Source organism: Ictalurus punctatus, chromosome 24 (assembly GCF_001660625.3).
Source record: "Ictalurus punctatus breed USDA103 chromosome 24, Coco_2.0, whole genome shotgun sequence".
NCBI lineage: Eukaryota > Metazoa > Chordata > Actinopteri > Siluriformes > Ictaluridae > Ictalurus > Ictalurus punctatus.
In genome coordinates, this window is record NC_030439.2 from 5,140,889 (window position 1) to 5,285,067 (window position 144,179).

Consider the following 144,179-nt stretch of genomic DNA (forward strand, 5'->3'; position numbering starts at 1 on the left):
CACTTAAACTCTCGACATGTTCCATTAGTCATCACGAAGCATACTGTTCAGTAGTTCTAGAGAGACTAAAAGTATGTATTCGTCAATGGGAAGAACGTACTGTAAGTGTGGAGCCGTGGGCAGTTCCTGTGAGTATAATGAGGTAATAATAATAATAATACAGAAGTACATAGAGCTCTTAGAGGAAGCTGACTAAGCAAAAGTTGAGTAAGTGAACATCTTTTCCTGGAACTTTCCCTGCACTTTAATGTTCAGTGTTCTAGGTAATCAGCTGATTATTGTTCCACGGTATTAACAGTGGCAGACTTACGGTAAGGTCCTTCTCCTCCCGTGTAACTTTGTGTATGAAGTATTACACAAACTTCCCAAATTCGGCACAATATCGGCTAAGAAGATATTCCATGTAGTACACACTGTTATAAGACAGTGCTGGTAAGAAGGTGTGAATTCATTTCCTATAACAGCACGGCTCTTATAGTGTCGCGGGCTCATTCCGTTTTATATTAACACTCATCCGACAAAGAAAAAAACATATCATTGCTGAGATGGTGAAGCTTTCTGTACATTTAAGAGAGTTTCCAGTGTCGGCGCTTTGTAAAGGCCTTGAGAACGTCTTCACGACAGAGGGCTTTGAGCGTTCTGCTTTCTCAGTAACATGATAAGTGGTCTTTTTTTTGTCTGGTTACATCAAGAGAGAAACAATAAATGAAGCTGGTGACAGAATGACACCAGAGGTAACGGGAACTAACTGGATTTTCTACAGCGCCTGACGTGTCATGGTCGTGTTTCAATAAAATAAATAAATAAATAAATTAATGAAAAAAGGGAAAATTGGCAAATTGCCGTGCTGTAAGAAGAGAAAAGACGAACAGGCTGAGGTGTAGCGCCAAAAAGATTGAAAATTGCATCTAAATCATGACTTTATACACCGTCAACAAAGACTGAAGGAAAAGTGATCTATAAGAGAGCGAGCTATGCACCAGGAAGAAGGACAAACTATTTTCCCTACAAATGTGTAGTTTAATGATAGAAGGAAATGGTCCACATGGACACCTGGCTGGCTGATGCTTAGCTGGATAGCTGTAGTAGTATACTGTAGTTTTCCCCGAATAAACTGGAATCTTTCCAGAAGTACGATGCACGGAAAATGTTTGTAACAGGGAATTTCTTCCTGCTGGCAGAACTGATACGACTGAGACAAAAGACAAACGCGGAAATAGTTCTTAAAAGCTACAATCGCAATATTTTATTGTTCATTGAATTGACAAAGAAATGGAACTATGGAGCACTTTGCTGTGCTCCAAAATGGTGCACCAAGTTCCCAAGTGCAGTTCCAGCTCTACCGCATGGTCTCACAGCTAAACAAGCTTCATTGCCCACCTCAGGGAGGCTACACAACGACGCAATGGTGAGAAGAAGCCGTGTGTGTGCGTGCGCGCGCGTGTGTGTGTGTGTGGTGTTGGAGCTAATGACACACAGTGCCAGCATGAGCTCCTCATTATTGGTTAGAGAGGTTAAAGGAGTTGAGAGAGAGACAGAGAGAGAGAGAGAGTTGGGGGGAGGAGAAGGAAGGTTTTTAGTGGCCATGCAGGCTTTAATGAGCGTGCTCACAGCACTCTATCGAACTTAGTGGCGCCTGGAGGCTGCTGAAAGTGCATGGATTCCCTACTGGGCTGGTTAACTGGGCAGAGGTGACCACCAGGTATCGCCGAGTCGTAAGCACAAGTCACACACACAATTGAACATGTGTGTATGATCCCTTATATTGTGAAATTGGATGTACATTCGAACACCAACACACACTCCTTCAGTGTAATGTGAAACATTAATGTGTGTGTGTGTGTGTTTGGTCAGACTCGAAGTATAGGCTGACTGCAGTTGTAAAGGTGAGCGCCACAAACTCAGCTTTTAAGCAGCCCTTTTCCACTATAAAGTTCCTCCTAGTGTGTATGTGTGTGTGTGTGCACGTGGCTTAGGATGTTGAACATTCTTGAAACAGCAGTTATTATGGGATGCGAGTCTGAATATTCTCCTGATACGGACCATGTGCGGATATCAGGGGACCGTCAGGGGACTCCTTCTTAAGCGCAACACAGAGAGAGAAGAGGGAACCATTCTAAAAACGGAGGGAATCAAAACATTTATCTGAACGGAAGAGAAAGATTAAAACTTATAACAGAGATCATGCGTAAAAGATTGATCGCAGGAAAACGTACCAATCTAATGTTAGGTGTAAAATATTTTCTGTAACAGTGTGAGTTTCACAGGAGAGAAATCAGATCCCTGACCTATCCCTGCTGAATGAGATGATTTAGCACACAAGGATTTGTACACACACACACACACACACACACACACGCCTGGCTGCTCTGAATTTGGCAAGCTCTCAGAATGCTGCCTGTGATATTTAATTCATTTGATAGTGTGTAGATGCCTCCTGAGTTCACACCATCCACAGTGAGAGAAAGACAGAGGAAGACAAGAGAAGCTGAGCTGGAGAGAGACAGAGAGAGGAGGGAACAAAGATGATGATGGAAAGGGAAAGCAAGAATAAATTTGCTCCATCTATAGTGAATACAAATAGAATAAAACAACATTGCTTATGTGACAAGGAGTGACACAAAGAGAGATGGACACAAAGGAGTGAGCGAGTGAGACGAAAACAGAGACGGGTGTTAGAAATGAGATATGAGATAAGTGTCTCTGCTAGAGTCAGAGTAATGGATGATCATCTCTCAGCCTCGTCCCCAGCTAGCCTCAATTCACTCCATCAGCAAAATGAGTTAAGCTTTGTGTGTGTGTGTGTGTGTGTGTGTGTGTGTGTGTGTAGGTGCAGGTCAATTTCAGTCTACAGTGTAGATAATCCCAACATGTATGTTGTTTTAAAGGGTTTCCCACCTCCCTTAAAACACACATAACTGAGTTAAACAGCATCTGCTCTTCCCTTGTGTTTATGATATTATATTAAGAATGTACAGTGAAGCTATCTAATGCGGACTGAACAAACATGGGACTGAATTAAAGTGTTTCTAGATCTATGATAATCAAATCATTTCAAAGCTTAATGGAAGAAAAAAAAAACCCCTCGTATTTGCCATAGTGCTATTTATAATGCAGTGCTGCTGAATTCTTGAATCTGATTGGTCAGAAGGCATCGATTCGTTTTCTACGAAGGCAGCTCTGACAATAGTTCTGCTTGCAAGGCAAATCAGCCTACAACGCATGTCTTTGGACCGGAAGGGGGAAAGGTGGCGTACCCGTAGGAACCCCCCCCCCAACAGCCAGCCCCCATCCCCCAACACCCGGAGGTGCGAGGCAAACGTGCTAACCTCTAAGCCATGTTCCCCCCTGCAAGGTAAATCTCAGGTTTATATTCATGTGCTTTTATCATTTTAGTACATTATCTGTTCTAACGTGAGAACTTTCCACATCATCTAAGGCGAATAATAAACATTAAAACGTGCAGTTATTTAACAAAAAAACCAAAACATAGAAACGTTAAATACACCCTGTCGATAGGGTGAATCTTTCAGAAACGTGTATTTAACGTTCATGGCGTCCAGTTATAGAGCGCTTTTTTTCTCATTTCAAGCGTTTTTTTTTTTTTTTTTTTTGTCTCATTAACTTCAAGAGAAAGAAAAAGAGGCTGGTGAGTGAAGGATTGTTTACAGTTTCTATAACGGGTGATCACAGGAACTATCTTGTTTTACGAACATTCCACAACATTAAATGTAGCTATAAATGGATAAAAAGTACAAGTAATTCTTTATTTTTTTAATATATATATACACTTAGTGATGTGCTGTTAGTGTTATAATCAAAAGGTAACCCAACCCACCAGCTCGTCATTGATTTTTATTCCATAACAGCACACCCTCTCATATTTTATTCTTTTGTTTTCTGGCCCAGAAATCAGCTCCATCCTCATCCAAAACACAACTGCCCCATTCTTTAAGACACAGCATATGTAGATTTAACAGAGCGCTGGGGTCGGGTGGAGCAACGTGAAGACTTGATAGTGTTTTCACTGTAAACTGCCTCAAAGGCAGCAGAGGGCTCTAAGAATACTAACTGTCCCTTTACTTGTGGCTGGGAAGAAGAAGAAGAAGAAGAAGAAGAAGAAGAAGAAGAAGAAGAAGAAGAAGAAGAAGAAGAAGAAACCATGATGTACAAGAGACCAACTCGTACCAAATATTTTCCAGTCCTGTCTGTGCATTTCATTGACAAACAGAAGCACACAATAAAATAAAAGACACAGGTAGACCAATGCTTGTAACATATTAATGCGTTTATTACGTTTTTAATATTTTGATCCATCAGTAGGCACACTATATGGAAATGGAGGAAAAGTCAGGGCTCTAAAGGTTTGGTCTGCATGCCTGTTTCATACACAAGAGCAGAAAAGAATAACGCAGCATGCTACAAAATGGCTAAAATCAAACAGTTGTTTTCAGCCATGTATGCAAATGTGCAGTCATATGCGTAGATATTAATTATAACTGTTACGAGAGAGTGTGAGAGAGAGAGAGAGAAAGAGTATGCATTAACATAACCCAGTGTTTCTCAAACCAGTACTCCTGGACCCAGATGGTTTGCATTTTTGCTCATCTGTCCCATTGGTGAGACAAAATGATCCAGTGCCTTTAGTGTATTGATGCTTTTCAATTGTTTGATTGATTTTCTGGTAAACTACAGATTTTAAGCTAACTAGTAAGTGTCCCAAAAGCCTCCATACACAGGGGACTGTGTCTGTCAGCACCATGTCGGTTGTGTCTTCGTCAGTGGATGTTCGTGGAGGACTTCCAGTCTTTTAAAAAAAATTGTTCATAAGTTTAATAAGTAACGGTGTCGTGTGTGATGTGCTCACTATGTTTCCTGTTAAAGTCCATCACAACCTTGCGACAGCGTCCCGATCCGGCCGTGAGAACGATTTCAATACGTTCTTCTTTCGGCATTCTTAAAATGGCCGTGTGAAAAAAAATGATAATGTAAACTAAGTATGAAACATTTTGGAAGACATTTTGCTAACAATCCCTATGTATGGAGACTTGTGGGACAGCCTGTATTGTGTGTCTGTGTGTGTGTAGTATGTATAGTTTGTTTTATCTATAGTGTTTTTGACAACTCTGGGACAATTCAGACATAGCTCTTGGTAGGTCTCACCAAGCCCAGAGTGTCTTAATCAGAAGATGATAGTGTATGAGAGTTTATTAAGTGACTAATCTCATTATCTGTGATTGTGCGGACGTGACGTGCGCGTACACGATCATGCGAGGGTTGGCTCAACTGTGTTGTGAGCTCTGAAAGCAAAAATGTCAAAGATCTGGAGGGGTAATCAAACGGTGGTCCTGGAAAGTATTTCAGTGGACTGAATCGAGTAGTTGAACCGATCAACGTAGGAAAAAACCTGTCGGTGTCCAGCGACTCTGGTTTCTAAACATGAACCTGCATGGATTGTGTAGTAGATCCTCTGTTGTGATTTATCCAATCACATGCTAGAGACAGCTCGTTGGACCGGTGACTACGTACAAGGCTAAAGACGGCTCAGAAAGTGGAGGGTTATCACCGACTTTTGTAGATTTGACAATCTTTTCAGGTCTGATTAGTGTAGGCTTGTTTAAAAAAAAACAAACAAAAAAAAAAACAAAGGTCAATGGCGAAAACAGACCATTTTTCTTACTTATTCATTGCCAAATCATTAAAGGTTCATTATTAAGAAGCTAACTGTTGCCGCCATTCAGTCAGTAGTTGCTTATCCGGACCTTTGTAAACAAGTAATGTTATGTAACTGGAAATTTTTAGTCGAGTACCCCTGGTCTGGTGGGAAACGACAGGTCATAACCAACAACGTATAATTAAGCATATCAGAAAAGAAAGTACAAAATGTATTGTATGCAAATATTAGCATGCACGTAAGTATATATATATATGTGTATGCGTCGTCTGAGTGTTCAATCAGACGTACACTTGTGTACAGTTCTTTCAGAATAACCGACTCACTCTATAAGCAGCAGCCGTTATAGATAGAGACGTTTGCCTAGACGGCACCTGAATCAAGCGGATCAGTGAGCTGAAACGCGTGGACAGTCGTCAGTGCTAGATTAAATCCTAACTGAAGTGTGCATGTGCAGATTTCAGCTGTGTAATACAGCATTACTACAGACATGTCCATCAATACTCCACGTCCTCACGATCATCACTTTTATTTGAGGCTTTTCACGGCATGTCTCTTGAGAAGTCTCTGGAAGATTATTAAACAGAAAGCACATCATATTATATTAACACTTATATTACGCTAAGACGTGTTGTGATTAGTAGTTCCAAAATAAGAGTCCTGTTTCTTTAAATACGAATAAACACCATCACGTCGACTAAACGGAGCTGACTGAGATCCATACTCTGAGATATGTGATACTTATTTCATTACGGCGAATGGGCTTTTAGCTCTAGGTAAAAGAATGTCGAGGTACACAGACAAGAGTATTCAGAGGTATGTTGTGCCAGTTAATTCAATCTCTATCCTCAGTTCTTATGCATTTTTGAAAACTGAACCGCCACGTCGTACATGGTCCATAGCCGCAGCCATCTTCGACAACTTTGATAGGAAAGATCTAAAGTTTCAGTTTTGCAGGATTCTTATTCTTCAACTTTGCCCACCATCTTTCCCATTTGACATTTTGTAATATCATGGAACATTAGCTGTCAAATTTTCCAGAGGTCATCAAATCATTTTCTCAAATGCTTCTTCCTCCACAAGCACTCTTTCATCTATCAATTTTTTTTTTTTACCCAAAAAAAAAAAAAAAAAAAAAAAAACGGCTAAAAATGCTTCGGGGAAACGAAAACGCAGACAAAAATTTCCGTCTGTCGGTAAACGAGACGTCTTTTTTTTTTTTTTTTTTTCTCCCCCCACTGCTCTACAGTCGGTGAAACCTTTTCAAGCTTAAGATCAGAACCGAGGAAGCAAGGTTCAAATAGAAAGGTTATGGTACATGGTGTCCGTTTTCAATGCTCGTCTCACAGTAGAGGCAAATGATATGTAAATAAATATTATCTGTTAAAGTCTGTTTAACTTTAATACCGCGCTTATACTTCATGAACCACGCAACTTTCGTAGCGCCGGCTCTGATCCTGACACGCTTGAAGATAGTCTAGCAGATGAAATATGCCTCACTCACTATTCTATTACTACACAACTTCCAATTTCCAAAAGTGTTCTCTTGTGTACCAGATAGTGGCTTCATCCAGCCGTGAAATGGCGGCGAGTAGTTTAACTGAAACATGTCTTTTCCTATGCGATTCTCAACAACACTACTGTTCTAGTGGTTAGGTAATACTTGTACGTACGGTCCAATCGATACCATTCAGTCTGCTACAACTTTCCATTTTTTAGATCATGAATAGACTTCATGTAGCCTTTAATTTCACCAACCCAGAACCGATCTTTTACACGGACTCCAACACGCGAATTCTCGTTAAAATATTCGGAAGGCTAGTCATGTGTGATATGCTACAGTTACAAATGTATGTACCCCCCCCCCCCCCCAGCTGATATACTGTATTATGTGGACTTAATACAGATGTTTAAGATAAATAACAATGACTAAGCGATGTCCATTCAGTTGAGCAGTTCTGTGTGCTTCATAGTAATAAAGGTAACAGTGTACGGCCATATCATACCACAGCGACGCCTCAGAAAACGTCTGCAGACAGTGAAGAACAAATTCCTGACTTCAATTCGACAGGGTTCGCACATCCTGTTTTCTCTGACACATTCTCCTGCTTTGTTATATTTTTGTAATGCTTTAATAGTGCTGTTTCATAGCTAGATTTCTCCTTTATTTTTAAATTTATGCTTTTCTTGCACGGGCTTGACAGGCCCCTAGTCTTATTAGAGGACCATCATCCATTATTTTCAAGGTTTCTTTTTTCTCTTTCCCCTGTGAGAAATCATACTGGCCATTTTCCCAACACGGTGGATTCAAGTTCTCTGACTGCTCTCAGTTCAGACACTGAACAGACGCCATGTGCTGTCCATTAACAAATGGGAATAGTCTTTTGCCTGACTTGCAATGACTGACCTTTCTCCTTAATCATATTCCAATTATTATTATTTTTTAAAAATATATCCTGGAAAGCATGAAGATTTGCCTTCATTTGAAGGGGCGAGAGTGCAGGAGAGTAGATGCGGCGGCGTCTGCCACGTTAAGACAGCTGGTCAGAGTCACAGTGTAGATCAGATTAAGGGAAGGACGAGCGGAAGGGTGTTCGGTACAGAAAAACCGAGGAAACAGATCAACAGAAAAACAGACCAAAGAGAGGACAAGCCCACAACATACAGTTCACATAACAGAAAGAGACAACCGACTCAGAGGAATAAACACGAGGGACAGATACTATACAGATGTGCAAAATGTCTCTATGCAGTCTTTCTATAGAGTAGAAAGGCGAAGTCACAAAAACAGAAATAGAGTAAGAAAAAAGTAAGCAGAAGTGGAAAAAAAAAAAAAAGTGTCCAGTAGCCCTAGCGACTAGATCTAATATGTGCGTCCGAACATTATGCTAGTCTGACGAGCGTAGCTAACAGACTCTCTACAGGAAAGGTAAAGTGCTACACTTGGAAGGATGACATACAGTGAATGGGCTAATTGGCCAATTAGTCTCTCAATGCCAATTGTCCTTATAGCAAGAAGAATATCTGTGGTCCGATTCAGAGACGTTCCACTTGACAAAGGAAGAAGAAGAAGAAGAAGAAATGTCTTAAGGGCTTGCATTTGGAGGGGGATGGGGTGGGGAAAGGGAAAGAGAAAAGGAAAAGATAAGGGTCCTAAGACATAAGGGTTTGATTCAGGGCTTGGGGCGACTCCGTTTGGGCTGAAAGGCTGGTGTGTGCTGCCGACATTCGAGAAGACGCTCGGACGGTCACGTGGTGGCTGGTGGGTCTCTGGGACTGATCAGGTTATGGAGAGCTCTCCAAGGATGCTGTAGAGAAGGACAGAAAAAAAGAGAAAGAGGGGGATTTAAGGAGGGAGGTTGAGACGAATAGGAAAGGAAGACAGGACAGAACAGAGAAAGAAAGATAAGGCAAAAAAAAACCCCCCCCCAAAAAACAAAAAAAAAACGAGACAGAGGAACGAAGAGGGAAAAGCAGAGTGTAAAGGAGTATGCAGGAAATGACACGAGGGATTGAGGGAGATCGAGAGGAAGAAGGGAAATTAGATGCAAAATAACAAATACAGTTTGAGGAAATGGATAGAGGCAAAAGCGTACACAGGCAGAGAAGTGGAAATGCACAGGACGAGGCATTAAGGGCATGAAGAATTTAGACAGCAAAGAGGGAAGAACAGCAGAGGAGAGAACAAAGAGAACATCAGATTTATATGGCAGTTGCAGTGGTAAATCAATAGAACTATAGTTCACCACTAGCACAAGACAGTGTCAATGAACCTGGCACCCCACTGACTCACCTGCCCCGACACACACAGAGTCACACGTCATGACATGACACATCTGACACTCGGCAGCGGGACAAGTCCGGATATGCCCGATACGATAACACCACCTGGGTACCAACCCGAGCTTTATAAGAACTCAGAACATTAAAAAAAGCATATTAGCGCTTCTACCCTCTACAGGAACATGCACGGCCTCATGGATACACACAGGAAAACACAGCAAGTATTTGAAGTCCATTACCATGGAGTATCCTGACAAGCTGTCAGATCATCACAAGCCCTCCATCTCATGCAGAAGCACATGAGCAGGTGGTGCGCGAGGCTGACTCGGGAGGTTTTCGGGCTGATCCTGAATCCTTGAATCAAGGTCAAGGATTTTCACTTCTTCACCAGGAGAAATGCCAACATGACAGCTACTATTTGAATGCCCACACTATGGCATGTAGGAGGAAGTGTTGGGCTAAAAGTGGTAATGGAAAGCTTGCTGTTGGGAGGAATTTAAAAAAAGTACCTGTCAGTACGAATTTCCAAATAGTGAGTCTCTCTGACTCTCTGACATTATGAACCATGACTGGAATAATAATTTCCACGGATCTGTTTCTACCGTACCCGCCACTTAGACAGAGGACAAATTTCCTTCTCGATCCCCGTCGTAAATCAAGTGCGAGGAATGAGAGAAATTGTCCACTTCTCTTTATAACTCCCTCTAGCCAGAGGACACACTCCAGTCTCTTTCACCCCACTGACTCCATCCTCAAACAATGTGATTTACTCATAATGGAACACAGGCAGAGTCGGCGCAGCTCATGTGTTACACATTACACGCCTGCTTTTTATGTTTCCTCTGAAAACAAAGGATATTTATCACTGTAACCTTCCTTTGACAAAATTTATAGTGCTATAAAATATGAAGAAGATAGAGGGTGAGATCTTGTTCTCTTTTCGTGCACCGTACTGGCTCCCCTCTCAGCCCTGGTGGAAATGGACTGGATTCAAATGAATTACAGATGAGCCGCCTTCAGAGACGACAGAGAGAGAGAGAGAGAGAGAGAGAGAGAGAGGGGCGAAATCCAGGAAGAGAGCTCTGGAGAAGAAGCTGGAGGCTACCTATGCATTCCTAATTAGTTCATACTTCTACCGGTAAATTCCAGCTCAGCCTTGGACTGTTTCAAGCCCAGTTTCTCTCTGCTGAATTCTTCCCAAAGCACTAGGAGCTGGCAGATTTGCCTTTGTAGTGGCTGAGGTGCTCATTGATTGGAAGACTCGCAAGTATTTTTGGTGGCGTTGATCCGTTGCGGCTTCTGGTTTGGCAAATGACCCGGGGCTATGTTTGAGAACTCCGAAGGAGGAGAGGCGCGCCTCGCTACAGGTGTGTTATGGTTAGACGCTGTTATTGTATGATGACCAAGTCAGAAAAGATCACTGTTGCAGTATCAATGGTACCACGATCAAATTACTGATGAGGAGGAACATTTATGATAGGAACACTGGCACTCACATATGTATTCAATTTAACACATTACACTTGCTTTATCCTGGTAAAATAAGATAAATACACGTATTTATACTTCATCCTGTGTATGAGCAATAAGCAAGCAAGCAAACAAATAAAATATTTAACCACGCTTCGATTGTTCCTTTAAAATGTTATTTTAAAATGAAATATTGACATTTTCTGAAAATACAGGTGCAAAATTTCATCACAGTCACCAGCCTATTTCGCTAATGATATATTCAACTAAAGGCCATATAGGAAAAATCTGCATCCTTGTATGTGAAGGATCCCATGATCACTAAACAACTGCTAGAGCAAAAATAGTTGATTTTAGTCCATTTATTCCAGTTCATAATGCAAACACACTTTGAATATGTGCATCAAATCCATCCATTTTCTGTACTGCTTATCCTACACAGAGTCACGGGGAGCGTGGGGCCTTTCCCAGGGGGACACGGGGCACAAGGCGGGGGACACTCTGGATGCGGGGGACAACCCATCGCAAGGCACAATCACACACACACACTACGTTCAATTTAGAGATACCAATCAGCCTATAACGCATGTCTGTGGACTGGCGGAGGAAACCGGAGTGCACGGAGGAAACCCTGGAGAACATGGGGAGAACATGCAGACTCCGCACACACAGGGCGGAGACGGGATTCGAACCCCCCAACCCCGGAGGTGCAGCGCAAACGCAGATATATTATGTCAAAACATCTTCTTTTTACCTCACTTAATTCATAATTAATAGACACGAGTCAAAATAACTTTCAATTTTCCCTCTGAGAAAGCCTACTTGTGCCTTTGGCTTTCAACTTCAGCTGCATGAGCTTTTCCTTTTATAGAGTTTTATGGGCACCGCCGAATGCAAATCAGCTGTGTCGTGCACATGCCTGGTGGTGTACAAGTGACTGGCACTCATCAACATATGCACGCAAATACGAAGGAAATCGGCGTTTCTGAAACGTTTGTAAATCCAGCGAAAAGATTTCATTCGGTTTGGCTTGCACAAATAAACACGAGGCGCATTGTGTGTCTGCTGCTACGTACGTCTGAAATCGCACCGCCATTTGTTTCGACACAGCGATGGGCCTTAAATGTACAGTAAGACGCCTCACTTCAAATATGCTCCTAGAACATACTGCGCTATTTGTTTTACTTTAGGACAAAAAAATAAGACATTTAAAGCATTTGTGTCACACCACAGTCCTCACCAGCAGTGAAACCTGCCTGCCCATTTCCCATCAGCACACACATAAAAGGACATCTTTACACACAGAATTTTTGATCTGCTTGTGTGGAGGTTTAAATAGGCCGTCCTGTTCTCCTTTTAGTGCTTTCTTTCCCTTGCCCTGGATTCCGATAACAAACAAAAGAGAGAAGTTGTTCAAACAAAACAGCTCATCAGCATAACCCACAGAGGCTATGTAAAGAGGTCTATTTATGTAGACTTTCTGACTCTCATCAGTAACGCTCACACCAGTCACTTCCCCTATGCTCAAACCGCTTCCTCTCGAACTGGGCTGCATATGGGAAATCATGAGTATAAGAGTGTGAAGAAAGAAAGCAGTGTCGTTCCTACCTCTTGTGCTCGCCTATCCCCCCACCCCCACTTCAGGAAGAGCCGCTCAATCACTCACTGTTGAACTATAAGACATTTAAAGCGGTAATCATCCTAGCAATTAAAATCTTTTCTCTACTTAAGCTGAATAATATGAATGCACTAAATTAGTTCTTGACCATTCGGATATATTCAAGGTCAAGTTTTCTTTAGGAATAGTTTGATGAGCCGCTTCGCTGAATATACTCTATTACATTATCTATTGTATTCCCCTCCATTTATGGAAATAGACACTAACGGTGTACTACCAACGCCTGCTCATGAAATAATTAAACACGACAGCATTTTTGCTAACACATTCCTTCATTCCTTGAAGCTGCAATTTTAGTTAAGCATAATATCTCTAAATGGTAAATAGCCATGTGAGATGAGAGAGAGGGGGTGGGGTGGGGGGGGGGGTTGCTGAAGATTTAAAAGCATAATGCAGCTCTGTAGGACTAAATGCTAAGTAGCTCATAGGTTGTCCTCAAATGGAAACGATGAACAAACACACGACGTCGGCAAAATATCAGAATAATCCTTCATTGCTAAAATATTGCACTTTTCACTAAAAAATCAAACCGGGATGCTGTTTGTAGGACATTCATTCACATAGGGCTGTATTCAAAGTTGCAAAACATAAGTTGAATCAATACAGGGACTATTATCCATGTTCAGACCCAACTTACACACGGTTAAGCTCATTTTCTGTGCACATTAAGAATGACCCGTGTGCTGCCTGTTTACCATGAGAGATTTTTAGTAGTGTATAGACCACCCTGATAAAACAAGATCCATCCATCCATCCATCCAGCTTCCATACAGCTTATCCTACACAGGGTCGCAGGGGAGCTTGGAGCCTATCCCGGGGGACTCGGGTCACGAGGCAAAGGATACCGTGGACAGTGTGGCAGCATGAATTGTAGTCACTCAAACCAGCTCGTTTGGTACCAACAACAATGCCACGGTCAAAGTCACTGAGATTTCTTTTTCTTCATGTTCCGATGTGTGATGTCCCCATTAACTGAACTGTATCTGCATGATTTTATGGATTATGTTGCCGCCACATGATTGGCCGATTGGATAATTGTGTAAATGAGCAGATGTACAGTGGTCAGTGAGTGTGTATTAGTAGCCTAATATATTGAGAATACATTGATAATCATGAATAGTCCTATTTGTAATAATTGCATTCGTTTTCCATCTTTGCACGTTCGTCTTAATTTAGCAATCTCAAATCCACCCACATTAATCGACTTCCAGCCTACAAAGCAGCACCGGTACCAGTATATAGCAGCAACTAATAATAATGGAAGCAAGTCAAAAAGCAGGCAGTAAATAAATAAATAAATAAACCAATAGCATGATGAAGTGCTCAACACTGCCAGTTCCACTAAGCGCACTATTTGCATGCTCACAGATACAGTTTTGTGCAATTGATTCACAGCTCTTTGTTGAAGATATGATTTAAAAACCATACAGAAAGTGTAAAGCTTAGGGGTGAAAAATGCTTTTGCGGTAGAAGCGTGCATGATTTATATGATTATTTATTCAACAGTATTTATATATTATGTGTGAATTTTCATCACCTAGAATGTAGGCTGCAAGGTTATGATTACAATGAATCCTTAAGGCACGTTCACACATTCATTTTCAACGACAGCCGGCGACGTCCAGCGACAGCGACCATTGGCGACTAGGTGTGGGCGTGTCTAGCGACTTTGAAAGTTGAAAATTTTGACTTTGAAAATTTTGAGCAACTTAGAGCAGCGACTACCGATGGGAGTCAAGACAGTAGAGCGCACGTGATCCGTAGCCACCCCCTGCTCACTAGCAGAAGCAGCGCCATTGTGGCAGTAGCCGATTAGCTTAGCTTAGCTTAGGATCATAGTGGGTTGAAAGCAAATAAATAGATGAATAAATAAATAAATAAAAGAAATAATATTGAAACACACTCACTGAAGAGCTGCGGTCCGGCTCCCGTTCACCATCGAACACATAGTGAATGACACCCTGATGGTGACGCTCACTTACTGAGATAGGAGCTACACCGAGATTTTGCTCAATTGCAACAAAACGTGAGTCTTTCTTTATTATTATTTTGCTTTAAACACGCTAAGGCCATAAACTAAGCTAAGCTAATTGGCGCTTGTGCTTTTGCCGCAGGTAGATGGCCGAGCACACACCGCTTCTCCTTCATCTCGTAGGATATGATGCATAGATACACTGGTGAAGTTTATATAAGATTGCGCTCCCTCCAGAATGTTTAATTTTAGCAACTGGTTTGTTGTCAAAAGTGGAATGTTACTATGGCAACCAGTACCAGGAACGCCTACTGGTGACTTCATAGTACAGCGACTGGCGACTTGCAGCGATAAAATCGCTGTATGTGTGAATGCACCTTTACTCAGCAGGTGAGCCAATGCAAAAATGAGGGATAACACAGCACCTTAGCCAGTGTTCTCTTGCCATATCTATTGTCTTCATACTCCTTCCCTCCTCCCCATCCTAAACCAAGCATGGAGAGAGTAGTGCAGAGAGGGAGGAACGAAACGCTGCAAGAGCAAAGAGCTGGAGATACATTCTACGCTGTATAAATAGGTTTCAAAGAAATGGGCTTTATGATAAAACTGCAACTGCGTGGTGCAATCTAAATTTGCCAGTCTCATTGTAAACACGAACAAAAAAACAAAGAGAGAAGAATAAAACCTGACACTCAGGGGGTTTGGGATGGCAGAAGCTGGAATCACGTCTGAGAAGGAGGAAACTTTCCTTTCTGTGATTTATTGGTGCAGTTCTGGCGGTAATCAATGGTGCATGGAGCCAAGCTTTGTCTGACACTGGTAAATACCTGCTCCCCATTGAAACAACACTTACTTTCTCCTGCAGAACCTGACCTCCAGCCAGCGATCAACGGCACTCAATTAAACTTTATTACGTACCATTATTATAAAGCAAAAGCTTTTGCAGAGAGAGGCACAAATGTTGGCTGGGTTTACTTTGGAGTGCTGGAGTATACAGTATGTGGAGTATATGTACTGTATGTACCACAGTGCTGATTAATGCTGCATTATGATTGGTCAGAACGTGCTGATTAATTCTCTATGACAGAGGCTCAGACAGTAGCCAGCTGTTAATGCGCTCGTTTTAATACGTTATCTTTCTATAGTAGGAACTTAGACAGGGGATTGTAAGGTGGACATTCCTTATAACAGATTAAAGGTGCAATAGTCGATTTATTTTAATTCCTTACTTGTGCAAATAACCTGGAAGACATGTAGAAAACAACAACGACAACGGATTAAGCCATGGCCTTAGCAAAGGTTTATTAAGTTGCTGAGAAAACCTGTTTGGAAAACAGAATTTTAGTCTTGAACGCTTTGGATGTGTCTCCTGTCAGTTATTTTATAGACATTATATGGGCCACCTGAAACCTTTGGGGCAGAGCTTCGTAACATGGGCGGGAATCATTCAAATGTCAAACACACCCAATCTTGGAACCCCCCCCCCCCCCCCCCCCCCCGACTAATCTTACCTATCGCACCTTTAAAAGACAATATGGTAAATTTTTCTGTGAAGAGATATTTATTCGTAAACATGGAATTTATTCGTAAACATGGAATTAGCTTCCACTGTTATGCTGATGATACACAGTTGTATGTTTCAGCGAAGCCAGACGACAGACATAAGCTTAGTAAAGTTGAAGAATGTGTAAAGGACATTAGACGTTGGATGCTAACTAACTTCCTTTTACTTAATTCTGATAAGACTTTTATTAGGCCCACGTGTAGCTAGAAGTAAGCTTTCTGATCACATGGTTACTCTGGATGGTCTTTCTGTTTCATCATGTGCAGCAGTAAAAGACCTCGGTGTGATTATTGACTCCAGTCTATCCTTTGATGCTCATGTAGATAATATTACTAGGATAGTCTTCTTTCATCTCAGAAATATTTCTAAGATAAGAAATATAATGTCACTACACGATGCAGAAATATTAGTTCATGCTTTCGTCACCTCTAGATTAGATTACTGTAATGCCTTACTGTACCAGTAGAAGCATAAACAAACTCCAGTTAGTCCAGAATGCAGCTGCTAGAGTCCTTACTAGAACCAGAAGATACGACCACATCACCCCGATCTTATCCACACTGCATTGGATCCCAGTGAAATCTCGCATTGATTATTATTAACTTATAAAGCACTAAACGGTCTCGCACCACAGTATCTAAGCGACCTTTTGGTTTTCTATGATCCGCCACGCCTACTTAGATCAAAAGATGCAGGCTATCTGACGGTACCTCGAATAGTGAAGGCTACAGCAGGGGGAAGAGCTTTCTCTTATAGAGCCCTACTGTTATGGAACAGTCTTCCAATGAGTGTTCGGGACTCAGACACAGTCTCAGTGTTTAAGTCTAGGCTTAAAGACGTATTTGTTTACTCAAGCCTACCCTCACTAGACTTTCTGTTACGCTAAGCACAGTCCTAATAATCTTTTCTCTCCCTCTCTCCGTCTGTCGAGCAACACATGATTTTATGGAGATACTAGAGATCACAATCCTCTCTGCTCTCCGGACCTGCCTGATCCGTTTCGGATGTCCTACCTCTGGATGGAGCTCTCATATACTCCAAATCCAGACTGCTGGGACTACGGCTGCTTCTACGGCCAAACAGACTCCATATAAATCCATAATGAACTTTTTCACACTATCTGTTGTTACCCAGATGAGGATGGGTTCCCTTCTGAGTCGGGTTCCTCTCAAGGTTTCTTCCTCTTAAAACATCTTAGGAAGTTTTTCCTCGCCACCGTCGCCACTCGGTGGCTCGCTCAGTTGGGATAAATTCGTACCTTTAATATCTGTACACCGTGTTGATATTTCTGTAAAGCTGCTTTGAGACAAAGTCTATTGTAAAAAGCGCTAAACAAATAAAATTGAATTGAATCGAATGTTTATTTAGCAGTCGGAGTTTTGTGACATGGCTTGGTGATTTTACAGTAACATGACAAACAGAGAGGTTGGAAAGGGGACTGATCATAGCTATTTAAAAAGTAAGTGCTAACAGGAACTACCTTGTTTCGAGGAACATTCCCAGATATAACTATAAATAAAATAAAACGTATGATGTGTGATTCTTTAATTAATAAAAGATTGTAATCACTCGCAAACTGCCATGATGTTAGGGGAATAAAACACTTCTCGACATACCGCTATTGCAAAGTAATCAACTTTGGGCATCATGCCACTCACGCGTAAATTATTTTCCTACAACAGCAAAGCCCGGTTGTGTTTTATTCCAAACACAATTACCAATAACACCATACAAATAAAATTTACCAATAAAATCTGTTATTATCCTCGTGCAATATACCCTCGAAAGAAGAATCGCATTATGAGATAGAACGCATGCAGGAATGGATAACAAAGAAAGTGGAACGTGTGAGCACAGTGAAAAGGGGTGGGTTGTATTCCCTAATGTGATTCTGAGTATAGACTCTCAGCTCCTGCTCGGAGGACTACCGCATTTATACTTCAGTGTAAAAATAGCTCCTGTGATAATTTATTTAGCCTGAACAAGCCTGCCTGCATTGTGCTTCTGGAAAATGGCTTCCTTCACCAAGATCATGATAACCCTCTGCGTACCTCGTATTTCCTCACAGAACTATTAGAACGCCACATTAGCAAATGCGCATAATGAACTGAGGTTGTGCCTCTGCTCTCGTTATCTGCTGGTAGAAAAAAAAAAAAAAAAAAAAAAAGCACCCCTCTGTTGAGGGGAAAAAAATAACATTCACACTTTTGCAGAACTTCCTATTCGCCAGCAGCAATTACATTACACATTAATAAAAACGTAATCAACAGTTCTCCTCGCTATGCTGGCAAGATTCTGTGGCGCAAAGTAGCGTAAACTGGCCTGAGCTAATCTGTGAGGTGCTGAAGCTCATTAGGCTTTCATCTGTGACGAAAAAAAAAAAAAACCCTCAGAAGAGCCCTAAAATGTGACATTTCTGCACTTTCAGTGGCAGCGATCCATGTCGGCCAGGAAATGGGTCCAGGAAGGAATCCTAATGTTTTGACTGCATGCTGTATCTCTATAACCTTGAGATTCATTGGTGAATAATGACTCAGCTCTGTGAGCTGGCATGGCTCTTATGGGAAAAAGACATTGTTTTCATTTCAGTGGACTCCCAAATTGCTGTCACTAAATTTTCTACTCATTGACAAAGAATGGCAGCGCAGATGGCGCACAGAGTGAAATAAACGAAGAAGTACGGCATATGAAAAAAGATTAAGAGCTTTAAGAGATGAAAGTTTATCGACGAAGACGTCTTACATTCCTTTCAACTTGTTATGAAACTACAGAACGTCTCTCTCGCCCCCCCACCTTTATAAAGCTTACATCAGACTTCAAAATGGAAATAATCAGCAATTTACTCATAACAGGATTTTTCTGCATCCATATACTGTACACAAAACTAGGTCATGATCAAAGGAGTTTTAAAAAAAAAAAAGAAGAAAAAAAGTGAAAGTCTTCAAGTTGTAAGGCAGTAAACATCTATAAACATGTCACAATGTCTTGGGGGCAGTGAAGGGAAAATATTAATAACTAATCAAGTTCCTAGAAGAAAGTGAGACACGGAAAAAAACCAAGTTAAGCATATTAAAAAGATCAGATCGAGCGCCTTTATCTCAAAATACTGCTCTGCGCTTTCCCACCCTTACTGCATGACCCAGTGCTTTGTGGGAACTGAACTCTTAAAATCCCGTAATTAAATCAGAAACCAATTCATCAAACAACTAGTCTGGGAAAAAAGTAAGGGCTCGTCTAAGAGTGTGGGTGTTGGAATTTGGCCTGAGTCATTTTGGCTGATTACAAGAACCCTTCTTCCTTAACTACCCTCACCCCATTTGGTTTGTTTTTCAGAAACAGGAAATTCTACTTAAGTCGAGTTTATATCGATTTATCCCGGCTCTGAGAAAGGAAGGACTGAACAAAAAAGCCAAAACAAACAAAAACCGAAGCAACTGAAGGACAATCGAAAGGGTGACACCTTTAGGGTAAATTATATGATCAATGACAATGAAAATCACGCAGTGTACGACTGGTTTGGCTCGGATGTGGTTTAAATAGACCCTTTTCTTACTTCCGTTCGGACTCAAAGCAGCGTATGGTTACTTGCGCTAGCATAGTGGAACGCTGTGGAGTTTACCCAGTCCCTTAAACATGTGCCGGAAATACGTCTAGACGATGTACGGCGACCTGCAGACAAATTTTCACTTACGACACGTTCTAAACTTGATAAAGGATACAAATTCTTCATTGAGTAGTACCTGTTTGATTAGGAAAGTAAGCATTTTTGTATTGTCCAGCCCGGCTCACGTTAGCGGAGGAGTTAGGATAACGGTAGTTGTCAGCATTCTCTTCTGCAAATAGAAAGTCTTTAAGTCCTTACTGTTGATTAAGTTACTGTGATACAGACGGCAAACTCTTGTTGCATTCGTGTTTCCATATTACTGATGCTAGCTATTTTAAAGAGAAAAAAAAAATAAACGTATTAATTGAATAAATAATAATGAAATAGTCCATTTTTGAGCAAAACGTCAGTGTCGCTCCTATCTTGGGTGAAGTGTCCAGCTTGTCGCTGCATCGGCGCCCGGGAACGAGCAGCACCGAGTCGTAGAGCTGCGGTCCGGCTCCCGGTCACCATCGAACACATAGTGAATGACACCCTGATGGTGATGCTCACTTACTGAGATAGGAGCTACACCGGAATTTCAATTGCAACAAAAAGTGAGCGAGTTTCATTATTATTTTGCTTTAAAAGTGCTAAGGCCGTAAGCTAAGCTAAGCTAAGCTAACTGGCGCTTGTGCTTTCGCCGCAGGTAGATGGCCGAGCACACACCGCTTCTCCTTCATCTCGTAGGATATGATGTGTATATATACACTGGTGAATTTTATATAAGATTCTCTCTCTCCAGAATGTTTCATTTTAGCAGCAGGAAAACTGTTCTGTTGTCAAAAGCGGAATGTTAGTTGTGCCACCAATGTTACTATAGCAACGTAAGGCAAAACGGAAGTAGGTATACACTGCTTTGCGGAAAGGCGGAAGTTGTCATTGTGAAAAGGGTCTATTCGTCATACTTTATACAATATATAGCCAAAAGCATGTGGACACCTGATCGTTCCCACCCATATGTGGTTCTTCCCCGAACGGGTTCCACAGAGTTTGAAGCACACAATTGTATAGAATGTCTTTGTATGCTGTAGCATTATGATTTCCCTTGACTGGAACTAAGGGGCCTAAAACGAGCTCCATGAAGCCACGGTTCTCCCAAGAGTGGAAGAACCCAATGTCCTGCACAGAGCTCTGACCTCAACCCTACTGAACGCCTTTGGGATGAACTGGAACGCCGACTGCACCCCAGACCTCCTCACCTGATCTCACTAACGCTCTTGTAGCTGAATGATCACAAATCCCCACAGCCACGCTCCAAAATCTAGTGGAAAGCCTTCCCAGAAGAGTGGAGCCGATTATAACAGCAAAGTCGGACTAAATCTGGAATTTGGAATCAGGCGTCCACAAACTTTTGGCCATATAGTGTATATAAAAAGAAGTGAAGAATTAATACCATAAGGTCAACAGTGCTGATCCCAAAGTGGGATCACAAACTTTTTGGGCAGCCATCAGCACAGATTAGATTCTGTGTACATTATGAATCACATTAGCGACTGTCAGCAATGTAGGTCGCATCACAAGAGTGTTTGCCAAGCAACTAAATGATAAATATTAATACCAAGAGTGCACAGGGACTCTGGGGACTGAATGTCGCCATGACGACTTGCTTCCTTCCTTCTCTGAAATGTCGGCTGCTCATCACCTCCTTTCAGCGGAGAAAAGTAGCACCATCAGCCAAGCGGCGTCAACCTGAGCTGCCTCACTACAGTAGAGTAAAAATTGGTACAGTAATTAAAGCAAAAAATGATTTGTGCATTCACTCATCCGTGACTGTAACTCATGACTTGCTTAATCAGACATCCACATGCCTCTGAATCATGGAGAGATATATCTTTACTGTTAGCTCAGCTCCACCTTATTCCTCCCAGACCCTAGACTATACTGTGAGAACTGTTGGCTCAGCAAACACCCCTCTGTGTGCTGGAGAAATGGCATATCTGACTAGGGGCCAATGCGGAAAAAGTTCAAAACGAATCACCGAATGTCTGCTAAACAAAGACACGACGTGGGAAAAATAGCAGGATTTAAAACATGAGACAAAGAGAGAAAGAAAGAGAGAGAAAGAGAGGGAGAGTGTGAGAGAGCGCGAGCACAAAGGAAGTGTCCTTGTTATCTTTTACAATTAAAAACTGCTAGGAGCTTTGGGAGAGCTCAATGAAGCGGTGATCGTATATGAAAACATTTTCCCTTTAGACGTGCTACAATAACCGCTCCGTTCTTGGGAAGCGGGACTCGCTGATGTTTCTCACTTCAGCTGGAACAGAAGATGGGGGGGGGGGGGGGGGGGGGGGGGGCTAAGCACACAAAAGGGAAATGAGTCAGTTGTGTTTAATCGCTCTTCAAAAAGAAATCCAACATGCAGCAACAAACAAGCCCAACAAATAAGCCAATTCATTCACGGGATTTTAATCCCCTTTTCCTAACACAGCTAACCACACAAGACAACAGACGTGGGCAAGCCAGGAGATGTAGACCAGCAAAGCTGGTAAATCAGCCATGCTCATCTAGTCCTGACACACCCTCTCTCTCTCTCTCTCTCTCTCTCTCTCTCTCTAATCAGCCCTGACACAAAGCATACTGCACTGCACAGCACAGCAGACCAAGCCCATTAGGTCCAACACACAAACACACACACACACACACAAGAAAAACAATTCGACACTGTAGAAAGTAAATCAATGGAAATATTCATTTTGAAGTTTGTTTGCTGCCACGTGGCTGTCCGTGTGTGAACGGTGTCAGCATGTGCGTGCGCTGCATTTCGTTTCACGGTTTAAATCATTTGTCATCATCCACTTTTCACCATAGGCCTTCGGTAGTCTTCTCCCCATGACTGCATCCAGTAAAGCTGAGGACAGGTTGTCACACTATGGAATGAGGAAAAAAAACAAGCTGCGAGATTTCATTCTTCATTAGGGAAGGAGAAAATTAGTTTGTCACCCCGTCTTACGCACACAGCGGCAAACACACCTCGGCTTGTTTTTATGCCGGAGCGCCAACCCATCGGATGTCTACAATGCATGTCTTTGGACTGGCGGAGGAACGCGGCGTGCCCAGGAGGAGACCCCCGAAGCACAGGGAGACCACGCAGGCTTCGTACACACAGGGCGGAGGCGGGATTCGAGCCCCCGACGCTGAAAGTGCGAGGAAAACGTGCTAACCACTTAGCCCCACCCCCCTGCTGATTAATTATGTGTCTATCTATCCATCTATTAATCGTTCTAGCAGGAGAAATGACCAGGGCCTGTTTTGCAGATAGTGGCCTGCCTGAGAGAATCCTGTGAAGGCTGCAAGGTTAAACATTCCTCCGTCTTCTGAACAGCTCGTTACTGAATGTCTCCATACGTTTCATTGACAGAGGTCTCACCTAATGGACTTACAGCCCAGTGAGTTATTTCATTATCAGGACAGCAGGACAGCTGCTGACAAAGCAGACACACTCAGCTGGATGATACCCAGAACCTCATTGTTCAGATGGGTTTGTTCATGAAAGATGGGCTTGTCTGGGCTTGCCTCTCCTGACAGATCTTGTTGTCCAGGCTTCCGCAATTGCAGCCACTACTGGAGATCTTAATCAAGGTTTCGGGTGGATGGAAGAGACTGCCGTGACAAGTGTTTAAGAAACATTTTTCCTTTCCCAGCCTAATGTGGTGTGTTACAGCGAACGGTCTTCTGGCCAACCTGCAATTAGAGTGCTACTTCAGGTCATCGCAGTAATTGAGAGAAACTTCACATGAGAGCGTTGCAATCTCACCATGGACAAAATGTCTCTTGACATTTAAAGCCAACGGTTGAGGGTGAGCGGTGTCATTTGCCTCAGCTACCAATGAAACTTTTATGTACACACACACACATACACACCAAACGGTTTACGGAGGGTTCTCGGGAATGTGTGGGTTTCACACAAAAACTTTGGTGACAAATGCGATCGGAACAGAGACATTCTTGGGGATTCAGCACACATTTCCCCCTCGATTTCTCTCTAAACAGATTTGTTTTTGCAACTCCCTTGGGAGCGCAATTCCTTTGGGGGATTTATAATGTTCTTGTGTTTTCTTTGCTCAGTCAGAGTTGATCCAAACCATCATAAAGTTTATGAGATTGCCACTTACCACAGTAGGAAGATGGGAAAGTAACGTCTTCAGAAAACAAAAAGGAAAAAAAAAAAAGAAAGAAAAAAAAAAAGAAGACAAATTCAACTCTGCCTCAAGCGTGATGAACGATGGAGTTGGAATATGAGCCTGGAATAAAACACAGCTTATATACTTTGCCGAGCTGCTCAGAACAGTGCGTACACATGCATTCTTTCTTTCCAACATGCACAGTCTTTAATATAGCCATAATACACATTCATGTTCTTCTGCAAATGTGCTTTTCTACAGGGTGTTATCCTGCCTAGCTCATTATATCCGGGTGGTCTAAGGATATAATGATTCAGGATGCTGGGTAAGTCTCACAGGCACACACTAAGACCGACACCAGTGACACCAGTGCAGTGTTCATTTTACAGTTAATTTTGGTCTTTGGATTAAAACCAAAACAATTAAAGAATAGTTTCCGGCATGTTTTAGTTTTATGCTAGGACGTAGTGATTGACAGTCTATTGTGAGCTGTCTGTGCGGGGTTTCTGCGAATGTTCTCCCCATGTCTGTGTGGGTGGGTTTGTTCCAGGTTCTCCTGTTTCCTGGTGGTGCCGTTCAGGGTGTATTCCCAGCTCACCAGCAGTGTTCCCAGAACAGGCTCTGGATCCACCAACACCCTGACTGGCATATGGTGGTCACTGAAGATGAATGCATGATGACTCATCAGTCTAGTCTAGATTTAGTTGATGAAAAAACCACATCAATTTCCATCAAGAAAAAGGAAACATTTTAGTCAGTGAGAACGAACCGATTTGGTGTTTTATCATCCTTGCATTTCCCCAATTTCTTTTTGCTATTATGGGCTTCCTAAAGTCTTTGTCCTTCTGCTGAAATCATACGGTTACAACCGTGTGTCCAAAACGCAGCAGCTCTGTTATAGGGAACTGGAGGCATTCAATAACTCTAGTGAGCACGTTTATTATGTTGCATACAGCTTATAAAAGTCAATTAATTCAGTGACTTTGGTGGGGTGTCATCTGATATGCTATTTCTTGCTAGCAAAATGGTGCCTCTGGTTGTTAATATTACAATTTAGGAGTTTGACACCATCTCCAACGAAATTAACAATGCACCACTGACATGAATGGGTCAGAAAATAACCGTGTTATGGCACACCCCACACCAGTGCTTTTTCTGTCACGTTCTATGCTTCTAATATGCAATGTGATGTACACTGTTGAGGAAAAGATGCCCAGAAGGAAGGGGAGGTGAAAGGTACAGGCTGGGATAAGTCAGACCTAATAGACTGATGACATTTCCAATGATTGTGTGCAGATAAGAGGTCATCCTCATCATCCGTCACTGTCTTCTATGTCTTCATTAAACAGATTTTTCCTACATTAGTGCCAGCTCAGCAAGTCCTCTCATGAGCAATGCTTATTTTCTTTGAGTCCTACAGAGACCATGTGGCTTCACACATCCCAGGGTGTTGAATTTTTCTTTGCTTTAAAGGTCATTTACTGATGCCTGCATTTATATTCTAATGCAGCCCATGAAAATAAACAGCCAGCTCCACCAGAACCCATTTAGATTGGCACAATGAGATTGCTCTTGGAATTCAGCATAACTAACTGCTTTGCCAATAGCAACCCTGCTTCCTGGTCAACAACTTTGAACTATGATCAGCTGTTATGTTCCGTTTATGACAGTCATAACGAGGGAGGTGTAAAAGGAAACTGTTCCTTAAGTGGTTAAGTGTGAATGCAAGTCAAATTCCTGGGAAAATGAATATGGTAATCGGCCAGGATGTGACCTAGTGCATTTCCTGGGATATTATAAGGCGCTGGGGTCACCAATTGATGGAGCATGTTTGGAATGTGGACCAAAATAGAAAAAAAAAACATAGATCTGTGACTCCAGGTTTCTGAACATGATCCAGTGCAGGCTTCTTTTGCAGATCATATTTTCTGGTTTATGCAGTCACATGTTAATTATTTAGCTGAAGGCATCTAGACTAGCTACAGGACTAAAAGGTCAAAAAGAGCAGAATTTTCACAGCTTTTCATGTTTAAAGATGATTAGATAAAGAAGTATGGGTTTATTCTCAAACTGGGTCAAGTCTGTGCCACTAGTCAAAAGTAGTAATGTGAAATGCAATTGCGAAACAAAACACAACCACTTCCATCCATCCATCTTCTATAGCGCTTATCCTTTTCAGGGTCACGGGGAAACCTGGAGCCTATCCCAGGGAGCATCGGGCACAAGGCGGGGTACACCCTGGACAGGGTGCCAATCCATCGCAGGGCACAATCACATGCACATTCATACACTACGGACACGCCAATCAGCCTACCATGGACTAGGTCTTTGGACTGGGGGAGAAAACCGGAGTACCCGGAGGAAACCCCCGCAGCACGGGGAGAACATGCAAACTCCGCACACACAGGGCCACGGTGGGAATCGAACCCCCGACCCTTGAGGTGTGAGGCGCAACCACTTCGAATTGTCTTATTTATTGCCTAAAACTGTTGGCTAAGCTTTAAAATGTAACTATTAGTTATTGTACCATGATAGTTGCTTATACGGACCAGGGTCATAACCTGGCCTGGGCATTTGGTGCTGTACCCTCAAAGATTTTTTTCTTTAGCCCTGAATAATTCTCCACTTGGAGCGGTTTATCACTACCTAACTGAATTCCAGTCAACGAAGACAGCCGTCTTGTCATTTTGTATTTTCAGTGAGTGTTGCACTTTATCTTCAGTGAACAGCGGCCAGGCCAATCAGACAGTGCTTAGAGGAAAATACGTGGAAATACTCATGTCGTGGAAAGACGTGACCATGATATGAGTTACAGAGCATAAGGACAGCTAATGTACTTTGCATGGCACTGTGGCTAGAGACACCACACTAGCCTAGTCTCGTGTTAGACAGACAAAAAGTTGTATATTTTTTCAGTCTGGTAGTCCTGCAAACAGTGCTAAATCTTTTTGTCTCATCATGGCTGGATTATTCATATGCACGTTATATGGTAAACCAAATCCAAACCCTACCTTCCTTCTTCAATTTTCACATTTTTTTAAACAATTAGCCCTCACATGCAAGAAAAAACAGAATCATGCGTCAAATAAATTCAGTTATTAATGAGGGAAATCACCATCATGCTAGAACAACATTCGTAGAGTGTAGAGAGTGTCTGAAAGGTAGATTCCTCCAAATCTCCTGTATATGTGATTTGTTATAAGTCACACCCTGACTTTCATGGTTAAACGTTAACATCCTGGTAGAAGGCTGGAAGTTTGAATGGTGTAAAGTCTGAACATTACTAGTCAAGGTACACTGATCATTTTGAGTGTATATTCACTGTAAGTGAAATGTCTGAGAGAGGACTGTGAGTGAGGTTGCCATTTGTATGCAGTTAATCCCCTCTGATGTAGAAGGCTAATAGGGGTTAACAGGAACGCAGGCTTCCAGTGCAGAGGGGACTCTCTAACCCCAGCTGTAAACAGTCATAATGAAAGCCATGTTAGAATTGTTCTGGTCACACTCACATACACCCACTTTTTAATTGCTTTTGCATGTGACAAGGGCAGACAAAAGAGATCAAAGCATCTGTCTCCTTTCTCTCTCCCCCCTCCCCCGCCCCCCTTTCCAATACCTCCCTGTGCCCCCATGCCCCGCCTTCCAGGCAAAGGTAATTATTCTCTGAAACCTACGTCACAGCAAAGCACAGAGCAAGGTTAAACACTAACCAAGCAAGCCTTTTCCATATGCAAGACCCTCTACAGAATACACTCTTGGGCATGAATGTACACACCGTAAACATACACCCTCCTGCATGATCCCCATGTAGTATCTAGCCCACAGACTAGAGCAAACATAAACGTGTAATCTTCTCGCTCTGAGCACATGAACACACCATCAGCATCTGCCATGTGTTTTAGTTTCAGGAAATGTTTTTTTTTTTTTTTTTAACATCCTGTCCTTAAAGATGGTAGAGTCATAACAGTAACCAACAGTAACCACAGCTTATCATCAAATCATTGCTTTTCATTTATTTATAACCCAATGCAGCATGGCCTTTTACTACCTTCCAAGTAAAAAAAAAAAAAAAGTATTTTTTAAGAACATCAAATATAATCAAGCATTAAAACACAAAGTCTCCAGTGATCTCTATGGAAATTCTCAATCTACACCGTTCAGCCATAACAATAAAACTACCTGCCTAATATTGTGGAGGTTCCCCTTGTGCTTCCAAAACAGCTTGACCTGTCAATGCATGGACTCCGCAAGACCTGGCACCAAGATGTCCAGCACATCCCACAGATGCTCGATCAGACTGAGATCTGGGGAATTTGGAGGCCAACTCAACACCTTGAACTCTTTGTCATGTTCCTCAAACCATTCCTGAACAATTTTTGCAGTGTGGCAGGACGCATTATCCTGCTGAAAGAGGCCATTGCCATTAGGGAATACTGTTGCCATGAAGGGGAGTACTTGGTCTGTAACCATGTTTAGGAAGGCGGTACGGGCCGAAGTAACATCTACATGAATGCCAGGATCCAAGGATTCCCAGCAGAACATTAAGTACTAACCATGGAATACCAGGAACACCCCACAAGATCTGCCGTTTTGGAGATGTTCCGACCCAGTCGTCTAGCCATCGCAATTTGGCCCTTGTCAAAGTCGCACAGATCTTTACACTTGCCCATTTTTCCTGCTTCCAACACGTCAACTTTGAGAACTGACTGTTCACGTGCTTCCTAATATATCCCACCCCTTTACACTATAATGAGATAATCAGTGTTATGGCTGATTGGCGTTTATGTTCCAGCGTGTGAAAGTGGAAACACGGTAATGCTCAAATGTAGATGAATTGTGACGATTTTTATTTTCATGCAGGATTTCTCACCAGTGAGTATTTTATGGTTCTGGCTATGGAAAGGATGAGGCAAGGAAATATTGACAGCAACTTTTCACCCTGTATGTTATCGTACCAGTTGAGCTGACAGGGACATTCGAGGTCTTTTCTATGGCTCTGTAGCTTCTCCCACTTGAGTGTTGTTTAATAATATTGTACCTGAAAACTTTAGGAATCTCCTTCAACCCTCAACACACTGGAACTATATCAGATCAAAGAACAAGAACAAGAGTGTCCAAATATTTATAAAATGTGGGGAAATATATATATATATATATATATATATATATATATATATATATATATATATATATATATATATATATATATATATATATATGTCACCCAATATATTTCTTATTCATATTTTGCAAAAAGACAGCTTCTTCTCACCCGTCACTTTAAGACGAGCCATCAAGAAAATGGCAACCTAAACCCCGCTACACCTTTCAAGGCTCCAATGCCATAAAACTGCTCTGTGTGTTCAATAAAACCACTTTGACATTTATGGTATGTGAGTACACTTTCAAAATCCCAGTGTATTTTAAATATATATTCTGTTCATGGACTGTGAGCAGTTAGGGCACCTTAACACTTCCCATAACCCATCTGTGTCCCCTCAACACTCCAGAGAGTCTCCTGCAGGAGCTGTAACGATCTTCAACCACATCTCAAAGTCACTGAGAACGAAGGATTTTGACAAAAGTTTGCATGTAGGATTATCCATGGTAAGAATACTACTCTAAATGTAGCCAACTGATATTTCAGAACTACTGTATAATTAAGCCCTGATTCACTCATATAACAAGAGTGTTAATTTGCGTAGGCTATCTGAGAAATTGCGTGCAAGATTAACGAGGACTTTCCAGGTGATTACGAAAAAATAACTGTGGAAATGACATCACGTGCAAAGGAGTGGGAGGAAATTATAATAAAATGAGGCGTTTGTGTGAGCTAATTGTTCTCGATGTGTGAGTTTGGAACGGTTTCAAACGGATCTCTGGAAGAGGAAAACTGAAACTCGTCAGATGTGTATGTGTAATTGTGTGTGATGTATGATGCAGAATGAAGGTGGTGAGACAAGTCGAAAAAAAATGTTCAAAACATGGCATTAATGTGAAAGCAAATATGCGAGCCCATTAGTGGATCAGTTCCTTTTTTACATTTAATCACCAGTTTAACTAATTACATTTAAAAAAAAAAAAAATTCAGCACTTTGATATCAGATATATTAATTATTTTAAAAAGCAAATACTGGAAAATTGTCCATTATTAAAATGGATATAACAGATCAAATTATCATCAAACTATATACACCGTCTACTTTAATAGGAACACCTGTACACCTGCACGTTTATGCAGTTATCCCATCAGCCAATCATGTGGCAGCAGTCCAATGCATATAATCATGCAGATACAGGTTAAGAGCTCCGGTTAATGTTTATGTCAAACATCATAATGAAGAAAAAATGTGATCTCTGTGACTTCAGTCTCAGATCTCTGTGACACAGTCACAGACTCAATACACTCAATACAAAAAAACAAACAAACCCAACACCATCCTGTGTATGGCAGGTTGAAACACCTTGTTGAGCAGAAAAACATCTCAGAACACGCAACACATCAAAACCTTGAGCTGGATGAGCTACAACAGCAGAAGACCACATCAGAACAAGATAATGTTTTTTGTTTATCGCACCATCCTGTGTAAACTCTAGAGACTGCTGTGTGTGAAAATCCCAGCAGATTCTGAAATACTCAAACCAGCTCATCTGGTACCAGTATTCAAGTCACAGAGATGGCTCTGTGAGATTTTTCTTCATTCTGATGTCTGATGTGAAAATTACCTGAAGATCTAGACGTGTATCCGCATGATTTTTTATTTTATATATTTATTATTTGCTCTGATGCCACATGATTGGCTGATTAGATAACTGCACGAATGTGCATGTGTACAGGTGTACCTAATAAAGTGGACAGTGAGTGTATATCCAGATACACTTAACCCTGAGAGGCACTACTGAACATTTTATTATATAATTTCACATTAGCATCATTTACTAGTATCATGTCTCGTTTATTTCATTTGTAACATCGTATTTGTATAAACGGCTTTCAACTGTGCAACAGCAACCCCAAGAAAAAACATCTGATATTTCATCATTTCCAGGTACTGAGCTCAAATGAGATAGTGTTAATAGTTTTGAGAGCAACGACCTTATGTTTGCGAGCATTGATCAGCTGGGCAAAACTGAAAGATAAGCAGAAGCCGAGCCTGGGTCAGTAGAACAGCTGTATGCTAGTGTATCATTGCTACACAAGAGATCTTTGACCTCCATTCTGCTTGTGTGTGAGCCATAGATATGTACAGAACACAATGTCTTTTAAAGGAACTGCCAACATCTCTGCGTGTTTAATTAATAATTAACATTACGGTGGTGCTTGAAAGTTTGTGAACCCCTTTCTGCATAATTATGACCTAAAACATCATCGGATTTTCACACTAAGTCCTAAAAGTAGAGAAAGACAACCCAATTAAACAAATGAGACAAAAATATTACACTTGGTCATTTATTTATTGAGGAAAATGATCCAATAGTACATATCTGTGAGTGGCGAAAGTATGTGAACCTTTGCTTTCAGTATCTGGTCTGAGTCCTTTGTGCACCACCAAGTTATACAGTATTATAATTCTCCCTACGATGGAGCGTTTCACCGCCAGGAAGGGTTTCATGTAGAACCCGCTAAGATCCCTTAATTATCCCAACCATTAAAATCATCAAATTACCCTTAAATAACCATTTCGCGATTTGTATTAAACTTTAATAAGCCAATGTGCAAATAAAGATCGGCTCCAAAAGTCATTTTGAAATGTCATACAAACAGCTGCCAGGTTTTAAAATAACTATGCTACTCTAGATCTCTAAATACGCACTGCCTAACTCCTTCGTTCACTTTCAGGGCAGTGCTTCTTTGCTAGCTACATTTAGCATCAGTGTAAAAGAAGCAGGAAGCTCCTGCAACCTTTGCAGGACCTATTTTAACAATATACAGTATGTGCTCCAGTAAAACAATGTTGGACATACAGTATATTATTCTTAGCACGGCACTTTCTAGCAGAAGTACACAAACGTCACCATGCAATATGTCACATCCTATATAGCGGCATGCCACTGCTATTTTCAAGCACCTGTTCCAGATCCAACTTCGTCTATTCAACCCAGTTACAAGCAAAGCTGAAAGCAGGAGCATGTGGATACTGGCAAAGAGGTTTAATGGCTTCACATAGTTCAGCTGCCTAGTGCTTCGGGTTTACTTTGCTTCTCTATGTGTGGGGAACAGAGTGAACAGGTTGGAAGAGCCAGCCTTGGGCTTTTGCCCTGCCTGAGTCAATCAGAGATACACTGCCAGTGCTTCACTCCACACTCACTCATCACTCCGTGTGACCATTCTGTGCTTCAGCACAATTATATTTAATGGAACCTGGGAACTAGTGTCCTCCAATTGTTACAAGATATATAGAGTGGATTTGATGTATATTTCTAATCTCGCATATACGTTATTATTTCTAACCAGGTGCAGGTAGCCTTACAGTTAGCTCAAACATTATTGGCACCCTTTGTAAATATGGGTAAAAAAGATTATTGGGGGGAAAAATATCTTTGTGGTTAATTCATTTAATTTCATACTGAAAACATGAAAGAAATCGAACCTTTAATTGAAGTACATTTATATATATATATATATATATATATATATATATATATATATATATATATATATATATATATATATACATACACAGTATCTCACAAAAGTGAGTACACCCCTCACATTTTTGTAAATATTAGATTATATCTTTTCATGTGACGACACTGAAGAAATGACACTTTGCTACAATGTAAAGTAGTGAGAGTACAGCTTGTGTAACAGTGTAAATTTACTGTCCCCTCAAAATAACTCAACACACAGCCGTTAATGTCTAAACCGCTGGCAACAAAAGTGAGTACACCCCTAAGTGAAAATGTCCAAATTGGGCCCAATTAGCCATTTTCCCTCCCGGGTGTCATGTGACTTGTTAGTGTTACAAGGTCTCGGGTGTGAATGGGGAGCAGGTGTGTTAAATTTGGTGTCATCGCTCTCACACTCAGAGTCAGGAATCTGAGAACACTCCTCAGTACAGAATCTCTCCAGATCCTCCTGGGTCCTAGGTCCTCTCTTATAGACTTCAGCTTGCATAACAGGTATTCAGTAGGGTGTAGTTCACGAACTGGAATGGCCACATCACAAATTGATTCTGTAGGTATTGAAACATTGGATGTAGTATATGTTCTGGGTAACTGTCCTGCTGGAAGATCCAACCAGATGCCAGATTTTCATTTAAAATCTCCTGGTACATCATGGAGGCATATTCCATGACAGCATGTAACAAGGTTCACAGGGCGTTTAGAGAGTAAAAACAGCCTCTCAACATCACAGATCTTCCACCATACTTAGCAGTGGGCATTAGATTGTTTTTCGTATAAAATTCCTTCTTTTGGTTGCCAAAAAGTTCCATTTTTGGCTCATCAGACTATAGATCCTGGTTCTAGTCCCAGCAGCGTCTAGTGAACTTACGTTTGGGGTTAGATGAAAAGAAAGGCTTTCTTCTGGCACATCTCCAAATAGTTTCTTGCCGTGAAGCTGTCAAATTGTAGTTTCGGAGAGTTGGAGACTCAAAAATGCTCACATCTTCTGCAAACCTGTTATTCCTGGAGAAGTTTTTACCTCTCTAACCACGCTCCTCACTGTGTGTGGGCAAAACAACACCTGCATCCTCTTTCAGGCAGGTTCCTAACAGCTGTGTTAAACTTCTTAGGTATTGCCCATATATATATACAGTATATATCGGCATTTTCAAGAATGTAGCTATTTTCATAGTCATCTAAATCATAAGTCATGCTGTATATAGCCTGATTTAAAAGATCAACAAAACACACTTGACTTATTTCATTAGTTTTTTTTTCTTCTTCTTCTTATCTTCCTCATATTGATGAACTATGGAATTTTTCACTCTCTGTCAGGTCATATGTATCCCCCACTGAAACATGATACATAACCATTATCAACAGTGCCAATAATTCTGCCCACATTTAATACATAACTTTTAGCTCACCTAGATGACCTAGTTGGCTAGTCAAATATCCTTCTAGGCTAATAAACGACGTCTGTATTCGAGATAACTACCATAAACTCAACAAAAAATATGGGTTTTAGAAATTATACACTGATATCAGACTAAAGCTGAATGCCTTGAAACTGATTATTGTTACAGTGTACACATGAATATACTGGAGGTTAAAAATCCTCTCAGAAGTAACGTTTGCTATTTAGCTAGAGAGCGTTAACAGTGAAGACTGCAATAACACGGCATAGTGTGAATTAAGGTATATTGGGACAAGGTCAATTTGGACAGTTAATCTTAGCAGCAGTTTACTTATATGTCCAAGCCAAAACCTTTGTTACTAAGCTCTGGCAGTGGAAGTGGAAATAAATAATGTTTTAGACATGCAATTATGGATGAAAGTAAAAGCCTAGATCAATGAAAACACGTGACGCCAAATGACCAAACGCCATTAAAATGGCTTTCAGTCAGTCTCGACACAAAGGGAAGCCATATTTCGTTAAAATAAGATTCTTCATATGTAGACAGTCGACACCTTGAAGATGTCAGAAATGTATTATGTGTTGGGATGTTTGTTTTATCAATGGCAAGAAAGCTTAGACGGATCGGGAATTCACAGTGTGTTCTAACAGATCAGAATTCGCCCTATATGCTAATCCTAGCTATGCGCACTCCCCCTGAACTTGCTGTAATCTACTCACAGACAGCTTTTCAACAGAAAAAAAATCTATAATTTACAGTGAATAATGATGAATTGAAACTCTGCGTGATTTTATAAAAGAACATTATTCTAGAATAAAGAAAATCAATCTTGCTTCAGCAGCTTGATATTCATGGACAGACAGCATCGTTACTCAACACAAAGCCTATTGCTGAGGTGCTAACTTCACAAGCCACATACGCACCTTTGTTTGACAGGAGACTATTTGTTTTGTAAAATACAGTGAACATGCTCAGTGGAGCTATTAGTTTTTCACCCTTCATGAATATCCATCCATTTTCCATACTGCTTATCCTACACAGGGTCGAGGGGAGCCTGGAGCCTAACCCAGGGAACTTGGGGGCCACCGTGGACGAGGTGCCAACTCATCTCGCATGTCTTTGGACTGGCGAGGAACGCAGAGTACACAAAGGAAAAGCCCCAAAGCATTGGGAGAACGTGCAAGCTCCGTGCACACAGGGCGGAGGCGGGATTCGAACCCCCAGGTCTGGAGGTGTGAAGCAAACATGCTAACCACTAAGCCACGTTGCCCGTCGTTTCATTAATATCTATAACGATCTCTAGACCATATCCGGAATCATGTCAGATCACGCCGACACTTTGTACATCACCCTTTTCATCTCCATTCATATTTCCACCAAAATCTTTGTCACATTCTAGTGCCTCCATGGTCTCTCCATGGTCTGCAGTACTGTTAGTCTAATACTGTTCAGTTTTCACTGCTTTTCAGTAAGACTCTTAATGCAATTTCTGGATGCTGTTTTCAGGGAAATCCAGCCAAAGACAGGCCCATCAGCCGGGCTGGCAGGGGATCTTGGTTCAATATCTTTGTCAGATATATTGTAATTGCGTGGGGCAGAACCCACTGGATGGAATATTACATTGTATTTCCCTGGAGCCTCCCTTTGCCTCCATCGGTTTCTCGCTATCAGTCTTTCTCGCAATGTGTTCCTGTCACTCTCTGTTTCATTCTCATCACACTTTTCTGGGAGAAGAAATGGAATTGAGGAAGAAGCCAAGAAGAGAAGGTCTAGTATGAGGAACATGTCTCAGCAACCCTTCAAAAGAGAAACACACACACACACTATATATATATATATATATATATATATATATATATATATATATATATATATATATATATATATATATATATATACACTTTCCCATGAAAGTAAGGAAATGTCTGTTTGCATTTGACATAGAACTTTGAAAACAAAACAATAATTGAATTCATATTCAAATTTCTTTGTTGTACACACACATACATTGGCATAAACACTCTGATTCCAGTGTATTCAGTATTCAGTATTCACCAAACATGGTTGTGTGTTATATTCTGATACTACACTCTGTTGCAGGACTGTACATAGAACCTTTAACGGTGCGCCCAGAGCAACAACCGGAGAACTCTAAGAAATCTTAAGAGTTCTAAATTTCACATTGCTACAAACCAATTTTTTTTTCTCTCTCTCTCTCTCTCTCACACACACACACAAACACACACACAACAATTTCAAGGAATTAGCAAACCTTTCGAAAAACCTTCCTGCATTTCTACCAGTTTGGGAACCATTGCATAATCAGATGTGGGAGTAAAGATAACAACCGTGGAGGAACTTGTACATCTGGTTTTGGGAACATTTTATCATTCAAAATCAAATCCGTTATCGTGTATACCCAGCACAAAGGCGTCATCCTAGACAAAAAGAACATGTGCAAGATAGGAGATACGTGTTATTGGTTTTAGAGAGACTGTGTGCATAGCAGCTGAAACAAAGTTTTGGTAGCATTAGGATTAGCAGTACACCTCCCATTCAGTGTGCTCTAATTTGCAATAAAAATGAGTTTCTATCTCAGGCTATGATGATATATTAAACTGTAGGCACGATGCAAAATATCGTCTCAAGAATCGCAACACAAAATACAGCCGAGGCGAATTTGCTGCTCGTATCGCACCACATATTTCCGTTTAATATTCATTATGAGCTCTACCTCTACCTTTCAGTTAAGCTAATCAGAAGGATGCGTTATGGCACGTGTCAAACATGAGGTCCGAAGCCTCGTTTAATTCAGCCCACGTGAACTTGGAAAAAATAATACCAAAATGGCGTGCAGTACACTTCCGCTCAACAAATTCACAGCAGATCTGTAGCGTAGCCATCTGAAGGGTAGATACTGCAAACCTCGGTATATATGTGCAGTCCGGGTTCTACCGTGGCTGGCTTGATAAACACCATGAAAAATCATTTCCGTGTGCTGCACTTGATGTATGTCACACCCGGGGCTCAAAATGATTCCGTAACACGTTGTGTGTTGCTCTGGAAGTGACGTAACCAGAAATGAATTTCGAAGGGATCAGGAACTATACTAACTAAAATCACAACTGTTTTTCTCATCTGTATATTTAAACAGGTAAGTGTGACACGCTCGTGTGGTTCAGGTGGACGTCAGACAGCAGTTCAGAGATGGAGATTATTAAGGGGCCATGATAGAGAAGGGTCAGTGGGGGAATTTCACCAGGGCACCGGGGTTATACCCCTACTCTTTTACGATAAGTGTTCTGGGATTTTTAATGACCACAGAGAGTCAGGACCTCGGTTTAACGTCTCATCTGAATGACGGTGCTGTTTTTACAGTATAGTCCCCATCACTATCCTGGGGCATTAGGACCCACACAGACCACATGATGAGCGCCCCCTGCTGGCCTGACTAATACCACTTCCTGCAGCAACCTTAGTTTTCCTCAGTAGGTCTTCCATCCAGGTACTGGCCCGGCTCAACCCTGCTTCGCTTCAGGCAAGAGCTGCAGAGAGATATGGCGCTGGCATAAAATCTTACTCGATACATCGTCTAAATATGGTCCACTGGTTTCGGACGAGGCGCATTTGGATTTTACAACAACGCTGACTTTGTCATTAAAGAGCCAGGTTTTCTGAAGAGGAAAAGGCCGGTTCAGATTTAGGGACCATTGATGTCACCATGACGGTAAAAGGCTTATCTACCTCCTCCTCTGTTAGACACACTCTAACTACTTCTACTCTTGGTCTCCAATCAGCTGAAACATGTTATCTATTAATCCCACTGAGGCAGAGCCGTTCTCCTGTATGCAGTGTTATTAAACGCAGGCCTGTTTTGGTCAGTCGGATTAAGTGGAACCAATTTGTGAAGTATGTGAAGAACAAAACTTGTGCAGGAATGCAGGCAGCAAACTATTACAGGCTGCAGCAGTGTGATGCGTGACGTGTGTCGCAAGTTACAAACCTGGACACTTCTTTCAAGTGTATTGGGAATCTATAGAGTCAAAAGGACAGGGCAGGATGACTGACCTACAGGTCAATAAAGCTCTCCAGCACATCTCTCACTTCGCTTGTCTCCGATCAGGTTGTACCACGTCTGCATCTCCTGCTACTGGAAGCATGCTCCGTACTGACAGCATACCTTTGGCTAATGAATACAGTACTAAAAATGAGATGATACTCACAAGTGTTGCAAGCTCAGGACGTCTTGAGATATCAGGCTGAAGATGACGAATGGCCTCGTAACGCATTACTGCAGAAATAAGCTGCCCTGAGGCCACACTGCCAGGGGAAACATCTATTGTAGAACACTGCGAATACCTGGTGCTTAAAAGCTGAAAAATAGAGCAGGCCACATAAGCACGCATTCGCTGATGGAACGCCTAATTAAGACAAAGTGGGCCGCAAATCTGCCTGACATTTCGCCAGCACCAGAGGAGCCTTACTGTTCGCACGGTAACACATAGATATCGGGCCAACGACATCCCCCAACAGAGACTTATCCCCTGACACGCAGTCAGTTTTCGGTGATCTTTGGCTATGTAAATAATTAGGCCTATCTGAAGGGGATATGCTTATAAATCCACGTAATAATCCTTTTGGCTCAATGCATATTTACTCAAATGTGAATAAAACACATGGAACAATAATCCTACTTGCACAGTCATTATTTTACCTGGAATGTTTCGTATGCAAACGCTCTTTAGTAAATGTTAAGAGTTAAGTGTATATAAGTGCAACATGGGACAATTCTTTTTAGAAGCAGAGATGCTGCGAAAGATAGAGAACGAGAACAAGAGAAAGATTCTTTATCGCAGAAGGAATGCTGGAATCAGCTCGAGAATCAGTCCGGCAGGGTCAGAGTCAGACGCTCGAGGAGGTTTTAGTCTGCCCTTATCACCACGGCTGTGCACACAGGGAGAAAGAGCGAAGGATGGAGGACAGATTGGGTGTATCAGCACGGAGGTGATCGGGCCCATCTGTGTGATGTGGCTCCAGACTGAGCAGACAGCGGCAAGCGGTGATGAGATTTCACCCATGCTGCCTGGACCGACACTTAAATCTCCTACACAAAGTGGACCACTGGTATGGTGGGAACTGCTATGCTGCCATCTGATAGCATTATCTAACTGTTAAAAAGGTGAAGGGATACTCCACAGGACTCGAGAACAGCTCCACGCAGATACATGCTTGATATAAAGGGCGAGGTCAGAGAATGAAGTCCTGCACATATGAAAATCTTGCCTAGCAATGAAAGTTGCCAAATCATTGTTTGTTCCCCTGTAGGGCGCCAGATTTCCAAGATATGATGAGTCAGACTGGGTGTGAGAGTAAAAGACTGCATGGGAGAGTGAATAGTTACAGTTGTGAAAAAGGAAGGGGGATCGTTACATTCACTTCGCATTCCGATTTCTGTCTTATGAATCATCGCCCTGATCAGAACCAATGACTATAAATGGCACCGTTAAAAACGATATAACAGAGGGTAGACTCAAAATGACGGTACCGTACACATCTACACACGGGCATCGTAATTATGCGAATGCATGTAATAAATACATTCGGTCAGAGTTCTTTCTGTAATTGATTCGCTAGAGCTGCTTTGTTGCAAATAGCTAGAGGACACGCTGACCTGCATTAAGAGAGGGGGTTTGTGGGAAGGACGAGCAGGCGTGGTGCAGGTGGTTAGATTTGATTTGTCGGGATGCCGAAATGCCGGCCATGACTCTCCTTAATCACGCAGCTTAATTACAAATAGCCTGTGTGCCAGGCAGACAGCACACCTCCTCCTTCCTACATCCAGATTAGAGAAAACACACACACACACACACACACACACACACAAGTTCCACTTTCCCTTCAGCAGTATCCATAATTAAGCATAAAATTATGATAGTAATGAAAGCCTCACATGTACATGTGGTCAGATAGACCATGCTAAATCAAGGCACCATAGAAATTCTGTGATTTGTGGACGTCTGTTGCAAGTGTTTCAGCCCTCCGGAAAAGCCTGTGGCCTCCCAGCATGCCGGTGCACCAGCCACCTGTGGAGGAGCACTTGCTCGAGGGACCGCACCGACAATACTCGATTTCAGGTCAGCACGTCGTTTCCAATGCAGTCTAAACAGCTTTTGTTCTAAACCTAAAGTATAAACTGACACCGGCCTGTTCAAAATAAGTGCAGGAATGATTTCACTGCATCGGACTACTTCCTGAATGGTCTCTCCGCGCCGCGCGTATGTAAATGTAAAGTTATTCCTGAGGTTTTTCATCAGCGGTCATGTGGCGTGACATCTGGAGGGTTTCATTTGACAGAATGTGCACTGAAAGTGAGAAAGAACATCACAGATTAGCTGTTACCAAAGAAAAAAAGAAGCTTGTTATATACACATAGCTCATCCCACAACCCACATGTAAACTCCAAGATGTGCCAATAAACAAAAATCAAGTGTATTTTGTGTATAGGTGTGTAAACGCTTATGCCTTTAAGGACCTTCATGCACAGTATCTCATTTACTATGAAAATCATAATGATATGCATCCCCAGAACGCCAGAATCCCGAACACACACATTCATCTTCAGTTAGAAATAAAAATTCCGGTTTTAAAAATGAAATCGCTAATTTTACTTTTCTTATTATATAACTTTCAGGACCTTTACCCACGTTTGGGATTGAAGATGTCGATTTGCATCCCTAATGAGGTGACAGTAGCAAAATTAACTGATTTATGCTCATCAAAGAAGTTAACATGTCATGTCCTTGCCTGTAAAATTCGTATAAATATTTTAAACATGTTTGTTTTAATCTGTACTCATACAAATGCTAATGATTTTATGCTAATAAAAGTACTCTCATGTTCTCCCCGTGCTGCGGGGGTTTACTCCGGTTTCCTCCCCCAGTCCAAAGACATGCATGGTAGGCTGATTGGCGTGTCTAAAGTGTCCGTAGTGTATGAATGTGTGTGTGAGTGTGTATGTGAGTGTGCCCTGCGACGGATTGGCACCCTGTCCAGGGTGTACCCCACCTTGTGCCCCATGCTCCCTGGGATAGGCTCCAGGTTTCCCCGTGACCCTGAAAAGGAGTAAGCGGTAGAAAATGGATGGAACTCTCTCTGAACTTTTCCAAATACTTTGTTCATGTTTTATCACTACGGAAAATCCGCTAACACGGTCAATATCACAAATTTGCTTACGTTTAAATATTGACCTAGAAATAGTGCAGCATCTTCAATATGAAATATTTACCTCCTTTATTTGAAATATTTCCAAAATTCCAAAATCTTCTGGAAACCCAGATTTTCAATGTGGTCTCAGACTTTTGGACGACCACTGTCTACAGTGTGTTCGTGTTAAACAGAACTAGAAATAGAAAATGTTATTTCTTTTTATTATACAATGATAAATAATTTAAGGATTCCATTTGAAGAACTCTTACAGGAACAATCCAAAAGTTAACTTATTGGACGAAGGTCCCTGCATTCATACAAACTACATAGCTGAAGTGGAAGACAAAAACAAAATCTTTACGTGCAATCCGAGTGAATCGATCGCTGTCGCTGTTTACATTATGCATTCTAAACGACATCCCATAATAAAAATCTGTTCTTGTGCGTGTGTAATCCGAACCGAATTTATGCACATGCGTCGCTTGTCTCTCAAATAATGTCTGCCTCAGAAAAAAAAATGTGCTCCAGATATAACAGAGGTCAAGAAGAAGTATTCAGTATTCAAGAAGTATGATTGGGAATGTTATTCGGATGCACCACATATCCTCACAATATCATTTACTACACTCGCACTAAATGGTAGCAAACATTCCGAGTGTGAAAGTCAACTGAGTTTGAGGTTTACAAGCGAAATATTTTTCTACATAACTAGCAGATTATGAAACGACCTCGCGTGTTCGATTTTGTAGAAATTTCTGTCAGCTTGGCTTCAAGATGTTTACCGAGAAGGCTCCATAAAGGCTTTTTGTTTCGTTTGAGTCACATTTACACTAGAACGAGCCGGAAACCCATTGGTAGTGCTTTTAAAAGTGTGATTCATTCCTGACAGCCCGACATGCATGTAAGCCAGTGAAAGCACAACAGGGCATGACTGCTCTCTACTTCTGTCTACTAGACAATCTGTCATGCTTCTCTTTCAGGAACATGGATGCTTAACAACTCCTGAGATTATCTAGCCTCAGAAAGAAAAAAAAACAGCACAGGACAGTGCATTTCACGACAAAAATGGAAGCCCCGGCGGCGTTCTCACAAATGAGGTAACATATCACACGCCGTATAATAAAATGAGCTGCTACACAAACAACGGACAGGACAAGGGGGTCATCTGCTGACCGTGCCCGGGGGTTAGGTAACGAGCCATCAATCAATGGTTTACTGGGACGTCATTGGCCGTGACACGGCACCATCTGGGTTCCGCCGTCTGGACCTGTGTTAGAGCAGGTGATGGCTGTCTGCTCCTTCTGCTCCTCTTCTCTCACTCTGCTAAAGAACCAGCTCAGATATGCATACAGTCTGGAGTGCAAAACCAGAGTGCGTACTGGGAAATATCATTCGATGCATGCACATTTGAGGTGGAACTGAGAATTTTAATATTAGATGATTCAGTCTAAAAAGGTGCAATTAAACAATCATGTGTTAATCACTACTTAGAAAAATATGTCTCATTTACCCAATATGTATGTAGGGTTAGGGTTAGTATGAACACCTTTACCTCTGGTCATTTGTACAATTATCCAATCAGCCAATCATGTGGCAGCAGTGCAATGCATAAAATCATACAGGTACAGGTCAAACGCTTCAGTTAATGTTCACATCAAACATCAGAATGGGGAAATCTCCGTGAGTTTTAATATGGCATGTTGCTAGACAGGTTGGTTTGAGTATTTCAGAAATCTCCTGGGATTTTTATACAGACACTACTGTTTGTGAATAGTGTTAGAGAATAGTCCATCCATCCATCCTCTATACCGCTTATCCTTTCCTTCAGGGTCCTGGGGAACCTGGAGCCTATCCCAGGGTTCAGTCCATTGCAGGGCACAATCACATACACACTCACACACCCATTCATACACTACGGACACTTTAGACACGCCAATCAGCCTACCGTGCATGTGTTTGGACTGGGGGAGGAAACCGGAGTACCCGGAGGAAACCCCCGCAGCACGGGGAGAACATGCAAACTCCACACACACAGGGCCACGGTGGGAATCGAACCCCCGACCCTGGAGGTGCGAGGCGAACGTGCTAACCACTAAATAGTGTGAAAAACAAAACAAAATAAATAAATAAACACCATCCAGTCAGTCGCAGTTCCAAGGGTGGAAACGCCTTGCTGATGAGAGAGGTCAGAGGAGAATAGCCAGACCGGTTTGAGCTGACAGGAAGGCTACGATAACTCAAATAACCACTCCTGACAGCGTTGGTGAGCAGAAAAGCATGTCAGAATGCAGAACCCTGATGACCTTGATGCAGGGGACCGCTTGTGTGTGTTAATACAGCTTGCGCCATTAAAAGGCATCAGGACATGCACTCCACCCTCTTACTCACGGAGATGCACTTTGAATTAAAGAGTTTTAGTGACACATATGCATCACACCTGTCAAACATCCTTTCATCTATAAATATTGGCTTACTACAAAACTCTAAACCAATTACACGAATAAACAGTCCTGCTTGAGCGACTGCACGATCCCACCCACAATGCTTCAAAACTCAATGACATCTTGAAAGAGTTTAAGCATATACAGTACATCCACTGCTTCAGTGAAGAAAGAGGTGAAAGAAGAAGAATTAAGAATCCGGATATGTGACATATCACAGATTTGGCAAGCAAGCCAATTGTGGCTAAAAGGTTTATTACAGGAGCGTAAATATAAACTGTCAAAGGCTGTGCAATTCTATCACAGTGTACAACAATGCAAATCTTCGAGTGGTTTTTCCCTGCATATCCAAAAATACAAACTGGCTCGAGTACAAACCGGCTCAAATCAGGAGCGGAAAGAACCTGGGGAATGTAATTGTGGTTTATTTTCTACCAGATGGAAGGGTAGAAGCAGCTACATCATTATTTTGGGATGCAGAAACACCTCTGTGAAGTTCAACCTGGAAGATTGACATTGTTATGCTTGAGTTGGTTAACCAATCAAAATGTCCGACAAGCAATGCTGCTAGCCTTGCCTCAAGCGCGAATACCACTGTTAGCACAACTGGAATTTTTGGTACTGGACCAGTGATTAATGGAAAAAGCACAATTTCGGACTTCTAGTGCCAAAATCCATCTTTTTGCTGGATGTAAGCTTTTCTTACCCAGCATTTTTGCACAGATAATTGTGTTGTGTTGTCTGCAATGTGTGTGTTGTAAGCTGTATTGAGTGTATCGTGTTGTGACCAAACACCAAGAAAAATTCCTCATACATGTAAATGTATATCAGTCCATACAGGATTTCACAGGGTACATATATATATATATACACACACACACTGAAATATTGAGCCGCTACACACTGGACAATGACTGAGTACAATGTATGCAAACACACACACATTAATGCAGTATTTCACATGGATCTGTGGTCGTCCTGTACATTATAACCCTAACCCTAAGGTCTGTTATTTTCTGGGTCTGCACAAACAGTAATATGGCTGCTTCATGATCCAGACTAATCACAGTGCTAATTACAGTCACTTTTCCATGCAGAAAATGAGTAGGGAGATCAAATGATCACAGGTGTTTGGGTCTGTCCTCTCTGCTTCCATAAACCCAAAATTGCAGACAATAATCATTTCCCATCAAGCTCACCCACAAAGCAAAGGAAAGGAACATTTGGACAGGCAATTAAACATGAAATGTGCAGTAGCACCAATTATGTCTAATGATGGATTGTCAGATTGTTGATTGGTGTTTGAAAACGCTATAGGATTTAGAGAAGTGAATAAGAGAGCGGGACAGAGAGTGAGCGTGAAGGCAGAGAAGATGTGTGTGTGTGAGAGAGAGAAAGAGAGACAGAGAGAGAGAGACAGAGAGAGAACGAGCGAGCGAGAGCACACGTGTACACTTGTGTGTGCACTTTCTCAACAAGAGCGATACTCAGTGGTGCAATGAAAAGCCACAATTAGGCTCCTGGCAAAGAGAGAAAATTGTGCTCAGTTGGTTAAGAATGTGTAAATTCAAGCGAGAATGCTGCATAATACGTTTGTTGAAAAAGCTTTGCTGCACGTTAGCTGATTTAAGGGGTCGTATGCTCAAATCACCACTGCGTTTAAAGATGAAGGAGCACCAGGTGTTACACTTGGCTCATGCGCAGCATGTGATTTTTTTTTTCTCTCCCTCTGGTCCAGACAAGGTCAGAGTTTTCACTGGCTAGTTCTGCTCAAAGCTGTCTTCATGATCTCAGCAGCTGGATCTAGAACGCTTTCTCTGTCCAGCTTATTGATGTATAATAATAGGTAATATTTGTATTCCATTCCATTATATAATATTTCAATTGGATCAAAGTGGCATTTGCAGCAACACAGTTCGGAGAAGCACATTGGTAGAGTTAGATGTCTGTATGTATAGATATTAATGTACGGTACTAACCAGACAATTACATACATACTTTTTTTTTTTTTTTTTTTTTTTACAAATAGAAATGTTGTTTTTCTTTTCTGATGCATAGACCGCATCCTTTTTATGAACTACAAGAGGCATTTATGCTCACTGACTAACACCGCGTTGCTGAAATGTACATGTGTGGGGCATCCGTAAGTCCATCAAGAAATGTGGAAAAAGCGAGCAGTTTCAAGGGAGTTGTAATACTCCCACCTATATTCCAGAAAAACCATCCTCATGGGTTACAACTGGCCTGAAGATCTTACGATCGGCTTGTAGTTCTTACTCATGTTCTGCTGATTCTGCTTCTCCAGGTCCACTGTTTTGCTCTAGTCGCGACAACAATGTGAATGACTTCTCAAATGTCCGACTGACAGACTGTGCTCTAAAAAGTGTCCAGCTGAAGACTGGAAAAAGACCTGGGGACCAGCTGTCTGTCTAGTTTAGGTGAGTCCGTGCCCATGATAGCCTCAGATTCCTGTTCTTGTCTGACAGGAGAGGAACCCGATGTGGTCTTCTGCTGTTGTAGCCCTTCAACCTCAATATCTGATGTCTTGTGCATGCTGAGATGCTTTTCTGCACAGCACGGTTGTAAAGAGTGATTATATGAGTTACTATATCCCTCCTGGCAGCTCGAAGCAGTCTGGTCATTCTCCTCAGATCTCTCTTATCAACAAAGCGTTTCCACCCACATGACCGTCTCTCTCTCAGTGTTTTTTATTTTTCGCACCATCCTGTGTAAACTCTAGAGACTGTTGTGTGTGAAAATCTCAGGAGATCCGCAGTTTCTGAAATCCTCAAACCAACCCATCAGTCACCAACAGCCATGCCAAAGTTAAAGTCACCGAGATCACACTTTTTCATCATTCTGATAATTGATGTGAACATCAACTGAAGCTCTTGACCTGAATCTACAATGATTTCTTGCATTGTGCTGCTGCCACATGATTGGCCGAATAGATAACTGCATAAATGAGCAGGTCTTCCTAATAAAGTGGATGGTGAGTCCACTATATAAACAATGGAAATAAACAGAAAGTTTGGAAAATGTGAAAATTCTATACACTATTCAAGTTTTTGCACAATTTCTAGGTTAGTATTGACATTTTTCACACATTTGTGATATCGACCACGTTAACTCCTTTGTACAAAAGATCGGTTTTTCCGCGAGTCTCATCCCTTCCGTTGAAGCACGTGCTCAGACGATATGCCGATGGGTTTGCTCTAACAGGGATCATCAGGTTTTACACAAACTTGTGGAGTCCGTGCCAGATCGAGTACACACTATTATTAAAGCATAAAAGGGGACGCGCAAAATACTAAGAAAGATTCGACTTTTCACTCAAGCTGTTGCTGATATTATTATTTGTAATGAAAATTTGTATAATTTGTAAATTGAAAAAACAAGCATTTTCATTAGTGGGACTTTTGGACCCCACTGTGTGTCTGTGTGTGAAAGTGCATGGCTGAGTGTGAGCATGAGCAGAGAGTCTGTGTTAGTGCCAGTGATATGTATGGTGCTGAGGTGGGGGCCAGACAGAGTGGAACCAGGCCCATGTCTTTTTAATGGACTATACTGCTTATTCAAGCCTGATAAACAAGGCTCCATGCCCTGAAATTCAAGCCTGAATGCAGTTACTTCTGAAATCTAGCCAGTCTTTTTCCACTGTAAACAAGCATTTCCCATTCCCCAACAGTGCGTATTGCCCAATATTGGTGGAATATTGGTAAAGTAGTATATTAGTACTATAGCTCCATATCATATGATTGTCTTCCATCTCTATTAGAAATATTTAACCTATATCTAATATAAACTGTATGTCGTGTGAACAAAGAAATGTATTAAAAATCTGATACTCATAGATACGGTACTCAAATCTATTCAGATTATTGCTTTATATTATTCAGCTTGGCAGTTTCTGATTACTGACATTGAAAAACAGCTGAAATCCTTCTATTCATTAGGTATGTGTCTAATTCATGAAGTAGCTCTCAAGCTGGGTGTCAAATGTAAAATATGAATATTTAAAGAGGTTGTAAGGGATATACAGTCCATAAATCAACTGACTGACTGAGTGACTGAGCATGTGTACTGAATAGTGGACTGCTGATGGTTTTAAATAGAAATAGCCTTTATATTAGAGGCAGTGTTGCCTCTGGGCTACTGATCAGAAGGTTGTGAGTTCATACTCTGGCACTGCCAAGCTGCCACTGTTGTGCCCTTGAGCAAAGACCCTTATCCCTCTCTGCTCCAGGGGCGCTATATCATGGCTGACCCGCATGCTCTGACCCCATCTTTCTAACAATGGAAGAAGTGCTAATTGGATACTCTTCAGTTTGGGATATATGGAATACGCAGTATTACCTGAGGTGGCCATATAGTTAGTTAGTTATAGTACACACTGAAAAATATAAATGAAATATAACAAGCAAAAACAAATAAATGGACTACAGGATGTTAGGGAAACTGACTGCAAGATGTTACACATCTGTCTAGGTGAAAACCTGGTGGTCTTAGTGTGCAAAATCTAGCAGAAGACGACGGAACGAGCTCACGACGGATCAGGCCAGTGGTTAGATAGCAATTGAAAATAGCAACTGGAAGCATGGACGGCATTTCTACACGCTCTGGGTTCAGGATGAATCTGAAAGATTTTCATCAGTTTAAATTCAAGCTTTGGGGGCTTTAAAAACTATTTTGATTTGGAAAAAGATATCTTTGTTCTATCCTGTCAAAGGCTTTCTCTAAATCAATCAATAGTATCAACATGGCAAGGTTGTCAGTAGATGAATTACACATATGTTGAAGTCAGTGCACCTCGTCAAACCAAAGTCTACTACTTAAAATCCTTGTCTGGTCAAGGTGACAGGACAAGATGAATAAGCTCTATGGGGATAACATTTTCTTCCCTGTCAGTGTAGTGAGAACCTTCAGAATTCAAAAGAAATCAGAATTCAAAAGAACTATAAAAGCGACAATTTCATGCAGCGTTGCCAGGTAAGTGCTTGATCGTAACCAGGTCCAGTGAACCTTGTGATCCTTCACTGAATGCATCCTTGAATATATTTCTGAATAGATAAAAAGCTTGCTCAAAAAAGTTACAAAATCAAAATGGTTGAATTTCCACTTGGTAGGATTGTGTATTTTCGTTTTCGTTTACACAAACCTACAGTGTCTGGCAAATTTCAAACGGAAACACAAAGTCCACTTGCAATTGCATTGCCCATGTCTTATGAGTTCTCATGATCCTGTCAGATTCATGGGCAATTTGTCACGGTTCAAATGACATCCCAACAAAAACTTTAAACCGCCGATGCTTTATTATGACCGTGTACGACCCCAAGGCGCACTAACATGCAGCCGCCATTGAACGACGTCACTTCCGAATACAAACACGCCCCGTAGTATACTCCCACCCCAACACTGATTGACAGGTTTCTCTGCAAGGCATCGGAAATGCAAATGCAAAGGGATTTGATATTCCGTTTGAATTTTCTCAGGCTCTGTACATGACCCCGTGGGAGTGAGATAGCAAACAGGGTAATTTCTATTGCTGTTTCGATATGACAGGATCATAAATGGTAAGACATGGGAAATGCAAATGTAAATGGACTTTGCATCTCCATTTGAAATTTGGCAGACACTGCAGGTTTGTGTAAACGAAAAGGAAAATACACGATTTGCATTTTCATTTGCATTATGTCACAAGATACGAGTCCACAATTAGGAAACGCAACTGCAAATACAGTTTGCAATTGCTTTGCGCAAAATACTTCCATAGATGTGTGTGGGCCTTGTTCCATTTCTCGAATAATCGTAACTGCTTCATGATCAGATATTGTGGCAGCTAGGTACACACAGTATACTATTTTAATAATCACTACTATGGGGTTCAGGAACATAATGAATCTGGGGTAAGAGCCATGCACATTTGGACCAAGTAATTTCTTCTTTTGGAAGCACTGAACATGTTGAAATGTCATATGGCCCTGGATCTTTTATGCGCTTGATTAAGAATTAGAGCAGACTTTGAAGGGGTGAATGTCCTAAGGGCTAAGCGATCTAATGATTGGTTCAGGAAAAGATTAAAGTATTCTCTGATAAGACTGCGAGCCGCCGATGGAACCAGGCTCCTTATTAAGTTTTGCAAAAACTTGGGTCATCGTAGTTGGAGTCAGTGTCCTACTATCCACGTTAATTACATCGACTATTTCCATTCTTCTCTTTTTCTACCGATGCACTTTTAAACCTCAATGCATTTATTAATAATATCCTTGCACTTTAGATCAAAACGATGAAAAGAATACATAATCAGCGTAAAATTCTTCAACACTTCATATTACTCAGAAATAAACGGGTCTCCTAAAGAACAGCATTATTTATAACGCTGATCATTAAACAGCTTAAGATACACAACCTGATGCCTAGCCACGCACAGGTAAAAATATTAATAATATTAATGTCGTCGCCGTCCCTCAGGAAATATCAGAATCTAAAAGGCCACACCTCACATAACCCTATCACAGACCCTTAAAATTCACTAATGGAGTCTACACTACAATATTATCTAGAAGGGGATTATATATTGTTATTGTGAAGGCAAAAAAAGAAAAAACAATAATAATAAAAAAAAAACAACCAAAAGTAATATCATGATGTGAGCCTTTCTCAGGAACACTGGACTCGTGAGGCAGGAATTCAACCTGCCAAACACACATTCACACTTGCGGGGCAATTTAGAGCAGTCACTCCACCTACATGTATATTAGAGGGAAATGGAAAACCTGTAGGAAACTCACACGGACACAGCTAGAACATGCGAAACGCCACCTAGTAACCTGAGCTCAGGATCGAACACGGGAGCTGTGAGGCAGCGATACTACACTGTGCTACCCATGTGATTTACAGCAAAACTGTACAAAATGACTATGAAGTTGCTGGCTAATACAAATCAGCTTGCATAAAGACTGGGAAATTAGTGCTCTCTCGACATCACAGAGTCTGAACTTGCCGATTTTAAGTGCCTTGACTGTTGACCGAAGCTAATCGACTTTTCCCATGCTCCTTCTGTTCCAGGTTCTTCAGGCGGCACCCGTTACTGGAAAAATTACTGGATGGATCCATTGTGCTCGACTCCCAGTGATTCCTACCGTTCTCAGTGATTTTTCCTGAATGTATATTCGAGTTTATGTAGATCCTTATCACAGTAGAAAAACAGTGTCCTTTGAGGAGCTTTACAATCATTTGTCTGAATCAAGAGGCGTTTCGCTCAAGTGATGTGTCCACTCATAAACGATGGAACCGGAATACTGCTCCGAATCTGGAGAATAATCTACTACAACGCCTGCTGTGATACCACCCTCCGGCTAAAAATCTGTATTTTGGTCCGACTGCTTGTCTAGATCATTATGTTTAAGTCCTATCTATTTTCCATCTCGCTAACTTGATCTGCTACTGTATATTATCTTCACTCGGCAGATGCTGTTTTTCTTCTTCTTCTTCTTCTCTATTTCAGGTTGGTCAGATAAAGTCGAGAGATAAGTTACACATTTACCATTAGCTTCAATTTTTGAAGAAATATGCCTTTTATTCTGCAGAACAGGTCTCACGATAGCCTTGAGTGCGCTGTCATCGCGCCCATGCACAATTTTCTCTTCAAACCAGATTCAAAGTCAGGTACTATGACAGTCAGTTAGCATTTCTTCAGTCTAAGATTATACCCTGCCATCCACTAATAATGTAGAACGATATCAATTTCCAGTGCATAGATTTGCACAAAACAGGGCCATCGGCTAAACCGGAAGAGCTCATGTCTTCTCTCACTGCATGCAAAACTGTACACTCTTCCATACAGGCTTCTCCATGTCCAATATCGCTTCCGACGAAATAATCATTTGCTCAAACTATATTTCTCCAACAACAATATATGATCGTATTAGTCCAAAAAGTGTTATTTACCGGGAGCAGCAGTGAGTAAAAATAACTCACAGAACTGTACTAATTGAGTCAATAACAAGTGTTAGTCATTAAATCGGTGTAATTGCTGTTAGTGATTTTGTAATTAAGCAGAATTGAATTCTGAGCTAGGGGGGGAATGTGGCTTAGTGGTTAGCACATTTGCCTCACACCTCCAGGGGTTGGGAGTTCAAATCCTGCCTGTGTACTTGCTTGGAGCTTGCATGTTCTCATTCAGGTACTCTGGTGTCCTACCCCATGCTCAAAGACATGTTGTAGGTTGAATGGCATTTCCAAATTGTCCATAGTGTGAGAATGTGTGTGTGATTGTGCCCTGTGATGGGTTGTTCCCCCTTCCAGTGTGTCCCCACCTTGTGTCCGAGTCCTCTGAGATATGCTCCAGGCTCTACACGACGCTGTGTAGGATTAGCGGCACAGAAAAAAGATGGGTGGATGGATGGATGGATGGACGATAACGCGTCTTATTTTGGTCGAAAGATTGATACATTTGAAGGAATACATCTTTATAGCGTACACCGTTAAAGGACTCTTTTTTTTGTGGATTAAAATGTTAATGCATTCCATTATTTTCTTCCTACGTTGGCCGAATAATTACGATAAGTCATGATAATTTGAGCAAAAATAATCATGATGATCATTTTATCCATCAACATATAACCTTTAGTCTATTCAGAGACATGTACGTGTACACATCACTGCTAGATTTAGCTAAACTCGACCTTTTTTTGTTCCTCAGAGAACCCTTAAAGGTTCTACGCAGCACCTTACACTTGGGTTTCCTTTTCAGAAATTGGAAAATCGAGGTTTGCCACCGAGAAATAAAGGGGGGGTGCACACTTTTGCACAAAGGTCTTTAAAAACAAAAACGAAAAATAGGTGCGAGTTCTTTTATTCTTGAATAATAAAATAATAATAATAAAAAGGTTCGTAGGACTTTTTAAAAACCATCCTGTCAGGAAACACCCCCACACACCTAGTCATTTCATCAGTGCCTTCAAATCTATGAGTCTCCAGAAGCAGGGTTTTATTATAGCTTTTTCAATATACCCGCCCTATATACAGTACATATGTATAAGTGTGTGTGTGCGCTCCTGCGTCTGTGTGCAAACCCATTCTGTCTCAGTGTTATTCTTATCTCCAGCACGCTTAAACACTCAAGATCCGTGTGCACGTGGCTCGTTCCTGAGCGCTCCTGATTCTTAGAGAGCTTACTGTCCTTGAGAACCCGACTTCTCATACACACACTCCCACACCACCACTAAGACAGCTTGCATACCCACACACACACACCACACACATACACCCACATACCTACATGAATATATCTACGCAGACACTCATCCATCCAGACATGACTCCTGGATGAAACTGACCTTTGCAGTGTCTGTCCACATGTCGCAGAACGGAGAAGGAGAAAACCCAGAGTGGTAGAACTAAGATTAGCCTTGGGTGACTAACAAAGAACATGCAGCTTATAGCTGCAAATGAAGAGCTCTCACCTCCTCATGTCCGGGGTATTTTCGTCTGAAGTGGGTGGAAGGAAATATTACTGAAAATACATGCACATCTCTGAACATGGCAGTTATACCAGGCTATATACTACATGCCAGCATCATTTTTATGCATTTAATTTGACATACACCAGAGTTTCGTCCAGATCATTCCATTACTCAAATCTGTTTGTGGAGCACTTACAGACTTGCAGTTTTACTATCCGGGAGCACTCCCAAACCAGGAAGCAACTCTACGCCTTTCATACACAGTAATTAATTAGCAGCATTACACACCCTGTGACGCAGGAAATCTGCACTCGCACTGTACGTCATGTCAGATTTAATTCCCGACACACTGGAACCTTGTGCAACCCTAGTACTACGACTGCGACATTCTCAACTCACGCCCCACTTTAACGAGCCCCCTGTGACGAGTTAGCACACCTGATCAAATACGGCCAGATCGGACTCCTATTAAGTTCATGTCTCGGGCATGAGACGATAGAGGACATTAATTATATGCAATGTATCTACATAGAGGCATTATACAATATGACATACTATTCTTTGCCATTTTCTTTTTTCCCCTCATTGGCAAGACATAATCACAGCTTCCCAAACCCCAGTACGGAGTCTCTGCGGGGAAAGCCTAGGAAGGCAATTAAAAAAAAAAAAAAAGTGAAATTAATCTGACCTTCTGGAGGACGCAGGGAGAATTTCCCAGTGTGGAGCCTTAGGCTTTGGCAGATAATAACACCAATCAGCTTTTCTTTCTTTTCTGACCCCCAGAGCAAAGAATGCTGATTCCACTTCACATCCCCATAGCTTTCACACACACACACACAATTGTAATGAACAACCATTTAAGATAGACTGTTTTTGCTATGACAAGCATACAATGGTAGCTGTTCAGAAACTTTCAGCTTGGCTATCTCATGCCGCTAGCTTAGCTAGGCGACGAAGCTAGTGCTACTATAGATCTACAGGGTGTCCGAAAAGTAACCGACGAGAGTATGCTTAGCAAATATTATAGTGTAGGTCAAGCTGAATACTCTCACGGTTTGGAGGAGGAGACGGATGCAAAGTGCAGATTTTAAGTTTTAATAAAGACAAAAAGGCACTATGATCTTGAAGCAAGTCTCTAAGGCAGAGAATAAACATCAAGAAAGACAGAAATGACAGCAACAAAAGACAAACTCAAGACTACCCGTGCAGTGCAAAACTGTGCAATATGTACACATGGTGATCGTTATCATGAAACAGACTCAGGTTCAGGTGGTCATGTGATACAGATGGTGTGGCGCAGTGGCTCCTGGGAACGGTAATCTGGACTATCTTCTGGGATATCCATGACAAATACTTTGAGCAAAGTCGACATTAACAGGATACAGTGGCTGAGAAAGTGCATAGAGTGTAAGGGTGAACATATAGAGCAACACAAACTTAAATATATGTAGTTTTACTTTCATTCGTCCCTCACTTTTCGGAGTCCCTGTAGGTATATGGGAGCGAGGTTACGCCTGATACTCAAAATGCATGTTACGTCCTGACTAACTAGAAGCACAATCTACAGTATGTCTGCTATTCAGACTGCGGTGTGTAGCGCCTAGCATCCCGCCTTAGAAAAAGCATCTACTGATTAACTGATATCGCAACTGTGACTTAACTGTGACTAACACACAAAGACAACCACATCAAACCCCGACGCTTTCAACACAGGTCAATGAGAGATACACTTTTACAACAACAACGCTCTCACTTCACAAAAAACAACAACAACAAAAAAAACAACAAAAAACCCTGGAGACATTCAGTGCATGAGAAACAGCTTGGAAAAAAAATCCTAAAATTTCTTTTAAGCATTCTGACATTTTTATAAGGTCAGGCATCCCTTTATGGCCTGTAGGCATTTTACACATCTGGAAGCTAAGTATTTTAAAGAGTTGAAAGTTTTATGATGATTAATATAAATCACTGCAAAGCACAGGGCTTTTTCTCCTCTCGCTTTTAAAAGCTTTTGGAGCCTATTTGGCATGAAGATTGCTGTCCAGTGTGATTAAAGACAGACAAAGGTCGTCTGTCTTTAATCACACTGGACAGCAATCTTCATGCCAAATAGCTAAACTATACAGATGTGATTTGAGTACATTCCTCAAAGTATATGACGATTATCTTATAAAGTACATTACTAGACAATATATAGACGATGCATTTTGGGTGGATGCCAGACAGTAAAAGAGCAGTGATTGCTCGAGTTTGTTATTTGATTATCCGTCCATCCATTTTCCATACCGCATATCCTACACAGGGTCGTGGGGGAACCTGGAGCCTATCCCAGGGAACTCGGGACACAAGACAGGATGGGGGTGGCAACCCATCACATTTTCGCGCGCACACATTAACACGCCGCAAATAAAATAAATATCAATTTGTGAGAATATATTAGGACAGGAGGAATAATGCCACCGCATGACGCGTATCACTCGCAAGGAACACATACAGGTTGTGGTAGAGTAAGAGCATGGCTTTGGCGTGTCAGATTTTTAATGTGCGGCTCCAGAAGCTGGCATGATAAACTATACCATCTGGCCAATATCCATATCTTTTGTACAGATGGTCATGGGGAAAAGCCAGCACAAACACTGATATAAATATGCAGATCACTTTGCTCACAGCTGATTGGTCCAAGTTGGGTTTGAGTTTTATTACCCCGAATAAAACCTGCTCCGGAGCAGGTTAGCCGTGTAGCGTAAGTTACCATGGTGATGAAACCCGCTGAAAACCACTCCACCTTGTTGAGACCGAAAAACCAATGTTTGCTCAAATTACACCCAAACCACCGAAACCGGCTTCGTGAAACAGGCCTCTGGGGGTGTTAAACAGAGAATCATAACAAGGGGGGATTCAAACCTGAAATCGCCCCCCGAGTACACCTCTGACTAGACTGTACAGTATTTGCAACAGGAACAACTTGGAATTGGGAAAGAGATAAACAGGTAAAATAAGAACGTACATGGGAAAATGTTCTCTTGTCATCTGACAGTCATCCTTTGGTTCTTATACAAGCTGTAGCTGGGATTCATTAAATAAGTGAATGCTACGAAAAAGATTATTTTTCTTCTTATTATTCTAACCACAGATTGCCTTGAAGTGGAGGATTAGTAGACGTAGTCATGGATACAGATCTGTATGTACTATATAAAACACTAATGAAAAATATATGTATTAGGAACAAGCAGTTTACATAAGTCTGATTCACAGCTGAACCACTGCAGTCCATGCCATCTGCTCTGCCAGACTAATGACCACATGGCATTCATGCTCATAACCTGTTAATTCTTTTCAGTGTTTAGATTTAATTTGTTGGAGGGGAATAAACTGGTATAAAGAATTTATTTACATACAAAATTCATCTCAAAAGTTTCAATCAAATTTGAAACGCCATTTAGACACATTCATACAAAAGTTCGTAAGGGATCCTGGACCAGCACATCCTCCTTCCTGAAGCTGCTAGTGGAACACCTCAGACGTGCAAAGATAATTCAATTAATCTGATTCATTGAACCTACTTTAGAAATGGAAGGAGATTGCTATTCTTAGTCAGCTGCCTGCTAGACTGCATCACGATCACTTTCTGATCTGCATGAGCGACTGCACGAACTCCAGCTAGGTCAGTTCTAGTGATGACAAAAGTGACGTGAAGGACGAGAGTCAATCCGTTCTTTCTGCCCAGTACCCTGCTACGTGAGCCATGAACAATACGAGGCTGCTGCTGCTTGGTTGACTGTAACTGATAAAGCCATTACGTTCCAATCATCCTCACTAGCTTTCACCAAACCAGAATCTAATTATTTTCCTTCCAAGAACCAATGAGCCGTAAAGGTTAATTGCTGTCCAGACGTGTGAATCTGTGGAAGCACTTTAATGGCACGAAGTTCATCGGTGGAGAGAGAATACTTATGCTAACTACTTTAGCCAGACTGTCTAAAACGTGAGCCAAATATACAGTAATGGTTGGTTTCACTGCCATGACTAGAAAGAATAACTGATGTAAGAATGTATATTTCTGTCATTTCTCTCCACTCCTATGGCTTATTCTTCCACTATACCGTATGTTTGGTCAATAAGCTAAAGATAGAATGATATGAGCTCAACTGACAGGAGCTAAAGTAAGCCCTGCCCTAGGAGGGACTGGTGTCTAGGATGGATGAATGAATGAATGAACGGATGGATGGATGGATGAATAAAGTAAGCTCAGCATTCATCAAATCCACATCCACATCATCCTCTCCATTATACAGTATGTCAGAATCTTTAAGGCAGTTTGTCCATACACTTTCCTTCATTACAACATCAACTAGCTCTGGAGATTTAGGACATCTCTGTATTGCTATGATATGCATCCTCATGCACCGCCATCCATTCACCCATTTTCCATAACGCTTATCCTACACAGGGTCATGGGGGAGCCTCCAGCCTATCCTAGGGAACTTGGGGCACAAGATTGGGGACAACCAGGATGCAGGGACCAATCGCACACATTCACACAGGGACAATGCCAATGGAAATGCCAATCAGCCTACAGTGCATGTCTTTGGACTGGGGGAGGAAACTCGAGTACCTGGAGGAAAGCACACGGAGAATTTGCAAACCCTGCGCCCACAGGGCAAAGGCTGGATTCGAGCTCCCAACCCCGGAGGTGTGAGGCAAACGTGCTAACCACTAAGCCAGTGGTTTTCAAAGTGGGGGCCGCCCCCTTGGGGGCCACCAGGGGGCGCCCGGAGGGCCTCAACAATTTGATGTGAAAAATAAATAAATGTATGTTTTCTATTTCTGACTCTCAGACAACCACACACACACACACACACACACACACACACACACACACACACACAATCAATTCCTAATGTAATGTAATGTAAAGATGTAAGATGTAATTATTAATAAAAAAGGGGGATCTATTCAGAAGTCTGTATTTTTAATGTGTTTTAAAGACATTGTGCAAAAGGGGGGCCTCGGTCAATTTTTAATGACATTTGGGGGGCCTTGCCCTGGAAAAGTTTGGGAACCCCTGCCCTAAGCCACCATGCCCCCAATCATATACCTAGCATGTATATTCTTACCAGATCATACACTATGTACTTGACTATGTACTACTGCATATGGATTTTTTAAAAATGCATTTTTTACTAAAAGAAAATGACAAATGAAGTACTTCAAGCCAATAACTGGCTCAGCTAGTTCAGCTAGTATTTTTTTTAAGAGCAGAACATCGTCTGTCGGAAATCAAACAGATTACAGTAGTCATCTTATCAAGATAGAAAAGAGTCTACACAGATTTTCAGAGATTTTTATTCATTTATCCTCTCTGATCTGATTAGTAAAATGACAAGATGGTTTGTTCAAATCCTCAATGAAAACAATGTTTAAAGACATGAGTCCATGAGGCTAGTAAAGCACCAAGGGCGAAACAAAACAGAACCAATTTAAATGAACACGTCTTATTTACAGCTCATCATTGGTTAAGCAGTGAAAGCTAACTACTGTTGCCTGTTGTATCATTTCTAAGGAAGGAATTTTACTTAGCTTGACCTTGACAAATTTTAGTTGAATTCCCCTGCTCTATAGAAACAACGTGCAGTTAAATCTTTTCTATGCTCACTTGGTGCATCAGCAGTATAAGTTTCCAGACATGCCCAAACTATCCAATTGGGACACAGTAAAATTGTACAAGTTTCTTTGTCATTTAAGGCATAGTTTTGGTGTCACATCCACGTATCATACTTACCAGTGAAGATTCCTGTAGCCTGTAATATAATGAACTATTTCCATGGTTACTTGGTTCATTTGACTCACCTGCAGCTCATTTACTCAGTGATGATATAAATGGCACTCTCCACAGCCTGTGGCAAAGTCTTCCCCATATATTCTAGCAAGTCCCAACCTTTCTAAATAGTTCAGAGCTTTTACCCCTTTCCTTGTGTTGAATGTAGTTGACTAACTCCACTGTGCTTTTGGAACACTCTTAGTACCTATTTACTTGATCGTGTTTATTTTGGTCATGTTATCAGTCCCAGTAGCTCCACTGCAGTGACTGACTAGGTTTACACGGACAGCAGTAATCTAATTATTGACCTTATTCTGAATAAGACAATATTGTGATTAACGTGTTTACATGAGTCGCTTTTAGAATACTCCTTTCATGTTCCTGTGTTACATGTTCTAGAACATAGATCGATTAACGGTACACGTCATTACGTCCCCGTGACACGCCGTCCGCCGTTCCCGCCAGAATTTCACGTATCGACATACAGTTCGTCTTCGTTATGGGACCGTATACAGTTCTGGGTGTTTTATTTTTAATTTTAGGAAAGTGTGGTTAATTATTTGTCATGCTGTACATGCAAATAGACGACTGCTTGAAGCCGTGGGCTGCGTCCTAAACCGAGTACTTACCTACTATATAGTCGCCGAAATATATGTATTTCTCCTACTATATAGAAGACAAGTACGCGGTTTGGGACGCAGCCGTGCTCTCTTGTTTGCTGTCAAACGGTCGAGCGCTGCCGTGTGTGATCGTGTCCTGTCACAAAATGCGGTGAAAACTCCCACACGACGTTAACAGTGTGATTAAGGTGTGTACATGTCTGTAATACACGTCAATAATGCGACTAAAACAGGAGTACTCCGCACGTCTTAATTCCATTTGTGTTTACTTCGAGTATGACTTTAGTCGGCTTAAGGTCATCAGAAATTGTGGTTTGCATGGTAGTTTCTTAATCAGAGTATCATCTTAATCGGGTTAATACACGATTATTGTTGTCCATGTAAATGTACTGACTGAATGACTTAATAAAATGCGCTAAGATGAATAACTGAATAATAAGCTGAGATGTCTCACTCAACCTCCATTTAGATTTACATGGTAAAAATGGTACAACTGCCAGTCAGAGATATGTGATAAAGTGACAATTTGTTTATGTCATATATTAAATATATTATTTTGTGCAGTGTCTAGCTCCACTACATTTATGTTTATTAAAATCATTCTCCAACAAACAAAACATTTTAATATTGATAGCTGTCCATGAGAATGTTTGATAAAAACTGACAGATGAACTAATTTGAAAGGGCATAACATTATAGAGACTATGGACACTGTTGAAGAATACAAACACTGTTAATGACAGGTGAAGTGAAATGTATGTATCATTTGTTTGTGCTGTGTTTGCGCCTTGATTGTGCCAGTTTGGCTTTGGAGATATTCTAGGGATGCACATCAGTGTAAGTGAAAGACTGAAATTGATATCACAGTGAACTGAATGTGTAATATCCCCAAATCTCAGAGACAAAAAAACTCCACTTTGCTCAGCACAAATCAACACAAATGGTTTGGTTTTGAAATGAGTGGGGTTTAATGTGACCTTATATCTCAGAGACTAAACCAGCACAAACAGTATAGCCACCATTTAATACAAACAAATTACATAAGTTTTATTCCATTTCATTTTCAATGACGTGCCAGCTTGCTGTAATTTGCTCTAAACCTCCACGCTTGGTTTCCTATCGCTCATTATTGCTCATATGACATACATTATATGGCCAAAAGTATGTAGACACCCATATGTGGTTCTTCCCCAAACCGTTTCCTCAAAGTTGGAAGCACACAGTTGTATAGAATGTCTTTGTACGCTGTAACAATATTATTTCCTTTCACTGGAACTAAGAGGCCCAAAAGTGTTCCAGCATGACGATGCTCCTGTGCACAAAGCGAGCTCCATGAAGACATGGTTTGAGAAGGTTGGACCGGAAGAACTCGAGTGTCCTGCACAGATCCCTGACCTCAACCCCAACTGAACACCTTTGGGATGAACTGGAACACCGACTGCACCCCAGACCTCCTCACCTCACATCACTAACTCTTGTAGATGAATGATCACAAATCCCCACAGCCACGCCCCAAAATCTAGTGGAAAGCCTTCCCAGAAGACTGGAGGTTCTTATAACAGCAAAATGGGACTAAATCTAGAATGAGACGTTCAAAAAACTTTAGTCCAGTGTATACTCAGCAAAAAATGACAGCAAGTGAAAATATCTTGAATATATTCAATTGTATCTAGCATTTCCTATTCTACGATTACACTAAACCAAATGTATCGTTATTAAACCTATTTCTAGACAGTTTGTTTACTAATTTCCAGCTTAAATAGTCTTGCTCTATTGACAAAACATTTAGTTTAAAATTTTAAGCAATTATTTCTAGAATGAAGCAGAATATCCGCCAATGGAAGCTTGAAATTCGTAAAAAAAAGAAAAAAGAAAAAAATGTCTAGAAATAAGTAGAATAATGTAATATTTGATTTCATCTAATCTTATAATAGGAAATACTAGATCCATCTTGGCTACAAAAATGCTTCCCAGAAATTCTTCAGTTAAACATGATTTCATTTATAATACCAGTCTGCGTACATGTGTGAATGTGTGTGAATGTGTGCATGTGTATACGTGTTCATGTGTGTGTGTGTACCTTGTGTGAGGAGCTGCAGGGTGCGGACCTCCTCTCTGACGCGGAGCTGCAGGACCTGTTGCAGGATGTACTGTCTCTGGCTCTCCTGCATGATCCCCATCCTCTCCAGCTTCCTGTCTGTCAGCCTCATCAAAGCTCGGCCTGCAGACACAAAGAACTTGAATTTTATACCGTAACTGCAGACACGAGTAGCAAACTACTTCCGAGTGACATGACTCAACACCGTAATGAATATCGGCGGTAATTACAAAGCTAATGCTTACCAAGAATTTACACAAAACACCCTGTAATTAATTCACCACGGCTAACATGTGCAGCGTGAACTGAACCTGAACAAGATCTGCCTTGTTAAGACTTCAGTGTAGCATTCAACTCTATCCTGCAATCTATTAAAAAGGAAAAACACTAATGAAAGGAAATGAACTAGAATTTTTTTTCTTGCTCCAGATAACATACTGGTCAAGGTCAGACGACGTTCACTGAATTTCTCACCAGTTCCTGTTTCCTAATGACATTGCTAAGAACAAAGTGAATACACCAAAATCTTATGAATTTTCATTGATGTTTGGCATTTATTGCCTTTTGACTTGAGGCACATCGCTTTGTATGCGATAAACAGTGGAATTTTAGCTGTGAAAAAGACACTGCACATTTATTCACTCAGAAGTTGAAGTATACAGCATTCAGCAGTGATACAGAATATGTGCTCTTAAGAATCCTCTTTTCTTGTTGGATGACGCAAGCGAAGACAGCTCTCTCACATTCTCTCTCGGTGAAATTCTCCCAGCCACCATTATCTACAAAGTAGGTTAGCCAATAGAGTGTCGCTGACGTGACCGTTTTCCTGCCCTGCAAAAGCATTTACGCCAGCAGTGGTTGTTGACAGCCAGACAGTTATTTAGAGCAAAGTGCGTGCTGCATGTGTGCAAACCTGCTTAAAGCTCCCTAACAAATCAGGCCTCTAACATTTCCAACCACCATATCCACAGAGAGCGTAATGTGTAAATGCAGAAAAAAATTACATATATATATATATATATTTGAATGAGAAAGAGTAGGTGGAAAGACTCCAGGAAGCCTTTAATGGGCGCAATGGTTACAGAGCCTGCACAGACCAAAGGAAGCGTGACAATAGAATAAAAGCAATAGGAACGAGAACAGGAGATAAAAAACTGTCCGTATTATTTGGTAAGCTTGATTGAAATTGGACACGTTCACAATATAATTGATGGATATAAAAGCATAGCGACAACAGTGGTGCTTCCAGGCCTGTCACTGAGCAACAGATGCGTTAAAGGACATATCAAATTTTTAATGACATTTCAAAAAACGCCTACAATGAGTTTCTGGCTGGGTGCTATGTTTAGCCACGCTACATTGGAAGAAGTGAATGAGGGCTCTTGTGTAGGTGGACGTGATCAGACTGAGGCTTCTCCGTAAAGTGGACGTGGGCCAGACGAGCTCTTCATTTGGCAGCCAGAGCTGGAACTTAGTCCATCTTTCTGACTCAGTGCCTTCAAAATCCCAGGAAGACGCAGAAAGGGATGAGTCAAACCATGGTTAATACTAGCACACTGAGGAGAAGAGAAGGAGAAGAGAAGACAGAGGCGAGATTAGAGGGAATATGAGAAGATAGAGGACGAAACAAGAAGAGAAGATGAAATGCGGAGATTCGAAGACAGTCGCCAAATTATAAACCAAACAAGCAGCAAGGGAACCGGGAATGAAGCCATTCAAAATAGAGCTCAGAACATAAACATGTCCTATAAAAATATTATGGATGTTGCTCAGCTGTGAACATCAAAGGTCACTGAGTGGGAGACAACCACACTACCTTAAGGCTAAAGAAAAACAGGCAAGATGTTGCAGTTCATCTGAATGCACCAAGCCATCTTATAAAGCATGTCAAGTGGGAGAGAAACAAGCCATAAAAGGCAATAAAGTTATTGCGCCTCTGGGAGCTACACTGCCACGGTCTACCATGAGGAGACATGTACTCAGTCACAACAACTGTGATTATGGCTTTTTTACTACACCTCTACTCTCACCAGTGTGGATCCATCAAAAATAAGTTAGGCAACAAGAGGAAAAACAGATGTGTCTCAAACCTGTATGGAAGTAAACGCAGAAAAATCACTGGTAAGGTAATAATTGGTTTCATTTCATTCCTCCTAACTGCCAAGAGTGGTGAGAATCACCTGAATACCTTCTTCTGCATGTCATTTTAAAAGAAATCTTCATACTCTGATATGCGCCTGTAACATCTAACCCCCTCCCAAACATTTTCTCCCCAATTTGATCACCATCCAATTCCCACCCACCAGCCAACTCTCCCCATTAGCTACTTACAAAGGAGGTTGAAGGCTAACATGTGCTTCCTCAGAGACAAATGAAGCAAGTCAACCTCCATTTTTTTTTCTCGACTTGCTGGTTGCAAGTAGCTTAGTGGTTAGCACGTTCGCCTCACGCCTCCAGGGCCGGGGGTTCGATTCAGTTTGCATGTTCTCCCCGTGCTGCGGGGGTTTCCTCCCCCAGTCCAAAGACATGCATGGTAGTCCGACTGGCGTGTCCAAAGTGCCCGTAGTGTATGAATGAGTGTGTGAGTGTGTATGTGATTGTGCCCTGCATTGGATTGGCACCCTGTCCAGGGTGTACCCCGCCTTGTGCCCGATGTTCCCTGGGATAGGCTCCAGGTTTCCCCGTGACCCTGAAAAGGACAAGCGGTATAGAAGATGGATAGATGGATGCTCCCCTTGCATCACAGGGCAGTGTATCCCATTTGAAGCAAAGTGCTATCTACCCTCTTATGCATACATGAGCTGACAGACTCCCACAACTGTGAGGTGTCTTTTTAAAATTGGAACTTTTTAAAATGATTATACTTTTTAATCCTAAATTAGAATATTTTTGTACTCATGAATTTTTGGTTATACGCTCCACTGTAGGAGACCCAGAACAGTGTTTAAAAATCCTATATGTAGTGATTTTCCATTAAAAACCAACTCGACAAACAAGCTGTATGCACGATCTATTACGAGTGCCAGGGTACTACTCATTTGTGTACTCCTGTGTGGCTGAAGAAACTCTGTGTTTATCTTTTTAAACGACTGAAATAGTGTTAGTGTCCATTGCTTTTTGTTTGGGAACACAGCCAGGAGAATTACCTACCAATATTTTTGTTTTCTTCCTTCCAGATCCACTTATTTTTGCTCATTTAACTGTGAAAACGATTTAAAACACTTTGCTGTCCTGGACTGCGGAATACTGGTTTCATTTTAAATTCCTATTCTCACATGGGTTCCTCCAGACACTATCTGCTGATCCTGCTCATCTTGACATCCCACTACAAAAGTATTAAATCACGTGAATTCCGTACATTAATGTAGTTAGATGAGTGTTTACACTTTTTATATAGATTTATTGACTGTAAGTGAATAAACACGGTTGGGAGCCTATCCCAGGAACTTGGGGTCCAACCCATCACAGGGCACAATCACACACTTCAGACAATTTACGAATGCTAATCAGCCTCCAACGCAATTCTTTGGATTGGGGGGAGGAAACTGGAGTGCCCGGAGGAAACCCCTGAAGCACGGGGTAGAAACTCCACGCACACAAGGTGGAGTAGGGATTTTGTACCCTACCCTCAACCCCAGAGGTACGACGTTCTAACCACTAATTACTGTATACAATAAATGTAGCTAAATTTTTATGATGTGTGCCAATAATTTTTGAGGGCACTGTCAATTTAAATGAAGATCACACACATTTAGCACGTAATTTGTTTTTCTCATTGTTTTGTCTACCACTTTCCAGCAATTTAGCACAAACCCCGCTAGCAAGTGGGGGAAAATTACAGTATAAAGATTTTGCCTACTGACCCCCATTGACAGACCCCTTTTCCTACATCCATCAAGAGACAAAGGTTTTTGTGCGTGACGCAAATTGGGATTTTTATACTCCAATAGTTAAATATTTTGTAAATTCGAATGTGAATTTGAATAGAGAAACTCATTTTGACAGAAACAGAGGAGGCACAATGGTGGCCCATCATTTTAACCAAAAGCATGTATGAGTGTCTAGCTTCTACTGTACACACTGAACATCTTCTAGCCCCAAGGCTACTTTATTAAACCTCCAGCAATGTCTGCCAGGTACAGATATACCACACTTAAAGTGTGAACAATCACTGAGGACTGTATCATGTAAGATTGCAATATTTCATAATAAAGTGTAGCACTGTAACAGTCGGTGAGTTTTCCCCCACAGGAAAGTCCTCAGGGCAGAGGATTGAAGCCCCGTTCCAGATTCTAGGTACATTTTTTCCTTTTGTCTTATTAACGTTACGGGGGAATAATCCGCATCATGCAACATCGTCCTATAAATACACATCCTGAAGTTTTTTCATTCTTACTCGACTCATTTCACGGACAAGTCTGTGGTGATAATTAGACAGAAGGACAAAATTGGTTGACAAGGATTAAGATACTAAAATCTTCAAGCAGGTAAGATAAAAGTGACGATGTGTCGGGACGATGAAGGCGAGATCGAGAAAGAAGGAGGGAGGAAATGTCAATAAGAACAGGCTTACTGTTTCTCATCTATGATTGCGTTTCACATCCAAAGAAACCCGTCACCCCTCCACCCTAACCCCTTCTCCCAACTGACTACAAGCGGAAAATCTCCCTCTGATGACATACTGATTTCTCTGGAGAAGACAGAGTAAAGGAGGGCATTATTCTAATGACTATGAGCTCCTCCTTTCTAATGAGAGCAGTTCCATAACCACATGGTAATCAGTGCCTAATAACAGCCTGTTCTTCACCTCCCTCATTGTACAGGCACACAGAGATCCCTTAACTAAGGAAGACTCGCTGTGATCCACTTAGAGAACACAAAGCTCTCTTCTTCACATTGAAATGACAGATCAAAGTTTTCTTCTCTACTTTGTCCTCCCTGCTGTGGTATTTCATATAACATGAGTTACCAAACGTGCTAATCATCTTTGCCTTTATAGTTGAGACACAGGGCAATGTTGTGGGCCTAAGTGTTAAGTCATGACAGTATCAATGTAACTCAGTTTGCATATCTGTAGGATAAAATGATCACATAGGCACATTAGGTTTTTACAGAGAATCATTTGTTAGAAGATAAGTGGTCAAATATTGTACACTAAGATATTAACCGCGAACAAAAAATAACAGCAATTCACAGGTTTGCATCTTCATTACGAAATGTGATATGTATAAATAGCCGCTAATATCTTGTATACCCCCCCTTTTGACTTTATAACTCTCTCCAACCTCGGCATGTCCTCCATAAAGCTTTCGGATGCTCTAGGTTGTATTATTCAGCCAGACGCTTGGCCAATATTTGCATTTTTTTTTTTTTATATGTCTATTATAATCCTACCAAATGTCAGAAATTGCCTTCTTCAAATCAGGTCTAAAGGCGAAAAGGGCCAACGCGAAACCTATTCACCGATTCTGCTTTACGCTGGGTCGTTGTCTTGTTACAGAATACATGCACGTTTCTTTTGGACCATTTTGGAATTCAATCTTTGGTACACAGTATAAATTGTTAAGGTTTATAGGAGACTGTATTCGAAACAACGAGTGATGCAACATTTTGTCTGCGCTCAAGACTATGTTATAGTGCTATATACGCTCAGAAATAAAAGTTCGCCTCACACCTCCAGGGTCGGGGGTTGGATTCCTGCCGTGGCCGTGCGTGTGCGGAGTTTGCATGTTCTCCCCGTGCTGCGGGGGTTTCCTCCGGGTACTCCGGTTTCCTCCCCCAGTCCAAAGACATGCACGGTAGGCTGATTGGCGTGTTCAAAGTGTCCGTAGTGTATGAATGGGTGTGTGAGTGTGTGTGTATGTGATTGTGCCCTGTGATGTATTGGCACCCTGTCCGGGGTGTACCCCGCCTTGTGCCCCATGCCCCCTGGGATAGGCTCCAGGTTTCTCCGTGAACCTGAAAAGGATACGCGGTACAGAAGATGGATGGATGGATGGAACTGTGCCGTTCCTTGTTGTTGGAGTGGTACCATCAAGGGCAGGTCTTGTATAACTTTAGTATGTATCTTTTACCTAGGAAGGTGCATGTTGTGTAACATTAATTGGTTTTAGAGTAAAGCTTTAAAGGTACAAGGTCCAATTATGTACCTTAAACGATTTTAAAGGTGGAAGATACATACTAAAGGTACAAAAAAAATGTACCTTTGATGGTACCACCATAGCAACAAGGAAAAATACATTTTGATTCCTTTATTTCTCAGAGTGTGGACTTGTTCCTAAAATGCCATGATTATAATGCACGAGTTCTAGCATTACTTGTGATGCAGAACAACAATAACAGCACTGTCCATGTCACATTATGCATGCGCTTATAAGATCACTGCAGTTATAGCTATATCACTCCGGAACACTTGCATTTTCACCTCAACCCATACAAAATAGCCATCACAAATATGATAAATCAAAAATACACCAGAGATGCTCAGAACACCTGCAAATTCACATCACTTGAGCTAGAAATCTGAACGGATCGATATTCCAAATAAAATATTGACAGATTTCATATTGGGTTTTTTTTTTCTTTCTGTCAAATACATCTTCCCATAATTAATGTTCATTATTGTCATTGTCCGTGAATCACACAAAGGTCTTCAACTGTAGAAACAGTATGAAATCTTTAAAGATTGAATTTGTAATACTGAACTTTCCTATTAACCTGCATAAATAAGTATGTTTGGCTGAAAATGAAATTAATGCACTGTACATTTTCCCATCGTTATGGTTTATGATATATATTAACAACATATAGACACTGATCAGCTATAACAAAAAAATAATAAAATAAATCGAAATACTGACAGGTGAAGTGAATAACATTGATTATCTCATTACAACGTGCCTGTCAGGGGGTGGGATATATTAGGCAGCACGTGAACAGTCAGTTCTCAAAGTTGGTATGTTGGAAGCAGACTCTGACAAAGGTCACATTGTGATGGCTAGACGACTGGGTCAGAGCATCTCCACAATGACAGGTTTTGTGGGATGTTCCTGGTATGCAGTGGTTAGTACCTATCAAAAGTGGTCCAAGGAAGGACAACTAGTGAACTGGCTACAGGGTCATTGGCGTTCAAGGCTTATCGGTCCGCGTGGCTAGCGAAGGCCGGGGCGTCTGGTCCGATCCCACAGAAGAGCTACTGTAGCACAAACTGCTGAAAAAAAAATAATGCTGGCTATGATAGAAAGATTTCAGAACACCTTTTATTAATGGTTATATTAATAATATATTATAATATTAATGTTTTATTTGTAGAATTTTGAGTAGGGTTAGCAGGTCGTAGGGTTGGAGGTTCGATTTCTGGTCCACGTGACTCCACATACCGAAGTGTCCTTGATCAAGACACTGAACCCCAAGTTGGTCCCGATGGCAAGTTAGAGCCTGGCATGGCAGCTCTGCTATCATCGGTGTGTAAGTGTGTGTGTGTGTGTGAATGGGTGAATGAGAATCAGCGCAAAGCGCTTTGTAGAACCGCTAAGGTTTAAAAAAGCGCTATATAAGTGCAGACCACTCAGACCATAGATGTTCTCAAAGTTCATCTGCTGAAGCCTCCTCTGATTTAATGATGTTTTTCATCTAGCTGCTTTTAGAAGATATTTAGATGCAAGCTGTCGTCGCAGAACGAAAAAGGATCACGGTGAAAAGAGAACAACCCTGAACAACCTCATGTCTGCAATAAAAAAAATACTTCATAGGTTCTGTGTGCGCAAATAAAAAGAGAGAAACAAGAGGCATCAGATTCTCCTTCATTCTCAAGCCAAGAATGAGTATAGTATGACAGCTTGCGAGTGCCTCACTTATGCTGGTTCTTTATAAAACTATCATCAACGCTCGTAAATAAACCCAGCTTTCAAAACACACCCTCTGTAAAAATTCCCCCCACTGTTTTTTTGGCAAAGGGAGCGTGAACCCTTTCGGGCCAAAATGCTCCAGACTCATTTGCTTTCCAGTGAGGACGTGAGAGTACAGCCTGTTAACGAGAAGCATCCCAGCTGGTTTCATTTAGCTTGACAGCAGAAGAGCTGGCTGACTTTCCTGACTGCCTTCTTTCCCTTCATTGCCGCAGCCCCCGTCCTAGGAAAACTCCACGCATGTGTACATTAAATCTGCAGGGCTTTAGTGTAAAAAGATTCAGAGAGCCGGTTCATGACATATAATTACGTCCCAGGTTATCGTACAACAGTCCAGCAGCTGATGGGCCCAGCTTGTGCAATGCTCCAAATTTGGACGAGCGTGTGCTACAATAACACTGAAATGAAAGTATTAACATAGTTCTTATGCAGGTCTTATTAACGGCGCTATAAAGTCACACTAGCACCTAACAGGCCACTTGTACACGTGTTATGCTACACTCAGCCAGGGCTGAATCTCCGAGAAGTAAAGCACTAAAGCACTGTTAATGCAGCGCTGCTCTAGTTTTTTCAGTGCCACCTGCAATTTGTCAAGTAGTGTGGAAAAACAAGAATTCCCTGAACAGGAAATGCCTAAGCAGAGGATGCCACATTGACAACCCAGGAGGCATGGCACAGAATCACAGCAAAGACGATCTAAGGCAGTAATTTGAGGTTTGAGTTCCATATGACTGATCATAAAGAACTCAACTGCTGTAACGCACTCGCTACAGCACCTCCAAACAATGCTAGGTATTCAAAATGTCATACCAATGCCGGTTCAAACTCTCCAAAAGTGACATTCGGCTGGCGACAGGATGCCTCGCGGTCTTAACTGAAATCAGACACAGACAATACAACACCTCAAAACAACTCGAACCTTCTACTACATGGTCACCAGGGCAATGACTATACAGACAAAAGAGGTTTAGACATATCTAATCCTTCCAAGATGAGCCTTAAAGCTGCAGCCATTTTCTTAAAGCTGTTAAGTCCGTTCTTATTAATCAAATGAACTAATAAGATCATGCTAAGATGCAAACTGTTGAAACAGATTTAACAAAGCTACTGTTTGTCATCATACACTAAATGGCCAAAAGTATGTGGACACCTGAGCATCACATCCATATGTGGTTCTTCTCCACATCTGTTGCTACAAAGTTGGAAGCACACATTTGTACAGAATGTCTTTGTATGCTGTAACATTATAATTTCCCTTCACTGGAACAAAGCGAGCTCCATGAAGACATGGTTTAAGAAAGTTGGACTGGAAGAACTTGAGAGTCCTGACCTCAACACTACTGAACACCTTTGAGATGAACCGGAACACCGACTGCACCCCAGACCTCCTCACCTGACATCAGTACCTGATCTCTTGTAGCTGAATGATCACAAATCCCCACAGCCACGCTCCAAAATCTAGTGGAAAGCCTTCCCAGAAGAGTGTAGGTTATTATAACAGCAAAGGTGAGCTAAAGCTGGAATGGGATGTTCAAGAAGCACATATGGGACATATGCAATGGTCAGGCGTCCGCAAACGTTTGGTTGGCCTTACAGTATAGCTGTATGAATATGAAATAAATTCCTTCTCTGCAAAAATAAAAAAAAATAAAAAAGATGATGCTGTATTTTATCAAAAACCCCCCATCGAGGTCAAAACAGTTTGTCTATCACTGTACCAAATTATTTTAACAGAGCATTTTATAATAGTGTGGGAGTAGATTCCAAGATCCTTCCTAAGGTCAACTAGCATATCATGTTTTAGTAATGTTTCCATGCTGTGAAAATGTAGATGTTAAAGAGTGCAATATAAAGCTGCAGTACAATTTTTTTTTTGGGTTAAAAACTGAAACTAAAGTCATTATCGACTCCCTGAGACGATATGAGTCAGAAACCTTGAGAGGAACCAGACTCAAAAGGCAACCCGTCCTCATCTGGGTAACACCGGATACTGCGATTATAAATAATTCCCTTCTATAAATGTGTACTACATGGTCAAAAAGTGCAACTGTATAACCAGGAAGTCTATTTTGTTGAAGTTATCAACTGTTCACTGATGGATGGCTATCATGCCAATTGTAGTTCTAAGCCATTGTAACAAAACGGTTCGTATCAATTGCAGTCCAAAGCCATCTTCACGGTTTTTAAGTGGGACCATCCACAGTAATCGGATGTGTCTTTACGGCTGTCTGTGTAGGGCCATCCTCAGCAGCAGCAAGCGATTTCCAAGTGCTGAGAACTCCAACCAGAAGTAGGGCATCAGGATGGATGTCGACACTTTATGACTCAGACCAGAGGAGGTAAATGAAATAAGAACTATCAATGAAAGTCTGTGAAAGCTCTTCCCTATCTCAATAAGCTGCCTTCAGCTTTACGTCGATTGGTACAGTATTTTTTCAAGTGCTCATGTTGGTTCATTTCAGGCTGTCGACATTTCAGGCTAGTCGACAACCCCTGACATAGAGGATTAAAACAGCGACTCCTCAATGAATTCAATGAATTTATTGACAGGCTAAAGGAGGAAACGCTTGCATTCTTAAAGGACGAATGTGCTCACTGGATGATTAAACTATTTACCACTTATTTTCCTATGAAAGAGCTTACTGAAATTTCGTATTACAAGAATATAATGCCATTTTCCTGTACTGCCGCACGGCAGCCCTAAAGAAGCATGCAGCCGATTTTTCCATTTAGACCTAATTGCAACACTCCAGTGCTTTTCTGGCCTCTACTGCTTTAGGCATAATTTGGTACCAGTCATTTTAAACATACTTTTACAGTACACTGTCTTTTCGACTGAATGCATGAATGCATCGTGAATGTATCCGGTAAAGTTAAACTTTCATGTCAGGCTGGATTGTTGTATTGCTGTTGCTGTAATTATCATGAGCATCACTGCTTACGGCCTTTATGATGGTTTTACCACGTATAATCCAGGGCTAGGTTTCCGCCTTTAATAATTTGGTTCTGTGTGATACTCTGGGCTTTGTAGTGATAAGTTGTTCGTAAATTAGCAATCTTGTTAGCCACCTCTCTTAAATGAACATGGGGTTATATGGACAGGTATCATCCTCAGATATCCATCCATCCATTTTCTGTACCGCTTAACCTACACAAGGGCACAATCGTACACTCATTCACACGCTACGAACAATTTGGAAATGCCAATCAACCTACAATGCATGTCTTTGGACTGGAGGAAGAACCGGAGCACCCAGAGGAACCCCTGAAGCACGGGGTGAACATGCAAAGGCAGAAACTGAACCCCCAACCATGGAGGTGCGAGGCAGACATGCGTTCTTGGTGCACAATAACGTTTTTATTCTCAAAACACAAGACACCGTACGATAGCAGCAGCCTCTAGTTTAGGTCGCATCCCTAACGCTGCACTGCTAAATAGTCTATCAGTACACAAAAGGTGTCAGAAATGATGTCATTGTTGCCTATGTACAGTAGTATATAGAATACGGTTTGGGATGCAGCCCTGAAATCTCACCATCACTTGCGTCTCACAGCCCCCGGATAACACCTAGGCAGTTGAGAATGGCACAGCATTTTGCAAAATGTTTTTCAATGAGTTCCTTGCAATCACATTTTTCTACAAGACTGAACCAAATCTTCCATCCATCTGCTTTAACTAAAATGAACTCCTTGCTGTAAATTTAGCAATATATTATTATAAGCTATATTATTAAAGCATTTAACGTGAACGAGTGCCTAATTTCAATGCCGTTTTATAGCTCACCTCCTCCCTCCCGCCTTCTAAATAGTTCTTGCGGTATTCTTGTACTCGTTGGTGTTTCCAAAAGCCATGGTAGCAGCGGCAGAGCGAAAAACTGTGCTCCAGTCTGCTCAGTAAATCAGCACATTAACAGGGAGAGTGCACTTCCTCCTACGCTACCAAAAATATGTGCTTAACTCATTTACCAAAACGACTCGCCTGATCTGTCTTTGTAATTACTGCAGATTAGCGACTAATATCTAATTATGCCTTAATATGCATTAATGCAATTTTAATAACAGTTCAGTGTTCAAATTAATCTCAGGGAGTCTGAAGAGAGAAGAACAGAACCAGTGAGAAACATTTATGTCTGCACTCAGGGAAACAAGTTGCCTGAAGCAAGCGCACTATATGTCTTATGGATTGAAATTGTGAGATTTCACCTTGAGTAAACGGGAATCTTCTGAAACAGTGAGGGCCAAGTGTATGTACTGTACGTGAGGAGGTGCCGCGTGAGACGTGACTTGAGAGAACCCCAAGATGCGCTCGCAGTGAGTCAGAAGTGAATGTTAATTTTTACTAGGGCTGTAAAGCTCATCGCTCAAACTGCAGCTGTGACCATTTACTACTGAACAGTGTAAAAAAGCTCAGGATTAAAGAGGAGATGAAAGAAGTTTGGTAAAGAAGTGACAAACTTGTTAACACAAATCAAAGTTAAGAAATCTTCTTAGTTGTAGAACGGTTCTAGGGGGGACTTCATTCATCTTTAGCAGGCATTTTACTGTGGTCAGGGTTGTAGGGGATCCAGAGACTTTCAAGGGTACACTGGATATGACACCCTGGGACACCAATCCATTATATGTCCAGCAGTCCGGGAGAATTTTGTAAACAATAACACAATCTCACATTTATATTTCGGGGAACAGAACGAGGCCTAATTAAACCTGAGACCAAGGGGAAAAATGCATCAAGCTCAGTATGCTTTAAAATGGACGTATAATTAAAACAGCAGGGGTTCTATTGAGCTTGAAAGTTATTATAAGGGAAATAATACTAGGTTAGATTGATCTCAAAGTGCGGTCCATGAAGCATGGCCGGGGGGGGGTCCATGATTTTTGTATTTTGATAGAACCCCTAATTATCAAACACATTTCTTTATTACTGACTTCTTATGGGTATCAGTCTGTTTGACTGGTTACTTAAATCGAATGAGTTTAATCCAACCCTTATATAACCTTATATCTAACTCAAAACATGTAGAGCTATACATGATGCCAGAATGGACCTCACGTGTTTTATCCGTGGACAGTTACAGGAATAAAATGCCCTCTCGTGCCAATAGATTGCCAGAATATTCTGGGGTCGGTCAAATTTAGTGTACAGTTAAAGGGGTCCCAAAACATTTAAAGAGATCTGCAAGAAAATTGAGAACCTCTGCTTTAAATATGTGAATAGGGCTGCAACTAACGATTATTTTCATCATTGATTAGTCAGCCGATTATTTTTGCGATTTAGCCGATTATCGGATTTGTGGGCGGGGGGGATTCTGGGGGCTTAAACATTCAGTCCCATTTTTTTGTTTATTTAAAATAAAATCCACAAACTGAGTTTTACAAATATAAACTTCAGACTAAAACTTTATTTAAGTATTTATGTATTTATGCATTATTTTTATGGATGCACAAAAAAAAATGCACTGAATTAAACTACAGTCCTAAATTAATAATAAAAACTCACTTTCACTGCACCTTGTGGTTTCTGTTCCTCACTACCATTAGGAATATTGTTTTACTTCTGATTATTTTGACCGTAGTGTTTTAACTGGGCATTACAGATGTAATGGACATTTAATTGGATGTTACACATGACATTACAGAACCTTTTGAATCAGTTTCCCCAACCCCTTGCACAGTGGAGCATTTTGGATATAAACATAAGTTTGTGCTCGTGCATCACTGTTGTGCTTCCCTGCTACACAGCCTCCACTTTGTAAAGTTTGATCTTCTCCATGGTGTTTAATATAAAATGCTCCCCTGCCTTGGAGGACTTGGGTCCCTCACTTTTTTCTGCCGTCACTTGACGATTTCGCCTCCGTCTGATGGTGAACGGTAACGCTAATATAAACAGTAAACTGAAGAAAGTCACTGTCGGTGACTCTGGGTATCTGCTAAAGCTAGCAGTGTCGCATTGCGTGCGTATGCCATCATGCGCCATCGACTGGGAAACGGCTTATACTTAAAAAAAACCTGCTAGTGTTCCATTTGAGCTGATATTACCTTTCTAAACTTCATACACTAGACGGTAGAGTATATAGTGCATAGTGTAAGTGTATAGTACTTCATTTGGGATACAACTTTAGTATTTACTCTCCGAAGCGTGTTTCCGGAACAGAAATAACGTGGTGAGTAAATCTCCCTCGTTCCACACGCAGACCGACTAACCGATGATGAGATTCGCTGACAACGATTTCCATAATCGATTATTATCGATTACTTGTTGCAGCTCTAGTGAATTTAAGAGAAATTCCTTTAATATTCAAAACAGCGACCCAGATTTGACACAAGTGACTTCCTGAGTGTGCCATTTGTATTTGTGTTCTTGATCAAAGCAAGTTTTTCCCACACTGTTCTGTACATCTGAGACATAATCTTTTGTTTACTCTAATGAAGTGTGTGGAGTGGTACTTCATGTTACAATCACTGGAGAGAGAGATGCAAATTGCATTGTGTCACTAATTGGTGAGGCCTGGCGTTTGTTAACGAGATTCTGTTCATTAATGCGGGATAGTAGAACTCAGTTGCTTCCATATTTTCCGCATAAATTACAGCTAATTGGCGTGTGCATTGACCAGACCCTTAACTCAAAGTGTAACCGAGATCCTTCGAGACACATTAGAATGATTTAGGTAAGGACACTCGATTGTTTCAGTTGTCAGTGCTGTTTATATAGAGTATCAGACGTAAATAAATGTAAAAAGGAAACCCCAGGTTGTAACATTTCTTCGACAATGAATATTTGATGTCTGATTACGGGGAAAAAGGGAAAAAAAAACCCAACACAATGTACTAGGTGCTATTTTAGTTGTTTTACTGGTTCAAGTCTGGATCACGTCAAATATTATCCGTGTCATCAGGTCTGTCGCTTGCTAAAGTATGCTGCCTTAAAACTGCATAATCATTTTCCTCATCTGCTGTTTACACTCACACTGAATAACAGTGAACATTAATCAATATAAAACTACATCACGTCCTCAAGTACTACAGAGATGATAAACATACTGTGATCTCAGCCAAGAGGTTATGGCAGATGAGCAATAGAAAATTTTGTCTATCATTATGCATGAGTTAATTAAAGCAGTGTGTGTGTGTGTGTGTGTGTGTGTGTGTGTGTGTGTGTGTGTGTGTGTGTACTTGGCCTGGCTCATTATGTGATGATTGACAGAAAGAGTGTGTACCTGTAATATCGTGCTGCTTGAAGGCATCACTGTAGACTTGGTGCTGGTTTGGGCAGTGCTTCTTCAGCCACTTACACACATCCTGCTGAGTCCACAAAGCCACTGGTTTGGACAGTTTCACCGTCCCTGACTGGACAACAGACAAGACAAAAGTTTGCATTAATTAAATACACCCTCTATTCACACACAGGACCCTATTTTGGTGATCATGTGGGTGTGGCCTTAGTGCATACGGTAACCTGGCTCAGATGGACATAATTGTAAAAAGGGGAGGGATTATTTAGAATAAACTCATAGTTGGGTGTGCTGCTGTTATATTTAATAAATAAAGATTTAATAATAGCTGATTGCAATGCATCACCGTTACAATATTAGATTGCATTTTTTTAGATTCCACTTTGATACTGTAGTCTTAAAAATAACCAGATGGCTGAAAAGTACGATATAGCAATAGAGAACACGGTATCTCTCGATCGTCTAATGCAGAGGAATAGTACTCTTGTGTTTAATGCATATCTTTTTCTCAAGTAAAAAAAAAATAAATCTGTGCGACCCAACAGCATGGTTTATAATCCGGGCTGGAACGTATCATACACATCGAGTCACTCAAGAGTAAAATTGTGATTTTAACTGTCAAAACAAATTCTTAGTAATCAGGAAATGTGTTCTTCTGCACTGTGGATAGAGAGTGACTAATCTTAAAATCTTAGCAAGTTCACAAAATTATAGCTTCACAAATGATTCAAAAATTGTCAACTTTCCCAATACAGTGTGTATTTCAGGGCAGGATGGCAAGTTGTTTGTCCTGCCAGAATCTAATGGAGTAGATGATGGGACAATATAAATGCCCACACTGTTTGAAACCTGAAGATGTGCAACAGGCATTGCGGCATTACGAACAGCACATACGGCTACGGAGTTCATTAGGAAGAATAAGGTACTGTAAGCTCCTCTATTGTGTTGCAGCAGCAGGAGCAAAAGTACTCAGAAGACCCCACTGAGTAATCCCATGGAATAGGACAAAGTGTCTTTACTGCATTGTAGCACTGAGCTGGCAGCAGTCAAGGGCCAAATGCAAAAGTGGTGTCCTGAAGCATCCTAGTACAAGAGCCTCACATTCAGAGACTATATATCTATATTGTCTCCTTCTCTGAATTTGATGGCCACTTCTGCAAGGAGTGCTGGTAGCTCGTCACCGAAGCAGGCTGAACAGCAGTTGAGCTGCAACAACCAATCGATAAAATCGATAATAATCGATTAAGAAAATCGTTGTCAACGAATCTCATTATGGATTAGTCGGTCTGCGCGGCACGGGGTGCGTTTACTCATTACGTTACTTCTGTTCTGAAAACACGCTTCGGAGAGTAAATACTAAAGTTGTGTCCCAAATGAAGTACTGTGTACTTACACTATGCACTATGTACTCTACCGTCTAGTGTGTGGATTTTAGAAAGGTAATATCATCTAGCGTTTTGTTTTTTTTACTAACCACACGTATAAGCCGCTTCTAGTCGACGGCGCATGACGTCATACGCACGCTAGCATTAGCAGACACCCAGAATCACCGACGCTGAAGTTCTTCAGTTTACTGTTTATGTTAACGTTACCTTTTATTCCCAACATGACCTCAGTCTCCATCAGACGGAGGAGAAATCGTCACGTGACTGAGGAAGAAAGTCCTCTAAGGCAGGGAGCATTTTATATTAAACACCGCAGAGATCAAACAGTGCTGCACGAGCACAAACATGTTTATATCCAAAATGCTGCACTGTGTGTAAGGGGCAGGGGAAACTGCTGCAAGCTGCTTAAAAGGTTTAGTTTAATTTAAGTTTATTGTCATTATGCTGTATTTGTGCACTTGCAGTGTAAATTCTGTTGTTTATTATAACAGAAGTGACGTGTTAGTAACGAGGCCGCGTTGCTGATCACGAGCTGTGTAGACGTGGTGATGTACAGTGTAGCGCGAGTGAGATCTGTAATGTCTAATTAAAACATTATGATCACAAGTAAAATAATATTCCTAAAGGCAGTGAGGAACAAAAACCACAAGGTGCAGTGAAGGGGAGTTTTTATTATTCATTTAGGACTGGAGTTTAATTCAGTGCTTTTTGTGCATAAAAAGTAACGCAAAAATACTATAAAATAAATTATATATATATATATATATATATATATATATATATATATATATATATATATATATATATATATATATATATACATATACATACATATACATATGTGTGTGTGTGTATATGTAAATTTATTTTATTTATTCATTCTAGTTTATATTGTACACAAGTATTTATGCATTATTTTTTTATGGATGCACAAAAAGCACCGAATTAAACTACAGTCCTAAATTATTATATATTCTGGTGTGTGTGTGTGTGTGTGTGTGTGTGTGTGTGTGTGTGTGTGTGTGTGTGTGTGTGTGTGTGTGTTGGGTTCTTTTCTGTTTTGGACAAACAGTTGTGTAAAGTTTTAGTCTGAAGTTTATATTTGTAACACTCAAGTTTGTGGATTTTATTTTAAATAAATGTAAAAAATGCGACTGAAAGTTAGCACGCCCCCCCCCCCCCCCCCGATTAATCGAAATAATAATAATGACGATGATAAAATAATCAGCCAAGTAATCGATTATGAAAATAATCGTTAGTTGCAGCCCTACACAGCAGAAAAGAAAGCAGGAGCACTGAATACGCCACAGACTGGTGCACTGAACACAAGCCTAACCCATCTGCCCTTGCACACGGCTACGCTTACTCCACAATCGGCTGATTTCCCCGATGACCTCTAACGCACATTTCAGAAATGGTTGAAGCTGCGACTTGATAAAATGCTTAAAAAGGCTTACTGTCTGCGACTACAGATGCAGAAACCCTAGGCATGTGATCGATGCAGAATGCGGACGCAGAAAGTCTCGGCATCCCCTCATTAGGGGTACAGGCTGAGGAAGCTTTATATAAGAGCTGACACGCTGATTTGTGAACCATATCATACGCTGGTGAGTGGAAGCTGGCACGGTTCCTACTGGCCTTAAGGAAATAAAAGATGCAGTGTGCACAGAGATCTTATAGACAGTACAGTACAAATTCAAGTGAAGGCAGTCATAGCAACAGGGTATGGCAAATCTGTGGCAGCTAAAGCAGAAGATGAGAGAAGTTTGGTTGTGTCAAATGGTGGAGAGTTGTAAAAAGATGCTTCACGAGCTTCCACTGGTGCCTGGGCAGGTCTTCGACTCACAGGCCCGGGAGCCATTAAATGATCGCCTCGTTCTATCCGAGACATGAGAATTTGTCTCAACAGGTTAGACAACAGACGACAGAATTTAGGTGCTTGACCATGCCAGCGCATTATTCCCACAGAGTTGCGTTTCAAAGACCGCAAATGGAGGAGCTACGTGACATGCTGCTAACACGGCTGCCCAGAATATAGGGACGTTTTGTGCCACAGCAGAGTGTGATCTAGCTTCTAAAGCATGAAATACCAAAAGTTCCAGAGGATCCCTGCAGTGATTCTGAAATCACGTGGCTGGCTCCCCTGCAACTGAAGCACTGGCATCTCATGCAAAACACTGATGAAACAGAAAGATCTGGATTTAACGCTAAGTAGTTTGTGCAACTTGTAATATCCAGTGAAGATCCAGAAGATGATGAGGCCAGCGTTGACCCGTTTCAAGCTTGAAATCGTCTCGTTTGATTTTCGGAAATCTTTGCAGTTTATTTTAGCATTCATTTCGAGAAAGAAGCAAAATCATCTGCCAATAGTATCAGACAATTTAAAACTTGGAATGTCAAAAGTTGTCTGAATAATCTTATATTTTATATATATATTTTATATATATAATCTTATAGACAGTACAGATTGTGCTATATATATATATAATATATATATAAAATATATATATATATATATATATATATATATATATATATATATATATATATATCTTATACCTTATAGTTGTCTGAATAATCTTATATTTTGTTTATTTAAATCTATAGGAAATACTAGATAAATCTGACTATATTCAAGATGTTTTCACCTGTCAAGAGTTTTTCTATAAAATGATGTCCTCCAGGGTCGGGGGTTCGATTCCCACCGTGGCCCTGTGTGTGTGTGTGGAGTTTGCACGTTCTCCCCGTGCTGCGGGGGTTTCCTCCGGGTACTCCCTCCCAGTCCAAAGACATGCATGATAGGCTGATTGGCGTGTCTAAAGTGTCCGTAGTGTGGGAATGTGTGTGTGAGTGTGTATGTGATTGTGCCCTGCGATGGATTGGCACTCTGTCCAGAGTGTACCCCGCCTTGTGCCCCATGCTCCCTGGGATAGACTCCAGGTTCCCCGTGACCCTGAAAAGGAGTAAGCAGTAGAAGATGGATGGATGATGTTCATACACACTATGGCTACTTTCTGGGCAACACTAAGAGGAGTGCCATACAGAACCCATGCTCTGTCTTCACAGATTTCTGAATGTTGCTTGCTCTACCCATGTGCTATGGCATGAGTCTGAGCCATCCACAATAGTAAGTAGTATTATTAATACTTGAGTGATACTCAAACTCAATAAATTATGGAGTTTGTACTATTTATGAGTGCTGTTTGGGAAGTTGTGCCATCTGGACTTGTGCCATCCGACTTTGCTACAACTCGCTTGTCAACGCAGTGGGTATTGTTAAGCAAGTGCAATATGATCAAGAGAATAAAATATTTACGTCCCTTGAAATGCGATACTGCATAGTACGACCAAATTCATAATATACGGTATTTACAGGTATGGCTGTCATCTATAGCAGACCAACAATCATCTGAAATCTTGTGGATATCACCCTCTTCTGACCACATTGCTAGAGCTCCAGCTTGTTTTCACAGGTGTGCTAATTCAGGAATAACACAGCTGTCAACAGAACACACCTGGGTGTGTGTTATTTTCCTAATGTGTGCTCTGGTGTTGTGCTATGCTCTGATTTGGGAGGGGAAAGAGAGAAATGTGCTTTAAGGAAAGAAATGCAGTGTGTACCCATGTAGATCCAAAAATAGAATTTCGCTGTACTGTACAAGGATTTCCATTTAAAATAATAGAGAAAGAGAGCGAGAGAGAGAGAGAGCGAGAGAGAGAGCTGTGGGGTAGCGACAGGGACCTGGACACGGAGTGGAAATAGCTCTTGCTCAGACACATACACAAGTAAATACACTCATATACATATACAAATACATATTAGCACATGCACAAACACACACACATACACACACACTCACAGTCTTTGGCATAATTGCACAACACAGGTATTTCGATGTTCCTATAGCAACAAAGCTTCAAGTCTTTGAATAAATCAGCACCATCTGTGAGGTTTCAAGAGCAATGTTAATACACCAAGATTTCGGAGATATCGAGGGAACGTTCAAAAACGACGTGGCTCCAGAGTGCTATCACATTCATTAGTAAACTACAATAATGAATATACTTTTTTTTCAGGACTAGAACTGGATCACCTTTTTCTTTTTTGTTTTTTCATTCAAGTGAAAAACGTTGCAAAGACGGCAAGCGGTCTTATTCTTCAACAAGGCTACGTTCTTCAATATTCAGGCGAATCCTTTTTCTCTGGTGCAACCACTTGAAATGTTGAGTCTTTTTTAGCATGTCAGTGGTTTACTTTCAGGAAGCAGAGAGAGGTGCTCATCAGAAGGAGCCCCATATTGGATCACAGCCAAAAACCCATCCCTGATAACGATGACCATTTAAATGAACGCACAACGCCATCGTGTGGTGTATTAGAGCAGTTCAGCCTTAAGCTAGTATCTTTCTCATATCCGACCATCACTGTCTTTCTTTCTTTTTTTTTCTTTTCTTTTTTTTTTTTTTTACATTTCTTCAGTAATACATCCTAATTATAAAATGAGTACGTTCATGGACAAAAATGAAATAACAATAGTAATGCAAAAACACGCTCTATATGATAGCAGTCTGTAATTATGGCTTCATGGAATAAAGCACTTTTAATGCACTGTAACGTTAATGTATATCCAGAGGTTAAAGCATTAGTACAGTATTGTGCAAAAGAGCAAAAATAATGAAATGAAATGTTTCTGCATTAAGAAAATACTATAAAGAGCAGTAAACAGTAATAAATTAATCAAAGTCAAGAAGAAAATACAAACGTGTTCTCAGGTACAGGTCTCAGGTGCAGTTTTATAAGGAAATGAGCTGTAAGATTTACTGAGCACCTTGCAGAACCAGTCACAGTTCTTTTAGAGAGTTTGACTTTGACCCCCGACCCCAGAGGTGCGAGGCAAACGTGCTAACGTTTTCAACCTTGGTTCTCAGGAGGATACACAGACAGGTGACAAATTAAAGTAATAAACAAAACAAAGTGTAAGGTGAGCCACTACGAGCCAGCAGAACAGCGAGGTTCTCTAGAATTCTCTACAAGTCTCCCATAGGAAAGGTGTCATTGGGTAGAGATCTGGTGACCGAGAAGGCCATAGCATATCATTTCCACACTTATCAGACTGTTCATTAAGACCTCATGCTCTGTGGATGGGGGAGGAGTCAACCTGGAAGAGACCACTCGCATCAACATTGATATGTTTCATGATCGTATAAAGGTGATTAGTCAGAAGACCATTTGCAGTGAACATTCTCTCTAAGTGGACAAGTGATCCCAAACCACGCCAACAAAACGCCTCGCACAGCGGCGCTGCTTTCTTCCCCTTTAATTTGTCACCCATCTGTATATTTAGTACATGTAGGGATGGATGGAGATGTCGTGTGCTCTTGAGGTGTGCCGTGGGGTTGCGGGCACAAAATGCAAAACGTCAACCACACCGAACACCCACATCAAATCCTAGTTATAATGGGGTTAAGAAGTCAGAATCCGCTATCTGGACTGTTTATGGAAAATTCAATTTATAGTTGTTATAGCTCTCAAACAAGATTAGTCATTAACTAATTTACCCTGAGCACAGAAACTGAACTGCCTTCTACCCGCTCACTCGGCCTGTTTGTGTCGTTATCATTTTTAATATTTTAGATACACTGTTTAAAGTGTAGTAGTTTACTGTATATCTGGCAACGGTGAGTAGTTCTACCTCACATAAAAAAAATATATAAAAAAATAAAAAATATATATATTTAAAATATGTATGTATATATATATATATATATATATATACATATATATACATATATATACTGTGAAAGGAATGAGAATGAGGGGAGTGGCTGCACTATGATCCAGCTATAATTAGCACTGGTAGACAATCTGTATTACTATCTAGTTAACCATATTTTTTTTTTCCCATAATACTCATGATTTACACCTAGGCACGTTGAAAAGCTAAGACTACAGTTTCTGACTTTATTATTATTATTATTTCTGCGTTTGTCACGACATTATAAACGGAAAATATGACAACGTTATACAATCTGATCTTGCCAAGCTTTACCACAAAACACATAAAGGCTTAATAAATAAGTCATAATAATAACAAATCACTAGTAGGACAGTAAAGCGCATTTGAAACCCTTTCGTTAAACCAGATACGAACACAACCAGATGCTCTCAGAGACAACAATTAACAATCTGTTAGGAGCGTAAACGTTTTATACTTTCAATTTAAAAAAAAAAGCAAACGGTGGCTAAAGAGGATATCCAGATACACTTCGTTACCCAGATGGGTTTAAAGATTTAAAGACTAAAGACACAAACCATTGATTTGTCAGTTTTATATAATGTATCTCTGAATAATACGTACCTAATTAGCAAATGTTGTATTTGATAAGTCGTGAAATGAAAGTAGACTTTAGTTAGTACTCTACACATAAGAGGTATCCGTGTCCGGAAAACATTCCCGATCAGCAGTGTTTTAATTCACATTCCAAACTTCCTGTACAGAGCTGGAATGCTGCAGGTATTACTGTCTTGTCATAGTGCTTGAAGGCCCATAGCGCCCCCTGTGCACGTGTGCTGCTCGGGCCATGTCTCTCACTAGAGTCTGCAAAACTACAGAACGTGCAGCTATTTCCTGTATAGAAACACACACAGACGGTAAAGTTGCTCGAGCACTATTTTTGCCTTGTTCCTAAAAAACACAAAGCTTTGTAAGTAGATGATTTAACATAGTTTCAAATCATCGCTGCATATGGGCATGGGTTATTTATTTTAAAGCACAACTGAGAGACAGAGAGGAGGCAAAGATAGAATCCATTAGTTCTCAACACCAAAATAAAACACTGCTGCACAGACGCATGGCTCAGCGATGCATCACTAATGATTATTCTGCACGGTGGTGCATTATTCTATGCTTTTGTTTGCAGTGAAATGGATATGATATGACTTTTAATAAAAACAGTAGAATTAACATTGCCCAATCTTGACGTAAAACCATTAGGATCTAGGACTAAAAGTAGCCATGACCTTCAAATAAACAAATACAGTGCATCCGGAAAGTATTCACAGCGCTTCACTTTCCCCACATTTTGTTTTGTTATAGCCTTATTCCAAAATGGATTAAATTCATTATTTTCCTCAAAACTCTACAAACAATACCCCATAATGACAACGTGAAAGAAGTTTGTTTGAAATCTTTGCAAATTTATTAAAAATAAAAAACCAAAAAAAAAAGCACATGTACGTAAGTATTCACAGCCTTTGCCATGACACTCAAAATTGAGCTCAGGTGCATCCTGTTTCCACTGACCATCCTTATGATGTTTCTACAGCTCGATTGAAGTCCACCTGTGGTAAATTCAGTTGATTGGACATGATTTGGAAAGGTACACACTTGTATACGGTCCCACAGTTAACAATGCACGTCAGAGCACAAACCAAGCCATGAAGACCAAGGAATTGTCTGTAGACCTCCGAGACAGGATTGTATCGAGGCACAGATCTGGGGAAGGGCACAGAAACATTTCTGCAGCATTGAAGGTCCCAATGAGCAGAGTGGCCTCCATCATCCGTAAATGGAAGGAGTCTGGAACCAGCAGGACTCTTCCTAGAGCTGGCCGCCCGGCCAAACTGAGCGATCGGGGGAGAAGGGCCTTAGTCACGGAGGTGACCAAAAACCTGATGGTCACTCTGACAGAGCTCCAGCATGTCTCTGTGGAGAGAGGAGAACCTTCTAAAAGAACAACCATCTCTGCAGAACTCTATCAATCATGCCTGAATGGTAGAGTGGCCAGACAGAAGCCACTCCTCAGTAAAAGGCACATGACAGCCTGCCTGGAGTTTGCCAAAAGGCACCTGGAGGACTCTCAGACCAAAGATTGAAGAAAGGTTGAACTCTTTGGCCTGAATGGCAAGCGTCATGTGTGGAGGAAACCAGGCACTACTCATCACCTGGCCAATACATCCCTACAGTGAAGCATGGTGGTGGCAGCATCATGCTGTGGGGATGTTTTTCAGCGGCAGGAACTGCGAGACTAATCAGGATCGAGGGAAAGATGAATGCAGCAATGTACAGAGACATCCTTGATGAAAACCTGCTCCAGAGCGCTCTGGACCTCAGACTGGGGCGAAGGTTCATCTTCCAACAGGACAACGACCCTAAGCACACAGCCAAGATAACGAAGGAGTGGCTACAGGACAACTCTGTGAATGTCCTTGAGTGGTCCAGCCAGAGCCCAGACTTGAACCCGATCGAACATCTCTGGAGAGATCTGAAAATGGCTGTGCACCGACGCTCCCCATCCAACCTGATGGAGCTTGAGAGGTCCTGCAAAGAAGAATGAGAGAAACTGCCCAAAAATAGGTGTGACAAGCTTGTAGCATCATTCTCAAAAAGACTTGAGGCTGTAATTGGTGCCAAAGGAGCTTCAACAAAGTATTGAGCAAAGGCTGTGAATACTTATGTACGTGTGCTTTTTTTGTTTTTTATTTTTAATAAATTTGCAAAGATTTCAAACAAACTTCTTTCACGTTGTCATTATGGGGGTATTGTTTGTAGAATTCTGAGGAAAATAATGAATTTAATCCATTTTGGAATAAGGCTGTAACATAACAAAATGTGGGGAAAGTGAAGCGCTGTGAATACTTTCCGGATGCACTGGAAGTCCGCTGCGTTTCCAGACATAGATTAAGGCTTAATTTAGACTAAAATTGTCCAGCATTTATGGTTTGGGGATTTACTGTATCTTCATGAATCTCTCAACATCACTAGTAGAGGATAGTGTGTGGTTGTGCTTGTCTGTCTCTGGTGTTTACCTTGGAGAGTTCAGATTCAGAGACGGAGCGTTGTGGTGGAGTACAGCACTGGAAACCAGGACTGAGGTGTTGAAAACCCGAGCTGTCATCGATCAGTCCTGCGCCCCGAACTACAGACTCCTCTTCCACGTGTGAGCTCGCATCCGCCATACACACCTGGTGATCGATCCCATTCTGACTCAGGTTGCAGTGGACAGCTGGAGAGACCAGGACAACATTAGCGACCCTTCACTATAAAAACCTTTCATTATAAACAAAAGACAAGACACTTAAAGACACTTAAAAACCGTGGACAGGGTTAGATTTGACTTCTTCTGAAATTTAGTTCCTGAACCAATTAATACAAAATTTTCTCGAAATCCTTGAGGGACGCTCTAAAGAATCTCCATGGAGGGTTTTTTTTGTTGTTGTTGTTGCAAATCTGTGTCACTGAAAATGAAAACATCTAGGTCAGTAATGTTATATATAGAAAAGCTCAACAAAACCTTGCTGCTGTTTTACTATTCATAAACACTAGGTGGCACCACAGTACACTGCTACACTCTACGCTGCAGCTCAAGTAAATGTCAAGGTTATCAATATCATTTGCACACACACACACACACACACACACACACACACACACACACACACACACACACACACACACACATTAAAACTGATGGCAACCCAAGAAAGCTGAGAAAAGAAGGAGCAAAATGTAACTGAAGTATGTTCTCATTTATATTTTTTTTTAACTCTTAATTGATTATCCATGACTTCCTGTTTTATTAGGATATAAATAGGAGGTGACACATAAGCCATATTCCCTTAGCCATTAAGGGAGAGATTAGAGAATACACGAATTAAATGAGACAAAAGAGTGTTGATCTTCATAAATCAGTCAATCGCTATAATAAAAGCTGTACTGTACACTCTTGAAATAGCCACAATCCACTATTAGGACAATAATTTAGAGATTTAATGCAACCAGAGCTGCATTGAAGCGGTCTAGAACATTGAGGATGATGGTTAGAGAGGATTCGTTTTTTTTTTTTGCAGGTTTGCAGCATTTTGGGGTCTCAATCTATAATTACACACCACACCGCCTCTATTTCATAGACTACAGTATGTGAAAGGCAAGCAAGACGAAATCCTTGTCTTTCACCTAAGCACAATCACAAGCACCTGGAGTTCACAGGCCTGATTACTACAAAGCCTGTTCAATCAAATCAACACTTAAATAGAACTTTTTCAACAGCATGAAAATTCTAGAAATGATGAGGAAGAAGGTGATTGAAATACATCAGCATCAAAGCTATATTAAAGGCTCTGGGACTCAACAGAACCACAGTGAGAGCCGTTATCTCCAAATGGAAAAACTCGGGACAGTAGTGAACCTTCCCAGAAGTGGCCGACCTTCCAAAATTCCTCCAAGACCACGGCAACTACTGATCCAGGAAGTCACAAAAGAGCCTAGGACAACATCAAAGGAACTACAGGCCTCTCGTGCATCAATAAAGGTCACTGTTCAGGACTCCACTATCAGAAAGACGCTGGGCAAAAATGGCATCCATGGAAGGGTGGTGAGGTGAAAACCACTGCTAACCCAGAAGAACATTAAGACCAAAACACACCTTGATGATCCTCAAACCTTTTGGGAGAATGTTCTGTGGATTGATGAGTCGAAAGTGGAACTGTTTGAAAGACAGGGGTCCCGTTACATCTGCCGCAAAAGATCATCATACCTACGGTCAAGCATGGTGGTGGAAGTGTGATGGTGTGGGGATGCTTTGCTGCTTCAGGGCCTGGGCAACTTGCAGTAATTGAGGGAAACATGAATTCTGTAAATGAATTAGTAATGAAATAGTAAATGCAGGGGTGCCAATAATAACAACAGATGAGCAGTGGTTAAAAGCTCTGGGTTACTGGTCAGAAGGTCAGGAGTTCAAGCCCCAGCACTGCCAAGCTAACACTGATGGGCCCTTGAGCAAGGCCCTTAACCCTCAATTGCTCAGTTGTATAAATGAGATAAATGTAAGTCGCTCTGGATAAGAGCGTCTGCCAAACGCCATAAATGTAGATGAGGTTGTCTTAAAAAAAAAAATACGGGAATTGTTTTCTCTTAGATACATTTACTTTAATTAGACGTTAGATTTCTATCATATTTTCAGTTAATTAACTAATTAATTAATGAACCACAAAGTATTTTGGAACCTAACCTTTCTGGAGCTGGGTGTATACACACTTATACATCCTAATAGGATTCACTGTAGTACTTCAACTACTGTACCAAGAATCAGAGCAACCACTATGAACAAATACAGCTTCAATTATTTTTTAAGCCACAGCATGTAAGCGGATTAATTAAGTGGTGTGCTGGCTCAAATTTAGCCTATTACCCAAAAACACTTAAAATTCAACATAGAAGCCAATACTCACATCTACCTCTGAATCCAGTTGGAGATAGAAAAAAATACACCAGCCGTGAGTGAGAAGAAGCAAGGGTCCAGATTTATTGTTCCGTTCCATCACACGAGATCCACACCGATGAGAATTCTCAGAAGTGATCTGATACCCTGAGCTTAAGCTCCATTATTTATACTGTATTTACACAGTAAATAACCAATATGTTTCAAAAAGACTATGATATCAATACCAATAGGGTTAAAAAAGAGCTCATCTACCTTACTATTATGTTCTAAAAAAGGGCTATTCCACTTACCATTAGCTCAAAAAACAGGGCTTTTCAACTTACACATAGAATCAAAACCAGGGGTTTTCAAATTACACATAGAATCAAAATCCAATGAGCATTAGTCTCATGTCTGCAATACACACTCAATACACAATTTAATACACAATTTAAGACTGTGTCCCAAACCACATCATGCCCACTAAAGACTGTTTTACACTGTGTGATTTCAGCTTTTTCCAGATTTTTACTTGTCACGCAGTCTGAGACAATAGCAGCATGTTATCCATCGATAAACCACGTTTTAAAAAGGGAAGACTCTGGGGCCGTCAGCTCCAACGTGGACAACGCACACTTTTGAGGCCTGAGATAATAAGGATATTTTTTCTGTCCATTAACATATGTGGTGGCTTTGCAACTCATTGTACAAGGGACCAAACATGCAGGCTGGTAAAGTTATATTAATTTATCTGATTTATTTGTATTTCTATTTCTGTTTATCGCTGATGCCGGACTTTCTCATAATCCTGTGCTGTCCTCCTATTAGAGTCTTTTAGTGTCATGACATTTGAATGAAAAACACTGTGACAGTGCCTTTGTCATCGAATATCTTCAGTCACCACGGCACTAAACTGGCCTTCGATGAGCACGCCACATTGTGTGATTTAAGACCACCAATCTCAACCCATGACCAAATAATCAGGCTGAAATCAGGCTGAAAATCATACAGTGTAAAGCCACCTTAAAATGTATATTATTAACAGTTATAAACATAACTGTACAAGTTTTTATTGTATTATTTTTCTTTTCAGGCAGACTTCTATGCATTCATGTGCTTTTAAAAAAAATTGGCCAAGTTCCAAAGTCTAAAAGATATGAAAACATGTGAGGATCTAAAAATAGATTTGATTTAATACAAAATATGAAAATCAGATTAGGAAGCAGATTTGAGGCTGTAAGACAAATTCCTTCTTTCTCTCAAAAATGTTCTTACACTGATGAGCCATAACAATTAAACCGCCTGCCTAATATTGTGTAGGTCCTCCTTGTGCACAGAACGTACCACCAAAACAGCTCTGACCCGTCGAGGCATGGACTCCGCAAGACCTCTGAAGGTGTGCTGTGGTATCTGGCACCAAGACGTTATCCTTTAAGTCCTGTACGTTGCGAGGTGGGGCCTCCATGGATCGGACTTGTTTGTCCAGGACGTCGATCGGATTGAGATCTGGGGAATTTGAAGCCCAAGGCAACACTGAATTTTTGTCATGTTCTTCAAACCATTCCTGAACACTTTTTGCTGAAACAGGCCACTGCTATTAGGAAATATCGTTGCCATAAAGGGTTGCACTTGGTCTGCAACCATGTTTAGGAAGGTGGTACGTGTCAAAGTAACATCCACATGAATGCCAGGACCCACGGTTTCCCAGCAGAACATTACCCAGAGCATCACACTTCCTCCACCAATTTACCTTCTTCCCATAGTGCATCCTGGTGCCATCTCGTCTCCAGGTAAACGACGCACACACACACACCTGGCTGTCCACATGATGTAAAAGAAAATGTAATTCATCAGACCAGGCCACCTTCTTCCACTGCTCTATGGAAAACATTAGGTATGTACGAACCACTGCATACTGAGAACACCCCATAAGATCTGCTGTTTTGGAGCTGCTCCGACCCAGCCGCCTAGCCGTCACAATTTGGCCCTTGTCAAAGTGACTAAGATTGTTATGCTGGCCAATTTGTCCTGCTTCCAACACATCAAATCGAGAACTGACCGTTCACTAGCTGCCTAATATATCCCGCCCCTCGATAGGTGCCACTGTAACGAGATAATCAATGTTAATCACTTCACCTGTCAGTGGTTTTAATATTATGGCTGATCAGTGTATAGAACATCAGGCAAAACTTGAAAACATTTGAACGTTAGATGAGCCTGTATGTACATCTGCCCTTGTTTTGCCTCTCCCTTTCCTGAGAATCAGTGAATCGTCTGCTATGAATAAAGAATCAATAAAGACTTTCAGTTGAAATCATTTCGTTTAGACTTAGTGTCCACACCGCCCCTCGATAAATGTTTAGAACCTCATTGAGCTATTTGGCAGACACTCGTCCTCAACAATCCTGTAAATGTGCAAACAGCTGAAAGTGCAGACTTACAGAAGTATTTGAGGCAGCTATAAGGACTTAATTACCTGAAATGACTGGAGAATAATGCTGGTTTGTAGAAATAATAGAGCGTTCTAGTTGGTAACATATATAGTTCAGAAATCTAAGAAGTAACAGAGAGAACAATTAATACAAAACTAAAAGAGAAAATCCATAGTGTTACCCTCCATGTTGTCTGAAGATGTTGGTCTTTCGAGCTTTGCAGACGGAATTAAGACACAAGGCTGTGTGAAGTAGAGAGGAAAGCTCACTGAGCAGCCAGAACACCAAAGCCTTATGAGCCTGTTTAGACCTCAGAGAAGGACCATGACATTCGTCCTGAAGGTAATGACCTAAGCTGGATGCGTGTGTGCTGTTCTGAACCAAGGTGCTTCGATAATGTGGTACAGAGCCATTTGAGGCCTGGAATATGAGCATAGGAGTTCTGAATTTGATTCTTGCTGCCACAGGGAGCCAGCAGACTGACCTCAGCAAGGGAGTCACATGAGAGGAGGTTATAAATCAAGCAGGCATCCGCATTCTGAATGATCTCTAGAGGAGACACAATATATCAACGAAGACCAGAAATGGCCACGTCTGGGAAATTCTTTTTCCTCTATAAAATCAATCAGATTTGAATCCCTTACAGTACCAGAGAACTTTAATCTGTCAGAGGTGTAAGCTAAAACCCCTGGCTTCAACTTTACAAACTGAGTACAAAAAACAAAAAGCACTCATTTCAGCGTGTACTAGAAAAGAATTCTATCAAAGACGCATGTCGATTGTTTGCGCCGGTAGCGATTAAGATTTCGATTCACAGCTCTATAGAAAACTACTAGAGGGATGAACACCAATTATCAAAAGACATTCCATCAGCTGGAGTTTTGATGATGGTGGAGACTCTCTCATTGGTGTTCAATTTGGCATCTGGTGACTGTGAAAGTCAAAGCGTATGATTTATGGGGATAGGGTCATCCTGGAAGAAACTATTCCCATCAGGGCAGAAATGTTTCATCATAGTATGAAGGTGATCAGTCAGAATAAATTCAGTTTGACTTGGAGGGATAGACTCAAACCATGCCAGCAAAATGCCTCGTAGTATACAAGCCATTGTGGTCCCCCCCAACCTTAATTTATCACCTGTCGGTATGTGGTGTCAGTCAAACGGAACATATCGGCAAACACGGGGTTCTTTTCCTTCTCGTTATGTTTGTTGATTATAAACCAATAGCCCAAACAACACAAAAGATCATTACATTGTTAATGGCAATCGCTTGATCATCCATCGAAATGCTACAAGCTTACTTTTATCTTTCATGATTCCTCCCTTTGAGTAATCATTCCCATGGTCCTGAACACAAAGTGCTCATGTTTTAGTCTCTGTTCTAATCCTGTCTCCACCCCTGTTCTGTCATTGGTTTGTTACCTTACTGTGTTCACCTGATCACGCATTACTGTAATTAAGCCCAAGGCTTTTTTTTTTCTGTATATCAAAGTGTTTGTTATTTCCGAGATTTCCTGATTTTGACCCTCGTTCCCGATTCCCATTTCTAGATTATCTTTATTTAACATTGCCTGCCTGCGTCTTGACCCCGGGTATGTTAAGATTTGCGTGTCTTCTAGGGCTGCAGCTAACAATTATTTTGATTGGCCAATTTTAATTTTCTGTATTTTTTTTCTTCGTCGAAAAAAACGTTATTTCACATTCTGTCCGATGTCGTCCTTCAAACATTGTGCAAATGGAAGACTATGAAAAAGCTATTAAATGTATCTATGTGGGCTATGCTATACAAAGGATTTTTTAAAAATATTAACATTTATATCGCTGTCAGGACGAGGCTTTATGTAAAATAAAACGTGGCGTGAATTTCTAACATTTATGAGGATATAAGGATAAAAATGTAATTTCTGCGCTGAAGAAAACATGTCTGGAACACATTAAACGGCACACGCGTCGGGCACACGCGTCGGACACGACGGGCCACGTCAATACGCTTACGGGTTTGTTTGAAGCGCTTAATATAAAACACTCATGTTTTGGACGACCCGGATCGTGGACATTTCCTGCAGCAGCTCACTCTGTGACTCCGTGTTTCTCAGATGGGTTTTATTCATATTCAGAAATGCGTTTTCACCGTTGCGAAGTGACGTGACTGACAGGGGGGTTATCCACAGTGACGTCACAGTCCTGACTCATCCATAATGACATTCACTGTCGATTATTATAATTATCGATTTTTATCAATTAGTTACTGCAGCCCTAATGTTTTCCCTAATGGAGCTCAAACTGAGTTTACACACCTGCGTCCTGCCTCTCACCACATGTTACACTAATGTAATAATGCACAGATTTAGCTTCTACCTTCATTCAAATTAAGCAACACATCTGCTGACTGACAAATACCTCTTCTTTTTTTTTTCGATTAATCCTCGATTGATTAATTACTGTAGCTCTAATAAATGATAATATTGTCCAAATCTATTTCAAAGTGATAGCTCCTGGGCATGACAACTTCCTGCACAGAGCTTTATCATTTTCAAAACAACCTTTATTAAAAGACCATGATCATAGAGCTTTAACTGCCATATAAGCGTTAGACGCAAGGTCAAACATCTAATTCCCTATGCCACTCAAACCAGTCAGCTGAAGTGTTTAATCCATACACATTGCATTACAGGATTATTCTCCAGCCACGTCCCTGACACGCTCCAAACATCAGAGCTAAACAAATGAAAAATGACACTGCTGGTCATGTGACTTTGAAGAAATCAGAACAATGCAGCTAAGCTTGTTTTGCCAGGGATTACAAGAATCCTGGTCTGGAATTACAATCCCAAAGTAAATACCAGAAGCAAAGCACTGCCCCGACAGACAGACAGAGAGAAAGTGATTAGTACTCATCTGATCGACTACACTGCTTGCAGAAAACTTGAATGAGATGGTAATGGTTTAATGGGCTGCACTTATATAGCGCTTGCTTTTTAACCTTAGAGGTTCCAAAGCGCTTTACACTGTGTCTCATTCACCCATTCACGCTCACACACTCCAATGGTAGCAGAGCTGCCGTGCAAGGCGCTGACATGCCATCGGGAGCAACTCGGAGTTCAGTGTCTTACCCAAGGACACTTTGGTATGTGGAGTCACGTGGGCCGGGAATTGAACCGCCAACCCCACGATTCTGTGCCTCCTGACGCCAGCCACCTGTTTACATCAGCAGTTGAAAGCTTTATGTAAAGCTGGCAATGAACAAAGCCAAAACGACATGAGTAAAGTTAACTTCATCAGGTCAGATCACTCGTTAAGGTGTTTTTATTAATCTGATGAATTTTTATCAAATTAATTGATTTTGAATTGAAATTGAATGTATTATTTAGTCTAAGAGCCATTTGTATGTACCAGCTGTGCCTTCCTGCTGTAGTGAATCATGCCATGAGATCTGCACTAATCAAGATCTGCTGCAGTGTTTAAAACCTGCTGTTACGCCACGTATTGAGACACAATTTTCTTGTATCTAACATCCAGTATAACACTCGGAGGCATTGTAATTCAGCACAATCTTAATCTCAAAAGCACATTCGATTGACACAGATGACTACCTTCGGTTTGCTAATTCCTGGACTAGATTACATATTCGAAAAGCCACTTTGTGACAGTGTCTGTTTATAAAAAAAAAAAAAAAGAAAAAAGAAAAAAAAGAAGGACTATATAAAGTAAATGAAAGTGGTTTTAATATAATGGGAGTTAAATTAAGACTTCTGTGGATAACTGTTTGCCCCTTGTATATCTGCTTTGTATCGGTGACAACACCCACATCTGCAGTGAGACAGCCTTTTAAACAAAGGCAACTTAGCATGCACAGCACATAAAGCGCTTATCTCTCTCTCTCAGACCCTGCCACCTCCTTCCTTTTCTCTTCTTCTGTCTCGCTTTCTCACCATGTCTCTCCATCCATGAAGCGCACCATCCACCTAATGTTCACCCGCTCCACAGTTGAAATAAATTATGCATCTGGCTGAGCTATATTGGGAGTGATGATGTAGAAAGAGCGAGACTGGCTGAAACAGAATGAAAGAAGAGGGCAAAAGAGAACGGAGGGAAACAAGAAAAGGAGGCACGCAGAACAAAACAGAGAAAAAGAGAGTCTTGTTTCTGCGGTTAGAGAGCATCTTGGGCTGGGATCAGGGGTGATGTTGGGATTCGTTTTACATCATCTTCTAAAGATAGCTCTGAATATTTTTTTGCCCTGGCTCGTCTGACATGCGCAGTGAGAAGAGAGGCACATCAGTGAGCTCCCCAGCCCTCCTCCATCTGCCTCGTTCTCAGGTCATTCAAGAAGGAGAAGATGAGAAAGAACACTCGTTAATGAACCCCGTATAGATCCTGCTATTCAGCGGTAGCAGAACACACCCTGACGCAATCAGCGAAACAGATCGTCTGCGTAAATCTTGCTTTGTATCTGTGGGGCATTGAGTATTCGTGTAGATATCGCTTGTGAGGAGTACATAATTAGACGTGAAGCTGGGTTTGATTGGTTTGAACAGGCCAGTCAATGCAATTTGTGACCTACAGCATTCAGATAAAGGCTTCACTACCTGGAGGATCACCTAAGAAAAGCATGAGACTTGATGAAAGTGTAATAAGCACATGACTACAGTGAGGTGGATGAACGTGATCAGTGTATATTAAAGGGAGCAAGATATAGTGTATAAACATAAGTAAGGGTTATTCCACGGATTTTAACGCACGATGTGGAGGCAAAGAACCAACCGGCACGAAGTGTCACACCTAGCTGTGCATTATCCCACTTTTACCACGGTCACTTGCCAGCATTGACAAGTTAACGCTGTCACTGATGTTTGCGGTACAAAATTTAACTGAAAGGATAACAATGACGGTTAATTTTCGCTAGTTATTTTAGATCTAGAATTCTGCCCTCTCTAAATCAGTGATAAATATTACTGATAAAGTAGTGCGATAAGATTACATTTATTTGAATGAATTAAATTAAATTTATTAGGGAGAGAAAGAGACAGAGAGAGAGCGAGAGGGAGAAAGAGAGATGTGTGTGTGTGTGTGTGTGTGTGTGAACCTGCGTCTGTGCCGCGTCTTTAATAATAACGAAGCTATGAGCTTAACTACTGTATGCAACTGTAACTGTAGGTTATTACGGTTACAATTGCTTATAGGCAACTCGTTCATTTAGAACGGTAATTAAACTGACAGGAACTACCTGTGCATTGAACCGTTTGAACGCACGCCTTCCAGCCAATCAGAATCGAGTATTCGGACAGACCATGGAATAAGAGGAAGATATGCGCTGTGCCTGTGTCAGAAAATATAAACAGCACAACAGGCAATTCACTATTAGCAAGTCGGAGCAATGACCCATACATAAGCAACAAACATATCAGAACACACACATATAATAACGTGGAAAGGGTATTTATGTTTCTAATATGGTCTAGGGGTGTAACACAATGCAACTATCTGTAATTATATCTGTGTAGTACTCTGAATTCCTGTACCTGTGTACCTTCCTCAACCTCAGATGCGTCCCTCGAGTTCATAATTGGTCTCAACTAGAGCTGTGGGCTTTACATATTTTATTCAATCCCATTAGTGCACTGATTATTTTTGTTTGTACCTGCCCACTATATTTTCTAACAAACTACTAGCCTATTTTAAACCAGGCAGTTACTAAGGATGAATGAATGAATGCTGTAAATGCATGTTAATGAACGCGGCCTTTGGTTTGCTCGCTCACGCCTGCGGGAAAGTAAAAAAAAAAAAAACCTCCCGTTCTCTGCAACTTTGCTGTCGCATCCTACAGGATCCCAGTCCTGATGCACATCTCTAATCTGAACCAGATGCCCTGTGAATCTTTCTGGCAAGGTTTCATATCTGTATCTGTTTAGAATTTATTATCTGTTCTTTCCAAATAATGCATTTGTATTCTGTTATACTCCTAACATGGGACATTTATTTAGCTGTTGGAAGTAACCCGGTATTCCATATTCATAGAGTGAATGAAACCGACTTAATGAACAACCTTGTAAATTTGGATTGCTTGCATTTTTTTCCATTCTGGCCGAAGACGACTCCATTTAGCTATTCAAGTCGTGCCATCTTGGGATTTCAAGCAGTAATCAGTCTCCCATTCGCCACATGAGGAAATGTAAACAGTTTCTTCTGCCATGTGTACGGTTCAGTTCAATGGAGCTTTTTAAGTCCTAAAGAACAGCTTTCCTGTCAGCAGGGGTTCCTTGTTACATGCTTACTAAAGTTCTAATTGAGCCCTTTGAAGACTAGAAAGGAGACAGAGAAAAGAAGGAAATAATGATGCCATATTAGAGCCAAAAGCACGTTCTCTCTCTCTTTCCCTCTCTCCCACCAGAGACCAAGATGAAGGAGTTGTATCAGTGTACTGAAGTAGGTCAGCTTCACTTCAGCACTGGTTAAGGATTCAGAACTTTTTATTTTTTTTCCCTTGAAACGAATGCGATGGTACCCCACATAATGTCTAAGCTAGATTTCAAAGCAGAGCGGGTCACTCTGCACATCTCAGGCCGTGGGAACCGGTGATAGGATTTGCTCTTTTCTGGCCTCTTTTCCACTGTAGAGCCAAATGATTCTGAGAATAAAGGGAAATGTTCCAGTGGCTTTGCCACCTGGACATGGTTAGGACTGGAACATCAGGTCTCTCCAGGGTGGTTTCATTAGGGCTTGTCACAGAATCAGCATTACAGTTTTCATATGATTCATTAGGTCGTGACAAGTCCAGTTGTTATGATTGCTTCAAGGTCCCCAATAGTAGACTGGCTGTCATTTTGCATCTTGAATCTAATCTCTTAGGCCTCACAAATATTACAGGATGATTTGGTTTATATTGCCCTGCGATGGATTGGCACCCTGTCCAGGGTGTACCCCGCCTTGTGCCCGATGCTCCCTGTGATAGGCTCCAGGTTTCCCCGTGACCCTGAAAAGGAGTAAGCGGTAGAAGATGGATGGATGGATTGTTTTATATTCGTAACCAGTAACCAATAACAAAGTTGATGACAAGGAGACCAACCAGGAAGTGAGCTTGTATCTCAGCAACACTTTATGGCATTCGGACTATATATGAGCTTAAGACCTCTCTCTACACGTCTTCAACAAGTGCTAGAATTAACACACAAACTAAACTGCTTTTGAAAACCTCTCCCTCCCAAAATCAAAAATTCCATCCAAGATAACCTGGATTCATTATCGACCCTGACAGAAAGGATCAAGTTCCACAATGCCACAGTTTATTCCAGAATTCTTTGAGCTTTTAACTGCTGCTCGAAGTTGTATTTAATAATTGTGACACCCCAACCTGTGTCTTTTACTTACTTATTTGATGTAACTACTTCCACATTGGGGCGATATGGTTTCAAATATTCATGATGATGATAAGGAAATGATGTCTAAACCTAGATAACCTAGTCTAAATATAAGATGAAATGATAAACTACTCTTATATATAAATAAATGTTTCACTGTATCCCAGTATTAATCAACCACATTCAAGGATATTTTTTTTCCCTATTCGTGGTAACATATTTTGCTTAGGCTATTGCTTAGACAACAAAAAGCCGAACGGAGCCATCAGACTTGGGAAAAAAAAGGTTTAATGTCATTTTGTGCTGTGTTCATTTGAATGTAACCGAAAACAAAATGATGAACCGCTTTCTCTCTCTCTCACTCTCTCTCTCACTCTCTTACACATAGAACATATGTAATGGTGGCAACACGAGGAATCGCAAAAAGAAAGACATACAGCACTGATAGATTCACAAAAAAATTCAAATGCAAGGTACAACGCAGTCTGTGCAAAACAGCACACTGCTCATGCATGAGCATTAAAGGGGACCTATTATGCAAAATTCACTTTCACGTGGTGTGTGAACATAAACGTGAGTCGGCAGTGTGTGTACACAACCACCCTACAACGGTACAAATCCACCCAATCCTTTTTTTTTAGATTCCCCATAAATCTTAAACAGTGTCTCAAAATGAGTCGTTTTCATTTTCTCTCCAACGTGATGTCACACTGGAACAAGCCCCGCCCACGAATGGTGACGGACTCTATCAGCTGTAGTGATGAGAAGAATGTCTCCGCTCCGTAAGCGTTGTAAGTGTTCTTTAGTTGGTTGTGAAAATGAACATAAGAGTCATGTATTCTCGGTGTCAGAGCCACTGAAGACGCAGTGGAGAAGTTTTATTTTTGAAGGAAATGTGCCCACAAAAATAGCTAAAGTCGTGCATGTTTGTGCGAATCATTTTACCCCAGACCCCAGCAGGATTTGCTGGAAAGTTGATTCTCAAGCATGAATCAGTACTAACTGTTCGTGATCCAGCTTCATATCCAGAAGACTTAAATATCACACTTAATATTTTGTGAATGTTTGCAAATCGCCTTTCCGAGTGAGCTTGTTAGCAGATTCCACGGCTAAAGTTACCGGTGTCTCTGAATGTATTCACAGAGACCAGAGCTATGTCATAATTTTTATTTTTAACCCGAAAACACTTACTGTCTGTATAATTCATAACCGCACCGTTATTATGCAGCATACAGTAAGGTGATTGTCTTTTCGAAAACTGTGTACGTTTTGTTTTGTGCGAATCATTTTACACCAGATTGCTTTGTGAACAGATTCCAAGGCTAATACGGCTAAAGTTACCATTGTCTCTGATTGTATTCACGGAGTAACCATTCAGAAACTGGTTCGTGCTCACAGTTGTAACTTCTGCCAGGAGTCTCTCCTTCATATGTATAGTGCTAAACACCGGTATTTACGGTGTCAGTCATACTAGTTCTCCTGATTTGTTGTTGCCGCAGTGTCGGAAGCAAGAGCTGTAAAGGCACAGCCCTTTTCCGGAAAGGGGGCGGGGAGCAGCAGCTCATTTGCATTTAAAGAGACACAAAGAAAACAGCGTGTTTTCCACCCAAATGGGGCATTTACAGCATGGTTTAATAAAAGGGTATTTTGAGCTGAAACTTCACACAGACACAATCTGGGGACACCTGAGACTTATATTTCATCTTGTAAAAAGGGTCATAATAGGTCTCCTTTAAAAATAAAATCACACAACTCCTATAGTCCTAAGTGAAATATACTAAATGGTCGACATTATAGCCTCATATTACATTCAATTCAAGAGGCTTGATATTTCTTCATTGTAATACATGTAGTAATACCACTGCAGTACATTCGTCTCTACAGTGGAAAAGAGCCTTTTAATTCCCTTTAATTCACCCTGATACAAAAGCAAACATTAACCGAAGACAAGGATGGCCAGCCATAGTGACCTCTGAGTTTACGACTCTCTGCCTGTTAATGTGTTATGTCGGACTCAGAGATAGATATGTTCAGCCCTAAAAACAATGTCTACCAAAAACACACACTCGACTCACTTTTCTAGCAGCCACTAATGCTCTAAACAAACAACATGATAAACACACCGTGTACTGTTCTCTGAATAAATGCTATCCGTTTGTAGGAAGGGTACATAAACAGGACGCAAGGCAAACATGGACAAAGGAAACAAGTAGCTATAAATTTTCCATCATGATAAAATACTACCTTGTTGACTAAGTAAGTGGACCTGGACCTTGAAGTGATTGCAAAAATATATGATGTGACGTGACCTAACCAAGAGAGGCTGTAAATCTGACAAACCGCCTCCCGAAATCTCCTCTCCAGCCCGGGAAACCAAAAGGAAATGTGTACACGTCCATTTTCAGCTCCTTTTGTTTCACTTTTATCAAATCCTATATTCTCATTCAGCGACGGGAAAGCTGGCAAACAATTCATTTGGAAAACTGACTTTAAAGTTAGCAGGATTTCTTTTTACAAGGTTGTAGCATTTTACAAGGTTTCAGTTCGGCACGAAATGGTTTTTACCCCATTACTATTAAATAATGATAAATAACTTTGGCTATGTGAAAAAGTCCCTTGACACAAACATCAGTGCTTTCCTAATTCTTCTACTGTTTGAAAGAATCGCTGCTTTACAATTTTCAAGATATTGACGCGCATGAGGAGCGGAGGCTAGCCCGTCTGGTCCGATCCTACAGAAGATTTACTGTAGCACAAATTGCTGAAGAAGTTCATGTTGACTGTGATAGAAGGGAGTCAGAACACACATTGCATTGCAGCATGCTGCGTATGAGGCTGCGTAGCTGCAGACCTTGTTCTGGACAAACAAGTTGATCCATGGATTCCCCACCTCGCAAGGCTTAAAGGATCTGTGCTAATGTCTTCGTTCCAGATACCACAAAACACCTTCAGAGGTCTCGTGGAAGCCATGCCTCGACAGCTCAGAGCTGTTTTGGTGGCACAAGGGGGACACAATATTAGACAGGTGGTTTTAATGACATGGCTGATCGATATATAATGCTCCTACAAGCTCAATGTATCACAGTGTATACATGGACGTGCAGGAAGTCGTTCAGATTGCAACCTTCAAGATTCTGAAGGTTGTGGGGAGACAAGTGTGTTAAAGATATCGGCCTCTCTGTATCAGTCTCGCTCTATCTTATTGGCAGAGAGACTGAGGTGAAGTACTATTCTTGATTCATCACCTCTACCCACTTCTATCAACTTTAAAGAACATTCTGCAGACAATACGAATAAAAATAAGCTTGTCTTTTGCTATTAGATGTGTAAGCTGCATTGTTGATTTTGATGAAGAAGAAGTGCTTCTATGGTATATTCTGGAGTATATTCTCAGGAAACGTGTGAGGTCTGAATAGCACTGTTGCTGGAACGCAAGGAGTCCACACCAATACTTGCTGCTGAATAGACTGCAAACGATTCACTATGACATCGATTATTACTCTTATAGACAAGTCTAGGGTGATTCATCACATCTATCTCTGTAAATATCACGGCACAGCAACTGGAGCCCTCTAAAATGCTAATCAGAGATAAAATTAGCTCGCCTCCTTTCCCTGAGCCAACAGCACCAGCACCTCAGTAATAATAGACCTGACCAGGGTATAAATAGGTACAGTCCGAAAACACACTACTGATCCAGCTTTAATTAGCGTGATCTACCAGGCTTAAAGATGAGACCATTCCCAGATCAAGCACTAAACCCCACAAAGTCAAACTCTGATTAAATTTCACTTTACAGTTCTGTCCATGCTTTGTCGATCAACTACTAAGTGATCGTGTTCATTATATTTCTGACCACCTAGACAGCCGGTTCACGCTGACAGGAAGGCTACGGTAACTCAAATAATCAGATGAGTAGACCGTGATGAGTAGAAAAGCATCTCAGAAGGCACTACACACTAAACCTCGAGGTGGATGGTCTACAACAGCAGAAGACCACGCCAGCTTCCACTCCTGTCAGCCAAGAACAGGAATCTGAGCCTACAGTGGGCACAGGTTCACTCAAACTGGACATTTGAAGACTGGATAATGTCCAAGAGGCGAAGCCAGAAATTCAGTCCCAAATATGCCGACCGTAACAGAAAAAACCATGTCACTGAAACACTAGGAAATGTACTAGGAGTGCAGAGAATTAACAAAATACATTGTGATTACATGATAAAAAATGCAATGTACCTGTTTATTACAATTTATTAAAATGTATATGACCTGGATTTGAACTGCATAATTGATCAGAACGTATACATTTATTTAAACCACTAAATCTCATAAGCAATCAGAAGACTCATAGCATCTTATTATGGATCTTTTCTGAGTACACAGACTTTATCAGACAAATCAAACACAATCAAACGAAAGTCTCATGTAGGCTTCTGAATTTAACAAAGGCCATTATTGAGATGACAGTTAACAAGACGTGTATTGTGTACTGTAAGTCCCCTTTAGTCAGTCACGTATGAATAGAAAAACTGTCAGCATAATAGTGTGTGGGGAGAATGGCAGCACTGTAGAACATTCTTGACTGGTCAATCAAATGACTCATTGGAGCGTCTGAAACAAAGAAAACGAGGAACAGTAAGCTCCAAAAGTACTATAGCACGGACACATCTTTGTCTTTTTATATTTATAGCCCAACACTTCATAGTCATCACAGTATGGGAAGATCAAAACAGTATAAACTGAAGACACGGCTTTTTTCTCGGCTTTTGCTGTGGCTTTGTTGCGGAAACAGTGGGAAGAAAAGTTACATGACTACCACGAACTAACACTAAAACAACCAAGAGCAGGTATGTCACAAGGAAATGCTCGTCATTAACATGATTTTTTTTTAAAAAAACACTCGTGACCTTGTGTACAATCTGGCCGAATAAATCTAATACGATCATTTTTTCACCAAGAAAATGGAAAGTCGTGAGTTCAAACTCCAGCACCACCAAGCTGCCACTGACTACGTTTACACGGACAGCAGTAATCTAATTATTGACCTCATTCTGAATAAGACAGTATTCTGATTAAGGTGTTTACACGAGTCGCTTTTAGAATACTCCTTTCACGTTCCTGTGTTACATGTTATAGAACGTAGATCGATTAACGTCACACGTCATTACGTCCCCACGCCACGCCGTCCGACGTCCCTCGAGAATTTCACGTATCGACATACAGTTCGTCATCGTTATGGGACCGTATACAGTTTTTGGTGTTTTAATTTTAATTTTTACGAAAGCTTCGAGTGCGGTTAATTATTTGTCATGCTGTACGTGCAAATTGACGACTGCTTGAAGCCGTGGGCTGCGTCCTAAACCGTGTACTTACATAATATATAGTAGCCGAAATACATGTATTTTTCCTACTATATAGTAGGTGAGTATGTGGTCTGGGACGCAGCCGTGCTCTCTTGTTTGCCGTCAAACGGTCGAGCGCTGCCGTGTGTGATCGTGTCCTGTCACAAAATGCGGTGAAAACTCCCACACGACGTTAATAGTGTGATTAAGGTGTGTACATGTCTGTAATACACGTCAATAATGCGACTAAAACAGGAGTACTCCACACGTCTTAATTCCATTTGTGTTTACTTCGAGTATGACTTTAATCAGATTAAGGTCATCAATAATCGCTAGTTTCTTAATCAGAGTATCGTCTTAATCGGGTTAATATTGGATTATTGTTGTCATCTGCCAAATGCCATAAATGGAAATAATTGGAAGCGGAGTGAAAAACCTTAAAGACAGTTAAACTGCAGAACCTCAGAGGTCATCATTTACTTTAATCATTATAACAGGCAGCAGACGAATGCAATAAAGATCAGGGGTCATACTCACAAAGAATTTTATCTTTCCACTAAGAGTTCTCCAAAAAGTGGCAGTAAAAGCTTAAAACTATTCACAACATTGCTGAGGATCACAACGGATTTCCTAAACAGGATCAATTAAATCCCAGTGCATGATGTGATCAAATGTGTTTTCATGATTTTATACATGAAAACAATCCCCTAAATTCTCATGTCAAGTCAGCATAGCCTATATGTGTGTATTAATGATTAAGGATTTCTTTTCCAATTAGACAGTCTGCATACTGCAGTGGTGCTTGAAAGTTTGTGAACCCCTTAGAATTTATATATATATATATATATATATATATATATATATATATATATATATATATATATATATAAAACCTAAAACATCATCAGATTTTCACACAAGTCCTAAAAGTAGACCAAGAGAACCCAACTAAATAAATGAGACAAAAATATTATAGTTAGTCATTTATTAGTGGTTAATTTGAAGCTGAAATTAGAGTCAGGATGTTTTTAATCAGTGGGATGATAATCAGGTGTGAGTGAGCGCCCTGGCATCCAAAAGACCATGGCATTTCATGTGTTATATTTTGCTTTTTAGTAAGCCTAGTACTTTACAAATGATTGTCTTCAAGAAACTGTACACAATATAAATATATCTTATATTTAAATTCATATTTCCAAATCATTTCTACTGCAAAAAAAAAAAAACCCTCCCTCCATCACAGACCTCATTCATCATCTGTCTTTCTTAATGCACTAACGTAAACCTAAGTCAAGTCTTATTTCACATTCCATCTATATACAATACATGTATACAGTGGGATAAAATATTATATTTCATGGAATGTGATGCAAGACAATACAACAACTCTGCCCACATGGCTACGTATAGTTACAGCAGCGTGTCCGTGTGTCTTCGGTGATGTTTCTATTTATTTTTATTCTTCCATCACATTCCACACCAGTTAATGTGAACTCCTTTAACCTTGAATTGAGCTTCTTCTCCACACATGATGAATCATTTAACAGGACATGCGCAGAACAGCGAACTTGCGATAATTCCTGCCTCATAACTGTACTTCTATATGCCATGTCCCTGAGTGCACTTCATTAAAGTAAAAGCACTGTAAAGACCCACAGCAATTATATCATGAATGCCAGGGGCAAAGATGGCCATAAAATTCCCCAGGGACAAACTAGATTTAGAGTGAGGAAATCAATAGCTCAAGGCTGAAGCCCATCTGGGTGACTGGAGCAGCGTGGCTACAGTCTCAACAGAAAATCCTGTGATTGAGATGAGATCTCAGGCCATTCTGATGTTAATCCTTAAAGAAACTTTCATGATTACAAAAAAGCAAAGTAAAAATATCTGACTGCAGTATGAATAAAAATGACAGAAACAAATGTATATGGATTTTTTTTAATGTCCACAACGAGGTAAAGGAAATGCAGAGTAAACCAGCTTATTTTTACTCTTCAATACATGCATTAAGTCGATCCCCTTAAACACCCAGGCGACGGTAAAATAACTAGTATTATTCTGAATACAACCTATTTTTAAGCAGCAGTGGTGGTTAGAAGTGACGTCGCTCAGATCCAAGTTTAGTCCTGAGCTCTGTCCCTCTGTGGACTTTCATGTGTTTTCCCTATGTTCCTGAGGGTTTATTTTAGGTTCTCTGATTTCCTTTGACCTCCCAAAAACATGCCAGTAGGTAAACTGGCTATGCTAAATTCACCCTAAATTTGAAAGAGTGTTTGGGGATTGGGTCTGGAGCCACGCAACCCTGACCAGGATAAAACATCCATCCATCCATCTTCTATACCACTTTATCCTTGGAGCCTATCCTGGAGCCTATCCCAGGGAGCATCAGGCACAAGGCGGGGTACACCCTGGACAGGGTGCCAATCCATCGCAGGGCACAATCACATACACACTCACACACCCATTCATACACTACAGACACTTTGGACATCATCCCACCATGCATGTCTTTGGACTGGGGGAGGAAACCGGAGTACCCGGAGGAAACCCCCGCAGCACGGGGAGAACATGCAAACTCCACACACACAGGGCCACGGTGGGAATTGAACCCCCAACCCTGGAGGTGTGAGGCAAACATGCTAACCACTGTGCCCCAGGATAAAACAGTTAACAACCCAAGAGTAAGTATATCATCAGAACCAACAATGGTAAAATCTGCAGAATATACAAAAGCAATTTTCTCCATTGACCAAAAATGTCCCGGTTATCTAATCCCTCCATCTTCCATACTGCTTATCCTATGCAGGGTCACAGGGGGGTCTGGAACCTGGGGAGGGATGCAGAGGAGACCTGAGACATTGAGGCGCAAGACGGGGGGCAAGTTGGATGGGGTGCCAAGCCATCACAGGGGAAGCTTTGTGCACACATGGCAGAGGCAGGATTTGAACCCCCAACCCTGCGAGAAAAACGTGCTAACCACTAAACCATGTGTTGAGGCTAAATGATGTATGTGTCCTCACCATCCAATAAACCTACAGCCAACAACAACGTGAGACATGCAGGAGCACAACCTCAACGTCCTTGCTTAATTGCATGAATAATTCGTAATTAACTCTGAGATCAGATTCTTGATTAAGCATGCAGTCGGACCGGATCAGACCCAGAGACAACAGTGAAGCGTGATTATTCATTACACATGCTGGAATGCTCCTCAATCACAGTGATGGCTCGATGCTTATCAGTGCACGGTTCTTTAGGAACGGAAAGCACATACCTCGCATGGGGTTCTGAATCCAGAGAATTCCCCCAACAAGATGTGGAGACTGGCCGAGCATCATGACCTACAGAGTGCCGTTCAGTTCAGCTGTGTGCAGCGCTTTCTTTACAAATCAGTCACGCACTCAATTCTGGCCCCTTTGCGCGCGCGTGCCATGACACTTCACACCACTTGCAACGAATAAAACCACTGAAACGTTTAGTAATGTCTGAATATCAGTCTAGATTAAGCAATATATATATATATATATATATATATATATAAATATATATGTTAGGATTGTAACCATTTAATGCCTTCCATTGCCTACAACAACAACAACAAAAACCGTATAGTCTTTGTGCCATGCGCGCGCGTGCATTTCACACTTCTTGCCCTAACTGTGCATTTCTCTGCTTCTCCTGTGCAAAAAAAAAAAAAAAAGAGCAAAGCATGCTGAATTAATCATGCCAGATCACAAATCCCTACAGTATGTGCACAGGATTCTCTCTCTCTCTCGCGCGCGCGCGCTCTCTGTGGTCTTGCAAGTCCATCTCCATCACATGCAGTACAGCTACACAGAGGACGAGGATGCGTGCGCGTGCTGCTGCTGCTGCACAAGCCAATCATAAACCCGAGCTCGCGCCTCGCATCAGTTGCTTACTGATGTCCCCAGTTTCTTATCCAGAAGGTCAATACGAGACTCTAATAACACCCTCGACGTCTCTGTTTAAAATCTTACCTTCGACAGCCATTCTGCTACTTCACACATAATGTTCACGGGGGCAGGATCACCAGCATTCTCAGCAGCTCATCTCCGCGCTTGTTAACACTTGCCGCGGGCAAATCCTGTCAAGTCCCTAGACCCAATGTTGCCAGATTGGAGCGTCGGTTTCCAGCCTTATCAGCGCTTAATACTGTCCCATTTTACTACAGTATAAACTTGGCAAAGATGACAACTTTTCCACATATTAAACCCCCCATCTCAGTGCAATTTCTTCATCCGAACCAGATTACAGCCATATCCGGAAGTAAACCGCACAATCTGGCAACACGGAAACTCGCGCGCTCCTAAAACACCTCTTGTAGCTTTGTGTCAGAGAATTGTGGGGATTGTAGTTATCATTAACACGATTCAAACGCGATCACAGCATTACATCATTGCACACCAACAACGGTGTAACTCTTACATGGTGTACAAATCATGCATAACTCCTCATTTGTGAGTCTTTACACTTTCAGGATGTGCGCCAGAGATCAAGCTCCAATGGCATGGGGTCTACAATTAACTGAACAGTGAGCTTGGTATATAACCGGTAGAAAAGGGATTATGAATTGTAAGACACTTTGGATAAAGGCATGAGCAAATGGCAATGCAGATGTAAATACAGAATAACTCTCTAAATCTACCATGCTGCATCATAAGTTTATTATGAGTTGTGCTTGGACACGGATTCCTTCTCCAGTGACCAAAAAGCAGAGATGTACGGCATAGTCCATAATGATAGGACGGTTGCTTTTATGTTGTTTTGACTTTGTACTCCAGCACATACAGTTTGAAAACTATGACTATTTCAGCCTGTGTGTGTATAAAATGAATGAGGTGTACTGTACTTGGTCTGCAACAATGTGTAGGTAGGTGGTACGTGTCAAAGTAACATCCACATGAATGCCAGGACCCAAAGTTTCCCAGAGAATCACACTGCCTTCTTCCCATAGTGCATCCTGGTGCCATGTCTTCCCCAGGTACACACACACACACACACACACACACACACACACACACACACACACACACACACACACACAACCATCCACAATCCCCATGATGTAAAAGAAAACATGAGTCATCAGACCAGGCCACGTTCTTCTGTTGCTCCATTACCCAATTCTCAAGCTCACATAAATACTGTAGTTGCTTTCGGGGTTGGACAGGGATCAGCGTGGGCACTCTGACTGGCCTGCGGCCCTGTCGCCGGAAGATCAAATGCAGTTAGACAAGTTGGCTGTTCTGGTGTTTCTTGGTCAGCTCTATGTCACTGCACACAGTAAAACAACTGAACAATTGGGACACATTATTTTAGTTCGTGTTGTAGCATCGTGCTCCATGTTCCTGGGACTGGCTCCAGATTGGCTCACTGTGGACCTGACCAGGATAAAGCACTTACTGAAGAAGAATAAATGAGTGAATAAATGAATTGATTGATTAATGAATGAATGTTCTTACTTGTTTCTTTCCCCCTAAACATAATTAATTACAGCACAATGTTCACGGTATTTAAGCAAAAAATAAAGAATTAACTGAAAAATGTCTTCATTAAAATTATGGCAGTTTCAAAGACTGGTGTCCCATGCAGGGTGTATGTATGTGTGTATGTGTGTATGTATGTATGTATGTATGTATGTATGTATGTATGTATGTGCTCCAGAGATAGAACCCACCATGACCCTGACCAAAATATAGTGGTTACTAAAGATAGTAAATGGATCAGCTTCAAAGGATTTGCGACCAGGTGTTAGCAAGAACATTTTGAAAGTACGTGTTAATTTGTTGCGTACAGTCCCCTGATATGCAGTGTACAAAAGCTCTAGTTTTTATGTGCATAAAAAAAATTCTTGAAATTTATTATTATTATTATTATTATTTTACTATTCTATGTCTGAGAAAAAGATATATTCATGCTAAATGTTGCTTTTCTGGTCTAAAGGGGGGAGAAATCATGTTGTTTGTTATGCTTGACTTTGAGCCCAGCTACAACAAGTGTTGTCTGATGTGTTCCTGCAAGACCAGTCTGGTAAACCTTTGTTTATGGTTACATAGCAAGCACGTGTAAACTGATGTCACGGGGAGCAGAAAAACTTGTGTTTTACTGCAATTTTACTATCTTAATCAAAGTAATGTTTTTGTATTCAAATCATATTAACTGTATTTTTGAAGTAATTTTAGCATGGTTTTAACTACCACGAGCCTTTGTATTCAGTATGACAAACAAGGCTGAACCTGGCTTCTGAAACTGTGGCAGTTTCACACTAGACTTTCACCTTAAATGAATTGCAGATGTGACATGCCGCCAGTAGAGGGCACGCGTTAGTCATTAATAATAATTTAATGTGTATTGTAAAACATAGTCTAATGGACTAAACACCACATGTACGAATGTTTTATTACCTGATGTCGTTTTTGCATACGTGTTGAAACCATTTACAATTATATATTGGTCAGAATGAACTCTTTAACTACACTGTCTGACTCTGAACTATATATTCTTAGCCAAAAGAAGACATAATGTGTCAGTAAACCTGATTTTTGTAGTCTCCTTTCAAAGCATTGCACCACACACAAACACACACGTGTATATATATATATATATATATATATATATATATATATATATATATATATATATATATATATATATATATATATATATATATGTGTGTGTGTGTGTGTGTGTGTGTGTGGGGGGGGGGGTGTATGTGTATATATGTGTATATATATAAAACGGCTGTTTTCCTATATAGAGTACTTCACAATGATTTTTAATAAGAAAATAACTAATGAGTGCCCTCTGCAGGTGAATAAAAGAAGCAGGAAATAAGAAGCCAGATTTAGCTTCATTGATATTAGAGCTGTTAAGGCCCCCTCTACGTTTACATGCACCTCAATATTCCGACATTTATCGGAATTTGCCAGTATATTAATTAGTCATAAAGTAAATTTTTTCATATCCAGCTTGATAAAAAAGGAACCCATGTCCGTATTCTCTCCATATGCATTCACAATATCTGTCTCGTGGCTTCACGTTCAAGTCCGGGCTTGGTAAATAAATGACACTTTCCCTATGGATAAAAATTGATTTATTCACAGAGACCATGTAGAAGACATATTAAATGTGAAAAATAACTTTAGTTAAGATCTGGCACAGATATGACAGGGCAGAGGTGGACCTTTTCACCTCACTGTCAACGACACACTGTCCCATTTGGTTTTCATGGGGGGAACCAACACGCCCTTTGGGCCAAGATGAATTGGCCCATGCGTGGCCAAATCGACTGCTGTATGCTTTCCCACCACTACCGTTGATACTGCTCTCCCTAGACAGGATCCTCAGGGGAAATCACAAGGTGCTACTAGTAGCCCCCAAATGGTCAGGTAGGGTGTGGTTCCCAATATTCATACCTGCAAACTAGTCGCTTTTCGGCGAAATTCGCCATTTTGAATCAAAATATCCCATTTACGTGAATCGTATGGATCCAAAGAGTTTTTTTTTCTGGGAGGGTGGACAATTTCCCATAGACTAGAGTGGAGTGAGACCATAGAGGTTACAGAAAGCTATTTTCTTCTCAGTGAAACATCTTTGAAGCAAAGTCTCGAGCCATTTGGCCAATCAGAACAAAGATAACGGCATCGTCGTCTTTTCCATGGATGAAGGCGACTTTTTGCGGTACTGTAAAACTGTACAACGATGTAATATGATGTGTATATGATGTAACTTAACGTTACGTAAACACTCGATAAAGTAACATTAACTTGCCAAATCAAGTTTAGGTGTGTCGTGAACCAATGTTTCCTAATGTTAATGTTACCCCGTCAAACCTTTCCCAACCTTTTTATAATGGAAAGCTTACCAGCTTGTTAGCATGTCAGCTAACATAAGTGAATTGTGTATTACAGCATCAGTAATTAAGGTAAGTAAGTTAACTAAGTATGTTAACTCCACCGCATCCGAATTGTTATCTGATTGTAACTGTCATTGTTGTAAGTTACGAGGGAGATAAAAACGTACACCTAATGAAACAAGACCCACCTGTGTCTAGTTTAATGAGTGATTGTGTTTAAACCGAAACACCTGCTCTGGCGGATCATTTAACGTTGACGGATGCAGTTGGAGTTGGCCTTAACAAACTTTTATGACCAAGAAAAAGGATCCAGCTCATAATATCTGTTCAATTGTGTTCCAGAATGAGAGAGCTTAAAGAGGAAGACACTATGTTGAGGCCAAAGCAGAGGTGAGGGGAGTCCACAGTATTTTTTTTTTTTTAAAATTGACAAAGCGGGGTATGCAAAATGCAGCCTCTGCACAAAAGAAATCAATTATAGCAACAAGGTCTCTCATGCCCTCTTGGCACACTGCCAAACAGAGGTGCATCGGCTAAAAGTGTGCACTATAATGACTACAGCCAGTGTCCTTCCGGTCCCAACCCAAAGTGCAGTTGCTCCCAAGGAGCCTGAAGCCATGAGGGAGCGAGTTAGGGTGCCGGTACCTACATTTCAGCGGGTTGCTAGTGCAGAGGTGTGTCTAGATTAAATAGGCTTGTAGTTCTCTGTCACTAAATCATAACTATTTCACTGTTTATAGGCTACTTGACATTTTCCAGAGTACATTATCAGGACATTTTACATGGTGTATTTAGTCAATTAAACTAGAGTTGAACTAGAATAAATAAATATGTATTACAAATACATGAGGCTACACAGCTTTACAATAACAATGGAAGTTCATGAATATTAAGATATACAGTCACAGGGTTAAATAAAAGGCATTTACAAAAGTTTTACTGATGTAAATCTAATAATGTTATTTATTTATTTATTTATTTTGTCTAGGCGATGGTTCTTGCTACTCTTGCTGAACAATTGCTTCCTTTTAATTGTTGCACCAGTCATGGTAAAGCTGGCCCAAGCTCTGGCTGTAGACAAAGTAGCGCTGAGTGGACTGACGCTATCACGCACATCAGAAGCTTACAAAATGGTGCATGGATTGGGATGCAGCCTCCATTTGAACCTCTAGAGAGGTCGGAATTGAGGTGGCTGTCTATGAAAACAGTCTTCCTCTTAGCCATGGCATTGGCTAGACGAGTAGGTGAGTTGCACGCCTTATCAGTAACCGAGAGTGTCTACACTGGAGTTCTGGGAACACAGGGGCAACTTTATGGCCGAACCCTTAATTTCTCCCAAAGAGCTTTTCTTTGTCTTATACCAACCAGCCCCTCAGTCTGTCAGCTTTTGAGTCCCAAACTCCGGAGGATGAGCAGAGAATGAGTGCGAGTCTTTTGTGCCCAGTGCGGGCACTAAAGAGTTATATACAAACGACTGCTGAATTCCGGCAGTCAGATTCACTGTTTGTCTGCCATACGGGGAATAGGTGAGGTCACGCTTTGTCCAAGCAGCGTCTGTCAAAATGGATTGTACAGGCTTTTGTTTATGCCTATAAGGGCAGGGCTCTCCGGATCCCTTCTCAGGTTCGAAGTCACTCAACCAGGAATGTGTCTACTTCATGGGCAGCCCTTTGAGGGGTCCCTCTTTCAGATATTTATGGAGCTGCGTCATGGGCATCAACCTGCACATTTGCAAGATTTTATAGGGTGAATGTGACTACAGCCCCGGCTTTTTTCAACAGCCATTTTTTCAACAGCCGTTGTTAAGGGTCACGTAGAACTTCCTCGTGACCTTGTTGGTTTTAATCATCCAGGTGCTCAAAGCACCCCCTCTGGCGGTCAGTAGAAGTGAAGTAGAACAATGATTACGTATGTAACTGCGATTCTATGAATTTCGGATGACCGCCAGAGCTTGGTAGTCACTCGGAAGATCCGCGAGAAGATTGCCAAGAGGTTGTTTCCGGGGCAAAAGGCACACGTCACCAGGTCACAGGTGACTTTGTTGATATAAACACTTGACCTGCACATACACGTGATGGATATCCAGGTGCTGAAAGCACCGCCTCTGGCGGTCATCTGAAATTCATAGAACCGCAGTTACATGCGTAACCATTGTTAATGAATGTAGCATTAGTGCTCAGTCTGCTGGGTGTAAATGCTCATTACAAACACAACTCTTCAATGATGCACATTTATTTCAAATGAAACCTGTTCATTAGATCAGTGAACCATATCTGAACTAAGATGAGCATAAGACTGTGTGACATCATAAAAAAAAAATACATTCAATCTTAATATTAAATATAATTCCATGTACCGTACTGTAAGTGTGATGTATTGTATGTGACTTATTGAAAGAGACTATTCTGTGTTCCAGTGCTGCTTTCAACATGCCTTTAAATTTCTCTCCATAGTCATTTGGAGGAATCTTAAGCAGAGTTCCAGTTAGGTGACACCTTGCATGCTTGAGGGATGGAATCAACATGACTGTAGAAGCCAAATTTTGACAGGAGGAATTTCATTCTGATGCTATTTCCACTTCAGAATATCAAAACTAAAAGTATTTTACAAACGTAAACAGGAGCAAAAAAGTTAATATTGAATATAATGGGGGGGGGGGGGGGGGGGTCATCTGATTTGCCATATTTGAATATGTTTTCCCTACATGACAGCTGATGTAATTTTTATGACTTTCTTGTGCTCACTATTTAGCATGCTTGATATTTTAACATATTAGCAGGTTACCAGGATTATACGACTTTTCAAGCAATGTTACAGTATGATTGAAAAATCTGCTCTCCTGCAACCTGCGATTTGTGTGACATACTGTAGCACTTTTGAGTCATCCGTGGCGATCAGCCAGGGCATACCGAAAACAGAACTGGACTGCAGTCTGTTTTCTAGCGAATACAAACATGCACACACGTTACAGATCAACTCAGTTGTCTCAAAATAAAAACATCAGTTCATCAGTCTTGAGAAACTTAGAATCTAAAATCCAGCAATAAAATAATTTACCAATAGCATCGGTGCTACATTCCTACCATTATTATCTACTTATTCTTCTTCCATTCTATAGTATAGCAGCAAAGTCAGTGCTCCTTTTGTTGTTAGAGTACATTATGTTATAAAATGATTTGTGTCACGCAAGCAGTGTAATGATAACGTCATCATCCTGACGCTGCCACAACATCTCCCCCTCAAAGTCCACCTTGCCGTGCTTCCTGGCCCTCATCAGGATGCCCACTACCTTGTCTGAAATCCTCACATATCTGTCAAACAGCTCACCAAAGGTGACCCGGGTGCAGCCATCTGGGTCAGGGTGAGCCATGGTACTTATGATAAAGCACAGGTGCTCAATCTCTCGATGGATGTGTGCCTCAGCCCGTTTGGCTCTCTCTGCCGTCTTGCTGCCCTCCTTAGGCCTGCCATAGCCCTCCTCTCCCTTCCGCAGTCGCGAGGACATGGAGAACTCATAGTCAAAATCATCACTGAAGGGGTTCAGTTTTTGGCTGGTGCTGTGCTCTGATGCCCAGTTTTGCCAGCGGCTCTTGAGGTTCCCCACAGCGCTGTACTTGTTGGAGCGGGCGTTTATTTTGTTGGCATCCTCCACTTCCTTCTTGGCCCTGTGATAATACAAACACAACAAAATGTGTGAAATCAACAGTTTTCAAAAATTGTAATAAGTCTAGAATTTCAAACGTATGACCACACACATATAAATAAACCGCACTAGACTATAAAAATGCTATGAGGTCAGAAACTGAATACCCAAATACTTGTTCAGTGAATATCCAGTGGAACTTGGTTCTTTCTTCACATGAAAACAGTAATGAATTATTTGCCTTGGTTCTTGGGGATACTGTGAGATTTGATATATCAGTATGGGTGACGAATGTCTCTTTATTCATTTTCCAAAAGCTCAACAATTTATATGAAGAAACAAGAAAAGAGTTTGGGAAATAACCAACCCCTGTTGGGAAAAAAAAAGGTTTCTGTATCTGATAATTGTGATAATTGATTTTCCGACAGGAAGTGAAAGGTGGCTTAGTGTGTCACATGGTCTCAGATTTTGGTAATAAGGCGGTTTAAGGGTGATTTAATCATAATGGACTTAATTGACTACAGTGATGTTGCATCTGCAGACCTAATTACTCTGCATTTCAGGATGCCTGCAAGGAAATAGGAAATCATGGTTATCAATTCCAATTCAGTTCAATTCAATGTGTGCTTTACTGGTATAACAAATATTTTTTTGCATTGCCAAAACAACATACAACAACAGACCAAGAGACGTAGGAATTGAACAAAACATAGTAAAAATAGTGAAAAAAAAAGGTTACGAAAAAATAAATGAATAAACAGATGCTAAGATAAATATGAACATTATCACTAATAAACAACGAAATACTGTATATAATAAAAAAAATATTACTGGAGAAAGATCTGAAGATGTCATTCAGAAATACATGTGTAACATCAAACGATATAAAAGTCACAATGACTAAAAACACATTAAAAATAATACTTTCCAAAGATAAGAGCAGGATAATTGAACCCTGTCTCAGTTAATAATACACTTTATTTTCCCTATAAACACCTATATGAATAAACAGAGAAGTAAGAGTTGAAATATTTTCTATAATATAATAGTCATAGGACGCAAAATGTATGAATGGTTTGCTTTTTAACTCCTTATTACAGTGGAAAGCTTTAGGAAAACCACGCTCACCCAAGTGATGATGGTCTCTTGAGCCTGAGTGATGTTTCATTCTCTTCATCATTTTCCTGATTCTCTGAAATGTCCAGCTCCAGAGCTCTCTCCTTGGCCTCAGAGATTCCACTGCCCTCGCTGGACTCCCCCACTCTCTTCCGTCCATTTTCTACTGTCTTCCAACTCTGTGTCAGCTCTGACACCATGTTGGAGCATTTTCTGCGCAGGGTGGGTGAACTCTTATTTTTCAGCATCCTGTCCAGCTCTTCTGCCTTTGGATCTTTACAAATGCGGTTGGTCAGGAACTCAATGCCTGCGCTCTTCTCCTGGACATCTCGTGTCACTGTTTTCACCACCTGTTTGGTCTTAATGCGGGAATCCTCTGGTCCATGCTCATTGTCCTGAGATTTTTTTGTCTTCTTCTCAGTAGATACAGGTTTCTTTGGTTCTTTCTTTTCAGTTTGGGGCTTGTCATAGCTGTCTGGGGCCCATCCTGTGGGTTCATTAGCCTGCTTTTCTTCGTTCTCACATATCCACTGTTGCCAGCTCCGTGCCAGGTTGCACACAACGCTCAGTGTACGCAGCTTCTTTATATTCTTGTTAACCGAGGGCTTCCTCTGAGATGACATGGTCTCAGACATAGCTGAACAACTGCCTGTTCATCCACTCTTTAAACTCTTCTTTGACTAATTGTTGTAGTTGTACCGCCCTGTGTTGTTATTCTCTGGTCATTTCTAGAAGTAGCGTCCTCTCTTAGTCAGTGGTGCCTTTGAAATGGGGAGCAAACGCAACAGGATGGTGGAAAGTATGCCAGGCATTCCTACCTCCCTTATCATCTTTCCCTGACACTGGCCACTACCATTAGGAGACTGCTGTGGAATCACATTACATAGGGATAGTGGCTATTACTGAGGTTAAACAGGGCATAGCATGAAGAGAGCTTATTCAAGTTCCATGCTCACAGTATTTTGCCTCTGCTGTATGCTACCTGTACAGTATCAGACACTATATTGTCTGAAATAAAAACTGATAGGAGTATATCTTCATCCGCTCAGTTAATCTCAACACGCTTTAACTCTCTCTCTCTCTCTTGATGGAAGGCTTTCTACTAGATTTTGGAGCATGGCTATGGGGTTTCAGCTACAAGAGCATTAGTGAAGGTGGGCACTGATGTTGAGAGAGGAGGCCTGGGGTACAGTCAGCATTCCAAATTCATCCCAAAGGTGTGGTAGATATCAAGAGGACAAGAATGCATAAATCTGCACTGACCACTTGCGAACCATATTTCCGCATATGTACAAGCCAGATTTTAGCCCAAAACCTATGGGCTGTTGTGGAGGTAACCCTAACCCTAGGTTTTACTGGTTTTATTGGTTTCTATTCAAATAATATTTCACCCTAACCCTAATGTCCATATTAATATTATAGATTGTATAATCACATAAGCAACGGATAATGAACTTGCTACTTTCAAGAGAAAGTTGCATTTAGCTTTGGAAGCTAGTGCATATTTTCTCTGTGTCTGCTTGGCTTGCCTTCTGGTTCCCCTGTTTTTATGCCAGTAGATGGATAGGCTAATTGGCCTGGTGTCCCATCCAGATTGTATTCCCTCCTCACACCCAGTGCTGGCTCTGGATCCACTGCAACCCTGACCAGGATAGAGTGGTTACTGAAGGTGAATGAATGAGTTGCTAAGGTGCATATCATTGGATAAAAAATATGATCTCCCTTGATATTGTTCAGTAAATTACTAAGTATTTCCCCTGCAGGGTCAAGTCATCACCGTACTGGCTGCAATTTACCACATTATTAGGCTTGGGGAGTAACGGAATACGCACTACGTAATCAGGATACAAAAAAATTGTAACTGTAATCCGTTACAGTTACGTCAAAAAACAAAGTAATCAGATTACACGTACATTTTGTAAAAAAAAAAAATAATAATAATAAAAAAAAAAATGGGTATACTATCAGGATTAAATGTTTGTTTTTTTTTTTCATTTATAAGCAAAGAAATTAATCTTTTGACATATCAAAATATAGACAGCTGTTTGATTATAGTTCTGGTTCTCTCTTTCCAGTCGTGACTCACATGAACAACCTCCTGATGCATGCGCAAATAAACAATTTTGGTAGAAATGAACACAAATTGTTCTCTGAAATGCTTTTGTTAGGGTGACCGTATGTTCCCTTTTTCAGAAGCATCCAGCAGGGATTTCTAAATTTGAGAGAATGTCCGGGATTCGGCTCCAGTTTCATTATGATGTGCTTGTGGTCTAATCATGTGCGTGCATGTTTGTGTTGCTTTAACCCCTTTCTGTAATTCCCGCCTTCTCGCACACCAACTGGTCGATTATAAAAGTCTTGCAGCAACTATTGGCCAAATTCCTGCCTCTCAACCATTAGCCTACTCTCAGTCGAAACAAGGCGCATGGCCATATAAAGTCATTTTTAATTTCATGTTATGGCACTGCTTTGTATTACATGGACCACTCAAATGCGTAAATGATGGCAGAAGGGGCAGAAGGGACACTCATAGCATCTAATATTTTATTTTATTCCATGGACATTCAAAACAATCTAGGAATTTATATATATTTATGTAATGCTAATAATAGTGTGTCTTTTTCAGTGTATTAAAAGCTGCATTCATAGTAACACTGTTTCGAACGCTATTAAGACACACAAAACAAGGTGTCCTCTTTTTGGAAAACCAGAATATGGTCACCCTAACTTTTGTGATGTAATGTTACCCGCATCTTTTATTTATTCATTTATTTATTTCATTTCTTAAAACATAACCAAACATTGAACATGTTTTTAAGCTCTAAAATAACCTCTACATAAAAGTATTTTAGATTATATTGCATTTCTCTTGACTTTATTTACATATGTGACCTTTGAAGTAATCCAAAACTAATCAGATTTCATTACTTTCATATTGTGATACTTGAATTACGATAACGATGACACTTTTTTATGAAGTAATTTGTAACTGTAATGGAATACACGTTTACAGTAACCCTCCTAACCTTGCACATTAATGTCAGTGTGTGTATTATTACTCTTGGCTAAATAAAATGGCTTATATTCCCTTAGATCTGAATGTTCTAATTTATCTGAATATGGTCCAAACATAGAGCCATTTTGTTTTTCAAAAACAATTTTGATGGCAGACAACAAGCGATGCATGAATGAGCTTAATGAAATCTTATCTAGTATTTAGAGTACAAAGATAATACTGAAGTCACCAGACACATGATTACGCAATGAATAATACTCTAAATGTGGTAACGTGTCTAAGAATGATAGAACAGGTTAAATTTAGGACCTTGGCATAAGTTGTGATGCAACATGTGTCATATAATAGATTCCTCTTATTCAAATGTCCTTGTGTCTAATATAAATACTCTTCAGTATCTGTTACCTAAAGCTGGAACCCAGTGGTCGTGGCGAAGCTTTTAAATAAACAAATATCCTTTTAAAGAAGTAAATGCAATCCTTTTCCCCTTTGTGGAGGTTATAATATAAAGGGATATTTGTCACACATTTGTCCACATCTGTCCTTATGGAAATATAATTTATGTGAAAGCACATGGACTTGGAACTCTTTTAGAACAAACGATGAGCGGTCGAATGTAAGTATACCTGCAGATATTAAGAATTAGATGCTATTAGATGCAGAATAAAAGATACTACAGCACATAGGAGGTAGATACATAACAGCCTGCAGGTCTGACTTGGAGTCAGTGTGCCAGAAGGAAGAGTCACTTGATCCTGTGCAGTATAACTGATGTCCTTGCCTAGGAAAGAATGTGACACCTGAAGAAGTCGTGCAGTCTTTCTTCCAAATGGAACGGGTCAGCTTGCATCGCACCTGGCACCATGTGAAGATGTGTAGCAATGCACTGCCATTACACCATGCCTTTCCATCATCGACATATTAGTGTGCTGCACACGTGCAGTATGTGCAAAGGTGGGTATAGTGCAGATTTATACACGAATGCATTTCAGTTTTGCATTCTTTATTTAGGCATTTATGTTTGTGTTTGCTTTTCTGAAAAATGAAAGAGTTTTATTCTTAGTATCTGGCTGAAGCCGAAGCCAGATGGAGGCAGCTGTTAGCTATCAGTCATCAAGTAGAGGAGTGGTTGTGTGTCATTGACCGTGTGCAGGAAACAGAAGACCTGCTGGTGACCCTCCTGGGGAATTGTGTCTAGAGCGGGTCTAGGGGAAACACCGAGATCATAATCACTGATAGCTGTGAGGAAATAAACAAAAGAAAAAAAAAAAAAAAAAAAAAAGACCTCGGATATGCTCTTCAAGACTGAAACATTTAGGATTATATAACTGTTAAATTAATACTTTGCTTTAAAACAAAACTAAATATTTATTTATAATAATTTATAAAGAGGTCAAATATAGTTCATTGATAGCAAAAGAATTATCTGATTAAAATATCACATCTGATGTTTTTTAAATGTATAGATCTTACCCTAAGTACAGCTTCAACATACTGTAAGTGGAATACTGTCTCAAAGAGAATTGGTACAATTTGAAGACAATATTACTGCAATTATATATCATGCATATTAATTATGTGTCTTGCATCACTAATGTTAACTATCTCAGAATTTAGTGGTAAAGTAACATACCAGTAACAAGCATAAGTGGCACAAAGTCTAACTAAGGGCTATAATATAACTGCAATTGACTATTTGGATAAAATGAAAAACATTTCTGAACCAGGAATAAAGTTATTTTTTTATGTGAAAAATCAGTGCAGTAACAGTAGGTTATCATAGATTTCTATTTATGTTTACAGTTAATAGTGTTTTTTTTTTTGTTTCTTTCTTTCTGTGAAATTCTTTGGTTTTTGGTCTGTGGTCTTTGATTCTTTGAACCCCCCCCCCCCCTTTTTTTTTTTTGCTTAATTAGGATTGTGCAATTTTCAACCAACTGGACTCAAGGACTTTTAGCGGTAACATCCTGTTGCTTTATAAACTTTGTGCACTATGTTGCAATTTGACCAGCACTGTGTTTATTGCTGACGTACACTGCCTTATCATCCAATGTCAACATGCACCTGGATGAATGTAGCATAAAACCATCGTGACAGTTGTTGCCCAGTATCTGATGTGTGTTCAGAACATGTGAAGAGCACCATCGGGAGAGATAGTGTAAACTGGGTTGAAAGAACGACATCACAGAGTGGCATAAGTGTGTTATAACATTTAGTATGGGAAAAGTACATATAATAAAGGAGGGTGTGTAAACAATGGGATAAACTTGTGAGATTATTTATAACAGCAGGTGAAGCACTAAAAAAAGACAGCACAAACTCTAGATTGATTGATCGACTGACAACTGGAAAATACCAACACTATCTTCCACCACCACTTTAGAGTTTAATTCTTAATCACTTCCAAAACTATACGGACCTATATCGGGAGGAGAAATATGCTAAATGGCAAAATTTAGAGTCACCAAACCACCTGCTGGAATGTTTTTGAGAACTCACAAGGACGCAAGGAGAACATGTGGAACTCGACACGTACAATAACCCAAGCTCAGGAAGAAACCAGGGACCCTGAAGCTTTTTAAAACTTTTTAGTTTCCTTAATTTATGAATAATATTTCAGTCAGGCAAATTATTAAAATTTTGTTTTAATTTTCACTAATTAGCATTTTAATTCGTTTAATTTTTCTTTCATTGGCAGTTCAGTTTTAGTTTGTTGTACACTGTAAGCTGGGAATCTGACCTGTGTGTTTGTGGTTCCACCAGTAGATGTCCTTCCAGTCCCAGCCAGCAACTCAACTGCGCCAGTGTTCTGACTGACATTACTGTAGCAAGAATGCACAACGCAAAATATAGTTTCACCGTGATAAATCATCGGATGATTCCATCTGTGTGAGCTCATGGCATATATGTGTTTTGTTCCAACACTGATTGACCAGTTCATTAAGGACACGGGGAAACTGACATAGAGTACAACAAGGTGATACAGTACTGCTTCATTTGAAACCCGGATCATCTAAAACAAAGCTCATTTGCCCATGGCATCGCTCTCATCTTAGTTGATTACATTAGGTATATAACTGAACTGTCCTCATCAGCATATCTGTATGTACCTATACCACCGCTGTACCCACTGCAGGTGGTTTCCTTTCTGATTTAAACTCTAAATTGATTAATTGCCTTCATCATTGCGATGGATAGCTGTGGACGTCCAGACAGCCAGGTGTGAAGTGATTCTGCATGGGAAAGGCCCACCTGGACCAAGAGCCTATCCATCTGCCCAGACCGGCTGCAGGGTTAGAGGACAGAGTGAGAGCACCTGCGCCTGCTGCTGTATGTCCCATTTCCCTGCGTCTCCCCCTCTGTATTTGTCCTTCAATTCCTCAGAGTCCCTCGCTGTTCCTGAACTTGTTTTATTTGGCAATCATAGCCAATTGGGCAGAGTCAGACCTGGTTGCGCCGTCCAAGCCTCTAGGGGGTTGTCGGTTTGTGGAGTCAAAAGCTTGGAGTATAGTTTGATTTGGGCTAATTGGATTTGTGTTGTGGTAATCTGTCATTGATTAAAGGGATCATTAAGTGCTAAATGTTGATGTAAAAAGACTGGTCTGGCCTGTAATGTTCCGATACATTTTGCCCTAAGTAGAAAGGCACTGCAAACTAACTAAACTAAACAAAATTATAGCCTGACAAATCACAAGGTTTGAGTGTTTTTAAATTGTTGTAAAAGTTATGACATCATACAGTTTACCGATTAATCATTCGTTCCATCTTTGAGAGCAGAAATGACGTGTGTAGCATGTACAGTATAAGACCATATAATTGTTAAAACTGCATCTAGATACAAAGCAATTCAAGGAATAAACGAAACGCTCTGGACATGTGAGAATATAATTTGACTTCATTCACGTTTCCCTGAATGTTTAGACAGCATCATCTGCTATTTTGACACAGTTTAAAGCTTCCCAATTCTGTCTTGGCTTCCTGAAAGTAAACTTTGTCAGGTCATCCATTCCTTGCCTTTAATCCAATAACATTATTTTGCAACTCACATTACCGATTGAACTTGGCTGTCTCACAGAAACACATAAATAAACGAAATGAATCAGCCTGATTTGTGACCGGGGCTCAAAGACAAAGTTTCCAGAAGAGAGAGGAAATCCCACCCCCTGCATAGCAACTGACATAGACTATGAACACCATTCAAACAAGATGAGCTCACGGCAAGCAAGAAGAGCACTGTGACCTTGTGATTTTATTTCTTTGGATGTGTCTGTAATATATTTATCTTCTTGGACGGAAGAAGTGATTTAGAAAGGGAAGAACAATATGCCGGGGAGGAGTGTGAAATATCAGATCATGTTTGACCCCTGAATCCTCACAAATAGACCATAGAAAGGTACAACTTTCAGGAGACTAGTGCATAAAGGAGGCCGATGATTTTTCTTGCTTAAGTCCTGTCTTATTTCCTAAGAGTGAACACTAAAGTGTTGTAGAGGTCAATTCTATAAGAAATACCTGATCCAGATGAAGGGTCGCTTTTCACGAATAGACTGCAGTGTCACTAAATGTGTCAGGCCGTACAGTTTCCCTCTCAGTGGATTTAAATGTCAAATGACATCGCAATATGAAAACACTTAGGCTCTGTTTGAACAAAGAAGTCAAATATAAAAATCTGATACAGTTGTATCAGGAACAAGATCTTCCTTGAACCAGATCCAACCATTTTCTACACAGATATCTTAAACAACCAAAGTAGCTATTCCAGCGAATGACTGCATGGTTAAATTGCTTCAAAACATATGGATTTAATCAGAAAAAGCAGCCTGATTGGAACATTATAGTCTGTCCAGAGATAACTTTAAAGATACCGTTTGACAAAAATGCTTACTTTGCTAACAATGAATCCAGTTTCAGAAGTAGATACAGTTAGCTTTAGTGATATCATGCTAAAGGCTGACTATCATCATTATTAACCAGGCTAGTAGTATGATTAAAACATTACTGTTTGCCTAAAAAATAACACTGGAGGCCAGAATACTCAAAACACATGAACATAGCACATATCAGTGATGTAATCCATCTTAGTTAAGCAAAAACAATATGAAACACTGTGAGAATCCAATACTGAGAGACAACAGGAGGTTAGAGTAAGTAAGTGTTCATGCACAGAAAAAAGCTTACTTGGCTACTAAAGAGTACTTTATGAAGAGCAAAGAGTGCAGTGACAAGTGATGATATGCTAGCAGTGTTTCTGATCCAAGTGAGTGAACAAACATATGCTAATTCAATTAGGTTTAGCTTTAACTTTTTTCGTTGTTGTTGTTGTTACGGTTGGATCAATGAAACGCTTAACTCACGTCCATTTCATAGACTATAGTGAGGACTGGAACAACTTTAAAAAAAAACTATTTAAAGAAAATTCTCTAAGCCTCCAATTCCGTGATCTATGGGAATTGGTTTTATTATAAGTTCATCCTTGAGTCAGCACCACTTCCAGAATGCATTCCTGAGACTTGACATGGGATGTTACAAAATCCTTCAAGTAGAAGCTTGCAGTCATGACACTGGGGGAGTCTGTATAGCTATCCTAAATCACTGCTTAACATTTCCTGTGAAGAACAACATTGTAAAATAGCATGGTAAAAATATATGGAGTACATATAACAGAGGAGGACAAAAGCCTAACTGATAAAACATACATCCTTTCCTCAGTAAAATCCCTGTACATATTAGTGAACAGTTCTTCACTAAATGGTTCTTCCATGCTACATGACTTTCAAATTTAATTCAGTTGAGCGCTATGTGTTTTTCTTTGCTCATCCATAGAGCTCAAGCACATCCGCTAAGTCAAAAGGCAAGATATACAGTTATAAGATATCCACATTTTGATTTTTGTTTCTGTGCTCTACCAGCAAAGCAATAAAGTACAATGAAGCAATGAAGTGCGGACTGTCAACTTTAATTTTGTCTATGCGAGCTACATCCTTATCAGCAGAACATTTCATACACTGTCCTCCTATTTTATCGTAATTGAACAATTGGCTGCTCACTATTTGAAATTGAACCATTGGCTGCTCAGTGTTGTCTGCCCAGTATTTTCTTGGACTGCTCTGTGTTGGTGCACAGTAGAACTAACAAAAGGTCTAGCTGATACTATCTGATCTTCCATCTGCATCTGGAGTGTTTTACATAAGCATCAATGCCAGTAAGTGTTGGACCATCATAAAGTTAAAAAAGCAGAGCAAATCAGTCAGAGGCAAAGCAACAACGTTAGTCATGTCAGCTGTTTGGTATATTGTTAAGAAAACAGAAAGCACTGGCGAGTTTAGCAATAGCTAAACAATCTGACAGAACACAGATGACCAGTACTGGGTGACCGAAGAATGCTGTCAGTCATGAAGAACTTCATTAAGGATGGAGGTATACTCTTGTTAGAGGTCACTGGTAAGACTCAAGAAAATAAAGGCTGAGTTAACGTCTGATTAAATTTTTATTATTTTTTTTAAACAAAACAAAACAAAAACTAGACGACTTCCAGTGGAATTGACTTACTGATCTTTATCGATGATGTGACAGCAGCATAAATTCATAGCAACTCAGATTATACATCACATTGCAGCAAAAAAGCACTAATAAATCTATAACAGAGATCTACTTTGTTATGTTTTAGACAGCCTAGGCAATTTTCTTCTCATGACTAGAGTTTCTGTGTGCTTGTTCCCTGCCGAACATTCATTACCATGTGACTGTGAAGGTGACTGTACCTTGTTAGTATATTAACGATGCACGTTCATTCTGTCCTCTTTCCCATTCTTATCCTGCCAATGGTTTAAGGATGTGGATTTGTGGATGTTAAATACAGTGCATTGATACCCACCTTTGATGATGGTATTTCTCTTTTGTTTCCTTTTTACTTATTACTATTTTCTCCACATTTGACTGTATTGTTTAAACAGACCCATGGTCTATTTGTGTCACTATCTGGCAGCAAGAACGGTGTGGATGCAAAGTAACACATTTCACAATTTTATTAATCCAACATGGTATAATTTGCTGTGAATTGTTAAACTTTCCTAATGTTTTTTCCACAGATTTGGGGCAATCTGTGATGACGTCGTGTGACATCATCACAACGCGCATTTGGCTAAAACCGTCTTCGATTCTCGTGCGTTGAAGATGAGTACAGCTAAAAGGTCTCATTTATGCAATTATAATTTCGCCAATTCAGGTAGCTTTCCATTAAAAATCACAATTCTGCAAGTTTCATCGCAAATTTTGGAAAAAGCTTCAAGCATTTTTGGCTACAGCAATCACCAAAAAATCCTGTACGGACTGAATAATGCTGATAGTAACCACAAAGCCCGACTCACAGGCCATTTGAGCAATGCTAGCTACTCATGACCTTGCTCTGATGATACAGAGCAAGTGAGTAGCACACATGAACCCTCTAAGTAGCAAAAAACAAGCACTTTTGCAGTGTTGTTGTGGCAGGAACAAAAGAAGCTTGGATGAAGTGGGATGAGTGAGAGCCTGCACTGTGTTGAAATGCAGAATAGAGGACCTGGCTGGGAACGGACCAAATGCATGAGCCTTTCATGGCAATGCAACATTGAGCTTGGAGGAACTTACTGTAGCATAGCTGCCTTGCATATATTGTAGAGACAGACTCTGATATTCTTTCAATGGTTCCATCTCATTCTCTAAAATTTTAGGGCCACCTGAGTAGGGATTGCTGTTAACCTGCCATCGGAGGAGTACGGATTCAAGGAGTGCTGATAGCTTGCAATCACAATTATGGATGCAGTCATGAAATTCCAAATGTCTGGGTGGGATGTTGGCAGCAGCAACTCCAGTAGAAAACTGGGAATGTTGCACCTCAGGCAGTTTCATTGTTGGCTGAATGCTCAATGCCTGTCAGCATTATTCAGTTCATACAGGATTTCACTGAGGTTTTTTTTTCTGATTGTTGTGGCCAAAAATGCTTGATTTTGCTTCCATTTTTAAAAAAAATTTATGATGCTATTTGCAGAGTTTTTTGTGCTTTTATGCAAAATTATTTTGCATAGTCTTTCACAGTGATTTTTATTGGTAAATGAGACCTTTTAGCTGTACTCCTGGTTGACGCACTTGAATCAAAGAGATGAATTTGGCTGAATGCACATTATTATGACGTTACATGGTGTGTTGTGATGACGTTACATGAAACGTCTTGGCCCAAATTTGCGGAAAATATGTGGTAATTTTGAAAAATTGCAAGCTCCTCCGAATATTGTGGAGTTTTCTTGATTTTGCTTTCATTTCTGCGATCGCAAAATTGCTAAATCGTGGAGGGAGTGATTATTACAAAGGCAGTGGCTAGTGCTGCAACATTTTTAGAGCTGCAACAGCTAATCGATAAAATCGATAATAATCGATCATGAAAATCGTTGTCAACGAATCTCATTATGGAAGAGTTGGTCTGCGTGGCACGGGGTGCGTTTACTCATTACATTACTTCTGTTTCGAAAACATGCTTCGGAGAATAAATACTAAGGTTCTGTCCCAAATGAAGTACTGTACACTTACACTATGCACTGTGTACTCTACCGTCTAGTGTGTGGATTTTAGAAAGGTAATATCATCTCAAATATAACACTAGCGTTTTTTTTTTTTTACTAACCAGAAGTATAAGCCACGACTGCGCATGACATCATACGCACGCTAGAATTAGCAAACACCCAGAGTCACCGACAATGACTTTCTTCACTTTACTTTCTGTCAGCGTTTTTTATTCCCAACCTGACCTTAGTCTCCATCAGACGGAGGAGAAATCATCACGTGACTGAGGAAGAAAGTGTGTAACCTCCAAGTCCTCTAAGGCAGGGGGACATTTTAAACCAAATCAAACTGATGCACGAGCACAAACTTATGTTTACATCCAAAATGCTCCACTGTGTGTAAGGGGCAGGGGAAACTGCTGCAAGCTGCGTAAAAGGTTTAGTTTAATTTAAGTTTATTGTCATTATGCTGTATTTGTGCACTTGCAGTGTAAATTCTGTTGTTTATTATAACAGAAGTGACGTGTTAGTAACGAGGCCGCGTTGCTGATCATGCGTGGTGTAGAAGCGCTGATACAGAGTGTAGCGCAAGTGAGATCTGTAATGTCTAATTAAAACACTGATCAAAAGTAAACACAAGTAAAATAATATTTTTAAAGGCAGCGAGGCTTTGAGCCAGGATGCTACAAATTGACCCCTTATGAACATCTCACTGAATTTGACTTGAAAACTGTGGTGGTCACTCCCAGGGGACATACCCACAATTTCAAGGTGTATGGTCTGCTGTGTCACAGTGACCCATTCATCTGGGACACTAGGTCTTATCTAATGGATAGTAGGCACAGGTGGACCCCTGGTCTGTTTGGCCAGAACAGGGCCTATCAGCAACACTATATAATCTGTTGAATGCATGGCAGTGTCTTCCATAACAATGCAGCCCATGTACTGGGGACCAGAGTTCAAAGATTAAACACTGTGACCAAACCCAGCAATTCTACCAAATATGTTGACACCTCAAGATATTGGTAAATCTATCCCTCTATCTATACACTGTCCCTTAGGCTAGCCGTGTTTCCAGAGAGGGCTCTCAAGCACTATGTTGACTGCAAGCTGGCAGGATACTGACCAATTGTTTGTGTAATTTGGGGAGCACCATAAAGGGGCTCCCCTGATGAAAGACTAAATGATAGCATTGGGTAAAGGAATTATTTGCGCCTGCATATTTGAGCACAGGCCAAATGCTGTTCAGCATGCTCCATGGCATTTGTAATAAGGTAGTCACACACTGTGACAGATATTCACACTTTTACAGAATCAATTTTACTTTGTCAAAATGTTGCAGACGGAGTTTGCATGTTCTCCCTGTGCTGTGGGGGTTTCCTCCGGGTACTCCGGTTTCCTCCCCCAGTCCAAAGACATGCATGGTAGGTTCATTGGCGATTGGCATGTCCAAAGTGTCCATAGTGTATGAATGGGTGTGTGAATGTGTATGTGATTGTGCCCTGGGATGGATTGGCACCCTATCTAGGGTGTACCCTGCCTTGTGCCCGATGCTCCCTGGGGTAGACTCCAGGTTTCCCCGTGACCCTGAAAAGGATAAAGTGGTATAGAAGATGGATGGATGGATGGAAAATGTTACAGCCATTGAAAACCATTGATTTTATCAATGGCTTCCATGCCTAATTATGTGCCACTATAATTATGCGACAACCCTATAAAACTGGTTTGGGTACACCTCTGCTGGGTGCACCAAGAGGACAAGTGTCACTTGCAGGTATTTGAAGCTGCAACATGGAGCTCACTGCTTACCTTTGCCAGATTTTACAGAATAAATGTGGCTTCATACTACCCCATGTGTCCTATGGTGAGCAATTCCAACCCTCAATAGATAGCAGTAACTTAATAACAAAGAACAATATTGTAACTTGTGCTTCTCATACTCAACATGATATAATATTAACACTTGAGTGATTCTCATCTTCATTAGCTGGCAGTACTAGCACCTTGATTGATTGTCATCATGAATAATGCATGAGCGTGGTCTATGAGTGACGTCCATTATTGTCTGGCAGGGCACACCATTAAGATGTGATATGAGCCCTTATGATGACTTTGATATAGAAAAAAGATAACCTTTATTCTTAAATATACAAGTACAATACTGTGAAATTCATGTTGGAAACACTACCTTGTTAAGAAGCTGGGATCAGAACTCAGGGTCAGCCACATGATATAGTGCCCTTGAACTGTTAAGGGTTAAAGGCCTTGCTAATGTGCACAACAGTAGTAGTTTGGCAGTGCTGGGATTTTAACTCAGGACCATCTGATTGATCTGCCACTGCCCCAGTAGGTCTGAGGGATACAATTCATCCAGTAGTTCCCAAGGAAAATGCCCTTGTGCCCAGAGTGTAAGGAGAACAGATGGTTATGTATGTAGCCATGTTTCTTCAACTATGTGGAGGACTGCCAGGCCACCTGAGTCATTCGTGTTGACTATAATGGCTAGAAGATAAATGTGACATAGGCTACACATGTGGGGTCATGGTCACATGGAAATGAGCACAAATGAATACTTTACTAGTTGCGAATGAAATCACATGTGCAGACCTCCACTTAGTTGTGGAACCACAAATATGTATGTAATTTTGATTTTTTTTTCGATTTTTTTTTAGCTCTGAATGTAGTCGGTCACCAGAGCTGAACAACACTAACCTTTCAATTCACCAAAGGAAAAAAAAACATGAAAAGAAAAAGCCTCAAAAAGAACGGGAACTGAAAATTGCTGCCTTGCAGGTCTGGGAATAACAATATACACAAACACAGATGCATACTGAAGCAGGAAACGAAAAAGTCATGTTCACAATTCTGTTCAGTTTATGTTTTTTGGATGTGTCTGTCAGATAACATGGCACAATATCTTATTTCAAAGAACTGGTGAAACATGTTTAAATATGTGAGACATCAGGCACAAAAGTGTAACAATTTGCACCTCATTATGAAAATTTAAGCCAAGGATGCCATTTAATATATTATTCTGAATCCAGTGTTGTTTAACAGAGTGCTTAATATCTCCTGATTTCAAATGAGCCCCACAGTTCCTCCAATCAGATCATCACTGAATCCAAGGAGTTTAAGTGCCATGAAGTATTTGTGAATTTGTGCCATTTACTGTGACAAGTCCTTGAGTGTACATAGCATTCCATCATGCATATATCAAGAAACACTGTCTTGTAACGTTTCCCCATGTGAATCCACCACTGAAATTTAAAGATCGCTGGCCCCCGAATTTTAGCCCCAAGTGCCATCTAGCAAACAAACATACAGGGACTGTTCTCAGCTATCCCCATGTGGGCAGTCACAGTGGAGTCTGTGGTGAAGGAGGTACTCCTCTGGGACTGCTTTGGAGAGGGGATCTGATAAACAAACGTTGTATTGCCCTGTGCCCCAGAGCTTAGTCGTAACTCATCTGGCACTGCTAATCTAGACACCCCCAACTTCCTGACACCCTTCCATTACCTCAGCCCACTCCTTCTTTTACACCAAGGCTCTAAACTAAACGTTGCACTCACTCTTGCTACTCATCCATCATGATGAACACCTATTGGGCTTCTTAATGCTGAGTTCCCAAAACTCCAGCTGTGTGTTTATACTTCCAGTTCCTCTATGACTGTTTGCTCTGAATGTGTCAGGACATTTTTTTGGTTTAAGATCCACTCAGTCTAGTGTTGCCGTGTTGGGAAAGTCTCAAGGGCTTCTGTTATGTAGCCAAACGGAATATCTGTTTCCTCCTGAGCGACACAGGGTATATCAGCAACCACTGATTGCATTTCCTAAATCAAGCGCCAGGGATCAAGTAGTGCTGGCCTTCTGGCACTTGTAAGGATGAGGTCTGATGACTTTAGTGTTGCAGCAAGATTATGAATTTTAGTAGAGCTTTGTATATTGCAGAAAAAGAGACAATTTATTTTATACCTGGTGTAGTGCCAACAAGAGTCAAACAGATCTCACAGATATCATGCTAGCTTGAAATGTAAAATCATAGAGTGCGAAAGTACCCTAGTTGTGATGGAATCTTAGGCTGTCATCCTGTAAGGCAAATCTCGATAGGTATAGAATTAACGGAATCGTTTGCTGTAAGTTTGGATGTTTGTACACACTCAATCACCACCAAATCCGGAGTAGGTTGGCTCACAAGCTGCTGGCACAGGCGGTTATTCACGTCAAACACCATAGTAATGCAGTTTCTCTAAAATATATTATATCTGCAGTATTTCTGCATCCGCAATGTGGACATTTAACATTTCCCATGGTCAGAAAATTTTGGGGTAATATTTTACACTGTAAAGCTTATAAAATTCAAATCTTAAGAAGAGGGTTCAATCCTAAGCACAATGACTCCCCTAGAGTTAGGGTTAGGGTTAGTGCTCCCCATCCCCTACCGTAGCTTTGACGGGATAGGAAGTTAAACATCCCAGAATAATGCAACAAATAAGTTCCACTTATCCACACAGTTCATCCAAACTGTATAGGGGCAGTAGTAATAAAAACTAGCCTGTTGTGAGTCATGGTCAGAGTCATGGTCAGATTCGGACTCTCTGTCATCTTTCAGCACAGCAAATCTGGTGCCCAAAAATGGCCTGGAGTAGACTGCTGATTCCCCCACATTTATCTACTAGAGTGATAAATATGGATCTACTAAAGTGTAAATCCATATAAAGCCATCTAGTTTATTTTTAGAGAATCTCGCCTAATTTAAACATCTAGAAAAGCATCACAATGCAACATTATCTTTTTTGTATGCTTATGGTTCAATTTCCAGTTTCATTGGAAAGAAGAGGATGAGATACTGTAGCTCTTTTTCTTCGTACCACAGGTATAGACTTTGGGCTTATCTGATCTGGACCACGGCTGGCTCTTCAAAGCCAGCCCTTCTTATTCTCTGGAGGTTTTGGGCACCCGGGTCTCCCATCTTCTGCAAATGATCAATGATGCATACTTAGAATAGTCAGTAATCCATGAAGTTATCTGGCTTACTGTGTACTTACTCTATAATCACAGGTGTTAAACTCAAGGCCCACTAGCCAAACATGGCCCACTGCAAGCTTGCAAGAAATAATGTGATAGTTATAGAACCTTACAACACAACATTTGTAGGGTCTCTGGGCCACATCAGTGTGTATTTGATTGAATTTGTGAACCTAAGCACTCAGCTTTTGTTCCGAAGCTGCTTTAGTATATCATTCTTATGTTTGAGAGTTTCTGATGTTGCTCTTTGGTTAGTCTACAATGATTTTCATTTGTACTGATTTTTATGTTTATCAGCAATAAGTCAAAGCAACTGGACTGGACTACTCCTTGACTCCTTTATTGTGTGGGCTTCAGCAAAATATATGGCCTGCCTCTCCTTCATTGTGTGACTGGGCCCATTAGATGGAGGCTGCGTTCCTGAGGGTCTACTGGGTCAGTGCAGGTGCTGAGGGATAGGCAGGAGTTTGCAAGCAGAAGGCATTTGCTTAACCTTCCTATTAGGGTGGAAGAATGTTGGCTGCAGAGTAACTTGACCATCCTGACAGCATTGCTTGTCACCTCAGCAATCTGTCATGGCAATGGCAGCGCATGAACAGACAATAGCAGCTTGGCATGCTCAGGCTCTCTTCTCAACACCATATGCTTGTGTTCTCACAGCTCTTCTTCTTTGTCTGGTAAATATGGTGTCTGAAATGCAATGTGACAGGAGTAGGGTGTTAGTTTTGTCGATCTTAGTTGAAGCAGAAGTCTGTAGGTGGAAAAAAAGGGGGGGGCATACATGACCTAAGATTGTGACCTCTAAGCTCAGATGGCTGGAATGTAAGATTTTAGTGCATCACATGCATTCTTTTATTTAGACATCAAAAAATTTTGAATGTTACAAAGAATTAAGTGTTTAAATAAAATGGCAAATGTACAATTTTATGAGGTAATAGTAAAGTTTTGAAGGCAGCCTGCACTAGAATTATTATTTCAACTAATTCTGTTCAGAGTGGCTCCTATGGCTCTGAGACGATATAAAAAACCTCTCTTTCTTCAGGACGGCACAGGAACACATGCTAAATTACAATATTTTAAGTATGTTAATAAATGGCATGCTATTATTTAATATGCTCCAGATGCTGGTATGGCTTATCTATAAAATTACCTGTATTTTTTTTTTAATAACACAAAACAGATAACTGTGTGTAGTTATGAAGTACAGTGCACTAAAATGAGCCATTTAACTTTTACTATCCTTCAGCTGGGATGTATTAAAACAGCATTTTCAACGTCGTAGATGAACAACGAGGGGGGAAAAAAAAACAGACCGTATTCTTCACTACTAGTCAAATGACACTGTGGGTGCTTTAGATCATTTTTAAGATATTGTGTGTGCATCATGATTCACAACCTAAAAATACAATCCCATCTGCCATGTACTTCAAATAGACAGTAAAGGCATACAAAGGACATGCTTTTGCATATTAAAATGATACATTTGTACTGTATCCATATTTAAGCTCAGTTATGTGAAACAATGACTAAAAATACAGGACACATAGAAAGTGGTTCATGTGTGTAAAAATAATGGATAGTATAATTAATCTTTGCTATTCTGAGTGGAAAAAAGGGTAAGGCATACCATTTCGTACCGTGATGCTCAAGCTCAAAGTCATGTTTCTCATCTCCTGGCCCTGGACTGTGCCTGCACGTCAAGAATTTTGGCTTTCCTTCTCTACCACATTTGATTTTTATTCACAATGGGATTAATGATTAATTAAACAAGGTGTACGTGTACAGCAGAGAAACCTTTTTACATACATTCTTACATACATTCAGCTAACTGGATTCTAACTTGGATAAGAGTTCGTATTGTACACGTGAACCCTGGCCTGTATTCTAATTGTGACTGCTAGCAATAATGCAGCTAAAGGTCATCAAAGTAATAATAGCCCATATTAATAGAATAGCCAGTAATAATAAAAACTGGACTCTGAAATAAACACAATCTGACAAAAGTACCACCAGCCAAACCACATTCCATATCAAACATTTCTTTCACATTATACATTATTTGAGTTTTGTAAGCTGTACGTTAGGTTTCTCAGTTTTGACAAGAATCATATACAAAAAAAAAAACAAAAAACGTGTGTCGGTACAAAACATGTAATAATACAATGTAATATGGGTCAGTGGTAACAACACTGTTTGTACAAAAACTTCAAGTCAATGGCTCACTTTTGGTTTTCGCAAATCTTTCCAGCTGCTGCAAGTTTATTCGGGTATCAAATGAGCCACAGGCTTACACGTGTGCAGTATCATCCAGTCTGTTCCTATCAAAGGTGATTTGCCCACCTCAGCAGCTGACAGTGACCCAGCAATGGCACTCGAGTTCATATCTCTGATATATAAAAATAAAAGCCAGCCAAGAATGCTCTCGTAATTCCCCAGAGAGTTCATCATCTCCTGTGATAATAATAGAAGCTGCTTCTCTTCTCTGAAGCCCTTTTTTCCCATAAAAGGTGGATTATTGCAAATGAGTGTCACACAATCCATGTATCATACAGTACATGTGGCGTACCAAACCACTTATAAGGTGTCCCGTTATAATGAATCATCGCTTCAAATGTAGCCATTTTTAACGATGTTCCCACCTACACAGTGGGAAGGTCTATGAAAAGTCCAGAGGTCGGATCATCATGGCAGTTGCACGGAGAGAATAACTTGGCCCTTTGAAATAGTGCCACTTGATGCCATTGAGTTTACCAACATGTTGTCCCTGGGTGTAATACATCCCGTTCAGGTTCGACGGGCCACAGGCATCAAACCACCATCCTGAAGATTAAAAGACACAAAAGTCAGAATCAGTAAATGAAATGCAGTTAATATAGATCAGTATTCTGTATTACAATATAGATCAATAATGCTCGTTTTTTCATTGGCGCAAGAAATCCTCCATTACTAAATCATAACACTGTAGTTTTAACAGTATGCAGGAAATTCTGCATGTAACGTAATGTCTTTATTAGTTCATTATTGAAATGTTTATTGTTTTTACAATGAGAGAGACTCTGAACAGCACTGTGGTTCCTCCCACAGTTTTATTTAGGCTTTTTCTAGGGTCATCAACACACTCAAGCACCAAGACCATGAAGCAAGCAAATGAAATTAGCACGGAGTAATCCCTCCTCAGTGATAAGAAAACGCCTGATGAAAGTTTCTTTGCTTTAAAGTTTCTTTGTTGGTATCTCAGGAGATTCTCTCATATTTCATTATACAAACTTTGGTATAAACTTTGTCACAAATGTTTCTTCAAAAATTCCCTAGGAAAAAAAAAATGAGTGGGGAAAAAAGGAGATATTTTTCTGAGCTTAAAAGAGTTCAAACAGAAAGAAAAGCCACAACGAGCATCTGCAGGATTTGAACACAAGGCAACTGCATTACCACTGCATCACCTGAGAAATTGTTAATCGATGTTTATTTTATTACTCAGTAGTTAGACTGAGTTTTAGTTTATTCGGTTTATTGAACTTTTTTCAAGTGTTGAAAAACACACGGTGAAATCAAGTTAAAATAAAGTTAATATTTGAGCAAAACAGAATTCAACTCTCTCCTCCAAATATTTTAATTACTTAAAATGCTCGATAAAAATGTACTCTTTTCATATTAGTAGTACATTACAGGATTAAAACTTACTCAAAAAAACATAAATAATTTAAAATTTAAACATTACATAAGTCGACCTGAGACTTGAGTAGATTTAGCATAATAAAATACTTTTTATACCTGTATTAATACATCTAAAACTACAAGAGTAGTTGGAATATACACAAAAGTCCCAAAAGTCTCCATACATAGGGGAATTTACCACGTTTTGTTTGTTTGTTTGTTTGTTTGTTTGTTTAGCGAAATGTCTTCCAAAATGTTTCATACTTAGATTATATGTATATTTTTTTCAGATAGATCTTTGATAAAAGAAGAACGTATTGAAATCGTTCTCACGGCCGGATCGGGAAGCTGTCGCAAAGGTTGCGATGGACTTTAACAGGAAACATGGCGAGCACATCACACACGACACCGTTACTAAACTTATTAACAAATTCAAAAAGACATGAAGTGTTGCGGACCGACCGAGAAGAAGTGGACGTCCACTGATGGAGACACAACCGACGTGGTGCTGGAAAGCACAGTTCCCTGTGTATGGAGACTTTTGGGACACCCTGTAGAATACTTGGCACCTAGTATACTTGCAAAAGCTAGCATAAGAAAAGTATACTAGTGTACATTTATCCAAGTACTTAAACTAAAAAAAAAAAGAATAGTCTACTTCTCTGCAAATATACTTAGACATGATAGAATATTAAAAAAAAAAAAAAAACCCTGTACATCAGTCCAAACATACTGCACATTAGTATGCTTGAAGTAAGCTTGGTAGAACATTTGAATGAACGTGATACATCATTAACACAATAGTGTGTTGAGATCTCCACTGAGACCCAAGAGGAGACTATGTGAGATTAATGGGGTCTCAGGAGAAAAGCTGAAAGACAAAAGCCTTTAGGAGATGTCTCTCTTTTATTTCCATTTGATTTCCTGTCTAGGAGAAGTTACCGAGAATAAAATAAGGTCTCTTTTTAGATTTTTTCCCTTCTACGCAACATGCTAAAATCAAAACCAGAAAGAAAAACACTAGACTCGGTAAACTGGGAAGCTAGATTAAAAACATCCATCCATCCATCCATCCATCCATCCATTTTCCAGACTGTTTATCCTACACAGGGTCGCACGGGAGCCTGGAGCCTATCCCGGGGATCTCGGGCCTCAAGGCGGGGGACACACAACTGGAAATGTCAATAAGTCTACAACGCATATCTTTGGATTGGGGGAGGAAACCAGAGTACCTGGAGTAAACCACTGAAGCGTGGGGAGAACATGCATGCTCAGTGCACACAGGACGGAGGTCGGACCATGGAGGTGCGAGGCAAGTGTGCTAACCACCGTGCCCCTGGATTAAAAACAAGGAACCAAAAATTGAGAAACACAGCATACAAGTACAGAATAACAATGCAGGCCTGTGCAAGCATGACGAGGACAACACGGGGTTTAAATACAGTACTAGGATATAAGAAAGAGCTGAAACTGTTTACAAGAAAATATGATAAAAAGAAAATATGGAAAGTGGAAAGAGTTACTTGCAAAAGCTGCGTGGACGTAGGAGTTATTTTTCACCAAGCAAAAGAATGAATGAATGAATGAATGTGGTAATAAACAAATAAATAAATAATAGCTAAGCCAGGAGTGCCGGACTGCATGTTTTATTTGCATGCAACACGGGAATGCGATTTTACAGTACTTTTCTGTGATGGATATTTCTACATTCTACAGCCTTTGACACTGACAGCTTGCACTTATGATAATTACAGAAGTATGTGATGGGCAAAGACAACGCTTCAAACTGTACCGACTATGCACTAAGAATATCATGCACACGTATCAAGAGAAAAAAGGAAAAAACAAACTGCCTGGATAAAACAGCTGATAGAAATCTTTTCTGAATTCCTGAATATGATGAGATAAAATAAAAAATCTCTGCACTTTTGCTGTCCTTGTTTTTTCTTAATAGTTTCCGCTCACTAAGTTGTTTGCTTGTAGCCATGAGGGGTACAGTTCTGTCCCGAAAGCCTTTCATCTGTGTCACATTACAGTCCATTAAACTCAACTATGTTGCCGCGGTCACACTCAGGACACACACATATACAAACAAACACACGCACACACACACACACACACACACACACACACACACACACACACACACACACACACACACACACATTTGCAGAACTGACCCACAGAATGTCCCTTGTGGCATGCATCACTTCTGTGAGAGAACTTGGCACCTCTTCATGAGCTCAAATGCTACTTTCATCTGTGACATTTTGCCTGACTTCCAAGACCCAAGCATGCTGCCCTTTTATTGCCATGGACCAATCTGACCGAGGTCACTGCATGGAGGTTAATATTCCTTGTTACCATGGTCATACATTTCAGGTATCAGATTGCATCATGGTTGTGGTCATGGTTAAGGCTAAAGCTTTCTGTCTATACTAATTCAGTTGCACATAAATAAATAAATGAGGCAATAGGGCATTGCATACCACTGAATATAAGCATAGTGTACAGTGAAGCACACAAGCAAATCAAATATACCAACATGTCCCTGCAATGTATTCCAATACTAAAGATCAACAATAATTATCAATACCATGTCATTTGAATTGATTCCACAGTGCTGATGAATTCTCAAATCTGATTGATCAGAAGAAATTTCCTTAACAGCAGCTCATATTAGTAGTACATTACAGAATTAAAACTTGGGGGCAGTGGTGGCTTGGGGCAGCGGTGGCTTGGAAGCAGGTAAGGCTTGGAAGCAGGTAAGGCTTGGAAGCAGGTAAGGCTTGGAAGCAGGTAAGGCTTGGAAGCAGGTAAGGCTTGGAAGCAGGTAAGGCTTGGAAGCAGGTAAGGCTTGGAAGCAGGTAAGGCTTGGAAGCAGGTAAGGCTTGGAAGCAGGTAAGGCTTGGAAGCAGGTAAGGCTTGGAAGCAGGTAAGGCTTGGAAGCAGGTAAGGCTTGGAAGCAGGTAAGGCTTGGAGTTACTAATAGGAAGGTCGGGGGTTCAAGCCCCAGCACTGCCAAGCTGCCACTGGTGGGCCCTTGAGCGAGGCCCTTAACCCTCTCTACTCCAGGGGGCGCGGTATCATGGCTGACCCTGCACTCTGACCCCAACTTCCTGACATGCTGGGGTATGCGAAGAAAAGAATTTCACTGTGCTGTAATGTATATGTTATAAATAAAGACTCATTATCATTAACCCCAAACACAGGTTCATATAGAATGTGCTTGTAATAATACATAACGGTTTCTATAGTAGCAGAGAATTGACAGGACATTGTATGTTGGATATTTTACATATTCCATGCCTGATAATAAACAGATAAAGAAACACAGAGGTTATTAAGTTATAAGTTATATAAGTCACAAGCCATAGTGTCTGTCATTGGGCAATGAGCAGTCTTTCAACGTTGTCGTTGTCTAGTGTCTGACTGATTGAACATTGACCTTGGAAAAGAAGATTGATGCTGATTTGCTGAAAATGAGCTGTTTGATGAGAAAAAGAACATCTGATTAACTGCCCACTTTTAAATGTATAATGTTTCAATCTTTGCTTTTGAGACTGTATCAAACCTTTCCAAATCAAAGGGCTCGAGTCACAAGTCACTGATGTCAAAGTCAAAGTCGAGTCACAAGTATTCTTAATTATGCCAAGTCCAATCAAAAGTCAGGAAATTTGTGACTGGAATCTAAGTCGAGTCCAAGTCACACGACCACCTCGACAGTGGAGTTTCCGCTATCTTTGCAACATAACAAGCTAAGTTTTAGCTTTCAGCGAGAGAAAGGGTGGTAAGGGGATGGCTGTTTATACGTGCCACGACATACGTGATGACAAGAACTAACCTGTTTCATGAAAGTTATCCAACATTAAATACAACTATAAATGTTTAAATGAATGGTGTGTTGTTTTGATAAAGAATTAAAAACTGCAAGTATTGGCAAATTGCTGTAGTCTAGAAAGAACAATAACACACCGCAAGATGTGCTGTTGTTGAAAAATAATCAACTTCGAGGTGATCACACCACCCTGTTGTTGATTATTTTCCTATAACAGCATGCTCTGTTGTTGTTGTTTTTTATTCCTTACTTAACAATCTTATATTTAAATGGTTTCATTCATTACAGTTGCATTATAGTTAAATGCTTCAAGAACTTCTATTGTCTATTGTCCGTTTCCTGCCTGGAATAAATGAATAAATATTGAGTTTTGTATGTTCGTTATTGCTGCTGCGATACTTTCAGCTACACTGATTAGAATAAAACTGTATTGCGAGAAACACTTTAACGGTATATAAGTGTCAGTGTTACCATTTTAGCATTGATTTCAAATTATTTACCAGGACAAGACTTTGTACATGTCCCAGGTAATTATTGGGACGGCTCAAGGACTAAACATAGAAACCGATACATTACTGACTAAGTGGATGACATCTTGATGGTTTTTTATCCTGTGATGCACTGAGCCCTTATGAAGCAAAAGGTTTAATACATTAGCACAATCAAGCGAAAAGTCTGATGACACAACTGCCCATCATTATCAGTAAATGTATGCCGATGAGATAACACTCTCTCTCTCTCTCTCTCTCTCTCTCTCTCTCTCTCTCTCTCTCTCTCTCTCTCTCTCTCTAAATGGGCTGATTCCTAGATCTGATTTTACCAGTCATAACCAACTTCTAGTGATATAAGTTGCTATTAACTTGAAAGGAGCTTAACGTATATAATAACTTCCAGTATAGTAGTAGACACTGGCCTATTCTTGAATCTCTCGGTCTAGTTCTCATGACACGTAAACTCAACATGCCTGATCGTGTTATTCAATATGCAGCGACAAAGCCCTTTAAATGCACTTGTACTTGGCTAGTTCGTGAAAAAAAAAAGTTCGCACTTGGCTGCACTTGTATTTTGAAAATTTTGCACTTGACTGGCTCATAAAAGGATCTGGGATGACAGGACCTCTCTCAGGTCCTGTGCTGTCATGTTCTGCTTAATGATGTATCCCAGCTATCTGAAAACCAAGTGCTTCCTTTGGGACAAGAAAGTCTCTTCACAGGAAGAGAGTAAAGGGTTCATAGAAGTATTCATAGAAATCCTTGGGTCTTGCCTCATGTTGACTGACTCTTCACAGCATGTGGAGGTCCACAAAGACCTCATTACTCCACACTCAAAGCATTACACACCTGCTTTGCCAGCAAGTGGTGGTCCTTTGGCTGTTTAGCTGAGAGGACTGCACTGTGTGACTGGGAACATCCACTGTGCTGAGGTGCATGCAGAGTGGAGGTTAAATATACTGCAACATGCCTTTTGTGTTACAATATTTAGGACACTCAATAGATTTAACAAGACTATAAATAATTGGTTTTAACTTAGTTCTATCTTATCCTGAAGCTCGCAGGCATACTGTTTAAAGGTGGCTGGCCCCTGTCTTTCAAACGCAACAAGATATCAAGAACAGGTTTCAGTTTTTCCATCCACGTCAAATTATTTGCTATTAATGAATGTCTTATGACAGATTATTTTGGAGCTTTGTAGAACCAAGTGCAACAGCACCACCAGTGGTTATAAGAAGAAATACACAGAATGATATCAAGAAGCTGATTTCTTTTTAGCCCAGGCTATAGCACCACTTAGGTTTCATTCATATGGGTGGATACTGTATTTTTCAACCTGTTTCATGGACACATCTGTAACACATCCTCAGCAGTAACTGAAATACACTTATGGGTATAATGGACATGAATAAGGCGGATTATTTACTCTCAATTCATTCATTTCCCCAAAATTCCTTTGGAGAATCTAAATGTAGACAGACTGTGTACACAGTGTCCAATCAAAGTACAAATTACAGAAAAGGACAGAGGACAGAACTGTAAAGGTTACAACATTTCTGTGTGCCATGCTTACTATTCAGAGGAATATATATATATATGTATATGTATGTATATATATATATGTATATGTATATATAGTATCTCACAAAAGTGAGTACACCCCTCACATTTTTGTAAATATTTGATTATATATCTTAATGTGACGACACTGAAGAAATGACACTTTGCTACAATGTAAAGTAGTGAGTGTACAGCTTGTGTAACAGTGTAAATTTGCTGTCCCCTCAAAATAACTCAACACACAGCCATTAATGTCTAAACCGCTGGCAACAAAAGTGAGTACTATAGATAGATAGATAGATAGATAGATAGATAGATAGATAGATAGATACAGTAGATATATAGATAGTTAACAGTTATCACGTGGCAGCAGTGCAATGCAGAAGCAAATGCAGGTCAAGAGCTTCAGTTAATGTTCACATTGAACATCTGAATTAGGGAAACTGTGATCTTAGTGACTTATATATACATATTTATATATTTATATTTATATTTAGACCAGGTGATGTTTCTCCAATTTTCAACTGTCCAGTTATGGTGAGCTTGTTCCTGGTGGCTGACAGGAGTGAAAAACAAAGTGGCCTTCTGCTGTTGTAGCCCATCCAACTCAGCATGCATTCTGAGATGCCACTCTGCTTACCACGGTTGTAAAGACTGGTTATTTGAGTTACCATTGCATCACTGTGAGTTCAAACCAGTCTGGCAATTCTCCTTTGACCTCTCTCATCAACAAGGTGCTTCCGGTCACACAGCTGAATGTTTTTTGCTTTTTTCACCTGTCTATGAAAACTCCAGAGATTTTGAGGGTGAAAATCCCAGGAGAGCAGAAGTTTCTGCAATGCTCAGACCAGTCCATCTGGCACCAACGACCATGCCAACAATCAGGTTAAAGTCACAGAGATCACATTTATCACCTGTCTGATGTTTTATGCGAACATTAACTGAAGTTCTTGACCCGTATCTGCATGATTTTATAAATTACACTGC

At 40.6% G+C, this 144,179-nt stretch overlaps 3 protein-coding genes and 1 long non-coding RNA gene across 7 annotated transcripts in view; 1 reads left to right on the forward strand and 3 right to left on the reverse strand.

Annotated features, from left to right (window-relative positions):
- Positions 1–7,541: 7,541 nt before the first annotated feature.
- Positions 7,542–108,531, reverse strand: samd12 (sterile alpha motif domain containing 12). 3 transcript variants are annotated; one of them, XM_017455007.3, is made up of 5 exons: positions 107,714–107,798; positions 86,914–87,110; positions 76,708–76,837; positions 61,569–61,709; positions 7,542–8,982 (listed from the first exon to the last, which is right to left on the reverse strand). In XM_017455007.3, the coding sequence occupies exons 1-5, from the start codon at positions 107,775–107,777 to the stop codon at positions 8,960–8,962; spliced, it is 555 nt and encodes a 184-aa protein (XP_017310496.1). In that variant the 5' UTR covers positions 107,778–107,798; the 3' UTR covers positions 7,542–8,959. The 3 variants fall into 3 exon arrangements, with proteins under 3 accessions (XP_017310496.1, XP_017310495.1, XP_017310497.1); XM_017455006.3 differs by lacking the exon at positions 7,542–8,982 and adding an exon at positions 58,378–61,066; XM_017455008.3 differs by lacking the exons at positions 7,542–8,982; positions 107,714–107,798 and adding exons at positions 60,433–61,066; positions 108,438–108,531.
- LOC108257337 (uncharacterized) lies at positions 22,857–25,363 on the forward strand. Its single transcript, XR_001810442.3, has 3 exons — positions 22,857–24,074; positions 24,170–24,233; positions 24,459–25,363. It is a non-coding gene; the product is annotated as an uncharacterized LOC108257337 (long non-coding RNA).
- A 6,000-nt stretch (positions 108,532–114,531) lies between the features above and the next one.
- abrab (actin binding Rho activating protein b) lies at positions 114,532–117,841 on the reverse strand. Its single transcript, XM_017455005.3, has 2 exons — positions 117,087–117,841; positions 114,532–115,980 (listed from the first exon to the last, which is right to left on the reverse strand). The coding sequence occupies exons 1-2, from the start codon at positions 117,707–117,709 to the stop codon at positions 115,497–115,499; spliced, it is 1,107 nt and encodes a 368-aa protein (XP_017310494.2). The 5' UTR covers positions 117,710–117,841; the 3' UTR covers positions 114,532–115,496.
- Positions 117,842–135,740: 17,899 nt separating this feature from the next.
- The window catches only part of angpt1 (angiopoietin 1), a 62,567-nt gene continuing 54,128 nt past the window's right edge, over positions 135,741–144,179 (reverse strand). For both annotated transcript variants that reach the window (XM_017455003.3, XM_017455004.3), the window contains exon 9: positions 135,741–136,469. In XM_017455003.3, coding sequence (XP_017310492.1) covers positions 136,306–136,469 — 164 coding nt within the window. In that variant the 3' untranslated portion in view covers positions 135,741–136,305. The remainder of the gene's footprint in view (positions 136,470–144,179) is intronic.

Bases quoted from the DNA above. Each gene is read 5' to 3' on its own strand.
- abrab (XM_017455005.3), bottom strand. From the start codon at position 117,709: ATGTCTGAGACCATGTCATCTCAGAGGAAGCCCTCGGTTAACAAGAAT. The intron at 115,981-117,086 runs GTGAGCGTGGTT...GTATTATCACAG, and splicing joins AAGAGACCATCATCACTTGG to GGCCAAGAAGGAAGTGGAGG.
- samd12 (XM_017455006.3), bottom strand. From the start codon at position 107,777: ATGATGCTCGGCCAGTCTCCACATCTTGTTGGGGGAATTCTCTGGATT. The intron at 87,111-107,713 runs GTATGTGCTTTC...TGGTCTCTCCAG, and splicing joins GATTCAGAACCCCATGCGAG to CTGTCCACTGCAACCTGAGT. The intron at 76,838-86,913 runs GTAAACACCAGA...TCTGTTGTCCAG, and splicing joins CTGAATCTGAACTCTCCAAG to TCAGGGACGGTGAAACTGTC.